Source organism: Cyprinus carpio, chromosome A3 (assembly GCF_018340385.1).
Source record: "Cyprinus carpio isolate SPL01 chromosome A3, ASM1834038v1, whole genome shotgun sequence".
NCBI lineage: Eukaryota > Metazoa > Chordata > Actinopteri > Cypriniformes > Cyprinidae > Cyprinus > Cyprinus carpio.
Genome location: NC_056574.1, coordinates 14,951,518 through 15,078,657, shown reverse-complemented (window position 1 = coordinate 15,078,657; position 127,140 = coordinate 14,951,518). Strand labels below are relative to the sequence as shown.

General features: G+C 38.2%; 1 protein-coding gene across 2 annotated transcripts; it reads right to left on the bottom strand.

Annotated features, from left to right (window-relative positions):
- Positions 1 to 20,777: 20,777 nt before the first annotated feature.
- On the bottom strand, positions 20,778 to 124,042 carry adgrl1a (adhesion G protein-coupled receptor L1a). Of its 2 annotated transcripts, XM_042720120.1 has the most exons (25): positions 123,489 to 124,042; positions 99,713 to 99,926; positions 95,610 to 95,719; positions 85,835 to 85,849; positions 73,528 to 73,735; positions 72,985 to 73,249; positions 72,483 to 72,810; positions 71,658 to 71,960; positions 68,301 to 68,404; positions 63,546 to 63,731; positions 63,103 to 63,141; positions 61,985 to 62,165; positions 60,824 to 60,946; positions 59,922 to 60,127; positions 57,565 to 57,738; positions 57,090 to 57,299; positions 52,343 to 52,563; positions 47,139 to 47,205; positions 46,399 to 46,490; positions 46,131 to 46,299; positions 38,414 to 38,569; positions 38,231 to 38,327; positions 31,782 to 31,904; positions 29,587 to 29,604; positions 20,778 to 29,277 (listed from the first exon to the last, which is right to left on the bottom strand). In XM_042720120.1, the coding sequence occupies exons 1-25, from the start codon at positions 123,556 to 123,558 to the stop codon at positions 28,382 to 28,384; spliced, it is 4,575 nt and encodes a 1,524-aa protein (XP_042576054.1). In that variant the 5' UTR covers positions 123,559 to 124,042; the 3' UTR covers positions 20,778 to 28,381. The 2 variants fall into 2 exon arrangements, with proteins under 2 accessions (XP_042576054.1, XP_042576062.1); XM_042720128.1 differs by lacking the exon at positions 85,835 to 85,849 and having other exon boundaries at positions 123,489 to 124,039.
- Between the last annotated feature and the right edge of the window lie 3,098 nt (positions 124,043 to 127,140).

The window sequence follows — 127,140 nt, the reverse complement described above, 5'->3', positions numbered from 1 at the left end:
CATTAGACAATCAATTCTCCATAAACACTGGTTTAACCAACTGAGGTGCTGCTAGCAGGCTAGTTAGTGTATGCTAAGCTTTGGATATTGGCTAATTTTATAAATTTGACTAATTGGTTTGTGATATTCTAAGCTAGCAGGTTAATGGGCTTGTGATATGCTATGTTAGTAGGCTATTAGACAATTTTAATTATATGATAATTGACATATTACTTAAAATATTTTAAAACTGGGCATTTGTATTATTCAGGTAGCTCCCCTTGTGGCAACGCTGTTTTGAATGATTAATTGTACAATGACATTTTTCTGAACACAACAACTGTGTTCATGTAATTGTGTATTGTACTGTACGTTTGCGGTTTAAGAGTGTGAGAGACATATACTGTGTCCCAATTTGCCTAATTATGCTATGCCATGAAATATGCTCTTTTTTGTGAAGTTTAATAAACCGCAATTGCCCAATCTTCTGCTATATACTCAAAAGTATGTATTTTTTCTTCACAAAAAAAGAGCATATTTTATAGCATAGCATAATTAGGCAAATTGGGACACAGTATATGTCTCTCACAGTCTTAAACCGCTTACATAATCTACACAATTACATGAACGTGTTGTGTTCAGAAACATTTCATTGTACAATTAATAATTCAAAGCAGTGTTGCCACAAGGGGAGCAAGACATTAGTGTAAACTGTCTATTTCTATGGTTAGACTATTGTTAAACTGGCCTATCAGTCATCTTATCTCAGTTAACATCTTTACACATTCCACCAGAAGCATTTCTAGTGGGGCCCCCATCATATTTTGATAGCCTGTTGGAAATATAGATATATGGATGGATGTATAGATAGTGAGAGGCATTTGATCTCCTTTATGAAAACATACTGTTTATGATTACTACTAGTGATGTTCAAGTTAAAACTGTATAAAATGCATAACAGTGCATAATGGTTTAAGGTATGGGACTGACATATGTTGAGTTTTGATATTTGGATAGTGTCACTATTATTAGAGCTTGATTTGGGCTTTCACTGATTGACCTTTGGGCTGGTTTTGTTACACAGACCTGGCAACCCTGTCCAGTAGTGTGTTTTGTGCCACATTCCATTAGGATTTACATAACATGCCACTAATAGAAGGCAACAAATTACCAATAGAGAGCCACAGGGACAATAACAGTTTCAATTATAACCAATGCAATTTCAATTATAAACTTTTTCCCTCTTCAGCAGACAAGTTTTGTTTCCTACATTACAGTGGATTGTAGGTAAATATTGATTGTTTTTTTCATCAGGTAAGATTTTGATTATTGATACCTTATTAATCTCTCTACTTTATCTCTTTACTCTCTACTGCTTTCCATTTACCTTGGAAGTCAGATGTCGGAGCTGGGAATGACGTCTCACAGCATTCTAGCACATAAGTCAGAAAACTAAGGTCGCTGTCCATTGTTAGCAATACCAGTCGATAAAAACACATAAAAAGTTGGCATTTTACACAGAAAATGCCAAAGTCCACAGATCTCTACAGAAGCTGAATACTGTGTCAGCCACTGAGTTTACTGAGACATAGACAATCAGAAGTGCTAATAAAAAATATATTACTACTGTTTCACTTATGTTGATGCGCTGAGCAGCCATTTAGTATTTTGAAGTCACAGTTGTTGCAGTTACTCTGAATTTCCGAGTTGGAATTAACGATTCCGACTTGGAGTTTGGAATTTGGAATTTCCTACTTCTGAGTCCAAATGGAACACACCATTAAACGTTGGCCTTGCACACCTGCCATGTTTGTAGTTTTTATTTTATTTTATTTGTGTTCATAATTCTGAACGGTATTCTCCTCCAGTGCAATGGGTTGTGGACAATATTAGCCGTTAGAGTATTTCCATCAGTAGTAGACCATGAAGGTACCTTTGCGGGTATACTCATTTCAGTATACTAAGATTTGGGATTCCCTAATTCTAATTTAGAATACTATTTTAGGCAGATAGTATGCAAATTACAATAGTATGCTGAAACAACCATAGAGAGGGTGCAGGATAATGTAAGGGGAAGTCGTGTTGACTCCGAACCCTAAGGTTGTGGGTTCGAGTCTTGGGTCGGCAATACCATGACTGAGGTGCCCTTGAGCAAGGCACCGAACCCCTAACTGCTCCCCGGGCGCCACAGCATAAATGGCTGCCCACTGCTCCGGGTGTGTGTTCACGGTGTGTGTGTGTTCAGTGCCGTGTGTGTGCACTTTGGATGGGTTAAATGCAGAGCACAAATTCTGAGTATGGGTCACCATACTTGGCTGTTTATCACGTCACTCACTCACTCACTTAAGTGAGGAAGCAGGGGTGGCCCAGATAGTGACACAAGCTTGTGTCTGCGTTTTCTCACTGGACCAGAGAAGATGCTGTGAATCTGTAAATGAAGCATGCGGCTCTTGGTGCCCCCTGCTCTCTGAGTAAGGACTTGCATGTTTGTGTGTGTGTGTGTGTGTGTGTGTGTGTGTGTGTGAGTCAGAGAGAAAGACACAGACTCCTTTCAGCAGAGACCTCTGTTCCTGCTACCGATCAGACGAAGTTCATCTGATGGGCTGAAAGAGATGTTTGCTCCACGCATCAGCTCCCAAAAACAACAATGTGCTATCAGCCCTCATATACACACCAACATAAACACACACACACACACACACACAGTAGCCATATGTGCCATACACAAACACATCTCAGCTCATTTGACAGAAGTCTAGACAAGCAGAAATAGCTGTGTGTGATTTCACAACCTTCCTTATCACTGTCGTTCAGCATGCGGGCACTGTGTCTAGCAATGTGTGCTTTGACGCCAACATTCATCAATTACTCACACACAATATCCGTCCAAACGCAGCGCTGTGACGTTCTGATAACATTGCCAGATCTGTTAGCACAAATGCTAACAGATAAGTGAGCGGATGGCATGAAGAGTCTGATGGGCGTGTGGCACTGGTCACATCTTTCCCCTGAGGCCTTGGCTGCTGTGATGCAGCGCAAAGTCTCAGACGTGACTAAGAAGTCTCCTTTCGCACAGGAGTGAATCAACCACTTCCTCTGTGATCAAGCACATCACAATCCTGCTTATGACATCATGAAAAGGTCAATTTAAGGCATTGCTGTGAGTGATTTTGTTAACTTCAACCAAAATGACTCCCTAGCATAATATGCTTGCTACTGTCATTTGTATACTCATCTGTGAATTTCCTGTGCCCAGAATGCTAATGTTATACTACATTGGCCACAATGAAGGGAATATGGGCTCATGTAACAACAATGTGGCAAACTACCGTATTTCAACAATTTGTTTCATTATTGATAATAATAATGAATGTTGCTTGAGAACTTATATTGATTTCTGACTGATCATGTGACACTGAAGACTGGAGTAATGATGCTGAAAATTTAGGTTTGCATCACATGAATAAATTACATTTTAAATCTATTCAAATAGAAAACGGTTATTTTAAACTGCAATAATATTTCACAATAATACTGTTTTCCTCTATTTTTGAGCAAATAAATGCTGACCCCAAAGGTCTGAATGGTAGTGTATTTTCCCTCATGTCATTTCAAATCTGTATTGCTTTCTTCAGTGCAACACACTAGGGGATTATTAATTTTATGCACTTTTCCATATAATGAAAGTGACATTGTTCATTGTCAGTGAAATGTTACTTACAGTTCATTTAAGATTTGTTTAAAATAAACAAGATCTGAGTCCTATTATAATATTTTAACAGCGAAGTGATAATGAAGTGGTGCATTGTCAGCTCTGAAACTGTGTGATCATCTGTGAGTAAACAAAAATGACACAAATGAAATGTGATTCTGATTAAACATAACTTGTTTTTCACACACAAATGTCTTTTTTCATTAAGTAATCTACTAATTTAATATTTTTACAAAACACCTCAAGTGATAATTATAAAGCAGGGCTTACGTTTGATTTATTGTACATGCTCACAGTTCACTGTTTTTTTTTTTTTTTTTTCTTTTATTGGCTGTGTTAGAAAAGCCTACAAAATAGTATGCATACTCGACTTTTGTCAAATAAATCGGTAAACTGTGTGTTTTACTGAAGAGAAGGGGTGTTCATAGGCCAAACATGATGTGGAGTTAAAATTGTTACATTCATTAATATAAATAACTGAAATATAAAATTCTTCCACCAGAATAGCACAGTTCATTGGCATTGCCGAGTAATTGAGACACTTTCTGCATTATTATAGAATGTGTTCATTGGCTATATTACAGATGCTTGGAACGTTACTCATCCAATTAGACGTTAATAGAACTCGGTTTTACAAATGTGGGTTATACTACAGAACACAAAGTATGAAATACCATATCACAAAATGCAAAGCACTTGACTTGACCTTACACTTCCAGTTTAATTGATGAACTTTAAATAATATTAGTCATGAGAATTTTAACATCTCATTCTCAGTTTATGATTTTATTGGATTGCCATATTTAAACAAAACATGATTAAAGGATGATAACTGGACATGACACAGTTTAAACATGGACAACAACTATTGTTTCACATATTAAATAGGCAGTATACTGTGGTATGCACTAAGCAGTACACTAGTAATCAATACAGACAGTCACCAGCTCCATTCACATCAGTTGTTGTTTTTTACTTCCTCCCTCCACACCCTCACACTCACCTTTGTAGATTTCCAGATGGTCCCCTGTGGCCCTCTAGTGGCCCTCATATTAACTGCACATCTTGTCATATTCATTTAAAAACTGAAAACTCACTCACTCAGTGCAAGTTCCAATAACTTGTATAGTGCCCTTCGAAGAAAACTTTACAGGTTTTTTGGCCAACTTGAGTATGATTCCACATCACAGAAAGTGAACGTGCTCAGTCTGAAGGACACAGCACAGGGAACTTGTGTATCGATATATTTCTTAACAGGAAGTGGATGGGAATTAATATTAGTCATTGCAAACCACTTCAGTCTTTAAAACAAACTATAGCTGTAGTAAATGAAGCTGAATTCAGCTTGTCACTGTAAATATATATATATTATTTATTATTAATAAGATTATTAGAGTACATTTTACAAAAACAAATGACAATTTCAATCTTTCTACTTTAAAATCTCATGTTTGATTCAATGTGTTCCTTGTCATTTCTTTGTAATTATTTGTGAAAATTGTTTCCAAATGAATCCTACTGCCTTCAGTGTAGGCTGTTGGCATGAGTACAGTACAGACTACACCAGATACAGTAGGTGAGCATTAAAATTCATGACTATTATATTATATACTATAACAGTTAAGACACATCAATTCTGCCAATTGTATAATTTACATGGTATGTTGCAAATGAATGTTGTAAATTAACTAATATTGTCAACTTCTACACATATCCCCTCTGTGAACATTATAGTATATCACAATATTACTGTTTTACTGTATTACCTTTGATCAAATAAATGCTGCTTTGGTGAGCATAAGAGACTTTCAAAAGCAAAAATCTACCAGCCCCAAACTTTTGAATAGTGTATATGCCATCATCTCTTTCCAAAGCTGCATGACTTTATTCAGTCAAACACAACAGAACTAATTGTCAACTTTTACTCATATCCAGTGCTACGTGTGAAGGAAGCCTGCATCAGAATGCTTCAGGCTCTGCACAGTTATTACTCACTGTGTCCCTTTGATTTGTTTGCCACTGAGACTCAAGATTTGTTTCACCACTCTTGAGTATTATTTGTGTAATATATAGTATTATTCTTGAAATTAATGGTGTAGAACATGTCAAGATGAAAAATGCTGCTACACCCATCCAGAATTAACAGACGTGGTGAAGGTGAGCACAGTGCTGTAACACAAACCTTCCCAAGGCCAAAGACTCAGTCAATGTCACACAACATTAGGACTAACATGCTGCGATTCTAATGTTCCTTTTAGAAAATTTATGAACAAGACTGGTGCCAGTCTGGCCATGCAGAAAACATTAATGGAATAGTTCAACCAAACATTTTTTTGAAAATTTACTTTCTAATGTACATCAGTTTGTTTCTTCATTGGAACATTTGGAGAAATTGAGCATTACATCACTTGCTCACCAATGGATCCTCTGGAGTGAATGGGTGCCATCAGAATGAGAGTTAAGAATGACTCAAATCCATCGATTAACATCATGTGAAAAGCTCTGGGATTATAAGAAACAAATCCATTAAGACATTTTAACTTTAAACCATTGCTTCTGGCTAAAATGCCAGCCCTCTTTCCATAATATTGCTTTCTTCAGTGAAAATTGTTGAATCTTGTCTGAATCAGGAGAGAAATATGCACAGACCAAGCGCCATTCACAAGCAAAAAACAATTCAAAAGAGTTCTAAACAAATATGTTGATGGATTTTGTTATAAGAAAACAACAGGAGATGGACTTTTTCACTGGAGGAAACGTTATTATGGACTCATTCTTTGGACAAAAGCAGTAGTTTGAAGTAATAATCTTGATGTATTTATTTCTAACAAGCACGCAGCTTTTCATTTCACAAGATTTTAATTGATGTACTAGAGTCATGTGCATTACTTGTGGATTATTGTGATGTTTTTATCATCTGTTCCGTCTCTCATTTGGATGGCACCTATTCACTGCAGAAGATCCATTGTTGAGCAAGTGATGTAATGTTACATTTTTCCAAATTTGTTTGGATGAAGAAAAAAAAAAACCTCATCTACATCTTGGATGACCTGGGGATGAGTAAACTTTTAGCAATTGTTTTAGTCTTTGGTGAACTATTCCTTTAAAGGAAGCCACAGACCAACATTTTTGCAAAAGAAACTTGTCTGCATTTACTGCACCTAAAAAACAGTCTGACATGTGCAGAAACATAAGGACCATCATCACATTATATAAATAATCTTTCTTCTCCCTCCTAATTGAGTGACTAATATCAGTGAAATAGGTTTATATAACAAGCCCACATATTGTGAAATTGCAGTTTTCTCCTCCTCGCTCTGGCTCTGGCAAGGATTAGTTTCCATTGCTCTATCCCATCAGTCTTTCTTAGTCTAATCTACAGCTTGACTCATGTACTGGACCACCAACAGCTCGGTATGGACATGGATGAGTGCTGGTATAACAGATATCATGAAACAGAGCCATGCATTTAAATATTCTCATCATTTTGAACATCTTGTCTTAGTTTTATATGCACAGCATGGCTTTTGGGGGAAAAAAAGGAATCCTTCCATCCAAATTCAGCATGAGCTTGTACTTAAAATACCATATATTTATTTACTATTTTAAAATGTTACCCATTTCATAAAATAAAGAGGTTAGTTAGATTCATGCTTAGGCCGTTTTTTTTTTTTTTCTGACAGATTCTGAGAAATTTAGCATTACAGTACATCACTTGCTCACCAATGGATCCTCTACAGTGAATGGGTGCTGTCAGAATGAGAGTCCAAACAAAACATCACACAAAATCCACAAAGTAATCACACAACTTCAGTCCATCAGTGAACACCTAGCTGCATGTTCGTAAGAAACAAATCCATTATAATGGCGTTTTTACTTTCAACAGCCGCTTCTGGCCAAAATACAATCCGTAATCCATAATAACACTTCCTCCAGTGAAAAAGTCCATCTCCTGTTTTCCTCTCACATCAATTATTTTTTTTTTCTCCAAATATGTTCAGACTAAAAAAACAAACTCATCTGCATCTTGAATAGCCTGAGAGTTAGTACATTTTTAACAATTTTTATATAAATATATTTTTAGATGAACTATTCCTCTAAAAATATATTTTTAACCATGAAAAAAAAGTATTATTATTTTTTTTATTCCGCAAATATTGATTCAGATATGTACAATCAAATACATTTTTTAGAGTCTTTACAAATGTTTGTTGAAAACGGTATGAAAGTTTTGAGTACTAAGAGGACATCAAGAGCTTGGCACAGAAAACTAGAACTATTTATACAAGAATTTTATTCATCCTGTACTGCTGTATTTATTAATATGCTAACCAATTTGTGCCAAGATATTCCATTTCTTTGCAAGAGAAAGCACTGTGATGTGTAAAAGGAAGCACTTAACAACTGTGTGTTCAGGGTCATACAGTATCTTGAGAAAAACAACTTTAGGCTAAGACAAACCTTTGATGGTACATTTTCCTCTAATTAAAGTTAGAAGATGCTTCAGTTGGGTTAGTCGTTGTAGTAGATGGTTTAATTTAAATCAAACACATCACTTCATCAGAGAGGGTCAGACTGTTTTTCTTAAACTCTGATTTAAACATGTAATGTTAGCTAATGTGCTGACATAATACTTTAGAGTTATATTTTAATGCTTTATAGTTGTTTTCTTCTTCTTTTATACATATAGCTAATCAAGTGGAATTAGGGGGTGGGACATTCTCAGACTATAGAGTATTTAATTGGACAAACATTTGTACACACCCCTAAGTGCGAGATGAGTCATCATTTTTTGTTTGTTGTTGTTTTGTTTTTTTCCAGAAAAGAAAAAATCATACATTTTAAAAACAAAATGTGTGAGTGTTTTTAGGAGTACAGGAGCATAAATTGCCTTAATGCTCGAACACAGTGCCTAAAAGTCACAGAGCTCTGAATTTGATTTCATAATGTGCGTGATTCTGAAGCCTTGAGTTGTGGTGTGTTGCAGTGACAGATGCGAACACATGTGGGCAGTGTGGTGCAGAAGCAGAGCTCTTGATGCTACATCCCATTCAGCACATTCAGCTTCATACACTCACTGAAGTCTGCACGGTTCTGTGGATGAAGATATTGACACATTGTCTCCTGGTAACCACTGTGTTAACACTGCAGCACAGATCAAACAGACAGCGGCAAGTGTGCTGGGCAATGAATGAGTAATGAATGAGAGGCATCAGTTTGCTGGATAAGTGTATGTATTTAGTGTATGTGTGTGAGTGTTATAGTAATATTATTAATGATAGAGATAGTATCTCTAAAATTAATACATACAGTATATCCAGGTCAAAATCACAATTTGTATAGAAATGAAGGCTGTTAAGCATGTGTTTAGTTTCTCATGTGAGGAATAAATGCCTGAGAATATATACAGAACCACAAATGTGAAGTTGCCAAAAGGACATGTCAGACAGTGTATGTGTTACAGTAACAGGAGAGAAGTGTGGGGTGAATGGCTGGTCAGAGCCTCTCAGTGGGAGTACCATGATCAGGACAGTGAAGAAGAGAACACAAGACTGAAGACAGACACATGTTCTATACACATAAAAGCCCTTTAGAGCTATCTGTATCTCTTACTCAGTAGGAAAAAAAATACACGAAGGAGACTAGGAAAAATTTCCTCAATAACTGTAAGGCTTAAATGCTTGTTTTCTCTAGCAGTATTATGTAGGTTTCAACCATCTACTTTCAGATATAAATTATATTTGTTATTTAGATGCACCTAAATGTCAATATTATCAGATTTTCTGCTATAGCTGTTGGGTAAACAAACATGAAAAAAAGAAGTGTCACATTAAGATAAGACTCAAGAGTACTATGTAACTAATGCAGATTATAACTAAAAGGTTGAATTCATGGTCAAGGAATTAATGTTTGAAAATAGCTATAAACCCTACCCTAAACCTAATCAATATTGTTAACAAAAGCAATTGTGAGATAAAAAATGTATTTGCTGAAGCATCCATGCCATTTAAGCTTGCTTCTATCGGAGTTCATGGGACTCGTACCGGAGCTCATTGCAAGTACAGTGCTGTACCAGATGAGCTACCGAGCAAATTTAGTACGTCACAAAAGCCATAGCTGGTTATGCGATGTAGGTGTCAAAATATATTAGTTTACAAACCATGCACTATGGTAAATGTGTTCTGAAGACATAACATATTAGGCTATTGTGTACAAAAATATTCTGTCACTGTAATCATAATTTGTTGTAATGGGAACTTGTTTTACTGCCACTAGTGTTCATTCCAGCTGGAAACTGCAGTGAATTGAATGCAAGCGTACGTTTTTGGAGATATGAAAAATTCTAGTTAGAGGCATGCTTCACCAATGACTCTAAGATTTTTCCCCCCTCTGTATAGAGAGAGAGAGAGAGAGAGAGAGAGAGAGAGAGAGAGAGAGAGAGGGGAAAAAAATATTTTTAATGAAAAAATCTTTTTGATATATATATATATATATATATATATATATATATATAATATATATATATATATATATATATATATATATATATATATATATATATATATATCTGTGAATAAGTGTCATCCACAGAAACTGAATTTGTTAATGCTGTAACCAAAAAAATAAAATAAAAAAAATGTCATTGACAACAATGAATCATTTAAAAAGTTTGGGTCATGCCTCAACATTCAGTCAAGTTAAAGGCGGGTGTTCTTCAAATGCTTGAACCATTTGGCTGGAGATTAACTGCTGTGTTTGGGCTGATGTTAGTCTAAATGACCCACATTTGGTATAAGCCTACACGCATCCTGACATTCTCCTATGAAACTCTCAGGTGTAATCCGGATTTTGCTGTTCCCTCAGTGATTGCGAGACGTCCGTGTGCTGATGATCTTCCATTATAACAGTGAATGGCTGGACACTGTGTTCAGTTCTTGTGGAGGGCAGTGGTTTTCTCCTGTGTCGTCTTATACTTTTCTTCTTACATGTTTTTCTAATAGTGGATTTGTGAACTGTGATTTGTCCGTGCCTGCAAACCTTAGCTGTTACAGCAGGTTTTGATAGTGACTTCTTGACACTTTTGCAGGAATACTCATGGTAAAGATAATGTAAATGTAATGTAATGTATGTAAATGTAAATCAGTGTTTGGGAAGATACTTTGAAACTCTAGTTTGTCAAGCTATTAGCTACTCATTATTTAAAATATTGAAGCTATAATTAAACTACTCTTCAGAAAAAAAAAAAAAAAAAAATACAAAGGTTAAATACTTTGAAGTGTGATATCTTTATAACCTATATAACTATATTAAAAATGCTACACAGGGACGTCTGGGAAAACTATGTGATGACTCATTTTATTTTTTTTATTTTTTTTACACAAGCCATGGGGGAGTACACTACCCTTAAAAATTGAAAGGATATTAGGATATTACCACAACATTACAAACAATTTTTTTTATGAATATGACTTAACCTGATGCAGGATACACTCAGTCAATTAGGCAGTCTCTCTCCCTCGTACGCACTGTTGGCTTGACAGTACATCCAGTAGTACATTTGAACCATATGTCAAACGCAATAAAAATAATTCTGAAATCAAATATAATATAAAGATGCACTTAAGTCCCACTTAAGTGGGTAAAAAAGCACTTTTAAGTTCAACTAATTGCGTTTAGTATGAATTCAAATCATACATTTTCATTTAACTGCAATTAACATCCAAAAACAATAACTTAAGGATATTACAGTATTTCTTTACTAAGTACTCTTTTAAAGGGGTCATATGATGCAATTTAAATTTTTCCTTTCTCTTTGGAGCGTTACAAGCTCTTGGTGCATAAAGAAGATCTGTAAAGTTGCACAGACTAAAGTCTCAAATCCAAAGAGATATTCTTAATAAAATTTAAGTTGAGTCGACCACACACCCCTAAAACAGCTCATTCTAACATGCCACGTCACAATGCGAGAAGATTTGCATCGGCTTTCAGTGTGGATGAAGCGGAGTACAACCCGGGGTTGTCACGTGTCCTTTGTTGAATCCGCCGGTCAATCATTGAAGTTGGCCTCCGCTCACTCAAGCCCTACAAACTACTTTGTTTGGCCTTCCAAAAGAGGACATGATTAGAAATCAGTGGTTAAGTCCACTGTTGGGAACGTTACTTTAAAAAAGTAATTAGTTATAGTTACTCACTACTTGTTCCAAAAAGTAACTGAGTTAGTAACTGAATTACTCTATAATAAAAGTAACCCGTTACCAGGGAAAGTAACTATTTGCGTTACTGTTAAAAAAGTTGCTATATGTCTTTTTTTTTAGCAGTTTTCACAAGTCAGTTGAAATGAGTAGAACAGACAGGTGTTCGTACATAACTTTCGATATTTATTGCACGTCAACAGACAGCAAAAGTTTTATCCTGCACTTTAAGTATTATCTTTGTAAGAAAAGCAAACAGTTACACCATATAAAGTGCATTTAACTCTAGCAAATTAAAGCATATTGGTATCTGTGTTTTTGGCCACTAGCTTTGTAGATGCGTGTGTCATTGTGAGATGCTTCATTAAATTAGAGTTGCTTACAACGGATGTCGACAAAGTCTTCGCTCCTGGACATAATGTACACATTGCATGCATGTTCTTGCCTTTGACCACAATGAATTTGAAGTAGTGCTTATATCTCCACCTTGGAAATGCCAACTTTTCATCGGATGGCTCCTGACTCGCCATCTCTGCTGCGAATCTCTGTTTACCTGTTGTGTGGCTCCGCTGGCGCGTATGCTGGCATGTGTGTAAAAACACTGGCTCTGATTGGCTACCATGAAACACATGACTCTGCCTTAGCCAATCATAGTCGCTTATCTCGTTATTAACCCACATCCTCACAAGCTGTGTGAGCCAGGGGTGTGTTCGGATTACATAGTTTATTCAATCAATGCATAGTAACGCACCGCATTTAACGTCCAGTAATGTTAACGGCGTTGTAACGACGGGAAAAGTAATTAGTTAGATTACCCCGTTACTGAAAAAATAACGTCGTTACCTAACACCGTTCTTTTAAACGGCGTTATTCCAAACACTGGTTAAGTCATATTTACAACACTGTTCCAAAACAGTTTGACCCAAATATTCAGATGTGTGCAGTGCATTTTATGGAGGACTGTTTCCTGATCCTGGGAGAGAAGACTACCATGCCGGCTGTTCTGACTCACAGACTGTAAGTACGTTTTTTTATATTTCAAAAATTTGCCACTGATGATTCAAATACGAGATTTGAGCAGTGTAGAGTAGCGCTTGTTGTTTGTCATTTCTCCAATCACAAATGCAGACATGGTTTTATGTTTACGCGGCCCGATGCAACGCAATGCATAAAAAGACAGTATAAATCATTATAATCAGTAATTATGTCCCCACTGGATGCAACAAACGCCTCTTTTGTAATGGGATTTATTGGTTTTGTCTCATTGTGCCGGGAGATTGCATCACAGTATGGTGAGGGGTGTAACATTTCCGTCACATGCTTGAGGTATTTAGCCAATCACAATGCACTGGATAGCTGGCCAATCAGAGCACACCTCACTTTTCAGGCCGATGAGCTTTGTAAAAATTGACACATTTCAGAAGGCGGGGCATAGAGAAGAAACAATAATGTACAGTTAACACAAAAAAATACACTAAATTGAACCTTAAACCGCATAAACACATTTAATTACACCAAATACACAAAATAATGTTATTTTTAGCAACATTATATGACCGCTTTAAAATGTATGGTAACGTGTAGCTATATAGCTACAAGTGTAAATACAACTAATTTAAATATGTTAAAGGAAGGCTTGTGTGTGATAAATGTAATCTATGCTGTTAACCGAAAATTCTCACTAAATACCAGAATTTTAAACTCTGAGGATTTCTATATAAAGTATGTAAATTACTTTTATATGCTAAAGCCACTATACCATGGACCAACTTCATACTGAAAATAATTACAAAACATCATTGAGGCTCTACACTAATGCACAATGGAAAAACGTTCACAGGAAATAATTTTGCAACACATGAATTTGTGTGTTAGTGGTGAAGCACAACTGGATATGTCTATTCTTTCTATGATCTGCTCTCCAAATCTCTATTTTGAAAAAAAAGAAAGAAAAAAAAATGATCAGACTCAGTACAGACCGGCCTCAGGACAGAACCATGAAAAAATAATGACACAACCCAAAATACTCTAAAACACATCCTCAGATAAACTCTGACAAACACGCTAAAACACGACGTGAAAAACTCTAAAAATCCCTTTATTCGTTGACAGCATCTTTCATAGGCCTCTTAAATGGACGTCCCTGTGTGCTGCTTTTTATCTGCAAATTGAGCCTCTCAGACAAAAGACAGCAGTGCCAAAGTGAAACCCATTAGTTTCATTAATTTACTGCGCTCTACTCACCTCGTGCCTCTTAATATTGTGCTATATAACAGGATCTGCAATTGCACAGTGAAGAGGAACGTTCTTTCATTCCCTGATTTTAAATAGATCTCTTATTTGTTCTCCATCAATCCACAAAATATGTCCAAGCTTTCTTCCACAACACCTTTAAACCCTCACAAATATTAGATCCTTTCGTCCAGACAAGCCGATCTGAATCAGACCTATTTGGTGCAGATCCAAGTTGGGTAGGAGTGATGGCCAGCTCCTAATGTACCCTGAGTGGGCGCTGGACGCATGCAAAAGCACTTTCCATTTATGCATTCTCTCTTTTCGCATGATTTTAGGGCAGAAAAGGGCTGTTTTCAAGGAAAGCACAAAAGAATTGCGATGCCTCATCTCCACAGTTCAGAGGAGCATGTAAGAGTGAATAGAGACTGCTTGGTTGGTTCATTCTCGTCTTCTGTAGGTATGCCAAGGAGGTTAAATGTAGCGATTCTGTGAAATAGGAAGACCCGCTGGCACTCGTATGAACAAATCAACTACAGGCTTTAGTGCTCCAAGAGTTATATTCATTTCCAGTGTTACTATGAGGAATATATTTGGTTGCAAAGTAAACACCTTTTCACTGCGTGTCAGACAATAAAAGTAGTTTAATATGTTATACATATTTTAAAGAGGGAAAAATAAAGAAATTGATGGTAGCAATAACACAAGCCCTTTCTCTGGGGTGTTTATTCTGGTGTATTATAGTGGAAAGAATGTCCATCTGGGTCACAACTCAAATTCCCCCAAATTCCCTTTCGCAACTAACAGCTAATTTTTCTAAAGAGTTCAGAAAAATCTTATATAGCAAATGATTGTTATTCTACTGCTGCTGAGTTGTAATTACCTCAAATAAAACTGATTATTAATTATTACAAATTACTGCATACAGGTGAAGTGTGTTTATGAAAAAAAAAATAATAATTATAAATGATTTGTGTATGGTGAAAAGGGATGCACTAAATAAGTGGGGAAAATTAACTGACTGCTGTCATTTAAACAGAAAGAGCTGATAAAATATTGACAGACAAACAGCTAATAGACTATAGAAAATGTATAAAAATGGGTTTAAGTTAATATTGTTTTAAATTCACTTTAAATAGTTGTTATAACTATTTTAATGTTTTTTTTTTTTAAATTGTTAAATGATAAAAACAATCTGATAATTTGCAGCTTAGGTCTGGCTTTCAATTATACTGTAATGTTGAATGCCAATCATTACTTAATATGTCTAGAAACTGAAAAAAAGAGGGGGGAAATCTGTTTAACAGAGGCAATAGTATTATTATTGGTTATTATTATTTATTGGTTATTATTATTTATTGCTAAAATATGGCATTAAAAAAAAAATCACATATTTAAAATACTGCCTTTATGTTGTTTCTACATTAATTTGGAGATTTAATGTGAAGATATACGACTACAAATTTTAATGTTAGGTAAAATTATTTATTTATTTGATGGACAGCCCTAAAAAGTAAAATTATTTCATTATATTATACAGTTAAAGGGGTCATCGGATGCCCATTTTCCACAAGTTGATATGATTCTTCAGGGTCTTAATGAAAAGTCGATAACATACTTTGGTTAAAAATTCTCATTGGTAGTGTAAAAAACACACTTTTTACCCTGACAAAAACAGCTCTGTTTTCAGCCAGTTTTTAGTCCATGCTTTAAATGCTAATGAGCTCTGCTGACCCTGCCCCTCTCTTCCATGGGGTGTCGAGCAGACTGTAAACACCCGCGAAACTGGCTAACTAGCACATTATTAGGAAAGGTTCATAAAAAAAAAACCCTTATACTCACTTCTTCTGAAGGTGAAGCTGGATCATGAATGATTCGGGGATTGGAGATCTAGTGATGTCCGGTTCGCAAACGAATCATTCGATTTAACCAGTTCTTTAACTGGTTTAACCAGTTCACCAAATCGGACTGAATAGTTTGAAACTGTTCGCATCTCCAGTAATCATTAATCCACAATTTTTTTTAAGTTATTCACTTTTTTAACGTGTCTGACACTCCCAAGTCAAAATAAACCAATATCCTGGAGTTATTCATTTACTCAAACAGTACACTAACTGAACTTCTGTGAAGAAAGAACTGAAGATGAACACGAGCAGAGCAGCATGTGTGCAGCGAGCTTGATAACAAAAATACATGCCTGCTGGAGCAGTTCTCGTTCTCGAGTCAAGAACCGGTTGCATTGGTTTTGGGATCACCGGTACACTCAACCGAGAACCGTTTCTTTCAGACATGTCCGATTTGAGAACCGATGAGCTGATTCTCGTTCAGGAGTCAAGAACTGGTTGCATCGGTTTTCGGATCACCAGTACACTGAACCGAGAACCGTTTCTTTCGGACACGTCGGATTTGAGAACCGATGAGCTGGTGATACTGCACATGCGTGATTCAGCGTGAAGCCACCGAACAGACTGCCTACTATGACTGACACAGCACATCTGAACCGAACTGGTTCTTTTGGACAACTGATTCTGTACTAATTCTATGAGCGCGGGTAAACAGAAGACTTGAATGAAGGGCAATCTGGCAAAACTTAAGTTTATATAATAACAAATAAATCACAATGGATTATGTATAGTAAGTGAATTATGGTTTCTGCACTGATGACGACTAATTTACTTTATATCTTCAAGACTTAAATCCTTGTATACACATCACTGCCTGTTACTGTATTTGGGTGCTTAGCTGCAAAACTTAATTAACTTTTAATTAACTGGTAAACTTTTCAGATCATGATTATGATGTTTTAACTGACTGAAGTTATGATAACTGACTTTATATATTTGAATGTGTATTTTCATCCTGGCCCGGGATGATAGACTTGATATCATTACGTCATTACATTAGGGCATAAAAGAACAGATGAACCATTTTTTTGAACCGATTCATTGAAAGGAACTGTCTGAAAGAACCGGTTTGCGGAAAAGAACCAGACTTCCCATCACTACTGGGATCGGTGCATTCCCTTCAAAAACGGAAGAAATGTTAATCCTCTGCATCTTCAGCAGACAGCTCACTCATGGCGGGTCTAAGGTAAGATGCTAGTGTCAATCAACTATTGTGGGAGGGGCCTCTGCAGAACTACGTCATTCTGACAGGAATCTCAGAACAGCCTGATTTGAGAAAGGGGATTTTAAAATAAGGATTAAAAAAAAAAAAAAACAAACAAAAAAAAAACACTGGGTTTATTTTTATCATTATAGGATGGATGTGACGTGTACACACACTTCCAACACACATTTATGTTAAAACAACTTCAGGTAAAGTGAATTTTACATCCGATGACCCCTTTAAACAAATGGTGTAGAATTTACCTCACAAATTTGCAAATAATTAAAAAGAAAGATCAAATAACGCATTGAATTAAACATGAAATATATAATGAACAGTGTGAATTATGTTTTGCCCAGTGAGTTTTGGAGGGCTTCTGAAAGAATGAAACAGTCTGACATACATTAAAGAAAGAGGGTTATATTCCCTGTCTGCTGTCTTTGATGTCACAGTTCAGGATGACAGCTACTGAAAGGTTTATGACTGTGTTTGTTTTTGTGGTGCCATCAGCCAGTCGGCATTGCCATATTGTAAATTGCTGTATATACGACTCTTGAGTAATTAACCAAATTACATTTAAAGCTTAGGTTTAATTTTCTCAAAACATCCTGGCTGCTAATATTAACTTTAAGGGCTCACATTATGGACAACTCATTTTCTCTTGCTTTCCCTTACTTTAAATTTAGACATACTCTCAAAAAGTGTGGTTTCACAGCTATGAGCTACAGGCAAATTAACATCTGGCATCATTTACAAATCAACGCCTATTCACTAGTCACTGGGAAGTAATGAGGAAGTAAGACACTATTTATTATTCCTAAACACAAGGGGCCGCATTAAAGAAATAACTCTAGAATATCTTAACGGTTTAGGAACTGTAGCGATTTCAGTTAGAAACCTGTCAAGATCTTAACGCAGATCAGTAATTCAGCCCCAGAAGAAGATAATACCATTCATATGAATATTTAAATGTGCAGGAAGTCCAGTAAATGTGCTGTTCCTGGTAATGGGGTAGCCACTGCATCTCTATACAGCTTTCTGAAGGATCCCAATCTTAAAGCAAAACTTCACCCAAAAATGAAAATGTGCTTTAAATGTACTCACCCTCAGGCCATCCAAGATATAGATGTGTTTGTTTCTTTCTTTAAACAGGTTTGAAGAAATTCACCATTACATCAATGGCTCTCCAATGGATCCTCCGCAGTGAATGGGTGCCGTCAGAATGAGAGTCCAAGCAGTTGATAAAAACATCCCAATAATCCACAAGTAATCCATACGACAACAACATGGGTTCATGTGTGAATCATGAAATATTTGTATGCTGCCAATCCCATCATACAAATGATCGTACATGATAAATGTGGCGGCTAAAAAAAATTGTCATTTGAATATCACACCCCTAAAAAACACCCCGGTTCAGAAGCCTTGCCCCTAGACTTTACGACATGGAGAAACATAACCCTGCAAAAATGAGTAAGTAATTTCATGAAAGAGAAATTGATCTTACGCCAAAACACCCGTTAACCTTGTAATTGCAAACAGTTTTATTAATTTATATGTATATTAAACATTGGTAAATATAACAAAACCTTTACAAATATTATAAACACTAGCCTATTTAGTTACCCTCGCTCCACAACAAATCCTTTAAATTTAAAAGTATTCAGAACAAAACAAGAATGAAAAATAAGTAGCTATAAAACTATAAAATACAAAACAATTTAGGCTAGTTGCATTCATTACAAAGAGCATACAAACGGCAAGCTAAAATGAATTTTTTTAAAGCAAAACTGGGATCACAAGCCTCTCTCATTTGACAAGAATCCATTTTTGCCATTTAACATTTGGTTTCTAAACTATTGTTCATTATGTAAACAAGGCTTTATTCTTCACCCGTGTTCCAATATCCACATAAAACATCACCCTTAACATGCACAAAAATGTGTTTGTTTGGGTGCCGCATGCTGATTTTATACCAGACCTGATTTTACACCAGACTGAGCAGTGTAACTTTTATGTTTGGTTGACTGCATTTAAGTTTGATGACTAATGGCTGAAATGTCAAGTTAGCAACGCTAGAATTGATATGTTGTGTGTGTGCGTGTGTGTGTGTGTATTGTGCCTGCGCAATCAGTTGGATTTAATAAAATAAAGATATATAGAAGACAAATAAAATGCATTAAAGAGTGTCACAAAAACACTCTTTCGTTATTCTGTCAATTATTTAGGAGAAATAGGCTAGATTTTGTGTCCTATTTATTTTAATCCATTTTAATACTTAATTTCTGTTTATCTGTGAATTTTGTGTAAATGCTTGATCTGTTGTTTATGTTGCTTGTGCATATAAAGGTAAGGAACTGAAAAAAAAAGACATTCTAATATTACTGGTTAATGATGGATAAATGAGTTTTGGTTGTCAGTCAGGAAAATAATCTAAATGAACAAAATACTGTCATTACAATTCTCTGCCAGGTTTACTATGCTGCACCCAAGTTCAGACTAACTCAGCTGAGAAGTTTTGCATAAAAAAAATGTCTGTACGCCCAATTATCTGTCGTAGGTTTGTTTCGTAAATGAGGTCCACTCTGATTTGACGGCACCCATTTACTGCAGAGGATCTATCGGTGACCAAGTGATGTACTGTACCGTAATGCTAAATTTTTCCAAATCTGTTCCCATGAAGAAACAAACTCAGTATGGTCTCAGGGTAAATAAATATTCAGCACATGTTCAGTTTTGTGTGAAGTATTCCTTTAAAATGTAAAAATAATTCAGTAAAATTTTTTAAATAAAAATAAAGTGTAGTATATATTGTAAGTAAAATTTTTTGAATTACTGCATACATTTACGACAAACAGTAAAAGCACATTCACAGTCAAGTTACTGCATGATAAAGGGGCAGCATCAAAACTGTCTGTGTAATTCTAAAGGTCACAGAGGTTGGAACATAGTCACACAAAACTTAATTACATGTTTTTGTGCAAAAAAACTTTGACTGACATTATAAGTGGATCTTAGTGCAGAGGGAAAAAAAAAATAAAGATGTAGAATACAACCCCTTTAATTGAAGTAGTTTGCATAACCATAAAAAAAAAAAAAAAAAAAAAAAAAAAAAAAAAAAAAAAAAAAACATTGGTGAAGAAAGAATACACACCTGAATATTAATTTGTACAGTGTGTGATTTTACTCACCACAGACATGAAATGACCAATGTTCGGTTTTAGAAATTTTTTATTAATATGTGCTGATACAGGGTCATACTGACCTGCAATGACGCAAACGCTTACATAAAACCATCCCCTTTGGCCCAAACTGCTGTCAAAGCAATGATGGTGAGAAATAAAACACATATCATTCTTCAATTAAAACAGTAAATCACATTAACTCTCCTGTTACATGGGACCCAAGCATCATAATTTAATAAAAAAGTTGTTCAAATAAAACAATAAGGTCAGAACAAAAAGCAAAACAAAACAAAACAAAAAAAGTTAAAAGGATACATAACCTCAATGACAGAATCATTTCCCTGGCCTTTGATGACTACTACTTTTTTCCCCATGTTTGATTCTCAATCATATACAATGTCTAATACTGTGCGATCACACAACAATGCCATTTTTATGATAGTCTAACTCAAGAAGGCCTCATACATTCTAGGATGATTTTGTCCCTGCCCACTTTCTCAAAACCCAACAAACCCTGACAGGAAATGAACACAACGCTGAACTAAATCACTGGGTGTTTCTTAAAGAAACTTGCTTGTATGATAAGGTGGAGATTCTTCTAGAAGACTGGTTTCCATCCACTCATCTGCTGAATGCTGGCCCACGCTGCCCTGCTGGGTCAAACATAGTTAATAAACGTACAGTCAAAGGCATGCCTACAAGAATCTGTATATCAAACCAAAACTTGCTTCAGATTGGTCAAACTAAAACATGTAAAACATGTAAAATTGCCCTTCACTTCCTCTTAAAATGTCTGTCAGAGTACAGAGTACAAAAACAACACAGCTCCGTCATGACTTGGATGTTAGTGTGATCAATGTAGGAACACTGTTTTGGGAGTCTGTATTACCAAGAGCTCTGTGTTCTGGTGTAACCCTGCCTGACTGAGCCATTGTTAAAGACTGACGGACAGCTGGTTAACAGTTAACGACATGAACCTCCCCACTGGGCTCATGTCACAGTCTAACATATTCTCAAAACTGTGGTACAGGTGCTGTTTCTAGCTCAAAAACTCTCCAAGAGACCAAATAATACTACATTATTAGTGTGTAGATGTCGGTTTAACAGCTCTGTGCCTGTTCCCTCTCAGTTTATGACAGTTACCCCTTTTTCCACTGACAGGGTGCTGGTGTCCAATCTGGCCCAATCCACACATTTCCTTTGGGAAAAAAAAAAGAAAAAGAAAAGAAAAGAGGTTCTAGGCTCCACAACTGCCCCTTAAATCTCAAACTAAAAAATGCTAATGTCATTTTTGTCACACTTAGCCTATAATAACTGTAATTTCCCTGTCAATCTGAAATGAACTGATTTTAATAAAACTGATAACTTCGTTGTAATATGAACACTCTTGCACTCAGATTATTGCATTAAGTTAAAAAATAGTATTTGCATAATAAATGTTTATTCTGAACTAATTATAAATTTGTATATTTAATCATATTGCTGTTGCTATTATTTTCCACAATAAGCACTCAAGCCTGTGCTTTACAGTAATTTTACCACAGTTAAAGGAGTTTTAGGCACTCTGCTTCATGTAATGTGTGGTCTCTTGTGGTTTATTGCTTTAATTTAGAAATGTGGTATGTATGAAATAATGAAATATTTGTTGTTGTTGTTGTTTTGTTTTATAAATTTAATATTTTTAAATACTTAATAGATTTCAAATATTTAAAATGACTTCCTTTACATCATAGCCAGCTCATGATAAAGATGTTGAATTTATGAATGGTAAAATATGCTCTCAAAAATGACTAAATGTGTGGTCACATTAACAAAATTTCCACCAATTCCCTGCATATCTGTGATTGACCCAGAGGGGCTGCATGCAAAAAAAGTTCCATTGGCAAAAAGTTCTCCTCACACAGAAGTCACTTTCAAAGCAAAAGCACTATCATTTCCCAGTTGCACTAATTCTTACTGAAATGACTGGATTTTGCCTGTGAAATTAGGCAAAGGTAAATATGATCGCACCTTAAAAGACGTAGAAGCACTGTTTGTATGTAGACAGGTTACATAGTAACATAGTTAGGTACATTATCGTTAAGCTCTCAAGTCAGTGGAAATGAGGGCCAGTTGCAAAAGACATTCACACATCCTTCTAACACAAGCACCATTTCGATGGAAAAGGGTGTAAGCAAGCGCTGTCAGAATGGTCCCTCGTTCAGTGGTTGTGGTGGGGTTAAAATGCTTCCATGTTACAGGAAGGTGTTGATCACTCAGTGACTGAGGGATACCAATAAAATATGTCATTTATCTCCAGGGGTTCTCTTTGCCTGTCAGATGCAGTGTGACCGAGCAGGTGGGGTGCTTTGCCCAGGGCTGATGCTTCATGTTGTTTTGACAGCAGTGAATGACTTTGTCATATCTCTCTCCCTCTCTTTATTATATCTATCCTACTATCTGGACATCAAGTCAACATGTGGCTCTAAAAGCAAAGCTCTTGTGCTACAGGGGGGGACGGCTCGTGATCAGAGGTCACGACTCGGGCTCTCCGGTGACAAGCCCTAGCTGAGGACTGGGTTGACAGCAAGGTGACAGACTGTCAGATCACAGGAGTGCAGGCCGGTGCGATGGCACCTATGTGGAGAGGGAAAAGAGACAGGTGTCACAGGCCCATACAGAATCTGCGCTTATGGAAAACTCAAGATTTCTGCTGAATTGGAACACGTCTCAATCACAAAGTTGAAGACATCTCCAGTCCCTTGAGTTCCATTATTAAAGACTCCATGACACATAAATGACAGTTTTGAGACTTTCTGTCCACGTCAAGTAGTTTTGTACTCCTAAACATTAATCTTTTAGAAGATGTATACATTTAAAATGTACTTTCTCTTCAAACTAACCAAATATACTGACGACTCATCCTGCACCCGTGGGCATGTACACATATGTGTCAAATCAAAGAGCAGGGAGCCCAACCAATGTTCCAGGAGATCTACCTTCCTGCAGTTTCAACACCAAGCCAACACCAACAGGTAACTAAGATTTTCAGGAGCACTTGATAATTCTGAAATCTGCAGCTAAGTAGATCTCTAGGAGTTCTTCCTCCTAATTCCAACCAATAAAGCAAAACAAATGCACATCTTTTTGAGGTGCAAGTTAAATGAGCAGACTAAATGAAAAAAAAAAAAATAGAAATATAAAATATTTCCACTTGTCAGCAAATCATGGTTGATGACTAATGTAAACTAAAGGATATTGGTTATACGTTTAAAAATGGAGGATATATCCAGACTGAACTTCCTGTGTAAAAGGAAATTCAAAACACGACAAGAAACTGCATTCGTCAAGTGATTTCAGGGGTCCTTTTATATTTTGGAAAATTTAATTCAGCTACCAATAAAAGTGTAGCACTCTGAGCTCAACTGAACACATTTTAAAGTTTTTTAAACTCATTCCGCATACAAAAAGGGAAAAAAGCAGCAGATTCCGTCTGGGCCTAGTCATCCGATGTCTACTCATGTACTGTTTGCCTCTCCATTTGAATGTGAAGACATGAAAACGTGGCCGATATGGAGAGCGGCTCAGGCTGACTCCTTTCATATCTAAAGAACACCAAACACAAGTGCTCTCAAAGAGCGAGAGTGGGGAAAGACAAAGGGAGAAACCCAGAGAGCAGGAGCATGGTGGGTTGACTCCTTTAGATTATAGCTTTTAGTATTATTATGATAATCAGGGGTTGTATGAGAATTTTGGAGGTGGTAGCAGTCCCTCGGAGCAGGCTTTAGTCTAGCAGTTTACTACAGTGCATAATCACTGTCATTATCACCATATTCAACACTGTACTATATTATCCATTCAGTCCCATGTAAACAAAGCTTTTGACTAACATAACAAATCTTCCCACATTAATGCTCAGCTAGGAAAGCCATGCAAAAACATTTTGGTGAGCTAAGTGGGAAAGGAGAGAGTGGTGCGGGAGGGGGAACGTGGGAGAAGGGTAGATGGGAAATAAAAATGAGCAAGGGCAGAAAACGGAGAGATGCACAAAACATGACGCACATCAGACATCTCCAGGGATGGAGAGAGACAGGTAAACAGCCTTTCCCACGGGCCACTGCAGCAGGGTATAAGGGGGTAAAAACAGCAGCAATGTGGTGCCAGGTGGGCAGAGGGCCATGAGTCAGGAGCAGATCTCCTAAGCTCTAAAAGCCAGTTAACAATGGTGTGTGACAATACATTCAAATGGTCAAACCCGCTGACCAGTTGAAGCTGGTCCTACTCATCAACATGGAACATTTTTGCAAGAAAAGCAAGTAAAAAAAAAAAAAGAGTTTAGGTCATTGCTTTAAAGAAAAGCTGATCATACATGCCTCAGGCTTAATATAGGACCGGGTGTACTAACCACCTGCTGGGCAGCACACCGGCGAACATACTGACCCTGTGTCAATCAGTACAAGTTACCATGCAATGGATTGCACACACGTCCCGTTAGAAGACTTACAGGAGTGAGAGATAGAGAAAGAGAGAGTGCAGATGGTGCTTGCATTCAATGATAGGACATTGATTCAGGATGCACATTGTTCTCCACATTTGACAGTGGGAGCAGCAGACCTTCTCTAAAGCAGCTGCAGACTTGTGTAGTTTGGACATCACCTCTTCCTCTGACATTAAACATGGATACGCACTCCTGCTCTCTCTCTTTCTTACTGTGGCTATGTTTGGAGTGGCATACTAGCTTATTACTGCGTTCATCCATCACATTGGAAATAAAAGGTAAAGTATACCACTTTGAATTGTGGGACAAAATAATCTATACTGGCTGAATTCTATTTTTACTATTAATATTTCTTATTATGGCAGAAATATTAAGAGTACTATACCATTCCAAATTCAGCCTTGTTTACCATTCATTCTGGTTAAATTTACTAGGCAATTCGGCAGAAAATCTGCATACTGTGCAAACAATACATAGTATATACTGCAGCTATAGTAAGAGTAGTATGCTAGTATGCTCTTTCGAAATATAGCACACTCTCTTCACCTTCACATATGCTCTGTATACAGAATGAAAATTACATTGAATAAATGAATATGTGCATAAATAATCAAAACACACAAATAAATATTAATAAATAAAACATCAGACATGAAAGACTTGACGATTGAGCAGACTTCAGAGGGGTGGAGCACTCATGAATACCTCTCTTTTGTTCAATAGGCTATGCAGCTCTTTGCATATAGGGATTCTAAACCACAGAGGCCGTGTCTCATTGGTCAGATGTTCCTGTTTCTCAATGAATGCTAATTCTGTTTTGTTTTTGTTTTAAACCTCAGTTTCCATTGTACCTGACTGGCAAAAAATAAAATAAATAAATAAATAAATAAAAATCAACATTTAAAATACCTTCAACAAAGTCTTTTAGATGGAAGCTTATACTGAGCTCTTATATAGATATAGATTTACTCTGCTTCCTGTTCTTCTAATGTGGGTCCATCTAACCCAGTAAAAATAGCCTCTGAGATCCATACTCACACACATACGTACTCTGGTTCGCAAGCATCCAAACGTTAACGTTCAGACATACACATACAAATTGTAAATCAACTGTCACACCGGGTTCAGAAATAACAGCTGTTATTGGTATGTAAAAACAGTCAAATACAATCTAGGGTTTGTGACTGAAACTTTTTTTGAATGTGCCCCCCAAGGTTTTTTTTTTTTTTTCTTTTTTTTTCACCTAAATATATTCTATTCATCTAGTCATCTGATATCTATTACAACTTCCAGATAAAATATAACCAACACTACATTATGGCTGCTGTCAATTAACCCACAATGCACCAGTGCGCCACTGAGGCACAGTGTATTCCCCTTTCATTCATGTCAAGCACTTCCTGTCTGGGAATGTTGAAGGTCAAACATTACCAACAATAGCTATGTTTCCATCCACCTATTTTTATGCACATTTTGGATTATCGCATAAAAAAACACTGGATGGAAATGCCAAGATGCGCAGAAATTCTAAAAATGCACATTAAAAACTTATGCACACAACTGAGTAGGATAAACGTTTTATCCAATAAGAAACAATGTGCATAAACTTCGATGGAAACACATTTACCGAATAAATTCCACCATGTGAATTGAAAAAGTCATGTGAATTGAAAAAGTCATGTGACTTTGCGCTATGAAACGGGATAACTTGACTAACCAGTGGACTGATCTTGTTCACAGCATCTATTTGTTGTTTTGGTCGTTCTGAAATGCCTGAGGAAAGTCTGTAATCAAAGTATTTCTGTATAATTACTGTCTTACATGACTGCGTTCCCAAAGAGCAGGCATCCACCTCTAAAAACAATGACCGCATTTATCGTGTTACAGTACGTCTGCTCGCTCTGAAGCGAATGTAATTACATATGAAAATTATTATATTCAGTGGCTTCTCCTAGTTTTCTTAGAGATATTTAGTGCCAGTTTATCAGGAAGTGAGGATTTTTTTCTCTTTGACTCGTTGGATGGAAATAGTGCTTTATTCGCAAATGTTTTATGCGATATTCCACTTTTGCGCATAAGTTAAATTCGCATATTTGGATGGAAACATAGCTAATGTAATGGGTTATATTACATAAAAATTGTGCCAGGATTTATCTTGTTTGTATGTAAAATCCTTCTCTTTCTGTCTCTCTCTCGCTGTCTCTTGGCAGACAATTAAATTTCCTGGCACTATGGTGCTCCAGGGCAGGACTGAATGAGGGCCGGAGAGAGCGAAAGAAAGAGAGAGGGAGAGACTGGCATGGTGTTTAGGTCACAAACTTCAAAACATCTTTATTTTCGATTTCTGCTGCAGTACAAGAACTGTTTTTCATAGTATTTGATACTTTTTTGTTGCTTTTGTTCTTCTATGTACAGGTGACGAGTAGAATAAGACTTGCTTTCGCTTTGTGTGGTTCTTATGTACAGAGGTCGGACTCTAAGAATGGCTGGAGCAGTAGCAAAAAAATTCTTCTAGCCACAATAACACAGGTGATACAGCACGTCCACCTACAACATCCATCAGTGATTCGGAGAGCAGGTTCAGTCCTTAATCCACCCCCCATCTGTGGATCTGAGATGAAACCCTACAGAGTTTCATTCATGAGAGGTCCCATGGCCGAGGCTTCAAACGACCCAGCTGATGATGGGTTGTGTCCTAATGTCCGCCCCGTTCCCAGTCTCTGTGGTTGTTACAGAAGAGTCAGTTTAGAGAGAGAAATAAAGGCAACTCCACTGAGGCAGCTTCCCACTACCTGTGTCTGAACAATAGTCCTTGTTTTCCTTTTTCATGAGCATATGTTCACACTCTTGATGTTCAGTAACAAGCACTTCTGTGAGAGTGTGTGTGAGTAGATTCCAGTTTGTGTCCTGGCTCAAAAACAGTTATTTTTGGCAACACTGAAGAGCTTTCAGAGAGATTTTTGTCACTTGCAGTATAATGGCATATCCCCATTTCCTCATGTAACCGCTCTCATCAAATAATGATAGAGAAAGACAGAGAAAGGAAAGTGAAGGTAAGGAGTTTCGCAAATGCAACATTTTAAAGATATGACTTGAAATAAAACACAGAAATAGAAGCCCAGCGTGATGTTTGACAATATTTTTGGAGCAGAGAGAGCTGAAGGCAGAGACGTCCATTGAGAAAAGGCAGATAGTTGGACTCGCTGTTTCTCTATGTGTGTGTGTGTGTGTGTGTGTGAGATGGGAGGAGAAAATGATGCTGATGAGAGGGCAGCGGTTACATAGCACTTCAGAGAGCCTGCTGCCATGGAGACAAACCTCTCTGTCGCTCTCCCTGTTTAGGCTTTCCTTACCTCTTACTTCAAAACTAATAAAAAGAGCAAAAAGGCAACCAGACATAAGGAGGGCGTCAGAGACAAGAGAGGAGTCCATCATCGCCATCTGCACTTTGCATCAGACCCTGTGGCGCTCTTCCTCCTCCACCTCTTACTCATGGTCACAGGCTTGTGACCAACTGCATCTGTCCATCTCCCTCACTGTGAGGAGGCTCAGGCGTGGGGTGGGCTTCAGTGCTCGGTCTCCTAGGTGGAGCCTGGTAGAAGGTCTGCATGGGGGCTCCGCGGGAGCCTATGGCTGGCCGACCTGAGCTGTAGTACAGCTCCTCCGGAGGCTGGGCCGAACGTGGAACCACCTCTAGTGGCTCTGGGCTGCTGTCGGGGTAGGGTGAATCTCGCAGGTTGGTGATGCTGGTGTAGAGGGACTCCCGCGCAGGCGAATCGGGGGCTCCGTTGTGGCCCTGGCCTGCTGCACTTTGGCCGCTGTGACCACTGTGGCCCAAACTCTCGGTCAGGTCGGCTGTGTAGCTTTCGGACTCCTCTGGGTCGCTCTGGTAGAGCACGGACTGGGCACGCTGCAGAAGCAGGGGCTCCTCCAGAGCCTTGTACAGCAGTTCCACGTCTTGTGGCGTGCGCTGACGTGCTTCTCTCGAACGAAAGTCTTTGTCATCCTCCATGCCTATCGCCGGCTCTGCCCCGCCTCTTCCCCGCCCTATTCCCATGTGCCCGTGCCCTCTGACCAGGCTACCACATGTTCTGTCACCGCCCCCAGCCCCTCCACTGCCTCGGAGATTATTGTGCACAAGTTCAGATATGATCATCTTCTCGAACGCTGCTGCGTCCGAGAGGTTTCTCCGTATGTCACCAAGAGTTTCTGAACCACGGGGATTGAGTAGGGGAGGGGGGCTATCTCCACTTCCCCCTCCCAGGAAGTCACAGCTGCCCCTGGGAGCTCCCGAACCTCCAACACTATGCAGAGAATAGCTGTTGTTGAAGTTTCCATTCAGAGGTAGCGTCTCCATGCCTCCATGATCTCGGTTCTTAGACAGTGTGCTCTCTGTTGAGAAAGCAAATTAGAGGTGGTAAGCAAATTAAAAAGAAGGAGGGAGAAGTGAGCACTTCATTACCTAATTTAATCAAGACGGGGATTCACAGCAACAGAATCCGGGATTAAATCAATAATAGTGAACGCAACTTCCATCACAAGATTAATAGGCTTATGGACAGAGGCAAGTTATTACCAGGGACGTAAATTGTGTACATAGAACCAAGGCTTCACTGCACATGTGAAGAGGTTATCATTCTGAAAAATTAGCCTATAAAACACTGAAAATAGCCATAAGCCTGAAAGTGAAAAGAGTCTTACTTGGGTCACGGAAAGTTCCTGTGGATCCATGGTAAGGCCATGTGAGGGCAAAGTGAGACAAAATAAAGACAACAAAAATGATTAATGATATGTTTCTACCTTTTGCTTTACATGAAACTGCCTTCTTTTTCTTGAATGTTGGCATAAACAAATGTCACACTTAGGAACTCAATTGTTGAAATACTGTAATAGCCATAAAGAGACAACAATGGACATCAATCGTCAGTTGAAACATTCTCCAAAATATATTATTTTGTGTTTCATGGAAGAAATAAAGCCATAAAGGTTTGGAACAACATGTGAGTGAATTAGTAAAAAAAAATTGTGCATATTTCTATAATATTTCTATAAATAAAATCCAATTAACTATCCAATTAAATAATTAAGAATTTTATCACAGTCTTATTTTGCTGTGGATTTAAATGAATATCTCAATTTGGGTACATTTATACTAAATACAACATTTTTTTTTAGAATATTTCCTTAGAATCTATATTTTTTTTAGACTTGACTAGAATGCTACATGCCAAAGAGACAGAGAGAGAGGGCAATTTATGTGAGTAAGTTTTTACCATTACATCAGCTTTCGCTCAGAGGTTTACACTGAACATTGATGTAGTGTTTGGTCACACTACACCTTTACTCGCTAGATAAAGTATAAAACCAGCGGAACTACTGTCGTTTAGTTTTGGGGCAGTGTCTGATTCTGTGGACTGAGGATCAGTATCTCACTCTTTTAGTCTTGGGAGTTGGGATCTTAGGAACAGCCCCTCATTTTTTGGCACAATCCTTATTCGGCGAGATGTTATTCACACTTCAACCTCATAAAGTCAAGACCATGTTTATTTCACACGCCAGAGATGTTGTGATATTCTTTTAACTCGTCTGCGTGTATTGAATGCAGGAGATGCGTGTGGCGGCACAGACCAAGGCATGCGGGGGTTTAAATATTAATGCCTGGAATGATTTTAATCAACGCTCCTCTGTGCAGAGAGAGAGAGAGTGAATAATTAGACATTCTAATGAGGCCCTCCTCCTACTTCCTCTCCATAAGCATTCTAAAAATGTACTCTCAGCCGAGCCGAGTGGCGCACCGTCAGCCTGACACATTACACAGAGAGGGAACGTTTAAAATATTCAACAGAGATGCTGTCTTAAATTTCACCCCACTAACATGGGAACCGCAGCTAACTTTCTCTCTCGCTGCCTTTCAATCGGCACACGAAGTGAATGGTACGGCGAGAGAGTGAAGCCTGGGCCGTATGTGTGTGCGGCACAGACACAGCCATGCCGATACTCCAGTCGAATCTCTAGGGAACGCTCTCCTTTCTCGCTTCGCTGTCAGTCACTCAACTTCAGCCCTAGCTTTAATCGATGCTCTGGTCTATCTTTCCAGCAGGAGGGATATAAAAACGCTGGCCAGATGGTCAGTCCCTGTCCACCCCTCTGAATCACACTGACAGACCGACAGGGTGTAAACTCACACGCAGAGGGAGATGCACAGACTCACACACACACAGCATATGCACAAGAGTGCCAAGATCATAGCACATGAATACCATCGGTGATACCCACACACACTGTGGCAACTGTATATACAATAATGATAACAACACAAAAATAAAAAAAATACAAATGATTTGTTTTTATTGCTCAGAGGACATTCATAGCTAAAAAGTTCAATTAAGAAGTTAAGTTTCTGAACTCAAATGTGTATGTATGAGTTATGTGTGTGTGTGTGTGTGTGTATATATATATTATTATTATTTTTTATTATATATAAATGGATCAAAAGTGAGAGTAAAGACATTTTCAGTATGTTAATAAAGGTTTCAATTTCAAAGAAATGTAGTTGTTTTGAACTTTATATTCTTCAAAGAATCCTGAAAAAATGTATCACAGTTCCTACAAAAAATATTAAGCAGCACAACTGTTTTCAACATTAATAATAATAAGAAATGTTTATCGAGCAGCAAATCAGCATATCAGAATCTTTGTTTCTCCTAAGAGGTTTTAGTATGTGAAATAGCTATCTTTGATCAATGAAATACAACTTTAAGTAACATTTTGGCAAATCTGAGCACAGTTTGAGACTTAAACAGTTCTGAAACTCTACATGATAAATAATTAAGATACTAAAGTGAAATCATTTGTGATTTTCTTTCCAATACAAACTAAAGTCGACCCACACTTACCAGTAGAGTTGAAGACTCCAGGTGAGGGTGGGGTAAACGTCTCAGCCAGCAGCGTGTTATAAGGAGAGGTTCCTGTACGGGTTTGCAGCACGGGGTTCGTCAGAAGATGGTTCCCCATTGTACCTAAAAAGGAAAAGAAGGATATTCTTCACATCATAAAGTCATAACATTTTTATAAAATCCTACTTTATAAACGTTATTTAAGCAGCAAGGCACTGAAGGCCATGCTACAGGTACAGTATGCTGTGAATATACACACTGCTATGAGGTCATGTTAGACCAATGGAGTCTTTTGGCAAATGTTTACATTTATAGCTAACTTTTATTAATATACATGTATATGTGATCACACTTTAGTTTTGGGACCAGCTCTCCTTATTGACTATGACTTTTGCCTAAATAAACTCCTAATTTGCTGCTTATTAATAGTTATAGTATGTATATATGTATGGAGTAGGAGTAAAGGATATAAAATACGGTCATGCACTTGTAGAGGGGGGTGCTTTGGGGGCTCAAGCCCCTGCCCGTTCTCCAAAATTAACCAAAAGTGCCCCTCTCTCAAAATGCATTGGAATTCTAATAATATGAGAATGTGTACAAAACAGTAACGAATTGCTCAAAAGGCGAGGGGTTAGGGGTGGACCCTATGCTTGCTTGTTTTCTAAAAAGATGAATAGTCTGGTGTATAGTGGTATATAAAGCTGTTTCACATCAAACCTGTTAATATATTGTGTATTTTACCATGGGTAAAACGTTATTGACCATGAGCATTCAGGATGCAGGTACTATCAGTTTTAAAGTTTTAAAGAAAAATACATAATATGATCTTGGAATGGCTATTTGCAAGTCACAATAAGGTTTAGCAGAATCCACAGTGTGTTTATTGTGTTTGACATTTCATGAAAAAAAAAAAATGTCGCTGTGTGATGCCGTAATGGCTGATTTGATGAAGTGTTTATATGCAGTGAAGCCAAAATGTATTTGAAGAGTAGTCGTGGAGTGTAATTCTATGCCTCACTGTGAGATGGAGTCATTGGGAGGGAAATGGTAATATTTGCTATTATGTAGTTTCACAGAGCAGCCACTGAAATGTGGGTTCATTTCCCAGTGAAATGTGAACACTTGCAGTAGACAAATGTGACTCAGAGAAATGGAACATTCAGTATGGCCCATAATGCAGACGCAGAGCTGCAGCCCGGGGCTTTCAGACAGAAATGCCATGAAATTAAAAAGAGGCCAGTATGACATCGAGTGGACTGAGGCAAAGTGCAACCTTGCGCTCTTGCCTTATCATCTATCAGAGAGGACCGCCTCAAGAATTAATTTTAGATGTGAGTTTGCTCATACTTGCCATTTTTACAGACATACTACACACATTTCTTACCTCTTGCAGGAATGTTCCAGGTTTAATTAAAGTAAAGCTGTGCCACCAGCATTTGTGGCATAAAATTGTTTATCACAGAAAATAATTCCAGCTCATTCCTCATTAAAGTCAGAGACAATGTAGTAAACACACTGTTAAGCATACCAACAAGACTTAAACATGAAACTAGTGTGACCTATTCAATCTATCAACACAGCTAAAGCCCCACAGTACCATTTAAGCTATGTAAAAGATAACCTAAACATGATTTGACATGAGAAAACCTGTTAAATTTTAATATGCGATACAGATTCCAGATCTGTCAAGCGCTATTTTACATGCCGCAAACTCCGCCCACAGAAATGACATCGATAGCACATAACGAAATGTTCATCCATCTAGAAAAATAGTCCCAGCTGAAATAGAAAGATTTCACTGAATGAATAGTGCAATTGTTTTATAGGAATGATTCACCCAAAAATGAAAATGTGCTGACAATGTACTGACGCTCGAGACACACAAGACGTAGATGAGTTTATTTCTTCATTGGAACAAATATGGAGAAAGTTAGCATTGCATCACTTGCTGACCAATGGATCCTCTGCAGTGAATGGGTGATAAAAACGTCACAATAATCTACAAGTAATCCACACAACTCCAGTCCATCAGTTAATACCTTGTGAGGCAAAAAGCACTCTGTAAAAATTATTTTTCAAAATTGTAAATAAAACCAAGATTATCAGAGTATTTTACAAGAAAAAAAAATTTCAGTCTTTCTACTTTCACATTCAGTACATTGTGTTTTCATCATTCAGTTTCTACACAAATCCATCAAGGTGTTTTAACATTAAACTGTTGCTCTTAAATACGAGTCCATAATCCACAATAACACTTCTTCCAGTTAAAAAAAAAAGTCCATTCCTGTTGTCCTCTCAAATCAAAATGCATCGACATGTTTGTTTACAATAGTTTTGGACTGTTTTTGGTTGTAAATGGTGAGAAAAAAAAATAGACAACGTTTTCACTTAAGAAATCAATTTTATGGATAGAGGACTTGCTTTTTAGCCAGAAACAACAGTTTGAATTGAAAAAAAAATCACCTTGTTGAATTAGTTTATTACAAACAAACAGATTTTCACTTTACAAGACATTAATTGGTGGACTGGAGTCATGTGGATTACTTGTGGGTTATTGTGATGTTTTTATCAGCTGTTTGGACTCTCATTCTGATGGCACCCATTCACTGCAGAGGATCCATTGGTGATGAAAATCTGAATCGAAATCTGTTCTGATGTGGAAAAAAATAAATAAAAAAATCTTGGATGGTGAATAATTTTTCATTTTTGTGTTGAGATTTTTTCATTTCTTTAGATTTTTGCTGTTAAACCCTTCAGATCAATGCCATCAATAGTTTCTAAAAGAGTCAAAAATGCGTTCTGTGTTAATCAACATTATGCCACAAATGATGTCAATAGAGATTAATTTGTACTGAACTTTTGAACATTCCTTTAATTCCTGTAAATATCTCACTGGAGTGTATTGTGTAAATTCTGATGGGGACTCTAGGCCAGGGGGAGGGAGGTGAAAGTATGACGGCGGCTCTTGGAAGTACAGAAAAGACTTCACACGGCGGTGAAGTGGGAAATGAGAGCGATAGGAGATGAATCTGATAAAGACAGCGGTGTGCACATAAGTTTGCCGTGATTTTGTCAAGTAAGACATGTTCCTTGATCAACATCTTTTGATCCAGGATCAACATTACTGTCTAAAAATACAGACCTTACCCAATCCCTACCCCCTAAACCTAACCCTATCCATGATTTATTCCTAAAATCAAAGGGAAATGACAGCTGATTAACAAGGGTGTAGAAGCATCTAACCCTGATTGTAATTTCTTGAAAACTTATCCCTCAGATCTGATTGGATGTTTAGAATGTTGTTCCAGGATCAAAAAGGATGTTGATCCAGGAACATGTTGTACTTGGTGAAATCACGTTCACCGTGCACATACACCCGCCCTTTCATTACCCCCCATCTCTACTTCTGACTGCCATTCACTCTTGTAACATCCAAAAAACCTTTTCTCCCGTGGCACAAAACCCTGCCGTTTCCTCCCCCCAGAATCTATTCTTCTCTCTTTTTTTTGCTACTATATGGGTTAGATCTACCTTTCTGTCTCATACTTTCTCTCTCTCGCCTTGATTAAAGTTCCCGGAAAGCAACAATCGGCGCACTGCAGTGAGGACGCTACTGTCATTCTCCTCAATTAGAGTAATTACCCCCCGTTCATTCGGCGGCTAATCACTTCATTAAAAACAAAATGGATAGAATTAGCATAAAGAGTGGCGATTGATTAAGCTACGGCTTTTCTGTCGTCGCCCCCCTTTCCTCCCGCAAACATTGATCCCTGGGATGATCAGAACGTTGGTGACGCCACACTCAGGATCTGGTGATGGAAACAGCCTGCCTCGTGCATTTTCTCTCTATTAACTATTGCTATGTCTTCCTTTACAGTCCAACGTAAAGGAAGTGCTGAATGTATTTAAAAAGGTCAGATCATTAAAAATCTAATACCTGTTTGAGAGTTCACTGTATTATGAACACAAGCCTTTTTGAACTCAAAAATGCATTTATCAAAACTAATCTGCAAAAATCAAGGTATTATAAAACAAAAACAAAACAAAAAAAACCTTGGAAATGTTGCCTTGGCATTTAGCTGAAATAAAATAGGCTGTAGGTTGAAGTACTAGAATTAGCAAAAGTAAAACTAAAATAAAAATTAATTAAAGCTAAATAGAAATATAAAAATACTGATAAAAATGACAAAAGCATGACTAAAACTTTAACTAAAATTAAAATAAAAGCTAAAAATATAAAAATAAAAACTTTTTCAAAATATTTATTAATACTATAATAGTATATAGATAAGAAAATAACACTGGTCTATAAATAAAATTGAATGTAATGAGGAAGTAAAGATTTTAATTAAACTAATTTAAATATTGGAGAATTGGCCAAAACACTTAACAATTAATTTAATTGGTGAATATGTCATGAAAAACTAAACCTGGCTGTTCTGCTGGATAGAAAAACACTACTAATATTATAAATGAGCCCAAAGACTGTATATATATATATATATATATATATATATATATATATATATATATATATATATATATATATATATATATATATATATATATATAAATACATATATATCGTATCTAAACAGTTCGTTCTAGTTCTCAAATCTGATTGGTTGAGAACCGTGAGAAATTGTACTGGTATTGACACAGGAACACCCTTTCACCGTTTGTATCACTCTGCTTCCTGTATTTCTCACAACGAGTGTCATGGCGGATGCCCAAATCCACTAAAATTGAAAATAATACTGTTTTTGTGTGACGGAATGTAGTTTTAAGAGTTTTTTAGGTGAGAATGTACTTGTTTAGACTTCAAATATAAGGTTTGTTAATAAAGATAACGTCTATTTTAAAATTTGCTTCGACGTTTTTGGAGACTTGAGCTCCAGGGCATCAGTGGCCATTCAGTGCTCATGAACCCGCCAAGAGCAGCCTCACCTTGGCCAGATCTTCTGGAATTTGCCACTGACTCTGATGTCTCTATAGTGGTTAAACATGAGATATAATTTATTTTAGGTAATTCTAATAGGCAGTCTTTTGTTTCATTAAACTATTATTTGTTCCAGAGCAAATAGTTTTGGCTGAGGGCAAAATCTCATCACGTTATATTTTATGTAACTTTAATGCTGTATTTCAGAGCGCTGACTTTGCACTTTTGACTGAATTGTCTAGCAACTTTTATGATGGCTGTTGCTGTTGTTTATTATTCAATAAATACTATTTTATATTCATAGTAGTATTTAGTATTGGGAAACTGTGTGTGTGTACGTGATGGTGATTTTTGAGAAATTGTTCCGCCATTAGATGGCAAAAAGAGACTGTTTTACCAGTCAGCAGTAAAGACTTTTATATTCGAAAAGACTGAAACGGAAGTCCTTTTTACTTTCAACAACAGTTTGTTAGATGCAGTTAACAAATGCACTGAGCAGCGCTGTCATCGGAAATCATCCTTAACAGATGAAAGGACAGTATGACAAAGATAATGCTTTCCTCAGCAGACATTCAGACTAATGTTTTATTGTGAATATGAGATTGAGCTGAAGAATGAATGCTGTATCAGATGCAGGTAATCACACGCACTTAGTCAACCTCTAACTCATAATACTCTACATATAATACAGAGAGCTTTTAACCCAGTGATAGAATAAGCTTTTAATTAAACAACTCAACCTTCCTTCAAACTATTTCTAAAGGGACGTTTTTGAATTAGTAACAGAGAATTGGATAAATAAAAAAAAAAAATAACACCTGCACAAAAGAGATATTAAAGAAAATCCACACGCTGTGATCACAGTCGTGCCATCAAACTGTTATATAAAAAAAAAATATCACACTTGTAGACGTGAGATATGGCTGTATATCGGCACGCTGTGATTACTTACGGCTGAATCACAGCCGTGCCGATATACAGCCATATCTCATGTCTACGAGTGTGATATTGTTCATATATATAAGAGGGTTCACTCATATTACTATGAATAGGAGAAAGTGCCACAAGCAATATGGCGGAATAAGTCCCGTGCTATAAATAAAAGTGCCAATCACCAATTGGTAAAGTCACAGAAGTTTTGGTTTCCATAGAGACAGTTATTGTCCTGAGAAACAGCCTGATATTGCATATGCGCATTGGCTGGACCGAACTGAAATATATGATTTTTAATGCAATTTAAGTGTAAGAAACTACATTTATGGGACGTTTCATATCAGATTTTACTGCTAATGCTAAAATATGTTGTTTAAATGTGAATTTAGTCAGCAGTTTCAAAGAATTTAAAGTAGATAGGACTTATGTGTAGAGATGTAGCAAATATGGCCGCTGAGAGAACTGACTTTCTTGAAAAGGACTTTAGTGAAAAAAATGGCCATTTAAGCACAGACACATAGGTACAGATGGACTCTGGTGCATGCTGGGAAATTTTAAGGCAGAAGGAGGGTCTCACCACGGTTGAGAGTGGGAGTGCTGTTGATGTCTCCTGCCATGAAGGATGACTCTGTCTGCTTTCGCACCGTGTCATTCCACATACGACGAATTCGGCTCTGAAACAGGTGGGCGAGGTGAATTGGTATATGGAATATAACAGCAGTCTATAAATAGCAATGCTGTCAGTGTGCATGCATGTCACCTGTCTGTGTACCGCTGCATGACGTGCCTGGCTGCCGGTGTAGTAGCGGTTGTTGGCACGGAGGGCAGAATTCTTCAGCGATCCATGAGAGCTCGTAGTGGAGGTGCGACTGCAGCAGTAAGAATGACGGAGGCACTTGCTGTACTCCTTATGCACCTAAAACACAAAAACACATTTGCACTTATAACACTTACAACTAATGAAACAACATGAAAACATAATATGTAATGTTTCAGACACATAACTGCATATTAATTGCAATTAAATAAAAATGCATTATAGTTTAAATGTATAGTAAATTAGCTTAATTTTAAAATGCTTTCAACCCACTTAGTAGGACTTAAGTATATCTTTATATGTAATTTTAAAATGACTTACATTATCCTTGAAATATGAAGTATATATATATAAAAAGTATATATATATAAAAAAGTTTTCAATGTACTTTAATGCAAAATGTTTAATTTGAAATTATTAAAAGTGTATTTTTTAAAAGTGTATTCAAGTAACAAACAGTAGTCATGAAAGTGTCTCTCTTTAAGTACATTTAAGTGGCCTTTTACTTTAATATATTATCTGCAAATGGAGTGTAGCGTTAGTTCAGGTAGGTCAAGTTAGTCAAGCTCACATCAGCTGACACTCAGCTGATCCACATCTAACTAAAGGACACCAACACCAATCATAATTCCCTTTATAAGGTCCTTTCAGTCATTATTCAGCAGCTATCACTTTGCTCAGGAGATCATCATCCACCTCCACCCCCAACTCCTCTCTTCCAGTCAGGATTTGGAATTGGATATTTCTTCTTGAGTCAGACCACTGAATTATGTTGATATATAAAATAATCACTTAGAACATTGATGATATCTGCTACATTAATCATTAATGTTGGTTCTGTTCAGTTTACCCTAGGGGGGTTATTTATGCTCTCCCTGCTCCTATCCATGCTAGGCTGCATGGATGGACAGGGAGTGTTGCCCAGAACAGAACCAGTGGTCCTGACAGAAGTACTGTTTTTTTTTTTTTTTTTTTTTATACTTTTTTAAAATTTGAAGTACATTACAATTGCATTCAATAAAATTATTACTACTTTTTCACAAGGAGTGCCACTTCCATACTTCTGTCACTAACATTTTTTGTATTTTTCAGTAATGTGACAGCAAATACTGTATTTTTTCCCAACACATAATAGTAAAAAGTCCTGTCCTGCCTTTTTTTGTCTGATTCGATAAATGATATACGTCACAATAGGAATGAATATTGGTTGCAATTTCTGGTTCAAACATTTCCAGTATTATTAGTTGCATTTTGTATAAATGTATTTGTTTAATGCCATCAGCATAAACATTGTCGCTTACTGTGTCAGATAAAAAATTAATGATATAACCTTTCGGTTATGTATGTAACCCTCATTCCCTGAAGGAAGGAATGGAGACGTCACGTTGGTGACCGACGAATTGGGATCTCACTTCGAGAGACCAATCTACTTCGAGTGTAACTAAATGAGCCAATGCACACTGACAATGCATACCAGGTTTTCGCCGAGGAGCATCAAAGCGTGATCATAAAAAGGCAGCCGGTGCAATGCATACCAGGTTTTCGCCGAGGAGCCGAGCTGGTGACACGGCCGCTCAGCAGTGCTACAGCAGCCATGGCGATGGGACGTGACGTCTCCGTTCCCTCCTTCAGGGAACGAGGGTTACATACGTAACCGAGACGTTCCCTTTCAGTCGGTCACTCTCGACGTCATGTTGGTGACTGACAAGTTGGGATTCCCTACCAAACTGCCAAGGATGCCCCTTCCAGTGCCCTGTGCTAGCCACCTGCACCCCTTTTTGGGGCATCCTTCCCGAAGGTGGGTTTTGGAAGCAAATACACATATAAACATCCATTTAGGTGCATATGGAAAATTGGAGGTGATTGTAGCCCTCTTGGAAATGGCAGAAGTCTGCTGCGGGAACACAGGCGATGAGGTGGACTTTACACATATGGGATCCACTTAGGTCTCACATATGGAATCCAGCCTTCTAACGATTCTCAAGGATTTATTGAGTGAAGATGTGGTGCCGGACCTTCTGGCACATCTGGCTGCCGAGGGGATGGAGGAGCTCGACAGGGTCTACAGTATAGACACTCTGGAGCAGTTTTAGCAAGCTGACACTTACCAGGGTCTCTCAGTGCCACTATCCGTTTGAGGTGAGAATACAAGAGGATACACAGAAGGATACCAGGGTGATGGCATCCACAATCCAGTGGGCCATCCTCTGCTTAGAGACGGCCTTCCCCTCCTGCCGGCTTCCATAATAGACAAAGAGCTGGTCTGAGGTCCTAAAGCTTTGTGACCGGTCTACATAGCATCTCAAGGCTCGGACAGGACAATGCAAAGCTAGGGCTGGGTCTGCCTCCTCTGGGGGCAGTGCTTGCAGGCTCACCACCTGATCCCTGAAGGGAGTAGTGGGAACCTTGGGCACATAGCCAGGCCGGAGCTTCAGGATTACCTGGGAGTCAGCCAGCCCGGGGTCGGGGAGGATTTAACCTTCTTGACCCCCCCTACCCTCTTGATGGAGGCCAGTGCAAGCAGGAGAAGGTTTTCAATGAAAGAAAATTTAGCTGCAAAGGCTCAAATAGTAAGGAAGAGGATGACCAGGTCATGCTTACCTACCAACTTCCCGGGGTCGGGGAGGATTTAACCTTCTTGACCCCCCTAAGGAAGAGGATGACCAGGTCATGCTTACCTACCAACTTCCCTTCCATGGGGTCATGGTCAGCAGAAATCGCAGCGACATACTTTAAGGGTGGAGGGAGACAGCCTTCGCTCCAGCCCCTGCTGCAAAAAGGAAAGGATAACCCTGATCGGGCATCTCCGGGGGTCTTCTCGATGAGAAGAACACCACTCAACGAACATGTTCCTCTTCAAGGCATAAGCTTGTCTCGTAGACTGTGCTCTCGCCGAAGTGATGGTGACCACTACCTCTTGGGGTAAGTCACCAAGAACCTCCACATGATGTTTCCAGAGGTCTGAACGCGGATGCCACAGGGTGCCCCGTCTCTCAGTCAGTAGATCCTTCCTCATAGGATTCTGCCAGGGAGGGGCTGTCGCGAGGAGCATTAGTTCGGGGAACCAGGTAAGAGCGGCCCAGTATGGTGCCTCAAGCAGGACCTGCTGCTCATCCTCCCTGACCTTGCACAGTGTCTGTGTGAGAAGGCTCACTGGGAAAATGCATACTTGCGCAGGCCCCGCAGCTAGCTGTGTGTCAGTGCATCTGTGCCGAGTGTTCCCTTGGTCAGGGAGCAGAACAGCTGGCAGTAAGGGGTTTCTGGAGAGGCAAACAGGTCTACCTGAGCAGCTCCGAAATGTCTCCAAATCAGTTGGATCATCTGGGGGTGGAGTCGCCACTCTCTTGGGAGCACGAGACAGCTCGTCGGCCATACGGTTGAGCAGGCCCAGAATGTGAATGGCACGAAGTGACCTCAGAACCTTCCGACTCCAAAGAAGGAGGTGGCTGGCAAGTTGTGACATGCGACGGGAGCGCAGACCACCTTGTTGGTTAATGCATACAATGGTCACTGTGTTGTCTGATCGGAACAGCACATGCTTCAAGCAGGAAGCACTAGGTGCACTTGCCTCGTAAGCGCCCTTTGACACGGTTCAAGGCAAGGTGCACTGCCAACAACTCTAGGCAATTGATATGCCAGTGCAGATGGGGGCCCGTCCAAACCCCCCACACTGCGTGCCCGTTGTACATGGCCGCAGGTGGTGGAGGCATCCGTGTAAACCATGGCATGCCTGGAGACCTGTTCTAGGTGCACTTCTGCCCAGAGGTATGTAAGATCTGACCACGGGGAGAAGGTTTGGCGACAGGCCGGTGTAACTTGGACTCGGTGAGTGCCGTGCTGCCACACCCACCTTGGGACTCGGCCATGAAGCCAGTGCTGAAGCGGTCTTATATGCAATAGCCCTAGCGGTGTAAGTGCCACTGCAGCTGCCACATGCCCCAGGAGCCTCTGAAATAGTTTCAGTGGGACTGCAGTCCTGCCCTTGAATGAATGCAAGCAGGTCAGCACCGACCATGCACGTTCCTCTGTGAGGCGTGCTGTCTGTTCGACCAAATCCAACTCCATACTGAGAAAAGAGATCCTCTGTGTTGGGTAGAGTTTGCTCTTTTCTCAGTTGACCCGAAGACCCAACAGGCTGAGGTGCCGGAGCACCAGCTCCCTGTGCTCACACAACTGGTCCCAAGACTGTGCTAGTATAAGCCAATCTGCTCTCTGAGGGGAACAAGAGCCCCCAACTTTCATTAAGACACGGGGAAACAGGGACAGCCCGAAGGGCAGGACCTTGTACTTGTTTGCCCATCCTTCGAACACAAACCGCAGAAATGGTCTGTGGCACGGAAGAATCGACACATGAAAGTATGCATCCTTCAGGTCGATCGCTGCAAACCATTCTTGGGGACGGACGCACCCGAAGATGCGTTTTTGCATCAACATCTTGAACGGTGACCGGTAAAGGGTCTGGTTCAAGGCACGCAGGTCTAAGATTGGTCGTAACCCACCGCCTTTCTTGGGTACAATGAAGTAAGGGCTGTAAAACCCCGTTCTCATATTGGCTGGAGGGACCGGCTCCATCGCATCCTTCACCAGTAGGACTGTAATATCCGCATGCAAGACAGGAGCAACGGCCGCCTTCATTGTTGTGAAGCGGATGCCACTGAACTTGGGGAGATGCTGGGTGAACTGAATTGTATAGCCGAGGCTGATGGTCCACAGAAGCCAGCGAGATGGGCTGGATGGCGCTAGCCAGGCACCCAGATACCGTGCAAGCGGGACCAACAGAACCACCGCAGGAACCCAACTTGGGTAGCTTGTGAGCAGACCGGAGAGTGTCTGAGTGTGCTTTGTTAATAAAAATGCTATCCTTTGGCCACTCAACTGAATCGGAAGTGCTAGAGGAGTGGTGGACCCCAAGGGTTGGTTCCCTGAGGGGTTTGCCACCACTGTAACCCTCAAACCACCCATGCTATTGCCTGAAGTAGCCCTCGCCTGGCAGCTGCCAGGACGAGCACTAGTTTGCGGCAGAGGCAATGGAGCTCTGCCTCCCTTGAGGTAACAAAGCCTGGTCCGCAGCTCCGAGATGGTCATTTTTTCCACAATGGGAACATGACTCATCCGCGAATGCCACTTCATCGTGTTTAATGCCTAGACACGTGAAGCAGCAATCGTGACCATCACCTGGCGCCAGGTAACAACCGCATCCAGAAACGCACAGGTAAAATGGCATCTTTAAAAAGATGATCCGTCGTCTTTACAAAGATGCACCCGTGTAAACTCTTTTAGAGAAACTTCTCTTTCAGGGAAATGCTCAAAGTGAGATCCCAATTCGTTGGTCACCGACGTGATGTTGAGAGTGACCGCCTGTAAGGGAACTAGATTATACATTTTTTAACATATTATACATTTAATAACGTACTACCTTCTTGTAAAGTCTCAATGCATTTAACTACTTTTTGTTAATAGCTCAGATAGCTTGACCGCTGTTTAACTACTTTATACAGTAAGTAGCTTGGAAAGCTAGAGTTTCAAAACTACTTCCTTAAAATAGGGCTCTACCAATGTCATGTGTTTGGGGCGGGGCTTTATTTGGCCAAACAATGGAAGATGGAGTGCATAAAAACATGTTTGAAAGCAATCAATATTTTTCTTTTGGTGCAAGTAATCATGCAGAAATGACATCCTTCACCTTTATATAAAGCTAATTATAAAAGTAATAATATGGTACAGATGAATCCTAACCCAACGCTATTCCTAAAAGAGCACTTTTAACTTGTCTTAACTTGTGATTTTACCACCGTTTTTGTCTTTTTCGATATTAAGGTAACTTCTGAAGGAAATTTAGCAGAAAATCTGTCCACAAAGTATTATCTGGGTATGAAACATTAACCCTCTGGAGTCTAAGGGTATTTTTGGGGCCTGGAGAAGTTTTGTCATGCCCTGACATTTGTGCTTTTTTCAGTTTCTTATAAATATCTAAATGGCTAAAGTCTAATCTCACTGTAATCAGCACAAACTCGGCTATAATAATATGTGAGCAGCATGTATGTACATGATTGTGTTTTTGAGAAAAAAAAAAATGTTATGCGTGGTCTAGTGAAAAACTAAAAATGTTAAATCACTTGAATAAGGCAATAAAACACATACAGCGAATTGGTTCCCAGGAATTTTGAGAACTGGAGCTTGTAGCCTAGAATTTTTTTTTTCTAAATGATGTGAAAACTCATCTTGTTTACTCACTTACAGAAAACAATATATTGATTTAATTTTTCTAAGACACTTTTTGTTGGTAAAAGTCATATGCGAGTAGGCGTCAACTATCATGAATTCACACCTGAGAAGACAAAGGCCTGCATAATGAGCTGCATAATGAGCCATTCAGTCAGCTGTGTCACTGAGAGGGATGAGTTACAAGAAAGAATGTGAGGACAAAATAAATGTATATAATTTTATGTTTGTAGTTTATTTAGAATATATTTAATTATCCCACAACATATTTTAATATTCACTTGTGAGTGCAGTTAAACAGTTTATTAGGATCAATCAAAGCTGACTTTCAAACTGTATTTTTTGCATCATTACTCCAGTCACACAATCCTTCAGAAATCCTTTTAACAATCTTATTTTCTACAAAAAAACATTTCTTGTTATTATTATTATCATCATCATTATTATTATTATTATTAATGTTGAAAAGAGCTTAGAATATTTTTTTCAGGTTTTTAAGGGGGGATAAATTGAAAGAACAGCAATGATTGTTACATTTGTTACAGTTACATTTATTGTTACATTTATATTATTTACATCAAGCTTTTGAATGGTATAGTGGTGTATATTGTTATTGAAACTTCATAATATTTCACTTGATTATACATTTAGTCAGGAATTATAGTTTGGAAAAAGTCTTTGGAAAAAGTCTAACTAGTAAAATGTTTACACGTTATGTGAAAACTAGTACAAGTATATAAATAAATAAAAAGACACTTACTCATGTTTATGATCTCTGCTGAATAAAGTGCTTCATTCTTTTTTCTGAGGAAATCCAAATCTCAAATCCTCAACCACATCACATCTTTTTGGGGTGAATTATGTCTTATTCCTCTCATCGCGAAGCAAACAGTAAAATAAAAAATAAAAAACTTGAAGAACAATCTCGCTGCGTTGTCTTCTGTTGTGTGGGCGTATTCAAAAGCCGCGCGCTTCAGTGAAACATTTGAATCTCAAAAGCGCGTTCAGCGCGGGGGGGCGTGGTCGCATTAGAAGATAATGAAGGGAGACGTGAAAAATGGACATCGCGTTGTTTTCATATGGATTACTTTATCACAGAATATTTGTTTTCAGCAGCACTTGTTTGTCTCTTCGTTGAGTATTCACTGAGTTACAGTTCATTTTAATGACGCATTTGTAACTGAAGATCAGCGCAGACAAAGGCTGCAGACAGCACTCCTTGTTTGTTATCTTTATTTTATAAGTGCACAAAGTTTTGTTGTTATTATGTCTGTATACAAAAAAAAAGTAGACCCTTTACAGATTCGATTGATGTATTGCTCTTATCTGTACGATCAAAACTGAAAGTGTAATTTAAGTTCTTTTCGGGGTTATCAGGAGAAAATACCCCAAAACGCGTATACGCGTTAATCGACTCCAGAGGGTTAATAGCACTGACCTTTTTCTGCAGAGCACAGTGGAAGATGAAGATGAACATGCCCTGGAAGGCATTAAAGGTGGTGAAAAGATATGCCATGATGACTGTGTTCTCATTGATGAAGAGGAGGCCGAAGGCCCAGGTCAGACCCAAGAGGAAGAGCAGTGCGATAGCCCCCAGAGCCCAGGACCTGAGGGAGAACATGCACATGTTCACAATAAACATACAACAAAAAACATCATAGATAATGGGACTACCATGCATATTTTTGGTGGTGGAAAACTCTCACTTGATGTTGTCCAGGCGACTGGAGTCGGGTTTGAGAGCGGATGAGTTACGGACCATCTTGTGGAGTGTTATCATGAGGAACACCAGGTTTAACTAAAGGTCAAAGGTAAGAAAACAGAAAAAAATTAACTTAAAGAAAAAAAATTTCCATGTCATTGTGACACAAATGAAAGCCAACTGGTTATTTAAAAAGGACAAGCCCTTTAGAAAATATCTACACAGTTAAGACAATTTAAAACACTGCTTTCTTCCTAACAATGAGCCTCATTCATAAAACACAAGCAGAATTTCCATGTGAATTGTTTGTGAAATCGTTCTAGCTTAAATTGCTTCAATTAAATTAATCCATTTACATGAGAATGGTGATATGAACATTTATACAGAAATTCACTCTGTCCTTGTTAGATGAGAGATCTAATGCAAGTAAGAAAATTACTTCAAAAGGATAAAAAAAACTTTTTTTCTCACAAACCAATAAAAACAAAAACAGAGCTAAGGCATTAGTAAAATATATTGTAATTACAAAAATGTCAGCAAGTTCCCATATCTAAACCTAATCTAAGCTCCACATTCATATAAAGCATATTACAGCCAAAACATAGTCGTCAGCAGCAACAGATCCATAGGTGAACAAAAGTGCTTTGTTTGATATGACTAGCACAGCACTTTTCAGGGAGGAAAAAAAGAGCAAACTCTGTGAGCAAAGCAGAGAGAGCGCTGAATGTTTTGAGAGAACAATACCATGATAATGAAGGACACGGGGCCGATAAAACTCCAGATGAAGTAGTTATCCACCCTCAACCAGCACCTACACACAAAACACACATGCGATAACTTTATCAGTAATATTTTACTGTTCAAAGAATGATCACTTCATTACAGGCAAAATCGCAAATGCATTTTTATGTAGTAGCACAGTATTGATCATCAATTGCTTTGAAATAATTGCAAGATATCTAAAAAATATTATTACTATCGAGAAGACAAATTTTTGGCATAAAAACAAGCTAATAAACGTGCAATAAAAGTCTAGTTGAAGGTTAAGCTCAGTTTTTAAACATTAGCACACTGAGTCAGCGTCTCATTTTCTGCAATGTAGTCAACATTCAAAAGTCTGCAGCTGTGCTATTTTTCCACAGTCACACACACATAAACACAGACCAACACACACTTGCCTGGACACAAAGACAAGGAGCAACACACACTCACACATGCAGTAATCAGCTCAGTTAAAGGTGTTGTAAGCGATTCTCTTTCAAGCACACGTGTCGGTGTCTCACTATGGGATACACCCCTTCCGCATATTCCTCAGAAGCCCACTTTCATTACGCCAGCCCCAATTGGCTGGCAGACATGACGTTGCGTCAGGGAGTGGCTCCCTCCCCTTGGTATAAAAGGAGCGACGCAACGTCATCATGACATTCAAAAACCTCTTTTTGCTTCACACCAGAAGACTACCCAATGCAGATAGCCATCAATTAGTCTCCGCGCTGGTTGCTGGCTTATCATTTTGGTACTGTACTTATAGTTGATTTGTTGGCCACCACGCCGCTTTTCGCCTACCCTGCAATCGGCACTCCAGCTCATTGTTAGGCTCATTTAGTACCACAACTATGGTTGCAGCAATGCAGACTACCCTAGCTAGTGAGGAAGATCTGCGGCTTTGCTCATGTGGGAACAAGATCTCATGCAAAGACACACACCAGGTCTGCTCTGCATGTCTCGGGCTGAAACATGCCCAAATGGCAATCAAAAGTCCCGGCTCCTTTGAGCACTGTGCATGTTTCACCATGAAGAGCCTCCATTGCAGGTTAGCATGCCAAGCTAGCTTGTCTGGCCAGGATCCCCTCATGTCAGCTAGCCCCACTCCCGTTTCCGCCCCTCAGGTATCCATTTCTGTGGAGCTGCCTACCACGGCAGCTCTATCGTGGGGTGGACAATTTGATGTATTCGTCCCTCTGCCTAGTGTCCTCAGCACAGACGAAGAGGAGGATACGTTTGAATCGGAGGAAAAGGGGCAATCAGATTTTCTTCTCTCTGAAGAGGAGGAAGATTTTTAGGATTCCCTTCCCTTCCGCCTGCGCAACTGCCACAACCCCTCACTACGGCGGGATCCTAGGAGGAGGCGTGCGGGGCACCATACTCTCTGCTTCTTAGTGTGGATCTGCAAGACGTGTGCAAACGCACTGAGGAGAAACTCAATAATCTGTGGTCGACCATAGCAGCTAAGACTGCAAAGTCACGCTATGAGGGTAAGAGGCTGTTAAGAGCTAAATGGGCAGCAAGACAACTTCTTCCAATCTTTCCAGAAGTTCTGGAAGATGTTTTTCATCACATGGAAGGACAATCATTTTACAAGTAAAATGCCTGCACAGCGGGGATGCTTACAAGCATGCTTACAAAGCAATCGCTCTCTCACTCCGGGCCCTGAACGCCATCTCTCTGCTGACCGCATACCAGGCGGAGCTGCAAGACGAGGTGTCTGTCACGCCAAGTCAGACACAGTGGGAAGAAATCTGTGTCGTCTCGGATCTCTCGCTCCGTCTTCAGAGATGTGCCATTTAGGCTGTGGGCAAGGCCATGGCCACAATGGAAATTCAGGAGAGAGGACGCTGGCTTAATTTGGCTAATCTCTCTGATAGGGAAAAGGAAACCATTTTAGATGCACTGGTTATCGCAGAAGGCATTTTCAGCTCAGCGCTGACATGGATGCAGAAGAGATGCAAGGAGAAGAAAAGGGATGACAAGGCCCTGCAGCTCTGCATGCCAAGAGCACACCCACCCACTAGTCCCAAACATTTTACAAATGTTGCAAAACATAATGCCCCGAAAAATGTTGCAAAACACTTTATCAGAAAACAGCATAACTCCACTTCGGGGAGTAATTGCTCCGCTGAAGGTGGTGAGCCACGTAAACTCTGTCCAAGCACCAAGTTATTCGTGCATGCGCAGTACAGACCACAAACTCTTTTTCGACTTGGCCACATGATGGTGCCTGAGCGCTGCAAGTAAACTATTGGCGAGAATGCACACAGTTCCGTTTGGGTGCTGAGAACAATACAGTACGGTTACAGACTGCAGTTTGTAACTTGTCCCCCACCGTTCAAAGAAATAATTTATTCTCAGGTGCAGGGAGGATTAGTACAAGTTCTTCAGGAAGAGATTACATCCCTGTTGAACAAAAAGGCAATAAGAGTGGTTCCACCCGAGGAAAGTCACAGTGGGTTTTACTCTAGATACTTCCTAGTCCCGAAAAAAGGGACTTGAGCTCTCTGTCCCATATTAGATCTTGGTGCACTGAACCAAATACCTAAGGAAGTACAAGTTCAGAATGCTGACCCACTCTACACTTCTGAAATTGGTGCGCCCAGGCGATTGGTTTACCTCAATCGACCTGAGGGATGTATGTTTTCACATAAGAATATATCCACCCCACAGGAAATTTCTGAGGTTTGCATTCCTTGGCGTGGCATACAAATATCTAGTTCTTCCCTTCGGCCTGTCCCTCAGCCCAAGGGTATTTGTGAAATGTACAGAAGTGGCCCTAACTCCGCTCAAGGAGAAAGGCATTCGTCTCACTACTTACATAGATGATTAGCTAGTGACAGCTCACTCGAAGCACAAAGCGAGATATCACAGCCATGCTCTTAGAACATCTACAGAAACTGGTATTAAAATTAAACACTGAAAAGAGTGTTTTAGTTCCCAGACAGTCAATAACATATCTGGGGTTGTTAATGGATTCAGTGACATTCAGAGCGCAACTGTCAGAGGAGAGAGTAATAAAATTTACGCAATGCCTGGCCACATTTCAAGTGTTTCTTTTCGCACATGCCTCAGATTATTAGGTCTGATGGCCTCAGCTCTAATAGTCATTCCTTTAGGCAGACTATTTATGAGAGAGTTTCAACGCTGGGTAGCCTCTTTGAGACTGGACCCATTACGGCACTCCTGGAGGAGAGTGAGAGTGACGTCAGCGGCAGTCTTGGCCCTGCATCATTTGGAGCATAAACGGCAGAGTGACAGTGGATCTGTTTGCGTCGCAGGACAATGCTCAATGCCCTCTGTTCTTCTCTTTAAAGGATCAGAGCGTGACTCTGGGAATAGATGCACTGGAGTGACTGAAAATGATACTGGTAGCTCCTCGGTGGCCAGGGAAATATTGGCTGGCGGAAATCATACATATGCTGTACGCAGAGCCATGGTCCCTGCCGCTTTGTAGAGATCTGCTGTCACAGACAAGGGGGGAGATTTTTCATCCTCATCCAGAATGCCGGGCACTGTGGGCCTGGCCAGTGAGTTGCTAAATATTAATGCGGCTGGTCTGCCAGACAGTGTCATCAGAACTATACAGAATTCTAGGGCCCTGTCCACTCGGTCACTCTAAGAATGTAAATGGGACGTGTTTGAGCGTTGGTACGTGGTTAGACACATAATCCCCTTTTCTATGTTTGGTGGCAGTTATTCTTTCTTTTCTGCAGGATCTGATAGATCAGGGTAAAGCATTTTCAACCATAAAGGTGTTTCTGGCTGCTATATCTGCATGTCATGTAGGTTTTGATAACAAAACTGTTGGGCAGCACTGTTTGGTATGCAGGTTTATGAAGGGCGCGCATCGTGCTTTACCAGTCTCAAAACCGATTTCTCTTTCATGGGATCTGGTTCTGGTGCTTAATCCCCTTTTTGTGACTCAATTTGAGCCACTGGACAAGACTGATTTAAAATGATTGTCGTTTAAGATATCGCTGCTGTTGGCTTTGTCTTCAGCAAATCACGTAAGTAAAATTTTCGCTTTTTCTGTGCATTCAATGTTTATGCAATTTATGCCAGGGGATACAGTGGTGCTTTTGAAACCTAATCCTGCTTTTATGCCTAAGGTGGTGAATTATATTATTCCTCTTAAGTAAAGAGTCTTTAACCCACCGGCCTTTTGCTTCAGTAGAACAGCAAAGGGTGAATACGTTATGTCTGGTGCGTATTTACATGGAGAGAACTAAAGGCTTCAGAGAGAGTGATCAGTTTTTGTGTCTTGGGTGAAGCCCCGTACGGAGAAGCCGATTACTAAACAGCGTTTATCCCACTGGATAGTGGAGGCAATTTCTCTTGCATATTCCAGTAAGGGTCTTAAGCCTCCGTCTGGTTTATATGCTCACTCAATGAGAGGAATGTTGAAGACATGGGCTCTCTTTAAAGGGGTCATGCTACAAGATATCTGTGAAGCGGCGAGTTGGTCCTCACCGCACATATTTGCAAGGTTCTATAAACTGGATGTTACAGCTCAAACGTTTGCACATGCCATATTGAGTGTTGGATCTTGAGTGTTGACTTAACTGGCCCTATATGAAAGATAGATACATAGATAGATAGATAGATAGATAGATAGATAGATAGATAGACAGACATATAGATAGATATATAGATTCTTTTAAATAAATAAGTAAATACATAAATCAATAAAACATTTTTAAGTAAAAACCCCATTGTAAACTTCCTCAGATTGACAGGTTTTCCATGACTGTGGAAACCCTACATAAGATTAGTTTTCTGATATAATGTTAAAAATAGTGTGAGATGCAGCTTTGAATGTGTTCTTGTAAAGTGAATTATCACAGCAGGATCTGTCAGATTTATGAGTGCTATTCCAAAGAAAAAAAAAAAAAAAGGTGCTTACAACATCTTTAACTGGCTTCATTTCTAATTCACCTGGGTTAGGCCAGGATCACATGACAGCGACCACTCTCCAACTGAACTCCAAACTACATAATACCAGTATACGTTTCCTAGCGAAAGATGATACTGCACTATATGGAATTTAAACTTCCAGAGAGCAATTTTGCTGAAATCCATTTAAATGAAACAAATAGTTTAAAGAGGGGGTCGCATCTGCTGCTCAGAAACCAGCGGCCTTTGTATGGCTGAACGCAAATAGACTGCTTCACACGTACGCTTTCTTAGTCCCATAGCTGCGGTAATCAATGGCTGCTGAGATGCCCACCACCAGGGCGGGAAAGCAGTAGCCACACAGGTAGTAGTATTTCTTTCGGGAGTATTCGCTCTCAAAGACCTCCACCAGCATCAGGTACAGCTGGATTCCCTCCAGACACATCCAGGAGAATGCAGCCAGGAAGAAGAAATGCAGCAGGCCCGCAAAAATGGGGCATGCAATCTATATTCGGACGAAAAAAGGGAAGAGGGGTTAGTGAGAAACATATCAGAGGAAGTTAATTTAATGATACTTGCATAGAGACTATGAACATAAAAGGAATATTCCATCCAAATATCACTATTTACTCCCCTTCATGTTTTTTTTTTCTCAAAACTGTATGACTTCCTTTTAACTGTGGAACATAAAATAACATTTTTGGAAGAATGTAACTAAACAGGTTTGGTGACCATTGACTTCCACTGTTTGCACAAAAAAAAAAAAAAAAAAAAAAAAAAAAAAAAACAATGGAAGTCAATGGTATGCTAAACTGTTTTGTTACCAACATTCTTCAAAACATCTATCCCATTAGGTCTGGTCCACTTTGCACTTTATTTTGGTCCAGAAGCACTTCCTTAGACAGGAAGAGATGCTCTGACTGACATGTGAATTACAGGTTATTTTTATGTTAGCATAAAACTCTGTCCTCTAACACTTCAAAAAACAAAATAAATGCACCCCCCCTCCATTTTCATATGATAATCACATATGAAAATGTTTTATTTTGCTGGGCTGCAGTGTGAAGGAAAAGAAAATGTAGCCGGCACATAAAAGGACTTCCAGCAGAAGTATCTGCCAATCGACTGGCTGAATGAATGCACAAACGGCAAACAGGGATCCCACTATTGCAAGTGCACTCACCTAAAAACATCCACCTTTCAGCAAATCAGTGCAAACGTCACATAACATTATTAATATTCATGCCTCAAGTCATGCTTGGCACAGTTTGTGCATTGAGCCTGATGGGGAAGTAAATTAAGTTTAGCTAAGTTTTAGGCTGAATAATGAAATTTTTATGACTTATTATTTTCAAGTGACTGATGTTTCTGGAAAGTTTAGTTTTTAAGCTTTCAAATCATATCTTGTATAAATGTATCCACGGCAACTTGGAAACCATACTTGCAAAGAGAGGCTGATGAGATCCATAATGCAGCCCCCACACTTTACTTATTGTTTCTAGGCCCCTGCAAAGCGGAAGATACAGATCTGTTTGTGGATTTATTATTTACTTGTTAAGTGCCTCAACTCTACCTTCTAAAAATTTTGATTCCCAGCATTCTAATGCAGCCTGAACTCTGGAAGATGCATTAAATCAGCCAATCAGATGACAGCACTGCTTACAGCAGGAAACCTTTGGTGTCAATTGACTGATGTGAAAGGTATCACAATTTGAATGATCAAAAACGAATACGTCACAATATCCTAATCATTTTAAAATGTGTCGATGCTAATTTATATTTCAGAAGAGAGCTTTATGACATATTGATTACGCATTTAATCAGCTGCTCTTGAATCTGATATCATAGAAGAGCTGACACTTTAGGGTATAATTTTCGATCTGAACTCAGCAACTTTAAATCGTTCCCAGTGTTTAATGTTTTAATTGGTTGTTCTTCTTTTCAGAAGTGTTGTTCCACTAGGGTTTTCATTTTTGGTTAGTTGACTAAAACAAACCTCATCAACATCAACTGTCAACAGATATGCTTCCAGCGATCAATGTACAACTTTATTCAATGCTCAAAGCACCACACTGGGTACTATTTTAATTGGCCAACCACAAAAAAAAAAAAAAAAAAAAAAAAAAAAAGATGAACCCAGCCCCCACCATGGGCGTTGCTAGGCCATTTTTAGGGGAGGTACAGCCCCCCTAAAATGACCATTCAGTCCCCCTAAAATTTTGAGATTACATAAACTGTACACGAATTTGTGATCGCCCCGGTCCCCTCTAAATTTCATATGAAAAAGGTGGCAGACTTCGATCGGCTCCTCCCAGTCTTTCAGCGCGTTCGAGAAACAGAGGACAAGGTGTGTGTTTATCGATAGATTGTTATAATATCATATGTGCAGTTCTTTGTCATAAATACAGTTTACAAAATATCATGAGGGAGCAATTGGTTCCACATGTATTTTACTGCGTTTACCCCTCATCACACCACAGCTGTTTCCCCCTGAGAAAATGAAGCACATATAAACACATACTGTATAAAATTATATATACACATTAAATAGAATATATATATATATATATATACAGTACAGACCAAAAGTTATGGAAACATTACAGTACTACCAAAAGTTTTTATAATTTTATGTTTTTGAAAGAAGTTTCTTCTGCTCATCAAGTCTGCATTTATTTGATCAAAAATACAGAAAAAACTGTAATATTGTGAAATATTACAACTTAAAATAATAGTTTTCTATTTTAATATACTTAAAAAAAAAAATATTATTCCTGTGATGCAAAGCTGAATTTTCAGCATCATTACTCCAGCCTTCAGTGTCACATGTAACATCCAGTCTATCACATGATCATTTAGAAATCATTCTAATATTCTGATTTATTATGAGTGTTGGAAACAGTTCTGCTGTCTAATATATTTGATGAATAAAAGGCTAAAAAGAAAATAGTGCATTTAATTTAAAAAAAAAAAAAAATAATAATATATATTCTAATAATATATTTTCTTTACTATCACTTTTTATCAATTTAACACATCCTTGCTGAATAAAAGTATTGATTTTATTTAAAAAAAAAGAAAGAAAAAAAATTACTGACCCCAAATTACTGACCAGTAGTGTATATTGTTATTACAAAATATTTATATTTTAAAAACATAGCTTCTTTTTTTCTTTCTTTTTTTTACTTTTTATTCATCAAAGTATCCTAAAAAAGTATCACATGTTCTGAAAAAATATTAAGCAGCAGAACTGTTTCCAACTTTGATAATGAATCATCATATTAGAATGATTTCTGAAGGATCATGTGATAATGATCCTAAAAATTCAGCTTTGCATCACATAAATAAATGATAATTTAAAGTATAATAAATTTAAAAACAATTATTTTAAATTGTAATAATATATCACAATATTAAATTTTTTTCTGTATTTTTGATCAAATAAATGCAGGCTTTAAACTTCAAAAACATTAAAAATAGTAATGTTTCCAAACTTTTGGTCTGTACTGTATATATATATATATAATATCCTAAGATATCTTCATTGGGGGCTGAGCCCCCCTAAAATAAAAAACTTGGAATCGCCCCTGCCTAGCACACTATTTTATCAGTACTATTTTGGCCATGATTTTGCCGCCTGAGACAAATTTTGAAAATCCTAAGATTCCTCTGATCCTAAGCCAAAATCTGTAGTCTTAGATTGCTAGTTTGACATATTCACCGACAACCAATTAATGACCAATGCTACCAAAATTTTCCTCCAATGAAACTTCTGACAGTGGCAGAATCTTGCAGTGTGGCTTCTTCTATGACCATCAAATGAAAAACCAACAGGAGCACTGAAGAAGTCAAACTGTCGTACAGTCTGATATTAATCACAGCTGAGATCCCACAGTATAACATGGCTTATTGCTGGGATGTTCATACAGTGTGACAATCAACAACTGTAGCTTTAAAACAATAACTCTAAAACTCATCTTATTAATGTTACTTGGTTCAAAGACAAAATTACATCCCAAAGAATCAACAGAGAGAGGAGCAGCTGGTTAAATGCGCAGAAAATGCATAATCAACAAATAATACAGCAGAGTTGCATAATGTTGCCTGGGGACATTTTTTTAGAAAGTCAGAGTGGAAGTGTTTTCACAAGCTCCAAACATGTTCAATCATTTGAATAACATGCTATAAAGGTCATGATTGTGTTTCTAAAAGTGTATTGTTTTAATTACAGTTTGGAGTCAATACGATTGTTTTATGTTTTTGAAAGAAGTCTCTTATGCTCATGAAGGCTGCATTTATTTGATAAAAAATACAGTAAAAACAATAAAATTGTAAACTATAATTAGAAATTAAATTAACTTTTTTTTTACTTGTAATATACTTTAAAATGTAATTTATTACTGTGATGCAAAGCTGAATTTTTAGCATCATTACTCCAGACTTCAGGGTCACATGATCCTTCAGAAATCATTCTAATATGCCGATTTGATGCTCAACAAACATTTCTTATCAGCAGCAATGTTAAAAACAGCTGTGCTGATTTTTCAGGATTTTCAGGATTCTTCGCTGAATAAAAAAAAAAAAAAAAAAAAAAAAAAAAAGCAGTCTTTAAATGACAGTCTTTACCGTCACTTTTAATTAATTTTAATGGATCCTTGTTGAATAAAAGTATTAATTTCTTAAAAAAAAAATCTTACTGACCCCAAACTTTTGAACAGTAGTGTATTTATTCTCTCATTTATATCAGAGGGCAAGAACATGGTGAATGAAACCCCAGTAAAGTATGGCAGATTGTGATAGTCTGCTGCATCCTCCACAACCGAGCACTCAGAACAAGCACTCTTCTGAACTGTGGCATGCAAATTAATGCAAATGACCTGTTCTTAATGCATTTTGCATTTAATTCCTTTAGTTAATCGAAAGCTTAAACAAAGCATGTTCTATCAGTTGGTGCACATAAACACTACAATCAGTGGGTGAAATGAATTCTCAGTGCATTCCCCATTTAATATAGATCACGAATCAACTCACGTGGTACTGTGTCTTGTCGATACCGATGAGGAAGAGGAGCTCGGCGATGAAGAGGTTGATGCAGAGGTTCTTGTGGATGGTGTTGCGGTCGGTCTGCAGGCCTCGCAGGAAGCAGAAGGTGGAGATGCAGATGGCGAGACACACCAGCGAAATGACAATACCCACCCATGTGATCACAAAGAGGATCAGCTCGTGCATCCTGCCTGGATACTGAGAGAGACAGAGAGATGGATAAGGAAAATGGTATAAACGGATAGGCTGCCTGAGGAAGAGTGACTTATGAAAATCCAGTAAATGTCAAGCTGAAATTGCTGTGTGTTTGTTTGTGTATTTTTCTCGTGTATATAGATATGTGTTTGTCTTACAGACTGTGTGCAAGCGAAAAGTTGTTCATGTGCATGAGAACTATATTCAGATTTGTTTGTGAGCAGGTGATGAATGCAAAGAAGGAATATGTGTGTACGTGTGCACTTACATCGGGTTCGTGGTGTACCATGAGCACGGCAAAGTTGGTTAGATGGCTACAGGAACATGTTGTGTGTGTGCTGTTGGTTTCCATCAGCCTGCAGCCTTGAGATGACCACTGGCCCGTCATTGAACGCTCAGAGTAGTTCCAGAATGAACAGTTTGGGCTGAAATGATTCTCCAGCTGCAAAGAGAAAGCAACAGAGAGACCGGAGAAGATCAGTATACACACATAAAGTTTTCTGTTTAGGACTCATGTGCGATCCCTTCATGGCCAGGGACCATCTAGCACTTACTGTACAAATTAATTTTCATTGTATGTCTGAAATAGCAATTTCTGCACTGCAAAGGCAGCACAATTAGAGTGAATTATAAACAATATATCTCTCATTGATTCTTGTGTACTGAGACGTGCTACAGAACCGACAAAAGGAATTATGTTCGGATTCATCTGTTCAACATGTTCAGAAGAATTCATGTTTAAGGGACACGAGCAATTTCCTGCTGCTTACATTTGCTCACAAATGTGGGTTGTTCTGTCGCAGCAAATATCCATTATAAATATGTACAGTAGCAATCACTCTGATGAATATATTGATGCTACAGGGTGATGGCTTCAAACTGATTTTCCGCTTGCAGTGTTAACAAAATAACAGTATATTGCAAATGAAGTAGCCATTTTGTGGTGTTGCTAGCCACTTAACTCTTTTCCCACCAGTGTTCTTTTTTTTTTAAGTTGCCAGCCAATCTGGTCAGAGGGGCTACCAAAGAGACCTACAGCAACTTACACCAGTTGCAGGAATTTATGACAGAGAGTGTTAATTGTGTGCATGTGACAACAATATCACAAATTCACCACAAATGTGGCTTGTATAGGAGAGTTGCAAGCAAAAAGCCACTTTTCAAGGAAGGCCACATGCTGTCATGACTGAGCTTTGCCAAAACACACCTTGAAGATTTTCTATTTGAATATACTTTTAAATGTAATTTATTGAGTGATGCAAAGCTGAATTTTCAGCATCACTACTCCAGTCTTCAGTGTCACATGATCCTTCAGAAATCATTCTGATATGATGATTTGCTGCTCAAGAAACATTTCACATTAAAGAGGTCAAATGATGCGATTTCAAATTTGCCTTTCTCTTTGTAGTGTTACAAGCTCTTGGTGCATAAAGAAGATATGTAAAGTTGGAAAGTCTCAAATCCAAAGAGATATTCTTTATAAAAGTTAACACTCGTCCACACCCCCCTGAAACTGCTCGTTCTAACACACCCCCACATCTCTACGTCACTATGTGGGAAGATTTGCATAACACAGCCCAGATGTTCACGCAAAGAAAGAAGGCGTACCTTTTATTCTCATTGTAGTATTGTTGTTGACGCTGCCCTATCGTATAGACGCTGTGTGTTTCACTGTGAAAGTGAAACTACTTTGTTTGGCCTTCCAAAAGAAAATGATATCTGCTTCGTCATGCCTGGAGCTGATCCGTGCTGGCCGCTGAGGAAATACATCAACTTTGCACTGTGGATCGCTGAATCGGCTTTCACCGTGAACGAAGCTGCGGCTCACTCTAGGCCTCCGGCCTTCGCTCACTCAAGGCTGCGGTTTGTGACGCTGTTTCGTTAAGAAAGCGAAACTACTTTGTTTGGCCTTCCAAAAGAAGACACGACTAGAAATCATGTTTATATCACGTTTATTATGGGTTTTATGTTTATGTCTCGTCGCTCCGGCCTGACAAGGCATCACAATATGTTAAGGGGCGTAACATTTCGGTCACACGCTTGAGGCCAATCACAACGCACTGGATAGCTGGCCAATCAGAGCACACCTCGCTTTTCAGAGCGATGAGCCTTGTAAAAATTGATGTGTTTCAGAAGGCGGGGCATAGAGGAGAAACAATAATGTACAGTATGTGGAAAATAATGTTTTTTTTTTTTTTACCTAAAACCGCATAAACACATTTCATTACACCAAATACACAAAATAATGTTCTTTTTAGCATCATCATATGACCCCTTTAACCACAATGTTGAAAACAGTTGTTTCAACTCTCGGATGAACAGAAAATTCAAAAGAAAAGTGTTTATTTGAAATGTTAAACACTGTTTTTACTATATTTGATGGTAGTGCACATTAATTAATGAGGTCTGAGGACAGGTGATTTTAGGGGAAGTGAGGGACAATGAAATAATCATAATGCAAAACATTATAATTTTGACACGATTTACAAAAACATTTGTTCATGTTTCATGAACCTAACCCCATGTGTAAAAGGTATTGATGTTTTCTTGCTTACTTTCTAAATGTAATGTAATGAAATTATAATGTAATTTCTTGCTTGTGTCTGCATGTGAGAGTTTAAGTACCTGTAAATGTCTAAGTGTGAACACTACAGGCTCGGTCAGAAACACTCGACTGGACTCTTTATTGATCGATGCTGCGATGACGTGTGAATTCACTGCCAAGCCCCGCCCACCAGGTCCAGCCTCCATTTCCATCTTCACGGATGCATTTTCAGTGGACAGGAATGAACCCAGATTCTTATAGAGCACAAAGACCACTTTTACCTGGCCTGTACAGAGAAACACAGCACAAGAAAGAGGGAGAGAGTTATTGAGTGGCAGAAGGATATGAATAACAACTAAGAGGAAAAAGGGAGCAGTAGAGTGAATTGAGTGAAGGTTAAAATGATTTGGACTGGGAGGGGTTGAGGGAGTGATCGGGGGATGAAGGTATTTTAATATGGAGGGCAATGGAACACTCATCCCTTCAGCACTCACTCAATCCGTTTCTTCTGTATGAATATTTCATGTGCGTTTGTTTCAATCATACTAATCTCACTTCCCCCGCCCAACCTGCTTCTGATGTGAAGCAGCATACGACGATGCGGCTTCAAAAAGAGGCTAAATGCGGGAGTGGAGGAAAAAGCGAAGAGTAGGAGACCTGATGGTGGGATAAGATGGCTAAGAGATGGGGGGGGGGGCGGAAGGAGAGAAGCAGGAGAAAAGAAAAGAGTGCGGAGATTGCTCTGTCAGCCTGAAAATGATAGTAATCTAGTCGCCTCTCGGGCTGTTCGATTAAGAGTGCCGTTAAGAAACCATCAGGGAAGAAATGGTCTCAGCGCTTTTGTTAATCTGATTAGGTTTATTATTATCAACCAATAACCGGGTAAACCAAAGTGGAAATTTTGCTACGCTTCAGTGAAACTGCACATGGCCGTGGATCGTGATGGAAGGGACAGAAAGAGAGCGAGGGAGCTGTGACTGACCGTTGCGGCTGTATTGTTTGAAGGTGGAAGCCGAGAGCTGGATGCTGCTGTCACTGGGACCGTTCTGTGGGAACGACAAATCCTGAGACTCTGTCTCTGTGTTCAACACACGCACCTCTAGATCTGAAAAAAAAAACACACTTTGTAATAACACAGCAAAAAAAAAAAAAAAAAAAATCCCTAATAATATTTTTTTATTATAAATTATACAGTACCGTTAAGATTTTTTTTTTGGAAAGAAATAAATCATTTTATTCACAAGGACACATTAAATTAATCAAAAGTGACAGTAAAGATTTATAATGTTACAAAAGATTTCTAATGCAAATAAATTCTATCCTTTTCCATGTGAAGCAACGCAACTGTTTTTCAACATCGATAATTATAGGAAATGTTACTTGAGCAGCAAATCACTGTAGTATTGATTCTGAAAATTCAGACTGGCCATCAAAAATAGAAAATAATTATTTTAAGTAGTAATAGTATTTCACAATTTTACTGTTTTATCAAATAATTGAAGCCTTATTGAGCATGAGACTTTTCAAAAACATGAAAAAAAGATCTTATTGACCACAAACTTTTGAACAGTAGTGTGTATTTATTTAAAAGTCAGAGCCGTTTTTTTTTTTTTTTTAATAGCATTGCTGTGAAAACCTTCTTTGAAACTTTTATTTTTAAAGGGGACATTTTTTTTGTTTGTTTTGCATTTAGTTTTTGGTGTGACTGCCAGCTTAGAAAAGCTAAAAAGAAAACAAGCAGCCAGTTTGTTATGGGCTGTAACTGTGTCATCCAGCGAGTTGTTTCAATTTGCAGCCAGTTTCCGAGACCACCTCCGAGCCATATACAGAGTCCAAGACAGCATTTCACGTGTCTCGTGTCGACACACCCCATGGAAGAGAGGGGTGGGGTGAGCAGTAGCTTATTATCATTTAAAGAGACATGCACCCACCGGCTCGCTGTGAACAGAGCTGTTTTTGACAAGGTAAAAAGGGTGTTGTTTTACATGACCACTGTGGAATTTTAACCAAAGTATGTTAGAGACATTTCATGAAGACCCTAAAGTATCATACGAACTTGGGAAAATGGGCATCCGATGTCCCTTATAGTAGTGTACTGTCACAAAACATCAGTACTTTTAGTTTCTCCTCCACACAAACTCACCGACATTGGCAGCGTGGTCTGAGAAGTGATTATTGTACATGTTATTGGCCAACAGGAAGGCTCCTTTCTCCATGACGTCCAGTAGCATGGTGGCTGTGTGGGCCTGCTCCGTACTGTTCATGTCCTGCCATGACTCTAAAGCCTCGGCATGCAAAAGATTATCCACAGTCTGCACAACTGCCTGCACACACATACATGTACACTTCATTATAATTACACTCGACATCAAAGATGATAAAATACGACTCTGTTACATCTGTGAATCTTACGTACGGCTGAATTTTATTTCTACTAAGGAGTAACAACTTATAGGCTAATATAAATGACAAGAGCACTAAAATAAAGCGTTGGGCAAGATGTACAGTATCCTCATTGCTAGAAGTCTCTCTCTCTCTCTCACACACACACACACACACACACACACACACACACACACACAACAAACCAGCTGCAGTTAAAATTCCTCTGAGGTAGGCATATACCATAAAAAATATGGATGGCACTTTGTATGACGCCTGTATATGTTATGCATTATAAATGCAGTCATAATGCCATACTGTAATGCATTGTATCTCTTCATTAAAAGTAGCCACCATTATAATATATTATAATACTTCATGGTACTAAGACCTCATAAAATCAAAACGAGAGTTTAATTTTAATATATATTTTACAATGTAATTTATTCCTGTTGCACCACATTTTTTGCATAATCAATTTATATATATGTGTATATATATCGAGAATGAGAAATAATAACACCTATAACCAACTAGAAAGTAGCAAATCATGGTTTGTTGATGTTGATGTGTAAAACGGAAGTATAACCCAATACTACTGTACATATTTTATTTGTTTCTTTGCAGTATTTTATTCTAGTGGCCCTTCAGGACCACCACTGAACGGTTCAAATGTTTTATCAGGAAATTCTGAGTTTAATTTAATATCTTAATAAGGCATTTTATATACAGGCTTCCCAGAAAGTTAAAATAATGCTCACAGTTGAGCGTGGGATAGGAATCAAGCATCGGTATGTGTGTACAGTGACACGGAGGATAAGAAGAGATACAAGAGGTGAAGTGTGTCTGTGAACTCATAAAGATAACACTGCACAATACCTGAACATAAGCCCGGCAGGTCCTCTCTCTCTTCTGCCACTACAAGACACAATGAAGCAGCTATTAGATACACACACATTCATGCAGTAGAGTCTTGCAGATTCAATCTGATTTTAAGTCAATTTCGAATGCAACTTACAAAATAATACTACTTCTACTTCTACTACTACTACTAATATGCATCTATCATAATTAGTTTGTATGCTTGTCACAAAAATCCCCTAGCTCTTTTCCATTTAACAAAACATATATATAAAATATATATAACCGCTCAGAAAAACAGATATATGCAGACCCTGCATTCATGTGATTCATGTCAAGGCTGTGAGTTTAGAGGGTATACCTGTGCACACTGATGTGGCAGCAAACAAAACATGAAGGGTTTGTTTAAAGGGCAAATGTGTGTGAGCATGTGTGTGTTTGTGTGTGCGTGCATGTGTCACCTTATTGTAGTTCCTGGCTGCCGATTCCTTATTCCCGGGTCTGAGTGCTTGCAGCTGTGCGTCTAATATATCCAATAGCTGCTCGATGAGTCTGACAGAGGAACTGACATCACCGGCATAAATGCGGCCCTGCGTGTGGTTCACCAGCTCAGCGGCGATGTTTGCAGCATTCTCTCCGCTTTTTATCTACACAGTGAATACACACATACACAGTCTGGTCTCTAAAGCTCAATCCCCTGCCGTGCGCTGTGGGGGTGTGAGCTGGGGGTTTCTGGGTTTATGCTGCTAGACGCACAGACAAAAGACAAAATCTTTAATGACTCTCTAAATCAAGCTATTACAAAAAAAACAAAAGCATAAAACATGATAAAATTACTCATTTGATTTGAAAGCAGACACATAGCCTGTAATTGCCTTGAAGCAAATGTGTCACTTAACATTTAGAAAAAGAAACAGCATATTCCACTGTGTTTAAGGTACATCAAAGTATGCTCTGGTGTAACCACTCTTTGTAGTGTTCAAAAAACATGGTGTTATAATCAGGGGTGCACATAATTTTTTAGCCTGGTTCTCATAAGAGATCCTGGAGATTTGGTTTGGTCCTCACACTGCATATAGCGTGACCCATTAAATATAACTATAAAAAAATAATAATAATATATCTTATAATATTATTGCACTTTTAGTTTTTTTTTTCTTTTTTTTTTTTATAAAATAATAAACTAAATAATAATGTGTGATAATATTATTAAAAATAAAAGGTAGGCCTAGTATTAAATACAAATTTATACAAAATTATTCTATAGTAAACTTTAAAAAAATACTAATATGTACTACTACTTTCTTTGTTTGCCTCTTTAAGAAGAATCACTTTATGTATTCCCAAAAAGTCGCTTTGGATAAAAGCGTCTAAAAATAAATAAATAAAAGCGTTTTCATCATTTTCAAACTTAAAATCAGCTTTTATTTTGGCATGTTGCCGGCAAGTAAGTATACGTGCTTCCAGGTTTAGCACTGCTGCTGATTAAAGAGCGTCAGTGAATGAATGTTACAGTTTAGCATTATGCTTTGAAAATGGTATGGGATTGATTAGATTTATGCTTTCAGTTTGAAAACAAATATTATATAGTACAGTTTGTCGATCTAAAATGGTAATTGTGTATTAACAGCTGACAGCCATGTTGGTACACAAATGTGCTGTCAGAACTTATTTATAAAGCGCATTTTTTATTTTGGTCACACATGCGGACCTGTGGACCACTTATGTGCACCACTGGTTATAATAGTATATCAACAACAACAACAGCAACAAAACCTCAATACCATGGTACTTTGTAACTAAACATTTTAATTTGATATCAATCTTTTGATTTTTTTAACCTTTGAATAATGCCCTCTGCTATTATTCTTGATTTTTCAAACTGCTAACACTTTGCATTTTCGAATTATGCCTTTACTGTGACACTAAAAATTTGATCGCGCTGGTGCCTCACACACCTACCACTCACATATTCATTGGAAAAAGCGCAGCCGTTCATTGTGCCATAAGGCGTGAGCAGCGGTCCACTGGCATATTTTTGCTCATTATGATTTTTTTCCGTCGATACTGAAACACGCATGAACTACAAAGCCTATTTTTATTAATGAATAATAGTTAAGCTTCAAATGGGCAACATCACGAATATGGAAACGTTTGGACTTGAATGGAATGAGAGAGGTAAACCCAACCTTACCTTATGTTTCGCTTTAAATTATTATTATTTTTATAGCTAAGCATATATTATTATATACTGCAATTATATTTATCCATTAGAATGATATATTCTCTGTCTTTTTTTCAATATATTCTATTCTGTCTACAACCGAGACAGATGCGGTTATAACCTGTAAACTGAATGCTATTTGAGGTTTTAACATGATCTAACAGCTGATGCCGCTCCAATTCGTTGATCATTAGTTGTTCTTGATCAAGATCAAATGGATGTATGACTCTTATAAACTTGTTTTGATAAATCTCATTTGCATTAAATAATAAATATATAAAGCAGGTTAAGTTAAATATTATTGTACAAATAATTATAAAATGCTATAGACTGTGAATAAAATTGCAGTTTCACATTTTGCAGCTGCATTTTTTTTTTTTTACTTAAATTGTATGAAAGCAAGTAAAGAAGGCTCCCTTTAAAATCACTGAAGTTGTCAATTAATGAAGCTCTTTTTTACATTGTGTGCATTTTGTTGATTATAATGAGAGAACTTGAGTTTAAGCGTGAGGACGTTTTATTAATCCGTCCATTCTTTAGAGTTTCAATGATTTAGCTAAATCGTGCAGGTTTAACTTATTTGTTTCTTGTTTTAATTAGGCCTAAATAATGGGAGCGAAATTATACAGTGCCTCACATTTTAGTTAAATAAAGGAAATAATTTATAAAACATGCAGGTAACGAATAACAAAGTATGTGTGTGACAAAAATGCATGCTGTTTTATTAAAGGAATTTTAAAATATAAATTAAAAATGTATTTGTGACAAATCTAGGCCAAATATGTGAGAATATTGACATTTTGCTTATAAATCCATGTAGCCTAGCTCACTAAAATAGGCTACCACTTTTAATGCTCCGATGCAAAGTAAACCATAATTTCTTTAGGATAATATAACATATAATTCATATTATATAAATAATACTGCACACCCATTAAATGTTTCAAATCTAAAATATGGTGTAATACTGTGTAGCTTAGAGAAAATATAAGCACATACTCTAATAGGCTTGACATTTATCCTGCTTGAATTCGTTCTAAGAAACACACATAACTTCATAAGTACTAAACTTTCATCTGTGAATATTAAATATTTTAACTATAGTGTTTTTCTTTCGTTTTCCTCTGACTGCAGCCGTCAAATGTAACACACCAGCGAAGCAAAGCTGATGGCTATTTGTGAAAATATTTGTGGGAAGTCGTGGCCTAATGGTTAGAGAGTCGGACTCCCAATCGAAGGGTTGTGAGTTCGAGTCTCGGGCCGGCAGGAATTGTGGGTGGGGGGAGTGCATGTACAGTTCTCTCTCCACCTTCAATACCATGACTTGGCGCCGCAGCATAAAGGCATCGAACCCCCAACTGCTCCCGGGCGCCGCAGCATAAAATGGGCTGCCCACTGCTCCGGTGTGTGTTCACAGTGTGTGTGTGTTGTGTTCACTGCTCTGTGTGTGTGCACTTCGGATGGGTTAAATGCAGAGCACGAATTCTGAGTATGGGTCACCATACTTGGCTGAATGTCACGTCACTTCACTTCAAATGTGCTTTGATGCGCTTGTTTGATAACTTGTGGTTAAAGCGCCACTCAGTGGTCAAAAGCTGCAAATGCACTTTGCAGGCGTGGCGTCGGCACTCAAGGCAGCAAAAAGCTCATTTTGGTTGGCCACCTACTGTACATATGCTGACAGGCAGGTAGGACAGCCTATCGTAGCACTCGGACCGAGGGATATGATTGAATGAACATTTTATGGTCATATGCCATCGACAAATATAAATACATATAAATACATTTAGACCACTTTTGTTTATTTTGAGTTTTTACTTTTGAAACAAATCACCTACACTACCTTTACTGACTTTAGCTGGAAAAATGATTCTGTTGACATCTTGCATTATTGACAAACTATTTTCCTCTTTGACACTGTAAAGCTCCTTAAAATCTGTATTGTATAAAGCGCCATACAAATAAAGGTGACCTGACTTTTTTAGGGATAGGACTTGAATGTTTGCACACAAACCAATACATTTAGGACACATTTTCTTAGCTTCAGTTTTATTTTAGTATTATTAATATACTACTATATTTTTTAATAATATTTTAAATTAGCTTTTATTGTTCTATTTTTATTATATATTTAATGTTTTAATGTTTTTGTTTTTTTTGGTTTTCAAAAATTATTATTTCGATTTTTTTTTTTTTTCAGTTTAAGTTTTTATTTCCAGTAAGTAATTTTAATTTAAACTTATAACTTATTTCTGTTATTTTCTGTTAGTATTTCTGCAACATATCTAATTGTCATTTAGGTCAAGTTTTTTTTTTTTTTTTTTTTTAACCTAATATATACATTTTATTTTAGTTTAGCTTTATTTCAATTAGCAATTTTTTTTTTTTTTTTTTTTTTTTTTAAATAGGACAGTAACCATTCTCTGCATATCCTGTATATTCTTTCCAAAGATGTTAGGTAAAAATGGCTGAAGTTTATTTTTAACAAGTCTCTGATCATTCCAGTCTGATCTTATCAGTTTAAGCTGGACTGTGTTGTGAATCTGTCACAATGTTATTGAGTCTGTTATTGGAATAAATGGAAGCACAAACTATATTAGGCATCTGTAAAAAAAAATATTGGAGCTAAGCAAAGTTTATAAAAGTCTTAAAGTCACAGTAGTCCACAAAAAAAAAAAAAAACAATGCTTTTGTGGTGAAAAAATACGATGATGGGGAAAAAAATGCAAAAAAACGAAAATTAAGTTTTGTAATATGTGAAAATCAGAACAAACGGTTCTTGATGTTAGTTCAGTGTGACTCTCACCCGAGATACTTTTAAACTCTCCCTTAGAAATAGATAGAGAGATTTTGTTCCAAAACATGTCAAAAGAATGACCTGCATGTGGTAATGTGAGCTGAGGCCGGAATGATAATAGCTGAGATAGCAGACAGAACAGGACAGGGAACGGGGGGTCAGAGCAAGTAAAAAGCAACTTTTTAGTGACCTCACCTTCTGGGCCACCTGGTTGACCCACGGCGAGGTGCAGTTACTTAGATCAGGGCCGCGAGGATTCCACAGCACAGGAGAGGACAGACACTGAAAGGATGCGATGCCTGAAAACAGAAGATAAGCTGTTAGGAGGGAGAGAGAGAGAGCGAGAGATAGAGAGAAAGAGACCTTGGGTTTTAAAGTCTTTTATATTATATACCTGTATACACACACACTACCAGTCAGCATAAAAACTACAAGCTTACGCTCATAATTGTCATTGGGTCCACATATAAATCTTTTCAACATTTTTTTTTTATTTATGCCACACTACTGAGTTGATAAACAAACACGAACATGATGATGAAAATAGGCAGTCTTTAATAAAGAAGCTAAATCCATACAGAGGAAAGGCTTGCAACACAAGTAAAATCGACAAGACCCGACAAAAATGAACAGAAAGAGACCAACTTAAATACACCAGCAGACAATGCTAATTAATGACACACACCTGAAAAGAATGACACAATTAACTCAATGAAAGGAAATGGTGCAAAAGGAAAACAAAGTCCAAACTGAATGATACGCTGACAGATCACCCCCCATCCTGGAAGGCGCAACCTCGTGCTGTATAGAGAAGGATGAGGTGGCAAGGAGGATGAGGAGATGGCGAAGGGATGGTGAAGGGATGGCAAAGGGTCAAATTTTTGACAGAGAGATGCAGGAGAAGGATTGGAAGGAGGATGAAAAAAAAAATCCAGGGAGGTGCAGGTGGCGGAGATGACTAGAGAGTAGCTAGAGCAGTATTGGGTAGGTGATGATCCATTTCACAGACAGGACTGCGCTCCATGGTGGCACTGCTGGAGGGAGGAGCCAAGGTGTGATGGGAACACACAGTGCCTTGGGGACGAACGGAGGCGTTGACAGCAATGGAGGTGGATCGATGCGAGGATCCAGGTGGCCACGACGGAGCCATAGCGATGATCACCCGAGATGTAGGTAAGGATCCAGAGGCCAGAGAGCAAGCTGGTGTGACCGAGGTAGGAGGTGGAGCCTGAGGGAGCTGCAGAGGCATGGCAAAGTCCGACCCATGTGGAGCCGACTGACCGAGGGGGCCCAGCCAGGCCAAATAGTCAATGGTTCATGATCGACTGATTGATTGTCAAAAATTGGTAAGTTGCATTGGCAAGTTAAGAAAAAACAGTGAACAAATGTCCAGACTTTCTGTTAACTTTAATACTCTTTAAGAGCCATCCCAGGATGCACCTTATTAAGGTGGTTGAGAATAACTAATGATGTAATCAAGGCAAAGTGAGGCAACACTGAAGAAGCACAAATTAAGACAAACAAAAAACAAAAACCAAATACCAATATAACTACATAATTTCCATGCCTCCATTTCGGTATTTCATAGTTTTCATGTTTTTTACCCGTTTTAATATTTTCATAAAAAATAATAAAGAAAGAGTTGACAAAACTTTTGACTGATAAAGTATAAAAAGTCAGAATCAGTTAATAAATTCTTCATTAAAATATAACAAAATACAACAAAACAAAATGTCAAAACAAAAAATTAAAATTTATAATGTAAAGAAAAAAGGCAAATATATACTAAACACATTTATATATATATATATATATATATATATATATATATATATATATATATATATATTAAATCTCTTATAAATATCAGATTATATAATGATTTTATCTATTATATGAATAATAAATATACTAAAAATAATATGTAAAACTTTGCAGTTCAATATGCTTAATTTTTTTCTTCTGTTCATTTTTATTTTTATTTTTTTTTATTCTGTGTAGGCACCGTCTCACTTATCTCCTTGGAGAAAAACAATTCCTGATATATATGTACAAACATGAGTACACAAACAAATACATAGCAAATATACCAAAAATCAACTCATTTTATTCTCAAATCAGTGCTAGAGAATAAGAAAGAAAGAATAGGGCTGCTTAGATCTTCCCTGTGAAAGCTTCCACGAAACACACTTTCTTTCTGTGGAAATGAGTTAGTTGACACATGAACGCCATTGCAGACTCTTGCACACACTTGTGTAAGATCACGCACCAGGCATGGCAATCCCATCAGCGCCTCTGAACGCTGAGAAAACACCTCGAGGGAGACACCTTCTGCCACTCCTCATTTTCAGTTGGGCTGTTTAGTTAGCCGAGTTCACACAGGACAGCATGCTGGGATAAAAAAAAATGGCAGGCCTTATCAGCAACCACAACACAAATAGCTCCAAAGAAGAAAGGGAGAAAGAGCAACAGAGAGAAAGGAAAAGCTATAGAGGAGTGAAGCTGCACTACAGCAGCTACAGTGAGATCAAACCACTGGGAGATTTCCTTTCCTCACATTCTCTCTCGCTCTCTCAGCTGCTGTCTGCTTTTCTCTCCTCTCCACTCCTTCATCCACAATAGATTGGCTTTGAAGGATCTGCCAGGATTCACCAATTAAAGCCGCTGCTAATTTAACTTTTCTGTCATTTCAGTGAAGGAAAAAAGGTGACAGAAGAAAGACAGTGTTTTGTCGGTGGCTGGGAGAGAGATGCTAACAGAGGAAGAAAACGCTTTTCTACCATGACAAGAAAGAGGCATTTGATGCAGCGGTTGGATTGGGAGGGTGGGGGGGGTTGTTGTCATCTGTAAACTGTCTAGTGGCTCCTTTTTTGCAGGGCTAACCCATGCTGATTTTGAAGATCACTCCTTCATTTGCAAAGGACTGCCTTTTAACTATCACTCCCAAGAGGACCTGCCAGCTGGAGAGAATATAGAGATGAGGAGGAAAAGGAAGCAAGGTCTCCACACTAAGAAATGGGAGTGTACATGAACCCAGTAACATACACAACACCAGCAGACCAAACACAACATGCAATTCTATGAAAAGCTGTCTCAACAAACATTGTGTGACCTTTATGTCATAAACAGCATGCACCCTTTTTTCTTGTAAAGTTGTGATTCCCTGGGCCACTACATCATGTTGTAATCAAGCGTAACAGACTAAAATGTCAAGCAGCACTGACAAAATTTGCTATAATCTACACCCCGGTAGATATCTGTGCAGCTTTCAGATGACAGGAAATTTTTTTATTGAATTTCCAGCAAAAATAGCTATAATGTAATATATATTGTTACCATGATGTAAAATTACTTATACCATAAGGATTTTAGTTATACCACCCATTCCTTGTGTCACGCGATAAATTGTTTCTCTGCTACGGCAATCAGAGTTCTTGAACTTGCAAGTTGCGATTTTGATTTCTCAAGTCAAAATCATCATTTCAAAATGTCTATAATAATAATAATAGCAATAATCTTTTATCAAGCAATCACCCCATCATCATCACTCACCCAGTGATCCTTTAGGGCATGGCCTGTCTACAGTCTCCCCCCTCTGGGTGGCAGGCCATTGCACCCCTCGGGCTACTCTGGCTTCACACACTTGGAGCTCAGGGCCCTGTGGTGGGACTCGCAGGGGTCTACGAGTCACCGGCACAGTGGCAGTGATAGGTCGCAGATCCGGTGCCTTGTTGATGGCCCCTATCGGGTGAGCAGTTGGCGGCAGAGGTCGCATGGTTGAGGGGATAGAGCTGGAAGATACAGGTCTTGCTGCGGTGGTTGTGCTGCTGCTCATCTGAGTGGTGACGAGTGGACCTGCGAGCAAGAAAGAAGGACAGACAGGAATGCAAAGAAAATTGAAACCAAAGCAACAAGGGTGTAGGAGGCAGAGAAGCAGAGTCAACAAGAATGTCGGTGGATGTTTGACGAAGAAGAAAAAAGACAAAATAGAAGAAAGGAAAACCTAAACGTTTGATGTGTTTTGAAAAAGGAATATGAGAAAGTTGCTAAGAAGATAACTAAAGCAGCAGGAGCATTTGCTAGTCTTTAATGCATGACTATACATTCCCACAGTCCCCCTGAGAACTAGACAGAGCGAAATACAGGAGGAGAAAGAGAGAGAAAGACAGACAGAGAATGTTCATGGCAAGAAGATGAGAATGAATAATTGATTAGAAATCTTTTTCTGATCTGACAAAACACTAATGACCACTGCTAATTAAACCATAAAGACAATGTATTGAAGACACAGAGGGGAACACAAACAGAACATTGACACTTAACAGATCAAACTGTCTGTTAGCTTCTGCCTCCCGTTGATCTCACTCTTTTTCTTACCAGCAGTGGGATCCGGTGGGCCAAACTCCAGGGGATAGCGCAGCACATTGTAGTTATTCCAGACATAAAGTTGATTGTCTCGTGGGTTGTAATCCACAGAGGACACATACTGGTAGGGGTTGGGGAAGGGGATGTGGACGGGCTCTTCCCGTGCTCGGTTGGTGTTGTACGCATACAGCATGAGATCTCCAGCCGCTTCGCTGTCGTCGTCTTGATAAACAGAGCGGACAGCGTATAGAACACCACACGCCATGAAAGCATTGGATGCCAGTCGCTTATCAAAGCTAGTCTCCCAGGTTCCCTCGAAGCGCAGGGTGTAGGGGTTAACCTAAAAGATAGCAAGAGAAAAGGGATCAGATTTCGTGTTCATATGATACAACAAAATATAACTTGAATACTCCAAAGTTCTGCAAAATGGAGCTCCTTAAAATTTAACAGAAATTCCGATCCGATCTTAGCTGAAATCCAATAGCTTTAAATTGCACTGTTCAGTGACACTGACCTGGCTGACCACCAGTCGTCCATTGTTGGCCTCGGTAGCATAGATGACCCATAAACCGTTTTCATCTACTGCAAGGTCAATATCGGACTTGCCACCCCAGCGGTATGGTGAGGTGTCATGATAGTTGGCATTATTGACTATGGCTTCTCCACTCTTTATACGTGTGCGCAAATCATATTTAACAATGTTGCGTGTGCGTTCCTTGTTGTAAAAAACAGCACCATCATACACGACAAACCCTGTTCCATCCACACGATTTGGCAGCCTGTGGGAGAATAGTGATACACGAGATGACTTTCTATAAATGTAACTCTCTGCTACATTTTAGACAGATTATGATCTGAAACTAAATCAGGATTCACTCTTATATACATGCCAAGGAATGATACCTAGATGATACCTTAAACTCAAGAACCCTACCTAAGAACTCAAGAATCATATACGAAAAGCTGTTAAATCTAAGTTTTGAAAAAAATCATTATTTTTTAGATTGTACACAGGGATGTTTACTGGTTCTAGACCCAAGCTGTGGTTCTCACTCACTTGTAAGTAGTCGTGGCTCGATTCTGCTTGAAGTCTTCCCATGAAGCATACTCGTACAGCATATCCGTGCGGTACGGAGTCCAGGGCATGACGTAAAGACGGTCACCAGACTGCAGGGGATCCTTACACCATGCCCCCGACTGATGCTCCGCCTCCTGCAGCAAACTTGCTGCCTGCACCCTTAATAGAGTCCCAGGACATACAAAGACTGGAGATTTGGGAGAGAGAAAGAAAGAGAAAGAGAAATAGACGGAGAGGTGAAATAACAAGGAGGGGACAGCGAGAATGCACAGAATGATGGTGTGATAGGATTAAAAAGGAGAATTTGATGGGAAGACAAATGGAGAGGTGGGGGATAAAGAAAGAAGGGGAATTGGTGGGAAGCCATGAGGGATGATAATATAAAAGAGAATGAGGCAGCAAGAAAGAGGAAGAGAGAGGGAGAGAGAAATGGGAGAGAGGACATGAGATAAATGGCCATTCTTCTAATGAAAGAGTGTTAATGTTCATTAGTCAAGTATCTGCACACTGGACTAGAGGCTAGTGGGGGGAGATGACAAAATCCTGGCTGCTAGTGCTCATATATTGCTGTGAATCATTTTTTAAACCCTGCCCCACTTCAACTTCCCTGCTGGAAAATCACCAGCTTCTGACGCTGGCTGATTTTACATTGTTTCTAGGTTGACCAATCATTAATGGTCATTAACTGGTCTGAGCTGGCCTAGACGGTTTGTCATCTTGACTTCTAGCTGGTGTACCTGGTTTCTAGCATATTGGTCAAGTTGGTCAGAGTTGGTAGACCACTTTGGAATCGCAGCAAGCCAGTTACCCTATCCCACAAACCAGCAGAGAAACAAGGTTTTGATGCTAACTGATTTCAAATTGTTCAAGCTGAATCAAATTGATCGTTAGCTGGTCAAAATGGGTCGAGATGTTCAGCAGAGCGTTTCCCAACCCTAGTCCTAGTGTATCTCCAACAGTCTCCCTTATCTAACACACTGATTTTAGGTCTTGGAGTCTCTGCTAACAAGCTGATGAATTGAATCAGGTGTATTGGACAACAGAGACCTACAAAATGTGCATTGTAAGGGGTAGCCCACGAACAGAGTTGGGAAATAGTGCTTTAACAAAAGCACAATCACCCTGATGGATCTGGTTTCAACTTGGAAGATCACCTTGGACAAGCAAGTTAGACATGGTAGACAGGTGTGTAAAAATCAGTTCCTGGAGGGCCACAAACTCTGAGTTTTCTTCAACCCTAATACATGTATGTGATTCAGCTAATCAAGTCCTTCAGGCTTATTTGAAATCTACATGGTATGTCTGTTGGAGCAGGGTTGGAACTTAACTCTGCAGAGCTGTGACCCTCCAGGAACTGCGTTTTGGACCCCTGTGGTGCATTTTATTTTTTCAACAAACCAGCTTGACCATCTTAGCTGGCATGGCTCTGAATTTCCAGCAGGGATTTCTTACACCAACGGCCCTGTCCCAAATGGTACCCGCTGTCCTCCTTTGAGTATACACATGAACTTATGGGCTGTTGGGTAATATTCCACTGGGAAGTCCACACAAGTGCATGCAGGCTCTGCAAATGTATGCATCGAGGGCACCTAGCTACCACAAAGGGAGCACTCATGATGACCCTTTTAAAATTCAAAATGACCAATGGGATACCCTATTATTTCTAGGAAACTCATGAGGACCACAATACCACAAGTCCACATTAAGTGTGCCATTTGAGACAGGATCTCTATATAAAGTTGGTATTTGTTCCACCACAAAGCACTGCTGTAATGACAAAATGTGTTTTGTGTGTTTAATGTTGAATAATGACGGATGTTATGATCCAAGACATGTACGAAAACAACTGCAGTGCTAAACTTTTATCTGCTAGGAGTACTTGATCAAGACACACACTCATACACACACCAATCTCTATCTCTGTACTCTAAAGGAAGTTGGTCACCTGGGATTGGTGTGAATTAGCTGGCTGACGCAGTTTCTTATTCCCAGACTGAGAGGGCATGGGGAACTGAGAGAATCTATCTACTGCTGGGGGGTATGGGAAAAGGGAGCTGAAGGTATCCATGGAAAGAGAAAGCAGACATCATCAGCACTATGCTGTAACAGGAGAAAGCTGTGAGCATGTACGGATGGTAAGAACATCTCAGGGGGGAAAATAAGCTAGTGGGGTTTTCCTGCATGGGCTATGCCAATATTTACTGCTGCTACATACATAAACATGTACGCTAAAAATGAGTGAAGCCAAACTGAAAGGCTTTTTGTATTTCGTAAATGATACACCAGCACACAGAAACACACATCCATTAACACCATATTAGTGATAATTGTTATAAACAGAAATCCCTTTAAGTTAAGATAAATGAGTTATGAATCTATCAAGTGCTAGATCAGTGCTTCCTAACCCTGTTACTAAAGATGAACCAATAGCACACATTTTGGATGTCTCCCTAATCCATTTCAGGGGAGTCTCTAAAGAGCTGATAAGTTGAACTGAGTGTGTTTGATTAGGAACAGTTTGAAAATGTGCACTGTTGGTGTGTCTCCAGGAACAGGTTGTGAAACACTGGTTTAGATAGCTAGTCAAGACAGATTTGGTTAATTAGCTGGACTGTCAGAAAAAAAAAATGACCACCTTGCAACTTTCACACATGTGCTGATGATACCAACAGACTAGCTCAACCATTTTGACCAAACAAATTTACCAGAAACACAATGTTCATCCAGCTCCACTAGCAAAATTCTGCTGCTAAACAGTATTACAATGCTTATCCTCTCACTAGCACAAACCAGCATAGCCCAGCTTTACTGTTTTTCTACAGGTTTGTTTATGAGAGACAGTCTGACAACTTCTCAACAAGTACAGAGGCAATCCTCTTACATACTCATTTAGACTACTTATATCATTTGTCACTGAAAAATGATGGAGAGGAATAAACAAATCTCCCATCATGCAATGACAAACACCATCTCTGAACTAAAGAATATTAATAGACTCATCTAAGAACAGGGAGGCAGTGCCTTCCTGAGAGGAACGGCAACACACGGTATTGACCTGTTCTATATGGGTGACCCATAAAACAAAGAACGAGCACCCTGAGTTTTAAAAGAAATTGGGCCAAATGCAACACACCACCAGACACACATCCGAGCACACACTTTCCCCAAACAGTCATATGTACGTTCACTGAAAAGAACAGGCTAGGATGGGTCTTTCCTATAGAGCGTGAGTCTGTGGAGGAAGTAATGTTTGAGCTTCGCACCCTGGGCTGAAATCTCCATACCATGTCACAGGGTTAAAGCTTTCTCTATGCAGTATTAATGCAAGGAAATTAGAAAATCTCCCGGAAGCCTGTCCAAGTGTCTGATCAACTAAACGGAGGACAATATATGCAGCTCGCCCACAAACACACACATGCTGCACTGACCCCAGCTGCTTCGCTGTCAATGCTCAAGCGATTGCGGTCCACAAACAGCTCAGCATGGCCTAATTTAAGATAAAGACTATGGCTTTCTCTCTCAAAGTCTTTGCAGACTAGAGGTCTCTATTTCTTGATGCTATTAGGGATGTAAGGAAGGCTTATTATAGTGAATATGATAATTACAGAGGCTTGACATAGGAATGAGTATATGGGACTTTTCAGTCCACAGAAACACACACTCCCACACACACAGTGTGACCTGGGAGAATTCATTAAACCTGACCTCTGCTCTCTAGCAGCACAGTTCCCTACTGTGTACTAGGCTCTAGCTTTCTAAAACAAGAATTTTTATAACACATTCCTACCAAACTATTGGAAAAATGGCCAACATACAGTGTACAATTATCCTTGTCAATCTACACCAGGCTGAGGTCACTAAACCACTCTCACCTCAACATCTTGTGGTGTTCACTGCAAAAACAATGTCCTGGTAAGTCACACTTACCCAGGACCGAAAACAACTCCCTATTGTTTTTAAACCCTTAGTAAGAAGTGAATTAGCACCTCCACCTCTATGAAACACCAAACAAACCCAACCGGGCTGGGCTTCTGTGTTTCAAGACGGAAACATTAATAGACAGTTAAATATCCATATAAAAAAACCCTGAAACTTCTGTCACCATTTATTCACCCTCATATCATTGCAAAAAAAAAAAAAAAACTCTCAAAATATCTTCTTTAATTTTACACAGATGAAAGTAAGTCATACAGTTTTGGAACCATCCCTATCCCAGTTTCAGATTTGGGTAAACTATCCCTAACTCCTTAGCTATATGAAAAAGTGATCTCTCAGAAATAAAACTTTCCTCTGTCTGCCAGATCGGACAGAGCAATCAGGTACAAACTTCAAAAGTTCTTTCTGAAAGAAAGGAGAAACATCTGAGGCAATGCTACTGTCACATTACTCAGAAATCTCCTCAGCACTGTGAGCAGGATGGCCAGTTTCTGATATATCAATTATTAAACTCATTAATAATTATTCACAATCTTTATAGACAGAAAGAAAGAAAGAAAGAAAGAAAGAAAGAAAGAAAGAAAGAAAGAAAGAAAATGAGGGTAAAAAGTAGCTTTGGCCAAGGCAGAATCTACAAATGGAGGAAAATGTACTACATCCACTACTGCGTGTAGTCAGGTGTGTGTGTGTTTGTGTGAGAGTCAGGGCTCCTCCAGGCCGTCCCGCCATGGCGTCTAACTGTCTGGCCTCACTGCTGAGAACATGCTGCTTAATTGAATCCTACACCTGTTACTGGCAGGTACAAAGTGCTGCCAACAGGGGCAGAACTCTGTGTGGCACTGGGCATCCTCTTCAAAGCTGAATGGGTCATTGTGTGCTTATTTACGTCAGCGAGTGTGTTAAGCATGTGAATGAGTGTCAGTGTGTTTTTAAGAGAGAGATAGATGTAGATAGAAAGGTAGGTGTAAAATACTGCTGTATTGTGCATCTGAATGCCAGCGAGAAAGAGAGAAAGACAGTTAAAGGTTGTAGGAAGTGTTGCTGTGTGCTTGGAAGCAGAGAGAGGGATGAAAAAGGCGAGGGTCAAAGGTTATTCCTGTGAAATGAGAATTAGGATTGAGTTAATCTGATAAAGACTAGAAGGGCTCCCAGTTTGGGTCCTGGACAGCAAGGGGTTAGCAGCAAGACAGAAACATGTGCTATGTTTATTCCACGTACACATACTACACGCAAACACAGAGATACACGCTAAAACATACACTCGCCTCAATATCATCCACATCCTTCAAAAACACACACTGTATTCAAATTCACAGGCTTACTGTACAAAAAACCTACCTATATTTCACCACTCATAATCATAATTCCACACAAATGTTGCTACTCCTATCATAACAAGGACTTTCCATAGGTGTAATGATTTTTAAACTGAGCTAATGATATTTTCTATCCCCTAACCCTCATAGAAAACATTTAGCATTTTTATTTTGTATAAAATATTGTTTATTATGTGTATTTAGCTATCTGAATCATTAGACAGTTGGGATGTCCTCGAATGTAGGCTGAAACCTGAATAGACGTACATCATGAGGACATTGTTGATCCCATAAGTACTTCAAACCAGTACAGTGCTAAACAGTTGCTAGGGTGTTCGGTGTGGCTTTTAGCACTTTACTGCATTGTTGCTAAGTTATTCTGGGTGGTTTCTTACTGGCGTAGTAATTAAAATGAATATTCTGTCATCATTCACTCCCCATTATGCTGTTCCAAACCTGCATGACTGACTTTCTTTTGTGGATAACAAATAAGGATATTTTGAAAAATGTCACAGTGTCTTTGTGGACATACAATGAAAGTCAATGAGGTCCTTTTTTCAAGCATATTCCTTTGTGTTCTGTAGTAGAAAGAAAATTGTGACCGTTTGGAACAACATATGAGTGGGAGTAAATGATGACAGCAAATGGGTAGGCATATATATATATATATATATATATATATATATATATATATATATATATATATATATATATATATATATATATATATATATATATATGGGTTTTTGCTTGTTATTTTACTTCAAGTTATTTTGCACATTTTTGCACATAATTAAATTAAATAGGTTTAACGGTATTGCAAAAAAAAAAAATTAAAAAAAAAACTTTAATTATCTATTCACCTTCATGCCATTCTAAATCTATGTGACTTTCTAATTTCTGTGGAACATGAGAGAAGAAACTCTGAGAAATGTTTCAATGTTTTTTTTGTACGTGCAATGGAAGTCAGTGGTCTGGTAACCAACTAGAATTAACATTCTTCTTTTCTGTTCAACAGAAGAAAGTCATACAGGTTTGGAACAACATGAGTGTGAGTAGAATGATGACAGAATTTCTTTTTTAGGGTGAACTATCCCTTTAAATGGTTGTTCAAATCACTACCCCTAAGTATGAGCAATAAAACTGGGGATGTTTGCTTTAGCAAGCAGCACTATTAAAAACGGATGCCACAAGCGTGTGTGCATTTGATTATGTGTGAATCTGTGAGTTTAAAAATACCTTGAGCTGCATTAGAACTCATTATGCCGTGTTACTGTGGCTGTAATAGCGACTGAACACTTGAGAGATGTGTGCTCACACTGAAAAGGACAACAACGACGTACAGATGCATTTTTCTTTGCTTTGCTCTCTCTGTCCCCTGGGCATGCTCTCCCAGCCGCTCTGTCTGTCCAGAACGGTGTCTGTGACAGAATTACATCACATTACACCTTCATTGAAATTCGTGACCACATGCACACGCTTCGGCTCTTTAGCTTTAACAATACACACACACGCACACACGCACACAGTCTCCTACAGTATCTGAGTGGCTGCCCAGGTCATGTGACAATGTGTGCGCATGAATTATACTTGGGGTGGTGTCCTGTTTTAGAAGGATAGTTCATCCAAAAATTAAAATTCTGTCATCATTTATTCACATTCATGTCAAAAACAGTGGTGTCATCTTTCACTAAAACTAAAAGAAAATTTGGCAACTGACACAAAACAAAACATAGATTACATGGAAAAAAATAAAAAATTAAATAAAATAAGCATATTTGAAATGTTGCCAAGAAAATGAAACAAATAAGTTTAGGTTGCAGTATTAAAATAACGCTAATTCAAAATATTAATACTTATTATAATAGTATATAAATAATTGCATTGACAATTAAATTTATGTTATAAAAGTTTATGTTGCAGTATTAAACTAAAAATTTAAATAAAGCTAAAAACAAGTATTAAAAAATGAATAAAATTGACATAGCACAAAACATAATTACAAAAGCACACTAAAATTAAAACAAAAACTGAAAATATAATATAATAAACTATAATAGAATATAAATTATGGTATACATAACAAAATTATTAAAACGTACACATAAATTAAAATGAAAACTGAAAATATATATAAAAAACTTTTTAAAAATATTAATAATATACTTATTAATACTACTAAATACTACTAAAATAACACTAATTAAAACCTGTCTGAAGTTTTTATGTGTAACACAAAAGAAGATGTGTAGCAGAATGTCCAAGCTGCTTTTTTTTCTCCATACAATGAAAGTGAATAGGGACCAGTGGAAAGCCATGCTCACCATTCAGTTTTATTAGAAGAAGAGAAGCTTGGACATTCTTCTAGATAAATCCTTTTTATTTTTAGCTGAACTATCCCTTTAACACTGGCCCAGAGGTGAAAAACAGTGTGTGTATATGTGTGTGTCTCAAACAAGGACAAACCCTGAGCACAACAGCATCAAGGCACTTACCAAGATTCCATAATCAGACAATTAATCGATCCTTAAACCAACAAGTGATAATAAACAAAGACTGCGTAGGTGGGTGGTCAAGACAATGTTGTTAATGAAAATAATTGTTAACTGTTAATGAAATAGATAGAGGATAGAGGAAATAATTAGCAGCAGAGAGAGAGGACAGATAAAGCGGGGGAAAAGGGGAAGGGAGGGGGCCAGCTGTCCGCTGTGGCATGATTGCAGGTAAGAACACTCTGAAATGTAGGGCAGAACTCTCACAACACTCGGCAACAGCACCATGGGGAGGAAACAAAATGGAGGACCGACATCGAAGATGTGTAAACTGATGTCAGTGTCAGCTGAGTGGAAGATTCACACTGAGGTGCAGGTCTCAGAACAGGTTTAGTACTCATTTCCACAAAAACAGAGACAGAACAGGATGCACACACACACACGTTTCTGAATGGTGCAAGAAATACATATGAGAAGAGTATGGGCAAGAAGTGACAGATTTGCTCTGTTCCGACCTCTAGGCAAGCTGCCTATCTAGAAGACATTTATGAAGCGTTTTTGTCATGTACTCTTCAAAAGAAATATCCATTGCAATGAGCTCTATGAAAATTTTCAGAGATGGTGGGTGGAATCAAAAGAAATGTCAATTGTGTCAGGGTCCTGATCATCGTGTCAAGCTTCATAATGTGATAATGATCAGCTTATTGTACATTATTCAGCTTATTACGCTGCAGCTTACCAAATACATCAATTAACGGATTTTAAGTATTGACTATGATGTGCTACGAGAAACAGAAGGGAAATCAGTTGCCTTGGGAAACAGTCAATTATTCAGTTTAGCTTCGTTATACAAAAATATCTGACTTTAGAATTTCACAATGGACCAATCAGAGTTGAGTATTCCAGAAACCTGAGTTATACGTTTCTTTTTTTTTGGAACTAAAAAATACTCAGCATGTGTATTTTTTGTTCATTAGAGTAACAAGCTTAGCAAAAATTGTAACAGTAAGTTTTGTTGGACTGTTTGAAGCAATATTTGCATGGTATGTGTGAGTGAGTGTTAAGGTACGACCACACTGGACATCATGTTCATTTCCATTCATATACATGTGTACGTGGGTGTGCGGGAATGCTATCGAATACAAAGGAGGTTTGCCGTGAACCAAAGTTCAAGTATTTTGATCTCTGATAAGCCAATTCGTATAACAAAAAGGCATTTAACCAATAGAGGATCTGAAGTCACAAATTGACCTCTTGGCTCAATACACAGAATAAAAACTTCAAAGTTTAATGGTAATGTGAAAGTAGAGGAGATTTTAACATTTAGAATATAATATTGTTTGCGATTTATAAATTATTTAAAACTGAAGCCGAGATCATGACAATACACATTGCTGGCTGCATTCTTTTTAGCGTCCGAAATAATTTTTTTAGTTTTTAGTCTGTTTGGTAGCTTCGATTTGGTAATGAACTCTTACAAAATGGCTCTACTGTTCAAAAGTTTGAGGTTGTTTTTTTTTTAATGTCTTATGCTCAAGACTGCATTCATTTGATAAAAATACAGTAAAATACAGTAAAACAGTAATATTGTGAAATATTGTTAGTTTTCTATTTTAATGTATTTTTTAAAAAAAAAATCATAAAATCTGCATAAATAATAATCATAGGGCTGGGTAAGTTAATGCGTTATCGCATTTACGCATTAATTAATTAACGCCGACAATTATTTTATCAAGCATTAAACCCATTTTTATTATTATTATTATTTTTTTTTTTATTATTTTAAAAGTCCGTTGCTCACTGGCTCTGAATACACATACAGACAATCATGGGTCACAGGAGGGGTGGGATATTGATCAGTACTGGTTTGGGATGGGCATCATCACGAGTCGAGAGCATTAGGTGTGGACCTAACACTGTGTCTACACGGGTTGTGAGCGGCGTGGGGTGGTGCAACAAAATACTAATATAGAACCCATTATAATCACTGATGAGGTCTACACTGGATGCAGCGTGGCACAGTACGACAAATCCCCCACAGTAAACTGCTGCCTCGTTCTATCTTTGATGTACTGACATAAAATTAGAATGATTAATGATGGTCACTTTGTCACGTCCAGTCATTGTAGACAGACTTTAGCTGTTGCAGCACGGTATGACAACTGTTGCATCTGGTGTATAGGTTCCCAACGAATGACGACACGTATGATTTGTTGTGTCGCACCATGCCGCATCCAGTGTAGACAGCATCACTGATTATAATGGGTTCTATAGTATTGCGTCACGCCACTCCAGTCGGGCCCAGTGTGGACATGGTGTCCAGATGCACCATCACACGAATACAAGAATTATATGAAAAGAAGATTTTAATTGATATAATTAATTATGTTGAGATTTGCAAATACTATTTTAACTGATACTATGTAAAGGGAATTCTGCTGTAAAAAAGCACCTTATTTGTGTTTGCAAATCAAATGTTATTGCACTTTTGTTCATATAAAATAAACTTTTAAAATAAAAGTGCACAATACGGTACTTTTGAATTCATTATTGAATTTTGCGCATAACAATGCGATTAATCACAGAAAAATCATGCGAATAATCACGATTAAAAATTGTAATCATTGCCCAGCATTAAATAATAATTATAATCTTATTGATTCCAAACTTTTGAATGTTAATGTATTCACATTTTTGTCCAATAAATCCTGTTTAAATTGAGTATATCCCCTCTTTCTGAAACCATCTTCCATGGACTTACAATAGAAAGCAACAAATAATGTTTATGGCTGTGATGTAACGTCAAGGCTATTGGCTATTTAAAAAAGCAATGAGCCCTTCACTTATGCCCTGCCCTGACCTTCTGTTTCAATAGGAAATGTGTCAACACTGGAAAGAAAATCGCACTTTTAGGCCATTTTATGTAGTCTTGAAGGCCTAGTATGACCACTTTAACATTATAGTCGCTGCCTATGTAGAGAACAATTCAAATCTGTCACTTAGCCTCAGCAGATAGTCGCCAATGTAGACAGTATCAACGAGACAGCTCACTAGGGGTTGGAACAGATTGTTCAAATCATATAGCCAGCTTTAGATGATATGAGGCTGAATCATGCCTGGTTCAAGCTCAGTTCAAGTCTTGAAAAAGTTTGAAACTGAATACTCAAGAGACTGGCAAGGGGACCAAGTACAGCTGAATCTCTGTGATTGGCTGGCTGAACTGAATCAGGCTGCGAGCTGATTGGCACCACAGAGAGAGGCCGTGTGAGTGGAACCGGCTCTGCCTAACAAAGCCGCCATCTTACAGAGATGCCAACTGCCACCGAACCCTCCCCTTTGGACACGTGCAAACACACCACGGGGAGGGAGCGACTGCTAGAGACACCACTGAGCAGCGTCCAAAAGCAGACAATAAAACAGAAAGGATTAAAAAGAAGAATGACGCCACTGGCAGATGACAAATTGGAGAGGAGGGGCCAGAGGAAGTGTGTGGAGGGGGGGATCTGAGGTAGGCTCAGAAAACCTGTGGCTGCTTTTGATGAACACGTGAGAATTTGGAAGGATATCAACCGAGAGGACAGGAACAGATGAAAAAGAGAGAGAACGTGACATGGCAAAAAAGAGAAAGCTTGTAAAGAGAGACACTGAAGCACCTGGAAATGGGAGAGAGCATTTGGCAGGGGGTCAGGCAGTTACCAGCTCTACAAATCGTTACTCTAATCCAAAATAACGTACAAAGAAAACACAGGGGTTAACCTGAAAGAAGGAAGACATAAACAAAAAAGGGACTGAAAGAAAAAAAAGATTCGCTTTGGATCTGGAAGGACAGATACAAAATTAATCGCAAACAATAGAGAAATGAATAAATGATGGTGCATGAGAGAGGGTGGAATTGCACAGATGGGTGCGCGTGTCGGGGGAGGATATGGGTTTGGTGGGAGAAATGACTTCCTGTCCAACAGAAAAGCAGAGCGGAGGAGCGCTCGACGTAAAGTGGCTCGTGCGAGTGCGTGCGAGAGAGAAAGAATAGAGTGTGTGCACGCGTGCATGTGCCACATTTAGTCGCGAGCGTGTTTCCCTTGGGGTAGAAGTGATCAGATTAAAGGATGGTTATTAATTTCTCAAATAGACTTAATTGGAACTTTTAGCAGGACAGCTGGTAGAGATCTGCTCTTTTTCCTCAAATGAGAGTTGTGTGCGTGTGTGCATGTTCGATATGCATGCATGAGGTCTTCTGTGCACAGGGATTAGTGCGTGGATGCAGGACCGTACGTATGATGGCGGTTGTCGGTGTTATCTGAAACAAGAACCACATCTGGAAGGAGGTTTGTAATAAGCCAGAGAAAGCAAGAGAAGAAAACGAGAGAGAGAGAGAGAGAGAGAAAGAAGTAGGGATATAAACATCAAACATGAGTACTACACAAGGTGCTGGGTTAGGAGAGGGGGATGAGGGAAGGAAGGAAACGGAAGAGGAAGTTGGGGAGGAATAGGAGGAGGGCGGGGAGGGCGAGCTGTGGTTTTTATGTTCATTGTGGTCTTTACCTTTTTGGTCCACTTCTATTCAAGCATCGGAAAAAAGAGAGAGAAGACAGAGAGAGCAAAAGAAAGAGCGAAAGAGAGAGAGAGAGAGTGAAGATAATGAAAGAAAAAACAGGTGCAGGAAAAAAGAGAAAATTGAGATTAAATAAAAGGCTATCCTTTCTGAAATCATATCATTCTGTCAGTGTGATGTAGGCTCTTTACAGAGAGGATGAGTCGAGTGAGTAATGAGAGGGGAGAATGGCCTCAACTGCTTTCACAAAGTTTCACAAAACCCCCTCCAGTCTTCCTGTCACATGACACACATACACTTTCCCCAGTCACACGCACTCCACCCCCTCTCCCCTCCGACAGTCTGTCATTCCTCTATCCATGCTTCTGCATCTTTGGGCTGCTGTGAGAGAAAGAACATGATGTATGTTCGAAATGGCATAGCACACATACCAGTTTTGCAGTATGCAGTGTGTATACTGTGTGCAGTATGCATATTTTAACCCGAAATATCTGCATGGCCTGGCACATTTGCCGAAGATATGTGCAACAGAGTGCACTGTGTGGAATAATGTATTCCTTAATGCAATGCGCTGTACTTGACTTTCTATGTTTAGCACCCAACGTGCAAGTATGTGGATGTAAATGATTCTAGTTTGCAAGTTCTGTTTCATTTGACATGTTGAGAAATGTGTCAGGTTGCAATTCATAATGCAACGCAAGTTCTTAGCATTGCCACAAGGCTGTATTACAGCGAACATTTTTTAGGCCCCAAAATGTACAATGAAGAGGAATGTGAATGCAAATGCTTCTAGTATGCAAGTTCTATTTCATTTGTCACACATTGCGAAATGTGTAAGGCCGCAATTCATAATGAAATACAACGCAACTTTGTTAGCATTGCTATAAGGCTGTAATAGGGAACATTTTGGCCCAGAATGTGTCAAATGCAGAGGTATGGGGATGCAAATTCTTATAGTATGCAAGTTGTAATTAATTTGTGATACATTGGCCACAATTCGCAAACACACTGCAAGTTCTTAGCATTGCCACAAGGTTGTTATAGGAAACAATTTTAGGCCCAAATTGTACAATACACAAATATGTGAATGCAAATGTTTCAAAAATGCAAGTACTATTTTAAATTGTCACACATCGCGAAATGTGCCAGGTTTGCAATTTATAATAAAAAGCAAGGTCTTAGTATCGCCACAAGGTTAGCAAATATTTTTAGGCCCAAAATGTAAAATGCACAATTATGTGAATGCAAAGTCTTTTACTACGCAAAATATATTTCATGTGCAATGCTTTGTGAAATGTGTCAGGCCACAATTTGTTGTGCACAAGGTTATGGCAAATATTTTAGGCCTAAATGTACAATGCACAAGTATGTGAATGTAAAACCTTTTAGTATGTAAATAAATAAATAAATAATTTGGCCTATGCAGTATATGCTGTGTAGTAAGTGTGCTAGAATGCCATTTCGAAAATATTCCCAAGTGTGCTGGGGTCTTCTGCAGCTGTGAGGAGGAAAAAAGGGTTAAAAGAGACAGATTGATGCAGTGATGAAGAAGAGAGAGAGAGAGAAGAGAGGTGATGGAAAGGCTGATTTCTCTCTGAACCTAAAGGGTCCTGTCCCAGCTCAGATCGGACCAGCCAACCAACCGATCTTTCTCTCTCACACAAACAGAACACTAACACCTACCACTCACACTAATCAGGTGAATCCATCAAGATCCAGCTGCCAGTCACTGATTGCGGTCTGTGGGACCATGCGGCTTGGGTGAGGTACATTTTTGAAAACCAGAAACTGGCTGAGAGGAGGAGAGAGGCCATAGTAAGGAGAAGTTGGAGAGGAAAAAATATAGAAAGAGAGGTAGGCAGAACAGAGGAACATTTCGTTTCCACTGCCTGCTGGAAAAACTAAGTTTGGGGTGGTTAGTCTGGTTTTTGGAACATGGTAGATGGTTTGGTCCTGTCAAGAGGTCAGTTAAGTTAAGACGGTTTACCCACTCTAATCAGCTTGTCAAACATGGTCTGCCAGGTCAAACTTGTGCTAGTCACATATAGCAGGTCTTTTGATTATCAGAGTAAAGGCTGCTCCACGCTGCAGCTTATTTTTACCAGCAACCGCCTACTTAAGATGCAATAACATTAGCAAATTTTCACAAAAAGGTCCACTGTTTATTGTCAACAGTGTAGCGATGTATGAATCACAGCTCACACAAAAGTCACTTTTAAACCAAACGGCTTTTTGTTCATCAACGCCAATTTGAACCTTTTGTTCAATATTTCTCTCAAGAAAATGCGTTAAACAACAGTAAATACAGTATGACCACATTATCATACAGGAATTATTTGCATGCCATTGCGTGGTTTCTCTCTCTTTCTGGGTTTAGTTTACTGTGTATGTGTTTGTATGTACGAGAACAGCTTTGGTGAGTATGACAGTGAGACAGGCAGCGTGTGACAGTGAGTGACAGCTTGTCTGTCTCGCTGATCTGGATGTGCTTGTAGGGTTAGCCTATACCCATGGCGTACACACATAAGCGCTCAGGCAACCGCTAACGTGTTAGCGACATGTGTGTGCCTGTAGCTGGCTACACGAAAGCAGCGTGTGAAGCTCAGCGTCTTTCCCCCCTGAGACCCACTGTGTCTCCTAAAAGACAAACTGGAGTATCTGAAGAGGGGGATCTCGAGGGAGAGAGGGATGGAGAGATCAGCGGAGAAAAGAAAGGGGAAGAGACACTTGTTTTTGAGCCTGTGTGGGTTTAAGGTTCTGAAGTTGAGGTCTTTGAAGTGATCTCACACATACAGACACTTACACTGCCGGTATAAAGGCAGCGGGCAGTCGTCACTGTCTAACTCACTCACACCATTTGAGAACTGAAGAGCAGGGGGAATAAGGATGGGAATCAGAAGGAATTTGGGTTACTTAAAGATTCTACTTAACGATTTTTCCTGTAAAACTCCAACAGAAATTTCTTCACCCTAAGGGTGACATAACAGCACTTATGCAAAGTGTTTCATTTTATTAAAAAAATAGCCGACAGAAACATCCCTCTATGTGTGTGATTTCATTGCTTGTTTAACAGGGTGATGCAGTCTGATGAGAATATTATGCACTGGTTTTTGCATGAAGGAACAAGCTCTCTTTCTGTACAGATGTCTCAACAATGGCGATTCATATGAGACTTCATTGAGGGACCATGGCATATGTGCCTTCTCTCTGTGTGACCTGGATTTGAGTCATAACAATAGTGTTTTTCCCCTTGAGCCAGAGAGAAATACAGTGGGGAAGACAGAAACACAAAGACATGATGACAGAATGATAGACAGAATGATAGTTGTTTACACTAATAGACAATAGAAAGGTAGAATGATTGCTACAATGAAGGAAAGAATGACAGAACAAATGATAGCAAGAACAATATAACAAACAATAGACAGAACGAACAAATAAACAAACAAATGAACGATAGATAGATGACCAATCAAATCAAAGCAGGCAAGCTTTAAGTTCACAGATGCTGCATAGCGTGAATTTCAACGCGACGCTTTAGTTAGCGGCTATAAAGTGCGGGATAAGATGTAAGTAGCCAAAGATTTCATATCTGTCAGCTGTTTTATGATAGAAATGACTGATAAAAGTAATCAGGAATGCAAATTAATAAACTTCGCCATTTTGAATTGACGTGATTCCTGTAATGTGATTCGTAACTGTCAATGTATGGGGACAAGAAACAATATTAACGAAGCTGTTTTCATCATATATTAGGCATATGATTAATAATGAATGGTCACATATTGTGAATTTATTAAACTTAATTACGTAGCTTTCCTGGTAGCCTTCAATAAAGTAACTTGTTTAATAAAATGATTCATAAAATGTATAAATATCAGCCAACCATTTGTTTACTTTTGTTCACTGACAAAGATGAAAATGAAAATACTATCAATCAAAGCAGAGAGCTGGTATTGACAAATAAGATACTACCCACTGACATTGTTTTAAATTGTTATGACAATGCCTTCAGTTATTTCCTCTTAAAATGCAAACATTAGGGCTGTAATAGTATTCGAGTTATATTCAAATAACAGATTCAAATAACAGATATATATATCGAGTTATATATATATATATATATATATATATATATATATATATATATATACCTACAAGAGGGTGCAGTGAATTTGAATACCGGTTTTGCACTTGAATGTGGATTTTTATTTTAAATTAGACGAATATTCCGAATTCTAATTGTAATTTGACAGCCCTCGCACACATGCAGCTCAGTGGAAAAAAAAAAGAAGAAAAAAAAAGGACCTCTGAATTTTTTTAGCCCTGGCTATGGCCCTGAACACAGGAACATTTCTTCAAAAAGCTGTTATGGAAACGTGGGGAGAAAGAGAAAGATGAAGTGTTAGTTGACTCATTCATGTTTCCTCTTCCACCTGTGGAAAAGAAAAGACAGACATCCACACAATCACACAAACATAAACACTTGCGCATTACAAACACGTCAAGAGCTTGTGCATGCAGATTCAGTTTGATTCTTTCAAGGCTTCCAGGTTTATTTGCCTGTCATTGGTAAGCAAGAACAGTGGCCCTTGAGCCCCTTCAGCCCAGCGGTCTCAGCAATGCTATCAATTACTCTTGTGATAATGAGAGGGGCTAATGAACACACACCTGAGGAGCACAGCTAGCAAACGGCGCGTGCTTCGCATCGCCACAAGAGCGCATCTCACGCTAAAATTTCTCATGCTTTTCTCTGGCATCAAGAGGTGGAGTTGGAGATGAATCCAGCAGAAAACTGTTTGTGCATGTCACTCCACGCACATTCATGAGATTCAAGAATTATGTAGGCCTAGTGCATATTAATGACTCTCAGCTGCGGCGGTTTCAAAGCTCCCCGTCTCTCTCTCACAAAGACCAAATTACACCAAAACACCTAGTGCTCATACATACTCCCACTGTTTAACACTTCCCGAAGAGTTGAACTGGAATATCACTAAAATATTTTCTCTCACATTTACACCCTATGAAAAAAAAAAAAACTTAGAATTTATAAGGCTGAGAAAAGTAGCATGTATTTCATAATGAGAAAATTTATTGCCTTGTGGTTGTCAAACATTAGTGGATCATGTTCCTAGTAAAACCATTTCAAAATATATTTCAAAATACATGTTGGGGTCAATGTATGTTAAATAACCATTTACAATGATCCAATTCCAAATATATAGTGTTATTATTATTATTATACACAGAATTATTTTTACAAACTTAGTCTAATAAATACATAATGCCAAGTTTATGTAGTTAATATAATTGAATTGTGATAAATAATAATAATAATAATAATAATAATAATGCAAAATTTGCTAAAATATACATTAAATAAGCCTTATAACATTAAAGAGATCACTTTAGTACTTTCTATATAATTATATTTATAAATAATATATTTCAACTGTAGTAGTAGTAGTAGTAGTAATAATAATAATAATAATGAAAAGTTAGATATAGATAAAAATAAAGATATTAAATATGGTTTACTTTTAGCATAAAAGAGTTGACTATGTAGTTCTTTCTACATAATTCTGCTTTTAATTAATATATCCAATTCTAATTAATATAAATAATATAATAATGCATAGTTTGCAAAAAAAAAAAATATTAATTATAAATCACAGATATAAAATATGGTTTACTTTTAGCATAAAAGAGCTGACTAGCCACCCACTCCACATTTTGGCATTTAGTGCATTGCCATAGAAATTAATAGTGTCTGATTCTGAGGACATGAACAGCTCAGAGTAATTGTCATCTCGTAATCACTGTAATTCTGGAATGACGTGACCACGGCATTACTCTTAATGTACTGAGGTTCTGGACAGTTTTATTGGCCGCTGCTCCATTTAAGCGTGAGTTGTCTATTGTGAAGACTAACCTAAGATGGCATTTCTTTAAATGCATCAAATTGCCTTTTCTTGACCTGGCTAAGGATATCAGATAAGCTAGTGCAAGTATCAAGTGCGTGCGGTCTTGTTATATAATGCAGAATGACACTGGACACCGAGGAAATATGCCAAATGACTGGACTAAACAGATTTGTGCCACAAGAGCAAACGAGGACGTATTATAGAGGTCGTGGATGCATTAAATGCTTCTTGGCCAACATGGGGTTGTGGGTAAAAGAGGTACTGATCCGAACGGAAACGAACAATGAAATGAATATTCTACCTATTAGATTGTGTTTTACTAATGTCTACACCTACCCCAACCCTAAACCTACCCCTTACAATAATGAAAAAATAGTAATTATTGTTGTACAGTGTGACAAAAATTATATAGTTTTGATGTGCGCATGCCCAGTAGCCGCAGCTGTATCCCTTCTAGCCTTAACCCCAACATGTCCTCAGGCTATATGGAATTTAACTGAGTCTCCGCTGAGTCAGTGCTGCTGTTTGGAGCAGAGCTGCTTGTTTGTCATTTCCTCGGAGACACTGAGCTCTGTGGATATGAGGGTCAGAAAGTTTGACTCCTGTTGGCACTCAGCACCCGACTTTGACATGTTGGCTGCGGTCGAGGTTGTGCGCGAATGAGTGCGTTTATGCATGTGTGTTGGCGGGCGGGCATACTGACTCTGTCTTTAAGTGTGTGTGAGTGAAAGACAGTTTGGCTGAATCTGACGCCATTCTGTCTCGTGTGGCTGTTATCATGGAGGTTGTGGCGCTCGCGCACAAACAAGAGTCTGTCAGAAGCGCTGCAAGCCAAGCTATGTCCTTAATCGCAGTAGCCCTTATTCCTCCATCCTTTCATATTAAATAAACAAACAAACGGACATATGTCAGTGGTAAACACGCCAATAATGGCGTGGAACGTGTTCTCCAGCAGCCGTGAAAGATGGGGCATTATCAGAGCAATTAGGCACAGTAAATTCAATTAATCTCGACAAATCTCCACAGAGGCCTGAGCGATGCCACCATCCCCCGGTAATTAAAAATGGCCGAATTGATTCGGCGTAAGAGGGGCGTGATGTCTGGATATATTTGAGGCACGTTTCTATTTATTCCGCCACACTAGCCAACAACATGTGGAGCCCGGAGAGGAGCGCGTCCATTCTGTGCCCACAGTCCCTCAGGGGAGATGCGACTGATGGAGGATTCCAATAATTGGCTCTTCTTTGTCACTTCAGACAGCGAGAACTTTTTATCACGGAGGAATCAGGTCCCAATTTTCCTCACCTCTCTATTCCTCAAACACCATAAACAAAGTTTTTAAAAATAGGAGATAAAATGCAAGTCAGCGGCTAGTTAATCACGCATCCTCTCACCTCTGTACACAGCACTATTTCAAACCAACATGCTAGAGATGGTGACTAAAGAAAAAACAGATGAAATAACTGTGACAGGCTTAATGAAGCGGTGAGCAGATTGGTGAGGCGTGCAAGCATTTCAGCTGTGACTCACCTGCCACTCACCAACATATGTCATAATGCACAGACTTAGCAGCCGCAAACTAGCCATGCCCTATACATTTACTGTACTCCATCAGAAATACAACCTGTTGCAGAGAATCTAACCTACTATACATAAAAGGAGTGAAAACATGAGAGAAAGCCAAGCCAGTGTTGGTTTTAAGCCATTTCCCTCCAGTCTGAGAAAACGACAACAAAATAATAATAATAATAATAATAATAATAATAATAATAATAATAATATAAATAACAGAAACAAAATGACCATGAGAAAATAATGAAATGCTGTCAAAATAATGAAGAAACATTTTAACGAATACAAAATAGCAAAATATTGCTAAAAATAACTAAACAAAATGCTTAAAGAACAAAGATAAAATGATTAAAATACTGCTGAAATACTAAAAAAAACAGGCTACTATATGAAAAATTTAAAAAGAGAAGACAACATAATAAAATGCTAAAACAAAATTCTGTTGATGAAACAAAACACTGAAGAGCAAACAATTAAATGCTGCCAAAATTAATAAGGTCAAAAGAGAGACAAAATGATTGTCAAAACAACCAATAAATATTGTCAAAATATATATAAAAAATAAACACAAAGTTGTGACAACAACAACGACAAAATAATAAAACAGCTGTTGAATCAACAATGAAATATTGTCAAAATAATGAAACAAAAGAACAGATGAAATTCTTTCAACACAGACAAAACAGCAGAATACTATTAAAATACAAAAGTTTTTGAGAGAGAGGGGGAGAGACTAGCCGCTGCCTCTGAAGTAAATCTGAGTCTCGCTAAGCACCCGAAAGAGGAAAGCGAGGAATAGTATTTGCACTGTGTGTTTTGATGTGTTTGTGTGGAAGCGGTTTGTGGATTACGGCCGCTGAGCAAAGGTGGTCAAAGAGTGTGGGCTGAAGAGTCTCGTTCATTTTGCACAAGTGTGTATGTGAGAGAGAGAAAGAGCTTTAAAGATAAACGCTCAACTCTTCTGGATGTCTCCCAAAACCTGCAAAAGAAAGAGAAAGAGACAGCAAAAAGGGGAAGTGATGGTGGAGATCGAATAAAAGCATGTCAACAGAAAAAGAAAAGAGATGAAGGCTAAAGAGCGTGTGTATGTGTGAGACAAAGAAAAGGAGAATTCAGCAGGTGACTCAAAAGAGAAACAAAGAACAAAAACACAAGTGTGTAAAAACAAAGGACTGGAAGAGAAATACAAATGTCAGAAGACTGATTGCGAATGAGAAGAGCACACGAAGAAAGCAGAACGCAGAAAAAAGAGAAAGGAGGATTAGCAGGCAGAGCGGACTGGCGGGTTGTACTCCATCCTCTTTATTTCCTGTGGGAAGAGCAGAGAAACCGACCCCAGGATTAAAGATTAGAGTTAATAACCCCCTTCCCGCTCACAGTAAAACCCATTAACATCCCTCCAACACCAACCTACCCTCCTAAAGCCCCACAGACCCACCCTCTGCTGAGTCACGGCCCCGTCTGGACCACCTGCACACATAAAGTCGACGCTCATGATGGGGAGGGGGGGGTACCATCTGACGGGAGATTTTCACATGAGCCCGGCTCCCGAACTCCCTCGAAATTCACACCCTGCCTCTCATTCACGAGTGACGCAGAAAGCCGAGCGTTGCCATGGGAATATTAGCATGTGTGCGACTTTGGGTCGTGCTGTCTGAAATAAATTTGAGGTTTGTGTTAACATTCCCATTGTGCAACACACGCACGCGGCTTGCCGCCTCGCCGTGGCACAATTTTCATTTTGATTGTCTGTCAGATGCAAGGTAAAGGTGTTTAATGCCAGATAAAGCACCCTTGGGGTCATTTTGGTACTGTGTGAGGCTGTGCACAAGTGTGTTTGTGTGCCTATGATCGCCAATAAAGGCTGAGTCTGCACAGAGCTGGGGATATTGAATGCTTATCTTCCCCTGCGTTCGTGTGTTTGTTTGTGTACGGAGCACCTCCCCGATGTGAAAATCTCCCTCAGCCTCTGGAACGTCGCACTGTCGATGGAAAAAAACGGTTTAAAGTGTGAGAGAGTGTGTGTGAGTGTTAGAAAGAGAGAGAGAGCATGTGTGCGTGAAGGAGAGAATGCACTCACTAATATTTATATACTCTACTTATATTTATTTATTCTTTTTTGTGTGTGTGTGTATGTCAATAGCTTGTTTATATGGGATGGCAGCTGGTTGAGGGGGTGGGGGCAGGGCAGGGTGGGAGGTGAAGGGGGCGGGGCAGGAGAGGCGAGGGGGTGGGGCTGTTGGGATGGAGTGTCTGTGTCGTTACTCACTGTATGGCACACATTCATACTGGATCTCCAGGTACTTGTAGGTTCCTGGACAGGGGTCAGGAAAAACATCAGACCCAGCCACCACCACACATTGAGTGCGATTATTACACCTAAGAAGACGGGAGAGAGAGAGAGAGAGAGAGAGAGAGAGAGAGAGAGAGAGAGACGAGATGAGAGAGAGAGAGAGAGAGAGAGAGAGAGAAAGGTGTTTAATAAAAGCAAAGTCAATGATCATTCCATCAGTCAAAGAAAGGATTTAGTTTTTACATTTTCTCAAATAAATAGGCTGTTATGTATGGAAGTTCATTTCTGCCACTGAATAAAATTTTTAAAAGGTATATATAAATAAAGTCACTATATATATATATATATATATATATATATATATATAAAAAATACAGATTAAAGTCAATAAACTGAGATCATAATGTGTGTTAGATCTATTCAATAATTTTAACAAACTTTTTATTTTATTATATATTTATACATCCCTAAAACAAACACACACACACACACACACACACACAAGGTAGAGGTATTCTGAGTTTGCACACTACACCTACGGTGGGTGTGTAGCTGTAAATGTGTCCCGGGTTTGTTACTGTGCTGTGCAAATCATCTGTTATTTCCACCAACATATCAAGTCACTTTTCTTTAAACCACGATGCATTTTTTTTTTCTCATGTATTTCTGTTTGTGTTGCCTCCTACTGAGGTCTTTTGTATCGCAGCCGTTCGCTTTGTCTTATTTTGAAGGCTGTGCCCTCCTGAGGTCACACTGTCAGCTGCATATATCATTAAAGCTGTCTCATTTCAGAAAAGTAACCAATATATTACAAATTATAAAAAAAGAAATAACAAAAAACTTTCAAACACATAACGATTAATAACCGGAAACTTTTATAAAACATACCTAAGCAAACAAAACTCAAACAGCCCAAACTGCACAAAAAACAAAACCTCCAGAGTGCACAGCCTTCAAAATGAAACACATTTAATGTTGAAGTATTGTTGAGGACTGATTTTTCTCCATTTATGAAACCTGTTAACTGCATTCATCGGTTCTAACTGTAGCAGTTGATCCGAACACTGGAAAATATACTCAGAAGCTGACAGTAAAGGCATTTATAATTTTACAAAAGTCTATGTTGCAAATTAATTCTGATATTTTGATATTTCTGTTCATCAAGGAATCCTGAAAACAAATGTATTATGGTTTCCACAAAAAGCCTTGGTGAACGCAAGAGACCCAAAACAATAAAACAAAAAAGTATGACAAAACTAATATTTATTTTACATAATATTTACTAAAATAATACACATTTACTTAATCCTATTATAGGATTATATTTTAAAAATATATAATTTAATTACCTGGCATATTTTATCATGGGTATATTCGGAATTTAATAAAATGTAAATTAATGATATGCGTAATCCAAAGGCCATGTAAAAAAAATAGGCTAATGTATTGAAATTGATTAATCACGATTAATCACCATCCAAAATAAAAGTTTGTTTACATAATATATGGTTGTGTACAGGGTATATTTATGGATGTATATATAAATACTCAGACACACATAAATTATATATTTAGAAAATATTTTACAAATGTAATTATACATTTATATATTTATTATTCTTATATTTTATGTATTAGGTATAAAAAAGCTATATTGAATAAGATTAAAAATAACATTATTCTTCGCCCAAATATATACATGCATGTGTGTGTATTTATATTATCATAATAAATATACACAGTATACACACATATATTATGTAAACAAAACTTTTATTTTGGATGTGATTAATCGTGATTAATCATTTGACAGCCCTAAAAAAAATTAATAAAAATGAATAAATTCAAATTCAAATTCAAATGGAACGTAAACAAGGTAAGGACATTTTATTAAATAAACCCCACATCACACTAAGAGACGATACTTTATTATTATCACATAGCAACCAATTAGAAACAGTTCAGAAGGGTTTAATATCTAGATTTTAAAGTTGCTTATTTGTGTGCATCCAGTGACAGATGCAATCTCTTGACTGTTTCTCATTCATAAGGACGGTTACACAACATTAGTACGTCAGAGCTGCTTTTTTATACATACAATTCACACTTCAGGGGATCAAATGACTGGAAGTTTACGAGGTTTGTGGAATTAAATCTTGACATATTGCTTGACAACTACTTAAACGATTCTGGGAGTGTTTTGTAGCATGATACTAGGTGACCGTACACTGGTGAAGTCTCTGTCTTTGTCTACAAATCTCCAAGTAATATCAAACTCTCCTCAAAAATACACACGACTTGAATTGCTATTCATGCTTGTAGCACAATTGGTGTGGAACAGACTGCATGTCAAAAATTGAACACTCAGGGTATAGTGTTTGTCAAATTTGTACTCCTAAGTATGAGTCTTGGCAAGCACGGTAATAATTTCTCACCCGTCGTGATCATGTGACAGATGACAGTGTCAGTCGGAGGGGTGCGGAGGCAGCAGACTATTCCACCAGCTCAAACCTACTTACAGCCATTGCCTCTGACTAAAGTAGATAAATGTAAGAATGCAGGGCTGTTATCGGTATAAAATGAAAACACCGATCTGGCACGGTAAAGATTTATTGCACCTCAAAAAGACACAGAGACACTTCTCTTTTCAAATCCCTCTTTCCATATATCCCCTCATCATCTCTTTACTAGTGCAGAGTCACTCCCAGTCCAATCCCTCTCTCATTCTACTCATCCCTCCCACATGCCTCCTCAGTTCCTTCACTTTCTCTCTCTCTCTTTCTCTATTACAAGGCTGATGGATAGCTAGAAGAGGGAATCATTGATCTCGTCTCCGAGGAAGCAAATGCTGAGCACAGACAGGGACTGGAACTGCAGGCGGGGTACACACACACACACACAACATTTATACACATTATTCAAACACAAAAGCTAAACAGTCACTTAACCACTCAACCATATCAATAGACTCTAAAATACACAAGTGCATACAAAACAAAACAGTAACATGAACAGTCAGAGTTTTGTACCACCCTTTCGATCCTATGCAGTGTTTATGTTGAAAAACCCCACTGGAAACCATAATGAAGACAAGACCAGAAATGTGCATCATGATGATAATCAGAAAGGTTTTAATTAAAAGATATTGTTGATGGTTGATGAGGTTTTGGATCAGTAAGATTTTTTAATGTAAGTGTCTTATGCTCACCAAGTCTGCATTTATTTTATCAAAAATACAATAAAAACATCAATATTGTTAAATATTGTTTTTCCTTCTGGAGCTTTAGAGGCCGTTTGAACCTCAGTTGTCCTCAGTGTGAAAAGATGGATCTCAAAATCATACAGTCATTGTTGGAAAGGGTTCAAATACATAAAAGATGCTTGAAAACCAAAGAATTTGTGGGACTTGTAGGATTTTAAACGACAGCGGGCAGTTTAACTGTTCAGGACAAACAAGGGACTCGTGAACAACTATAAAAAAAAAAAAAAAAAAAAAAAAAAAAACACTGCTGTGGATCATCCAAGTAACAACACAGTATTAAGAATCTAGCATAAGTAAACTTTTGAATGGGGTCATTTTGACAAATTCAACTATTATTTTCTCTTGTGGGCTATACAGCATGTAAACATCTTAACGTCTGTTATGTGAAATATCTTATTCAGGTCAGTACTAAACAAAAAATAGCCTGCATTTTGTCTGATCCCTGTTATTTTGGTAAAATAATTCACATTTTGCAGATACTGCAAAGTGTATGCAAAATTTTGAACACAACTGTACACATACCGACCCCAATGGTTTGTTGAATGGAAGTGTGAATATAGAATAGAATAGAATAGAATAGAATAGAATAGAATAGAATAGAATAGAATAGTTCCCCCCCAAAATGCTTGAAAATTTGTTTGCTCTTTGACACATTTTTTTCACGTTATCAGTAACTAAAATGTCATCTTCGGCTGCTACTATTTAGAGGCAATACTGACTAAAATGAATGAATATGACAAACTATAATTTTGGTCATCAAAAGACAAAAACTATAACTCAAATAGGAACTGTAAAAACAAACACTGTTCTGATATACCTTTGTGACATGATTTTGAAGGCGTCTGGCAGGTAGCACTGTACGTTTTCCATCTGAAAGGGGTCAGCATCACAGATCTTGTCATCCGTGCGGCCGTAGTTGGCTGTCTCGATCATGATGACATCACTGCCGGGGCAGCGGAGCTCGATGGGGTAACCCTCGCATGCCAACTCCCTCCGCATCAGACCAAATGGCATTGCAGAGCGACTTAATGCTGCATGAAGAAAGATAAACACAGATTCAGCATGAACTGTTCAGCAACACTGTTTACAACTCATTTTACTTCTGTAATTTAGGATAAATCTGAGCGAAACAGGATATTCAACAAGAAAAATTGTGGGTGCGGGACCTGATTTTATACATGTGAATAACATAGCAGGTGGATAGAAAGTTGGAGTTTTCAAAGAAAGAGAGGCAGAGCAAAACAATATAACAAGCAATTATGAAAAACATTTGGGAAGTGATGAATCGAGGGTCAAATTTGACTTCATGTTGATTTTAGAATGAGCCAACCAATTGCATGGATTACTGATGTAATTAGCAGGTCATAAAGAACCCTTCTAATTAAAAATAACTCTAACAGCATAGGGAGCTGTTTATTACAGCAAAATTTTATGACCCACAAAAATCCTTTAAAGGGAAAAGAAAGAAATAATTAGATAAATGGACAAGGGTTTTTCACAGCCAGTGATCATATGTTCAGCCTTCGTAGTCCTGAGCAGCAAACTATTTACCCTCTCGCTCAAACAAACTGTGAGAGTTACGTACACACTCTGTTAACATCCTCCCACTCCTTCACACAGCTCTCGGCCGGATGCCATCTACCACCCAAATGCAAGGCTCGAGAATAGAAAATCATCTCCCATGTGTCCAAATCGCTTTGGGAGCCAATAACCAAATACCTGAACAAAACCAGCACCTCGAGGAGAGAACTGACCCTAGACCCACCACCAGCCCTATCTGCCCACACGTGTCGTCTGCCATTTACACTCAATTTAAGAGAGAGCAAGAGAGACATGTTAAGAGGGCTTTAGGTGCCATAGGGTTAATCATTGTGCCTGGCTGAGAGAGCCCGAGAGTGGCATACTTTATCTGAACAAGAGCTTTCAAAGAGTTTGAAGATCCAGCAATGTAAAATGGCCGCCAACCGCCTCCACTCACAGAAGACAAAACCCAGTCAGTGGAGCTCTCCATGGTGCTGACAAATAGAGAGGGGGAACCTGTGGAGCTGTCCATTGTGATGAAAGATGAGGGGGTGGGTCTGACCCACAGAGTTCCATGCACAGGAAAAACTGATCAATGAAGTGCTCAGTACTCCTGAAATTCATTCCTTCAGCTCTCCAGCATCAAACACTTTGCAATCAAATATAGGGAACTTTTTTAAAAAAAAAAAAAAAAATGATTGGTCGATGCATGCTTCTGTATGTAACAGTAATGGACAGACTCTGTTATATGGACAAATGGAACAAGTACATCCATTCAGCTTTAGACACAAAATGGCCTTTTCTTTGCTTGAGACACAATGTAAAGTTCTCAGATTTTGAGTCACCCCTTTTTACACTGACGTCAATGTGAAAGTCAGACGTTTCTCAGAACAGGATCTAAAAGCATGCTTCTTTTGTCTGCCGATGTCAGCCATTCATCCCAGTGCACTTGAACATGCTTGTGACTCTCTGAGTTGGTTTCCCACTCAACGGTTCTGTAATCCTTGTCCTGTTCTCTTATAAACCCTGAGCACTAAGTTGCTGCTATGGAATGTTGACATACGTAACTGCATCATACATCATACAGTCGTGTAGATGTCACACAGACTCACTACAGCAAGCAAGCATGGTGGACATCAACGTGGGAATGGATGGTGTAATCTTGCCATAAATCTGTAGATTTGAGGGTTCAGACCTGCTCATCTGATTGGGAGATTTGCTGAGGTAAACCTGTTTCATGCAAGGCTTTTGTAGTGTGCATTCAAAAAGACACACTCCCTTGTGCCCACATGACACACAAACACATATAAAGAGGCAAAGTGGGATTAGAGTGTGCCAGCATGGAGTCTTGTTTCCACGGCATTCCCGTGGAGCAAACACATAGCTCCATACTGCTGGTCACTGATTAAACCATTACTCTGGGCTCAGCACTGCCTCGCCACAGGAGGCCAATCACACATCCAACCAATCACCCACCCACCCACATGTTCATGTAGCTTCAGCAAGCCAGTACGTCCCACACTGCACGTTGACATCCCACAAACTACTCCAAATACGTCAGCCCAATAATTTCTGCCCTTCTCTCTGCCTCTTTATCTGCCCATATCTCCAACTGTAAACACCCAGTTATCTCCAAAACTTGACTACGGCTGCTGGATTAATAGGCTCATTCCCTCATTTATGGGTGTATTCTGCTCCCACAGACATTATCTCCAATCGGAAGAGGAAATTGGACTGAGGGGAATAATCTTCGTAAACCGAATTAAAATGCTGGAACGTCTCAAGCTAAAGGATGGAACCCATTTAAAGATAGGATAGTTGTATTTTCATTTTGTATTTTTGATATTAGCAGGTCCACAGATGATTAGGAAAATTACCTTGGGTAAGTAAATATCTGGAAGGGAATTATCTGAAATCTTTGTTCAGGGTCAGTTTTTGGAAAGTGATTGGAATGTGTAATTGAAATGAGTTTGAGTCAGAGATGGTGGATAGTGCACATGCTCAAGCAGAACAGGTTACCAAAGATAAAAACTTCCATTGGGTAATTTCGAGATCCTATGCCAAGGCAAGGGCATTTGTAAATCATAGCATTATTCGTTATCAAAGAGATTGAAGTTTATCAAGGGTGAGGGTTGGAGTAACCAGACCTAATGAGTATTAGGTCTTGCATGACTACTTTATTTTAGTAGTTTACTAGTTGTCCAGAAAAAACATTTGAATATTATCCAATGAATCACTGTGCAGTATCCGGGGTCTAGCAGCCAACTAGAAAGTGTGTCCCACACAGCTGAAGAAAAATCATGCTGAATGTAGTTCAGTTAGTCACTACATTTAATTATTTTCTCCCAACACTACTCAAACACAAATCATCTTACAAGTTTGCCATGCAGTTTGCTTTAAACATGCTTTGTGAATGCAAATTGCTCACTGTATTTTCTCCAAACAGATTTGGTCATAACAGAAAGGCATTCGAAACAAATGAGAAGCAAATAAAGCGGGACACAGTTTGTGGATGGAGGAATTTTCCTCCTGCTGTTGCTAGTGCCACTGAACAAGCACATATGATCTGGGACTAGACTGCACAAATATGAGAAAGTTGTAGAACTAATTGTCTACTTGGTACAACACCTATGTGCTTGTGGGATGAAATGGAGCAGGTAATCATAGTCTGATAAATGATTTTATCAGATGGATCACTGGTCCTCTGGCTCTAAAGCTCTGCAACTTGCTGCACAAATGATGACGGTCTCTGTATGAACTGGACGATCATTTAGTTTCTTTATTCAGTAATATGTTATACACACCTGTTTTAAACAGTAATGACAGCTTCATACTTAATGATATTTTAATTTTGGTTGTGCCACTTTCATTTATCTCAAAATGCACAGATGAAATGGAAGCAGGAAATGGAAGCAGGAAATGAGGCAACCAAAGTCAAACTGGCATTGCCTCTATGAGCACTGTGCCTCATCAATGATGAAGAGTAACTACAAGCTGCGATACAAACTTAATCATATTTTTCAGTAGTGTGACAGCAGTTTTTTTTTTATTTGTTTTTTTGTTTTGTTTTTATTCGGTATGTAAAAGTTCCTTTTTTTGCCAGATTATTTTATTTTTAATATTTTGACTATTGTTGCAAAAATTCCCTTGTGAAAGAGAAGCATATTTCAGCATATAGAACAGATGTACTTATAAAAAACTTTATGAAAATAAATAAATAAATAATTAATTTGAAGAATATACTTTTTAAAAAAACTTACAGTGGGGAAAATATTAATTTGATCCCCATCTGATTTGTTGAAGTTTGCCCACTTACAAAGAAATTAAGGGTCTGTAATTTTTATGGTAGGTTTATTTTAACGTATAGAGACAGAATATCAACCAAAAAACACATTATATTAAGGTTAGAAATTGATTTGCATTTCAGTGAGTGAGATAAGCATTTGATCCCTAAGCAAAACATGATTTATTACTTGGTGCAGAAACCCTTGTTGGCAAGCACAGAGGTAAGATGTTTTTTTGTAGTTGGTCACCAGGTTTGCATACATCTCAGGAGGGATTTTGGTCCACTCCTCTTTACAGATCCTCTCTAAATCCTTAAGGTTTCTTGGCTGTCGTTTGGCAACTCAAAATTTCAGCTCCCTCCACAGATTTTCTATAGGACTGAGGTCTGGAGACTGGCTAGGCCCCTCCATGACCTTAATGTGCCTCTTCTTGATCCACTCCTTTGCTGCCTTGGCGGTATGTTTCAGGTCATTGTCGTCCTGGAAGACCCATGACCCATCTTCAGTGTTCTGGCTGAGGGAAAGAAGTTCTCGTCCAAGATTTTACCAGGGACTTTTTTTCCAGGAACTTTTTTCTGTGTTTCCACCACAATACTTTCTCATGATTATCCTTACCCCATGAGGCAAGATCTTGCACGGGGCTCCAAACCAAGGTCAGTTGATGGTTGTTCTATATTTCTTCGCACCAACAGTGGTCTCTTTCTCACCAAGCTTCTTGCTGATGGTCTTGTAGCCCATTCAAACCTTGTGCAGATCTACAATCTTGTCTCTTGCCCATGGTGGTGGGAGAGGTTGGAATGGAAAGTACAGATTGTGCGGACAGGTGTCTTATACACCTAACGAGTTGACATTAGGAGTAACTTCATAAAGTGACAGGACTAATCCGTGTTCCACGTGGGCACATAACCATGGGAGCCAGAATTCTTTCTGATTGGCAGGGGATCAAATACTTATTTCACTCACTGAAATACAAATCAATTTCTAACCTTTATATAATGTGTTTTTTTGTTGTTGTTGTTGTTGTTGTTGTTGTTGGTTTGTTTTTGTTTTTTTTGGTTTTTTTTTTTTTTGGGGGGGGGGGGGGGGGTTGGTTTTTTGATATTCTGTCTCTATTTGTTCAAATAAACCTACCATAAAAATTACAGATCCTTAATTTCTTTGTAAGTGGGCAAACTTACAAAGTCATCAGGGGATCAAATAAATATTTTCCCCACTGTGTTTTCTATTGAAACTTTTGTCTTCTATTAAAATATATATGCAATTACAGATTTGTAAAGATGCTTTTTTTGCATAATATATTTAATGCATAATATATTTAAAATACTTTAATTGCAATATCAAAAAATACAATGGGTTGGATTTAACCCAGCATTTTTCAGGCCCCGTCCACACGGAGATGCGTTTAGCTGTATACGCATAAATTTTGTGTCGTATAACTGTTTCCTCCACACAGACCCGGTGTTTTGGGAGAGAGAAACCATAACGTACCATCAACAAAAACATGAACAAACACTGAACGATTGTCTTTTTATTAACTAACATTAACACAGATTAATAAATGAAAATTACAACACCACATTCTATACTGCCAACAATACTAATGTGCATATTCCAAGTCTTCTTCTCTGTTTTTAGTGTATCTCCGTGGCAGAATTCTGGCATGTATACTACATTGTTTTGTGTCGTTTTCTGGCATCTATACAGGTGCATTTCAATAAATTAGAATGTCATAGAAAAGTTCATTTATTTCAGTAATTCAACTCAAATTATGAAACTCGTGTATTAAATAAATTCAATGCACACAGACTGAAGTAGTTTAACTTTTTGGTTCTTTTAATTGTGATGATTTTGGCTCACATTTAACAAAAACCCACCAATTCATCAATCTCAACAAATTAGAATATGGTGACATGCTAATCAGCTAATCAACTCAAAACACCTGCAAAGGTTTCCTGAGCCTTCTAAATGGTCTCTCAGTTTGGTTCACTAGGCTACACAATCATGGGGAAGACTGCTGATCTGGCAGTTGTCCAGAAGACAATCATTGACACCCTTCACAAGGAGGGTAAGCCACAAACATTCATTGCCAAAGAACCTGGCTGTTCACATAGTGCTGTATCCAAGCATGTTAACAGAAAGTTGAGTTGAAGGAAAAAGTTTGGAAGAAAAAGATGCACAACCAACCGAGACAACTGCAGCCTTATGAGGATTATCAAGCAAAATCAATTCAAGAATTTGAGTGAACTTCATAAGGAATAGACTGAGGCTGGGGTCAATGCATCAAGAGCCACCACACACAGACGTGTCAAGGAATTTGCTGAACCACAGACAGAGGTGTCTTATCTGGGCTAAGGAGAAGAAGAACTGGACTGTTGCCCAGTGGTCCAAAGTTCTATTTTCAGATTAGAGCAAGTTTTGTATTTCTTTTGGAAACCAAGGTCCCAGAGTCTGGAGGAAGGGTGGAGAAGCTCATAGTCGAAGTTGCTTGAAGTCCAGTGTTAAGTTTCCACAGTCTGTGATAATTTGGGGTGCAATGTTATCTGCTGGTGTTGGTCCATTGTGTTTTTTGAAAAACAAAGTCACTGCACCCGTTTACCAAGAAATTTTGGAGCACTTCATGCTTCCTTCTGCTGACCAGCTTTTTGAAGATGCTGATTTCATTTTACAGCAGGATTTGGCACCTGCCCACACTGCCAAAAGCACTAAAAGTTGGTTAAATGACCGTGGTGTTGGTGTGCTTGACTGGCCAGCAAACTCACCAGACCTAAACCCCATAGAGAATCTATGGGGTATTGTCAAGAGGAAAATGAGAAACAAGAGACCAAAAAATGCAGATGAGCTGAAGGCCACTGTCAAAGAAACCTGGGCTTCCATACCACCTCAGCAGTGCCACAAACTGATCACCTCCATGCCACGCCGAAGTGAGGCAGTAATTAAAGCAAAAGGAGCCCCTACCAAGTATTGAGTACATGTACAGTAAATGAACCTACTTTCCAGAAGGCCAACAATTCACTAAAATTGTTTTTTTTTGTTTTGTTTTTTTTATTGGTCTTATGAAGTATTCTAATTTATTTGAGATAGTGAATTGGTGGGTTTTTGTTAAATGTGAACCAAAATCATCACAATTAAAAACTAAGTGTGCATAAACGAAGTAGTTTCCCCTGGAGCGATCGGCAACCAGATGTATTTTGTCCTACTGCAGCTTGTCTCTGTTCTGGACTTGCATTGCAATGGCGTTGCAATGCAAACATTTTCCAAAATGTAATTTATGTGACAATATTAAGTCTGTAAATGGCCGTTAACATAGGCCAGAGATGCAGAAGACGGACGCACAGAGAAAAATACTGTAGCAGGCAGATCACTCACTGTTCATGATGCACAAACTATTGGAAGGAAATCCTCAATATTGATTTGGGGATTTATATGAATGTGTTTCTGAGATGAACTGACTGTCTTCAGAAAAGTTTACGTGGTATTTACTTTTCATCTTGTCTCTGTTTAGCTCATATTAAAGCAGTGTTTCAGCACAGCACTGCTTTGTTTACAGCCGGTTACCAAAGAAACGCTGTATCTGGTGTTCCAGAAGCTCCTGCTGCTGTCCTGCTGTCAGAGAGTTAATCTGCGTCTCTTTCAGAGTTTCTGCTGTTTGTTTCGTTCAGGCATGTAGTATAATTTCAAAGCTAGTCAGAACATTGTTTTGCTACAAATTGGGTTATTATTAAATCAAATTATGTATATTAAAGTACATAAATAAATGATAAGAAATTATATACATTTTATATATATATATATATAGATATATATAGATTTAGGTTAAATAAATATATCTTTATTTTTCTTATTTTTTTCTTTTTCTCATCAAAAGCTGCAAGACAACCCACAATTCAGCAAACGTTTCAGAAAAAAAAATACTACTGTTTCAAATATTGTATGTTGCTCAGTGGAATTTTTTTTTTTTTTTTTTTTTTTACCAAGACATTTAAAAATAACAAATTTTAGAGCTGTAACAACCAGACCATGATACCATGAAACAGTGATATTTCTGCTTAAAGCGGTCCTATTATGCTCTTTTAGAAAGTCTTGTTTTTGTTTTGGGGGTGTACTAGAACAGGCTCTCATACTAGGTTGTTCGAAAAACACATTATTTTCCACATATTTTACATTATTACAACACCTCTCTCCCCAGTCTGGCATGAATGGCTTGTATAGTTCCTTTATCAAATGTAGGCCCGCCTTCTGAAATACAAAATGAGTAGTTTGTTGTAGTTTTTGAAAAGTGGTTTCTGTTAAATAAAATATCTCCTTTTTAAGTGGACATTGAGCTTTGTAACTTTGCAGATCTTTTTCATGCTCAAACAGCAACATTACAGACTAATTAAAGTCGAAAAAGTGAAAAAGCATAATAGGACCCCTTTAAGGTTATCATACCATCAAAATCTCATATCGGCCCATGCCTAATATATATATACATATATATATATATATATATATATATATATATATATATATATATATATATAAAGGCTTTAAATGATGAGTAGCTTGTATAAAGGGCTACAGTTGCGCATGTGAACTTCTTTTTTCTGTCAATAGGTCTTTCAGTTCCATATCAATACCCCCACCCAAATTATTTTTCCATCGCATTTAGTCTCAATTCCTTCCCCCAACCTCTGCCTTTCTTTAAATGAAGTGAAAGAATGAGGGGTGAGGAATGAAGACGTGTAGCTGGTGTGAAGAAACTGCGGCTGGTGCTGCCATAATAAGAGCTGTATACTAATTCAGAACAATGGAGAAGAGTGATTGGATTTGACTCATTATCCAAATGCAGTAATTGAAGCCTAGGGGAGGTTTAAAGAGTGGAGTAGAGAGGCTTTGCCCTCAGCCTTGAACACACACACACACTGACCAACACAGACAGACAAGGACACAGACAGAGGTAGACAGGACTGGCAAGACACAAATGGGGTGAGACAGATGAAAAGAAGGGTACACTGAACTCAGCAGGGGAAAAGAAATGGAGACACTCGTATCTAGTGTTGTAGATGGTAAAACACGGCATTGATTGGCTCATTAAAGGTCCACAGGGTTCCAACACTATTCACAATTACTCAAGAGCAAATAGAAAGTGAGGGGAAGAAGAGAATCACTATCGGATTGCATCTGTAGCATGGTTGCAAAACACATAATAGTGTTTAAGATAAAGAAACAGAAAAAAAGCTTGTTTAAAATAAATGTACCAAGTTTTAAAGAAATATACTGTACTCTTTGTGTTCATGTTGATTTAATTGTTTGTGACTTAAAAAATGTCATGTAATGTAACCATCAATTAAAAAGTATTAACATAATTTGCTTTGCACTGTGTAATGAGCATACACATCTTAAACATTATTTTAAAAAATCGATAAAATGTATTATATTATTATTACGACAACTACTAATACTACATGTATTTATTTATTTATTACAAATATAAGGAATTATTCAAAAACAATAAATATATATAAAATAATGAATTCAATGATTTATTTATTTATTTTTTGATAAGGGCTGATAACATGATATTTTGGTGCAATTAATTATGTTAAAATTATTAAAGCACTTAATGCCCCTGCCTCAGTCTCAGACTTGTACATTATTTTACATTGCATGCATTGAATTTCTTACAATCACAACCACATTCCAAAAATCACCAAACACACAATGAAAGCCCCCACAATCACAAAACCAAACAAAACACCTCACCATATAGTAAAGTGTCTACTGGATGCACACTTCAGAATCTCTGCAGAAGTAGTAAGTCATTCGGGTAGGCCTACTTTTCACCTACTGTTCTATCAATACTATGAATTCAGACATACTATTGTATTTTACTTTTCTACTATATACTATAAAAAGTAGAAAAGTAGGCATATTCATTTTCTCTCTATGAAATAATTTCCATTTCCCCCTCTTTTTTTAAATAAAAAAGTTAAATGAAGTATATTAATCTTGTTAAAAAACTGAAATGTGTTAAAAAATAATTAACTTTTAAATAAATGTTAAAAAATGAATGAGAGAAAGATTCCTCTAATTTTGTGTGATTACGTTTGTTACGTGTCACTTGAGTTCTCTATGCTGTGCACCATGAAAAGGAACAATTACCACTAAACAATTCATCTGGTGACAGACTGGTAAAGCTGTAAAATAAATAAATAAATAAAAATAAATATTAAAGTCAATCAGTTGTAGTGGTTCAACGGATCACAAATCTCACGGTTCAGATCACATTACAGTTTTTGACCCACGGATCAGATCATTTTTCGGATCAGCAAGAAAAGAAAAATATTTCAATTTAACTTGCTTTCCATTTATTACTTAAAGCGAAGTACTTCTTTGATACCATAGCAAATACTACTAGATTAATAATAAAGTTTAAACGTGATTAAAGAGACAAGAGAACAGCCAGTAAAAATAAGAACAAATACACAAATTAAGCATAGATAAATACAACAGAATATGTTACAAATAAAATAAGGTTGGTAGTATTCAAATATAGAAATGTAATAATTAGGGAATCACAGCTGTTTTGTTGTTTAATGATCATTAATGACAGCAGCAGTATTTCGTTTACCTGAATGATTTTTAAGATCATTAAATACAGCAACAATATTAACAGGCTGCTGTCCCTTTAAGACCTGATGCACAGATCCGATATAATGATACACATCTCATCCGATTTCTTTCTCAGCTGTTTTCATTCACTTGAGACATAACTGACTGCATTTACCTGAATGATTGTCAAGATGGGTATTTTATCATAAATTTTTGTGCATGTGTCTGCTCAGAGGATTCAGAAGAGGATTCAGTTCGGTGTTTGCGCGTCATCTGAAACATGTGTGCACGCTTCATGTTTGTGCGACTGTGCGCGTAAAGTAACGAATCGAGTTCCCTTTTGCCTTTTCTCTCTGGTATTGTTACGAACAATTACAAACAAATGACAAACTTACACTATTATGGTTAAATTTTGCAATTAATCCGAGGATCACATGCATGCCGAACCGTGAGGCTTGGTCCGTACGGATCACGGATCAACTACGATCCATTTAACCACTAATCAGTTGAATTGAGCTTAAAATGCTTGATTATCAGAGCTGCCTATCAATTAATGAAGCAATGATTGATTAAGCAATTAGCAGTTCTAATAGTGAGAGGCAGGTCTGTGAGGGATGAAGATACTGCAGACCAGTGAGTGTGGATGCCATCAGCTTCTTCTCCCTCTTTCAGCCCATCTCCAGGCACCACTTAATCGCTCAGTTGCTCATTAGCACACAGCTCAAGCTTTGGAAATCAGCACCATTAGAACCGGCATGACTGCCATGCCAGCACTACACTGATGTGTACGGTTCAAAGAGGGGCCCACGTGTCAGCAGGTTTTGACTCTTGAAAATTAGTTGCATATGACCAAACAATTCTAATTAGTCTAGTTCATGCAAGTCTGTTTAAATGGCCGAATAAATAATTTGTTTATACAATATTCCTTCCAGTTGAGCATTCAGTAACAAACTACCGTTACGAAAAAGAAGTGTATTCAAGTGTGCTATTAGTATACTTCTTTTAAACCAAAAATAGAAAAGTATGCTTTTAGTTTACTTTGTATGTACTTCTCAGAAATGGGCTATATGTACTACTCAGAAATATACTTAAAATGACATTTAAGTATACTTGACTTATTCTTACAAAAAGTCTAAATATATTTGAACTATGCTTGTGCTCCTAGAATCCGTGTTTTCATTGTTATATGGTAGAGGGTGCTAGTACACATCTTCTGTACAGAATTTCCAAAAAAACACAAGTGAAGAAGAGAAAGAAACAACAGATACTAACACATGTAACATGATCATCTGACATGAAACAGCATCAAAACTGTAACGTTATGGAATAAAATTTTATAAAAGTGTTTAAGAAGTGAAATATAATTTCTTAAGTGAACTTAAACCACCACAATTTAATAATATATTGCTCAAGGGCACCCCAGTCGTGGTATTGCCAGCCCGAGACTCAAACCCACAACCTTAGGGTTAGGAGTCAAACTCTCTAACCATTAGGCCACGACATCCCTAATAGAAGTAGACATGCTTATGTGAAGTGCAAATGAAGTTTAGTAGAACTACAAAAAAAATGCTGTCATGTCTTAAGGCCTTGATATACTCAGGGCAAAGTTGGATTTTTTATTCTTCAGTTAGGGGTAAAAAGAAGTTTGATTTAAGCAAGCAGCGCTATACTGTTAGTGAACATCCCAACACTGCTGAGATCTGCGTTTAGATGTATATGTAAATATGTGCTGCATGTTTTCCTCTCAATAACAAAATAAACACACAACAAAAATGACTGCTGTGAGTTTTCAATGACACAGCAGCTGAATAATCAATCGAAGACTACGGATTAATCAGTGAAATAACCAACGATTAGTCGATTAATCGTTCTAATAATCTTGTATTATTGTGATTTGTATAGACATCAGTGTGTATTTTACAAAGTTTTTGCTAGTACTTATGTGTATTTAAATGTCTAAAACATAAAATGAACTTCATGCAGTTTAAAACACTCTATAGTTTTGATATATGATAAGCTTTGAATGAGTGTCTCTCTCGGTCTCTGCGCCAGTCAAAGTGTGAAAGCAGATTTGATTTTTGCATTTTTCACATGACACATAAATGTTCTATACATCAAATGTTGATATGCATCAAGGAGTTTAAATACTTTTTAAAGAGACAAGCTAGAAAGCTACTACCTGAGCAACTACCTGGCAACCATCTCAGCATCTAGGAAGTGAGTTTTGCAGAGAAAAGCACTACTCACTATTTCTTCAGAAAACTTAAAAACCTAGTTTCCTGTCTATCAAATGGCAAATGCTCAAACACATAGTGAAGTAGTGAAACTGAGTAAGAGAAGCTAAGACAACAGACTTAAAAACAAAAATACTTTTACCCTTAGTGGAAAAGGCTGAAGGTCACTTTGTGTATCTCTTCCCCAAGCATCGCCTGTCTCTCTCTCTACAGTCTTTTCCCCAGCTCTCTGGCTATCACAACCACCCGCACCGAACCCAATTACAGCCCAGCACTGCTTCCCTTGTCTTACTCACACACACACACCCATGTGTCCACATCACACCACACACCTCTCCCGGTGCAACACATCACACCCCATCACATGTGTCTCTGCACCCTCCATCAGCCTCATGGCCGGGCCAAGAGAGAACGATGACTGGAACCACTTGGATTAAGATTAGGACTCGGTCAGAGTGAGAGACTAATGAGCAGTGACCGGCGATACAGAGTGCCATGCACTTCCTGTTGAGGACAGGATGTGACTTGCGCAACATGACTGACCCATCACACTTACCTTGTGTTAAAACACATTTACCACAAACATTGTCTCACCCTGAGACTTCCTGAGACCAGTGTGTCAGTGTTTTAACCACTCTCTGTTCCTACCCCCGTATTGTGAATTATAGCCAGGGAGAGAGAGAGAGTAATTCAGGGCATGCTACAGTCTCAGAGTCCTGTGATTTCATTTGCGTAGGGGTAATAAAACTACTTCATAGGGCAAAGGATGAAACCAGTGGAATAATGCCACCAGAGACTTTGGTTAGTCCGGCCTGTCATAAGATAATGGCAGCCGCATTATAACGGATATAAATGGAAACTCAATACTGCCTTCCCTAATCAAAAAGAGGAGAGGGAGGGAGCATGTAGGCCAAGAGGGGAGAGTGGAGTGCGAAAGTCAAGGAGAAACAAAGTAAGACAGTTTTGATGGATTTGTCAGAGACTTGTCCTTAAATCGAGTTGTTTCTCCACTCTCTAAACCTGATAGCAGAAGCACAATAGCTTAATGTCTATTTAATGCTTCTGTTTTCATCTAGATGTCATTGTTTTTAAAGTAAAATCTGCAAGATGTTTCTAAAATGTTCTCTGTATATTGTGTGAATGTCACTCTTAATTAAATTTGAGCAGTGGCTTTTAAAAATATGTCTAAATTCTTACCCTTATTACTTTGGGGAATAATCACAATGTATATATGTAAAACCAAACTGAAACCTTTGGCAAACATTTGCATCAACATTCGATCAACCAAATAAATGTACAATCAGTAAGCAGTAATTTTAATGTGGCTAAGGCCCAGACACCATTACTGCTAGATCAAAGTTATTTTACTTTCACAAATCTCTGTACATTTTTTCCCTACTTGTCACTGTGAGGCACGACTGAGGCACTAATTACTAATTTATTTAAAGTTTCCAATAATAAGGGGGTTACAAAGATAAATTTAGTAGCATTTGCTAGCCATGTGATCAGCCCACCTTATACAGAATCTTTTATAGGCTTTTATAGGCCACTGATATGACTTGAGTCTTCTTATGAGAGTAAATATCTGTTGTATTCACTTCTTTAGGGATTAAAACAGTTCCGCCATCTGCACCTAATGAAGTGTGAAAAATATAATTTAGAGCACTAGATAATCTGCTCTTGCACAAACAATACTGGCGTTGTACCTGTGTTCACAAAAGAGTCTCTTGTTTACTCCTGTCTCAAATAGCTGTGCTACGAGGTGACAGGTGTTCCTGTTTTTATGTCCCCTTATTTGGTCACATTTGTATATTTGCTTTATTATATGCTACCCCCACATCAGTCTCTCTGTCTGTCTGCCCTTGGATACTGTTGATAATTATTAAATGGTGGTAGAAAAGATAAACATTCATATACACTCATGCAACATCAGTACATACCAGAACAAAGTGATGACATTCACACACTGGTGTGAAAACCAGACGTCTCCATAATGCCCATCCCACAGCACGCACACACACAAACACACATACGAATACGAATAAAGGAAAATGTGCAGACCAGACCAGACAGCAGATAATGCAGGGCTTCAGACACTGCCTGTGTCTCTCATCAGTGGACACACACACACACACACAGACAGACAGGAGAGAGAAGCATCTTCAAAGGCCCATTTGAAAGAACACACCGCCGTCACTCTCGCTCGCTCCCTCTCCTCCCACACTCCCAATATATATTCAAAGGCCATCCATTAACCTTTCACTCGCACAGACCTGTCTGTGATCTACTGCTCTCAGCTCATGCTTTGAAGAACACAGTGCTTTTCCACCAACAGCCACGTGGAGAGGAGAGGAGAGGAGAGGAGAGGAGAGGAGAGGAGAGGAGAGGGAGAGGAGAGGAGGATAAGAAAAAGGGACAAAAAAAAAAACAGATGAGACAAAAAGAAACAAAAAAACAAAATAAGAACAAGGAGAGGAGAAGAAAGATGAGACACAATGCGAAGAAACAATTCCAAAAGATTCCAAATGAGAAGAGGAAAGCATAACAAGAAAACACAAGATTACATGAAATGACATACAAAATGGAAGAGGAAACAAAACAAAAAGAGGACAGACAACACTAGACAAGATAAGATAAGACAAGATAAAAAAAAAAAAAAACATATGATGAGAGATGGAAAAAATCAGAAGAAAAGGTGTATTTACTGTGTATATGCTAAAGAGAGACCCAAGAGAAAGAAACACACATATTTCAACACAGTAAGACTCACCTCCAAACAGATCACAGATTGTGCAAACAGTAAGACTCCCCTTCCAACTGTATTCATGCTCTGATTAAGCAGCAGAGCTGCTGCTTTATTTATGCATTAAAATCAGCCAATACATGTATGAATTCAACCCTCATTGCTTCAAAAGCCCATGAATGCTGCATCCATGCAACCCAAACAAATTCCTCTCTCATTAAACATTCAGGCAGGAAAGAACAGCAAAACAGCTGGTCCTCTAGAGCTGAATGAGAACTCGAGAAGAGGAGAAAAAAAAGAGAGAAAAAATGTGCGTGTGCACACTGCAGGACCACAAGTCTTTCCACAAGAGCAACCATGAAGTGAGGACTTAAGTGTGTGTAAGATGAGGACAGATTGGAGCAGTCAGAGGGCCCGCTGCTGCAATCACACACACACACACACACACACACACACACACACACACACACACACAGAGATAAATAAACACATAAGTACTAAATGAAACTGCCATGTCAAGACTTCACGCACCCATGAGTGGTCTGTACGCCACCCCATTAAAGAGTACTAATGTTGTTTCAGCACACTCTGCACAGTAATCTGCACATTTTCAAGCAGTGCAGGAAGCAGATATTTTGGCTGTTTGTTTACAAGGGGTGTGTGTCTGCATCTGTGCTTTGAGAGTCTGGAGGCAGAATCTGAGACATGCTTCAGACGAGACATAACACAATCGACTACATTCTGAATAAAGTGCTGTGACAGTGAACAGCACTAACCAAGCTGAATTAAGTTATTTAAAGAAGGACTGTGCAGTCACCAACTGGAATTGCAGGAATAATAATTGTTTCCAGGTTTCTCTAACACTCTGGCATCTAACAATGTTCAGAACAAGGAGGTATATTATATCTGAAGAAAGCTATCCTTTAGCATTCCCATTCATCTCAATGGACAGCTGTTTGGGTGCCGCAGGACCCTATTATTTTGCTCAGGGGTGTTCAGTTCTGCAGCCAGCTCTTTTTTTTTTTTAATCTTTTTCTTTAGCCCATTACCTGAGCCAGCCATAAAACCAATGTGACTAAAACAATGGGAGTTGAAATTTAAAGCATTCCAGTCATTCTGCATTCTGCATCCTGCGTTTCATCCACCGCCAAATGAAAACAATCAACACTCTCACGGCAATTCGTGACTGTTTTACTTTTGGTGAATTGGTGGGTAATTTCCAACTTACATTTTCTCACGAGATCGGTTTGAAATAACTGGTGAAACATCACTTTAGTTGCATCTTGGAGAAGATGTTAAATGATGCCTTGGAGTTAAGTAACATTTTATCTTGATGATGATAATAAATAAATAAATAAATAAATAAATAAATACAGACATACAGAAATTCTCTTTACTCTTAGAAAAAGGTACCCAATCCATAAGGTACAAAAACTTATTTACCCCGTAGTGGCACATATTGGTACCTTAAAAGTACAGATTACTACCTTTTGAAAGGGCACTTTCAGTGGCAGTTTTGTATCTTTTTTTTTTTGAGAGTGCAGAATAGATATTTGTGATTTCATATGAAGAATACTGCATTTTTTTCCATTTTAACATCAAATATGACACAGAAACAAGTACATATCTGAGAAATAATTCTTTTGGACTGTGGTGTTAGAGTACAAAGTCTAATTTTTGTTTCTTGAGTGGATAGTGGACAAGCTACAGAGAGTGATACTTGAACACTACTGTCAAATCAATAAATCCATTGTGACATCTATTATAGGCAGCCAGACAAAAGATACTAGGCAAAAGTTTCTGTCAGGGCTGTAGTGTAGTGTAGTCTGACAAACTGAGCAGTGGTTCACATGCGGGGATACAAATTCAAATCTGGCATGCAACATGACATTTCTATACCTCCGATTTCCCAACATGCTATACGGTAGGGTTCCTCAATTAGTTTTCGCTGCGGGCCAAATTCTGCCAACAATACCAAGCCAAGGGCCACTGACCTATATATATATATATATATACATAATTATTATAATTATTATTATTGTTATATTGTTGCTTTTGTTAAAGTAATCAGAAGATGGTCACAGGATAAATATTCAGAGGTAGTCTGTTTTATTCAAACAATTATGAACATTTTTGCATTCAGTTACAGAAGAACTGGCCTGTTGAATATTAAAAACAAATGAACAAACAAAAAATCTGGATCTCCATGTCTACCATGCAAATCAATTGTTCCTGCTCATCTCCAGAATGGATCTCTTCTCTCCACTTTCCCTAATTGCAGATTCAATTATTAGATCTTTCAGCATTAATATTTTATATACTTATTTTGGGGGGATCAAACTGTAACACTGTGTGTCCCAACCAGACATGATGCGACACGATAAAAAGTAGGCTATCTTTTCCATGTAGTTTTTGTCCTGACCACTCGCGACAGCGACACGTGACAATAAGCTTTTACGTTTTTATTTTCTGCAATGTTGCGGCAGGAACAACATACAAAATATGACAGTGATAATCTCAGGTAATGATTATATGCTTTATTCAATGTAAAAAGTGTCTAATGTGAGTTTGAATTTTATTTTGCTTGATCTTTATAGCCATAGTGAAATCAACAATAGATATTTTACCTCAGATCTTGAAAATAATTTAGGCTAAAGCAAACTTACGTTAAAACTATGAACTCACTGCGAACCAAAATCCATAACAAAGATAGTATCACTCACTCACTCACTCACTCAAAACTGTTCAGTCCATTCACATTTAAATCGTCGATTTTCAGTGTCCACTTTTATATACCTGTCACATCGTATATCTACACTGGATGCAACAAAGCATTGCAAATCATTTGAACTTTGTGTCAGCGCGTCATAAATAGAACGAGTCAGCAGTTTTCTGTCAGGGATTTGTCGCATGGCTGCGCATCATCCAGTGTAGACAGCATCACTGATTATAATAAGTTCTATTGTATTTTGTTGCGTGGCGCCGCTCGCATCCGATGTACAATGTAAGTTAATGTCGGTTTCTGATGCTGCGTTCGAATTTTCATGCCACATTATTTGAAATTAGCACAGGCCAAACATTTTTCTCTCAACATTGAGGAACCCTGCTATACGTTTTGCTTTGAAATAACCATTTTTCACCATCAAATCAATTACTTAAGGATTTTTTGAGTTTTAAGCTACTTTTTTTCTGTTGAACATTCTGTTTCACTCAGGAATACATCAGATTACAGATGTAAAATGGGTTGCAAACAGCACTTGGTGTCGACTTTAAACTGATTACACCGTTCAAAAGTAAAGTGAAAATATATCTACTCAGCGAACCAATCAAACGACACGACAATCATCGGCAGTGCTGCTTACCCTACGACATTTCCGAGCGGCATGAAACCATCCATGCTCCCGGCATCAACGGTGAGCGATGTCTGACATTAATTTGTGTCACTCAACATCTCAAGGTCTCACTCAATAGAAAAGCCATAAATTAAGTCTTCGAGGGAGAATATTTAACAAATGAATGAGCATTAGAGTGAAGAGTGACAGTACTAGGCTGCAGAGTGGGAATATTTCACTGCGATTCAGGAGTGTGAGATCAAGGTGTGAGCGCCAGACTGAGAAGTGATTTTATGTGAGTTGTGAGAGCGTTACATGGAGGCGTCAGAGTATTAGACTGAGTAAAATTATGAGACACGCTGGAGAGTGTTTGAGTGAGCTGTTAAGTGTACCAGACAGTGTTGTACAAATGAAGAAAAATTAGACTCTGAAAATGTGTGGACAAAAGGAAGTATTAAGGGGATCAGAATGTGAGAAAGGAAGTGCAGAGGAAGTGTGTCCGTACATGCGCACGAACACACACACACACACACACACACACACACACACACACACACACACACACACACACACACACACACACAGATGCACACTCAATGTTTAAAAAGTGTAGATCTATAAGCATGCCTATGATTATTAGTTTTGACATTTAAACATTGGAATTTGGAGGAGATAAAATGTCCATTTAGAGAAATATATAAAAATGTATTTGCTTTAGATTTCAATCTAATTTGTCACATTTCCCTAAGATAAAACCTGAAACTGAATATATGACATATCATATATATAGAAAACACTCATTTCCATTCATCATCAGTCTATCAAATCAAGCTTTTAAAGGTATAGTAGGCGATTTCAGAAAGGCTAGCAATAGCAGGCAACCTTTGAAAGCAGGATCCCACCCTCCCTGCAAATCACTCTCCAAAGCCACGCCTCCTCCAAAACACATGAACACGCACAGGCAGACCAGATTAGTCAGACTACCTAACGTCTCATTCACCGGTGAGAAAACATTACAGTACAAAGCACATAATATTATAACACCTTCCATTATCGCTCGCTCTGCAGCAGCGTAATGCAGAGGTCTGCAAACACATACATTGACAGGCAGGCAGGACAGCCTATTGTAAAGTTCGGACCGAATAATCTTATTGGTTGAACATTGTATGGTACTACGCCTTCCACAGATGATAGAAATAAATACATGTGAAAAGACTTTCAAAAAGCATAACAAAAAATGTTTTTGAAACAAATCACCTACCCTGCCTTTAATATGTCCATTAATTAATTACATTAGATTATATTTGACAAAGTAAACTGTAAATAAAAAACATTATATGTATGCATAGTTTTCAAATACCCATACATGTACAGTATGGTCAGAAAGTCTAAGGCTTCTATTGTGCATTTCTTTCACCACATATTGTACTGCCATCATAACCATTTGACAAATTAACATGAATTTCATAATATCTTTATATATTTGGTTTGTTCCCCTTTAACTTTAATGTCAGCAGCACTTGAGCTACATGAACTCCACAAGTACATTGTGGATCATACATCATACATTTTTTACCCTGATTTACAGAAGACACCCACTAAAATGTAATTCAGTATAACAAGAGTTTATATATATATATATATATATATAAATGTCAGGCATATTTAGAACCAGAATCATTAGAAAAGTCTGTGTAAGGATCACAGTGCAGACCCCAAAACATAATTAATTGTAATATTTTACACTTTATCACTCTTTGCCTCTATCCTTCAAACCACTAGGTTTTACAAATTTGTTAGATGTTTTTTAATCATTTAAAATATAATTTGTATGATCACTCTTTCTTTAATATTTTAATAAGTACAGGTCATAAACAGTATGTTGTTTCCTTTTTTATAAATATAGCTGTTACACTGATGATGGAATACTTATTTCACTCATATTTTGACATTTTATTTTCATTAGGTTTTTTGAAATAATAAAGTAGACATTTTACTTGCATTTACTAAGCTTTCTATGTATATAAAATCACTTTTGTAAATTTAATTTGACACAGACACCAAAATGGGATGTCCTGTCTCATAAACATACCATTTGGAAACAGTAAGATTGATAGATACATTGATTATTTATTTATTTATCTTTATTTTAAAGATGCTCACCAAGGCAATAAATAAGGTTTAATGTATTCCTGTTATGGCAAATCTGAATTTTCAGCAGCCATTACCTCAGTCTGTCACTGCTGAAAGCTGTTTTTCAGAATTCTCTGATGAAGAGAAAGTTCAAAAGAACAGCATTTATTTGAAATGGCAATCTTTTCTAACATTATAAATGTATATATTTATAGTCTCTCTGTGTGTCTGTGTTTATTCACTGGAGTATAAAATTGTGACAACCAGCCTCAGTCTCTTATATACACAGTATATACATCCTGAAACACACACACACACAGCAGAACAGCAGAAATGAGAAACAGAATTTTGTGCTCTGTGTGAGTTTGTGTTAGTTGTGGCATGCTTTAATGGCAACACAAGGCGATCAATGAACCCATAGAGCATCGAAAGTTTCCTTATTTCTCCAAATAGCCTGAGCTAGCAGCACAACCTTGATAATACTCAATTGATTATTAATGCATTATTAATCCAGAGCCAGGTCACAGAGACAGCTGGAGGCACTCATGCACACACACTCTCTCACACACACACGTGTGCACGCACACGTACAACACATTGATGAAGCGGCTCCGTGCCCGGGGCCAAAACGTGTCTAATGGAACACTGAGTACATCACATCAATTCACAGCAGCAGAACCAGGCAAATTAAACACAGGAAATACAGCGGCCACCAAATACACCTGGACAAGCAAACGCTGCACGCTCCCCTGCTCTCTGGACCTGGCACGGGCCCCACAGAGCAGCAGATGGTGCGATGGTGTCGGAGTGTAAGGGCACTAGCTGGACAGACCCCCGCTACCTCCCCCCATCCCCAGACCTCAGGCCCATCACATCTACACTGGCTTTACTGCCACATGTGTCCCTCCATCCACCACACACTCTGACAACTCATTTACATCCACAATGACCCATTTATAGAGGCTGAAGAGACCAGTCTTACTTCAAATGGCACTTCCATTCTAACTTACAGGTATTAGTATACAGTCCGTTCTACTGTTGTTTCAGTAATAGTTTTGTGTGTGTGTGTGTGTGTGTGTGTGTGTGTGTGTGTGTGTGTGTGTGTGTGTGTGTGTGTGTGTGTATGTGTGCATGTGTGTATTCTCTTCAAAAGACCAAAGTCTGGTTTCTTTGATTAGTGTGAAATTTGTTGTGAACTGGGGATTGAACCAAAGAACCACACTCATGTTCTGGTATTTACACAGATTTCACAAATTGATTTGATTACGATTCACAAACTCTTGATTAGTTTCAGTTCATATTTCGGTTAGCTAATGATTAATCGGAATAATTATCAGGTACAGTAAGAATAATTTTTTTCTCAGTCTCTCAACTAACAGGGAACCCTGTCAAAAATATTAAAAATGTTTAGATACAAATATTATCACTGAAAAAACCCATATACACATATTAAAATTACACATATTAAAATTACACCTGAGGCAGTTTTATATCTTTTGAATTATATAATTATATCTAGTCCAACTTATTGTTGGAATTTGTCATATCATGACATATTTATTTAAACATACAATAAATGAGCTCACTAACAGGTTAAGTAAAAAAATGAATATATAATGTAGTGCATATTTTATATATATATGTATATATATATATATAAACGTGAATGAACACATATATATATATATATATATATATATATATATATATATATATATATACGTGTTCATTCACGTTTATTTCTTGGTATAACAAGTAGTAAAGGACTGGTTCACAGCTCACATTTGCTTGAATTGAGATGGCTACAACAATGTGTCACATCACAGAGTGTCAAAACAGCATTTATGGTTTGAATTTCCAGATTAAATTTACAATACTTGAGAGCTGAGAGTTTCAGATCAAAGGAAAGAAAGCACAAAGCTTAAATAATGTATAGTAGCATTTTGTTTAAGCATCAGCAGAAGACTAAAACAGTATTAGTAAAACAGAAAACTAGTAAAGTATTAGCAAATCGATTACTAATACTAATACTAAATTATTAGTAAAACAGCCAACGAAAACATTATTAGGTAACAGTTTTGATTCTTAAATTCCAACATCGATCAAAGACAAAGAATCAATACTGGTTTGTAAATATGAAATTAAAATCGATTCATCAATCTTAGAACCCGGCCCTATATTTGAATTGATCTTGATGTTAGTGGCATCCTTAAGAGAACTTAAGTTTGATAACTTTAAATTTAGGTTGTTAGCTCAGGTAAGTTCTATGAGGTTAACCCACAAGTTATTGCTATGGATTACTGACTGACTACTGCTATTGACTTATAATTAGCTAAAAACTACAAAATGAAGTGAATCAAATGGATTTGAATTCAATAAAATTGTCAATCAGACTTGGGCTTTAAACATAGTCTTCACAAGTGAGTGAATACTTCCAAAACTATAGTCAGTTTTCTCTTTCATGGAGTCAGAATAAAGAGAATCTTTTCAGTACTAACAGATCTGGCTTAATGGCAAAGATATTAGAAGGCTTCTCTATCACGCCTTGAGTATTGAGGTTAGAAACAGAAAATGTATGCATGAAGGGGCTACAAACGTCTAATGTGTTGGCCAAGCATTTGCATCTGCGTTGGTGTACCTGTAACCTTAAGTTACCAAAACATGTCTGAAAATGACATTAGAAATTCCAGAAAACAACAACAACTTCTGCAGCTTGCTGTGCAAAGATCTGAAGAAGAGTAGGTAGAGTACAAACCCTGGGCAGAGGGGCTGACGTTGCTCAGGGCGATGGTGCACGTAAAAAGGATCCAGAGAGAGAGAGCCATGCTGTGGACGGAACAAGGGGTGGTGGGGGGAGTGCGGGTCAGCGGGCGCTTGGATGCGGGGCACTCCTTCCCTCACGCCCTCTCACTGACGGAGAACCTGGTGAGAAGAGAACGACAGAGACAAATGAGAAAGAGAGATCAATACTAATAGCAAGACCTAAATTCTTACTGTCGGCCTTTCCCTTCTGTGGCTTAATAAAAAAGCGGTACTGCCCTGTAATTCTGTTCAATCTATCAAAGTGAGTAGCTCGCTATTGCTCCAACCAGATCCGTGCTTTCTGGCTCTGCACGCCCCATTTCATGTTGCACTTATTCAACATAATTGAGAGAAGCTCTAGGCAAACACTTGGCGCCGGTCAGGTGGAGTTAGACGACTAGAGCTGAAGGGCAGCCATTTTGTTCTCGCTCTAACACGGCAACAGCTGTTCACTTTCCAACACAGCTATTCTATGATGCTGTTTGCCAGTAATTTAGTAGATACCAAGTAAACAAAAACGAAACTTATGCTGTTATATGGAATCGAATGAATTGATCAGACTGAGGCCAGAAACATGGAAATATCAAGCAATGCAAGTTGTTACGTTCCAAAATGTGTCCAGATTCAAGTCCTCTTTTAAGATCAGTTTTCTCTTTTAGGTCAACCTTTGTTACAGTGGAGCAAATATTTGCAGAGAATCTGGGTAAAAAAAAAAAAAAAAACATGTACTGCTTTGTAATTCTGTCAAAGCAAGACGCCCAATGTTGCTCCGACAAGATACATGTTTACCGCATAACACTTTACATTGCAGTTATTCAAAATAAATGAGAGAAGCTTTAGGTGCAAACTGAGGAAAAATCAGGTAGATGGCTAGAGCTGAATGGTGGCCATTTTGTTCTAGTGTTAACAAATCAACAGCTGTTCCCTGTCCAACACAAATATTCTGTGTTGCTGTTTGGTGATAATTTAGTAGTAACCACATAAACAAAGCAAAACATCTGCTGTTCAAATATGAATTTGAATGAATTGTTCAGACCGAGGCCAGAAACATGCAAATGGTTCAAGTAATGTAATCTCATTTTTACATGTTTTAGGTACAGTTAGATGGCTTAACCCTGTTGAAAAATCTAGCATAAACTAGCATGAATTCCATGCTGAAGTTGTTTTAGTAATTTTTCTATTATTAATCAATGTTATCTGAAGTTTTGATTAAAAATAGTACAAATTCAAACCAGTGAATCGTTTCAAAAGATTTATGTTCTGTTTCAAAAGATCTGTGCACAAATCAGTCTAAAAGATTGCAAAACTAAAACATTCAGAGATATGAAAACAAAGAAAAATCCCAAATAACAGCATAATAATAAACAGCTTGTTCAATAACAGGGGGGTTATGAGAAGTGCTAATGCTAATGAAAGTTCAAAATTGAAAATTGTTGTTTTTAAAGACTTGCTAATGCTAATTAGCAAAAAAAAAAAAAAAAAATACTAATCTGAGAACTTGTGTCAAAATCCAGCTGTCAGTCACTGATTCCAAAACGTGTGTTCATAGTAAAAGGTATATTGATTTGTGGCTGTGAGTCAGTTGTAGTTGTGCTGTCTGCTCATCTCTTGTCTTTTTTTCTGTTCTTGTTGTTCCTCTTATCTTCAGTGGTTATGCTTGTTAACTGTGTCATCACTAATGGTCAATCATCACTTGTAGACTGCATCTACTTTATTTCACTAACTGCAACACTGCTTCAGTGTTACTTTTACTCTATGGATTGGGACCATATGAAAACTGAGCAGTGTTTATTTAACACCGAAGGTTTTGCTGTGCCATTACTCAGCTTTCTCTTTCAGGTAAACTAGGAACAGTCTGATGAGAATCTTGCTGCAATAATAATAATAAACTGTACTGTAAATATACTTATTCTGTTGAAGCCAGATGTCCACTGTTGCTCTGACCAGATCCATGTTTTCTGGCTTTGTACGGCCCATTTCACATCACACTTACTCAAAATAATCGAGAGAAGCTCTGGGCACACACTTGACGCCAGTCAGGTACAGTTAGAAAGCTAGCACTGAACGGCGGCCATTTTGCATTTTGTTCTGCACTAACACGGCAACAGCTGTTCCCTGGCAAACACTTCAGTTCCAGTCATTCCAGAGCTTGATTGGACGTGACATACTGCATATGCATGGACGTGAACGTACGGCCCACTGCAGGACATGCAACATGCAAATGCCAAGAGTGGCCATTCTGTGCACGTTTAACTGAGAAATACGAAGGTATAAAGAGGCTCGGGAAGTGAGAGCGAGGGAGAGAGAGTGGACAGTTTCGAGTCAGTACTGCCAGAGGGCTCACACATCTCATTTGCCTAATGAAATAAATCACAGTCTGGAAGTTTCTTTCATTTGTTCTTGGAGGCTGCTCTTCCTTCAGGGCTGAAAGGGAAAAAACGATAGAAATGCATTGAATTATTAGAGCTAATGCTGCCCCTGCTGTGCGTTCAGAAAGAACAGACAGACTGTTCTGCGTGTTTATTGGGACGAGAACCTGTGTGTGTGTGTGTGTGTGTCTCTCTCTTTAAAGGGATTCGCTTTGATCCTCATAACCCTCTGCCCACTCTTTTCATTGATCTTCCCTAGTCATAGATGTGAAAAATAGATTGGCAATAAAAAAAGGGAAATCCACACACACACACAATTTATTTTTTTCACTGGCGTATGATTTTAATACTGAAGGAAAAGTCAGGTTTTTCTACTTTTTGAGGCCATTTATTGCCCTATAATGTAGATCAAACCAGTACACACAAACTAATTTTGCAAAAACACTGACTACTGTATGTGTGGTAAGCTGGGTTGAGCCAAGCTTGCAACTTATTTAACTTTCACAGGGTAAAACAGAATATTCTGTGAGAAATCATGTAAGGTGGCACTTGATTTTATTCATTAGAATTTCAATGGATCATTGGAAGCAGATAAATAATATACTTTTAATTACTCTCCTGTGCGGCCTTGATTATATGAGAAAAAAATATAATAAAATAAAATCGATTAAGAGGCGGGGGAAAAAAGCTGTTAGAGTTAAAAAAAAATTAAATAAAAATAAAAAGATTGCGCTGATGAATCATGCATAATTAGACCAGGCGCATTTATTTCAAAGTTACAAAGTTCCACCTCTTGAAACATTACATTTGAAAAGGACATTTAAGGGTTTGTCCCTATTTAAATAGACAATAGCCTTTAGTTCACACTAGTGGTCTTTTTATGTTCAGCAAGGCTGCATTTATTTGATTAAAACTACAGTAAAAACAGTAAAAACTCTAAACATTATTAACATTTAAAAAAACTTAATTCTATTTTAATATTTTTTTAAATGTAATTTATTACTTTGGTGCAAAGCTGAATTTTCAGCATAATTACTCCAGTCTTCAGAGTCACATGATCCTTCAGAAATCATTCTAATATGCTGATTTGATGCTCAAGAAACAGTTCTTATTATTATCAATGTTGAAAACAGTTGCGATGCTTTATATTTTTGTAAGAACCGTGACTTTTTTTTCAAGGATTCTTTGATTAATAGAACGTTTAAAAGAACAGCATTTGAAATAGAAATCTTTTTT

What these genes read in the sequence shown, in the direction of transcription:
- adgrl1a (XM_042720120.1), bottom strand. Translation starts at nt 123,558, where the DNA reads ATGGCTCTCTCTCTCTGGATCCTTTTTACGTGCACCATCGCCCTGAGC. An exon ending in AGTCGCCTGGACAACATCAA is followed by an intron (nt 46,300 to 46,398) that starts GTGAGAGTTTTC and finishes GTTCTCCCTCAG; the next exon opens with GTCCTGGGCTCTGGGGGCTA. An exon ending in ACTGTGCTCTGCAGAAAAAG is followed by an intron (nt 38,570 to 46,130) that starts GTCAGTGCTATT and finishes TTTGTGTTTTAG; the next exon opens with GTGCATAAGGAGTACAGCAA.